Genomic DNA, 144179 nt, shown 5'->3' with positions numbered 1-144179 from the left:
GATATGAGTATAGCTTTGCTGGAAACCTTGACCTTAATCCTGTGGAAGTTGTTTGTGGATGTTTGAGGATTTGGGTGATGAGATTACACTTATAGTGGAGTACCCTGTTTCAGGGAATAGATTAGGATGAAGTAACATGAGCGTTTTGAGAAAATCCTTGGGAGTGATGTGGTTATAAGTTTTGTTGCTAAGAAGTTTTCGGAACCGCTTAGGTTGATGTTGTTGTGTGAGATTTGAGTACCTGGCGTTTCCTTGTTGTCTAATTTCCTTTCTTCTTTGACCATAAACGTTACTGTTCATACCTCCTTTCCTCGCTTCATCTTGCTCATGATCTTGAATTAGCCGTCGTGGTACATGCCTTGAAGACATGGAGGCATTACCTTATTGGAGTTCATTGCCGCATTTATACCGATCATAAGAGTTTGAGGTGTATCTTTACCCAGAAAGAATTGAATATGAGGCAAAGAAGATGGCTAGAGTTGGTGAATGATTATGATGCCGAGTTGATTTATCATGAAGGGAAAGCAAATGTGGTGGCCGATGCTTTGAGTAGGAAGACTAGTCACTCTTTGAGCACTATCCGTGTGTTACCTGATGAACTTACCACGGAATTTCAGAAGTTAGGGATAAGCCTTGTTGGGAAGGGCTTTGATATCTTAGTGCCTTGAGTGCAGAACCCGACTTTTACCGTGAGGTCCGTACTTGCCTACCTGAGGATGTTACTTTCAAGTCCATTTAAGCAAAAATCCAACTTGGGCAAGCTAAGGATTGTGTGGTGGATAGTGATGGATACCTTCGTTACCAAGGTAGGATGTATGTTCCGAGAGTAGCCGAGTTGAGGAAGAAGATCCTTGATGAAGCTCACCTTTCTCCTTACTCTATTCATCCTGGTGGTGACAAGATGTATAAAGACTTGAGATTACAGTTTTGGTGGCCTAGGATGAAGATTGATGTCCTAGAGTATGTTAGCAAGTGTCTTACCTGTCAGAAAGTGAAGATTGAGCATCAGAAACCCGGGGGTTTGATACAACCTTTGGATGTTCCCCTTTGGAAATGGGAGTCCATCTCCATGGACTTTGTGATGGCTTTACCTAAGACTGCTAGCGGAAAAGATGCGGTTTGGGTGGTTGTAGATCGATTGACCAAATGTGCTAGGTTTATACCTATCAAGGAGACATGGAGATTAGATGTCCTAGCTTAGGCCTATGTGAGGGAGATAGTACGCTACCATGGAGTGCCTAAGGATATAGTTTCAGATCGTGACCCGAGATTCTGTTCCCGTTTCTGGACTGCTTTGCAAAAATCCATGGGTAGTAAGCTACTGATGAGTACCGCTTTTTCATGCCGCTACGAGATGGGCGGACCGAGAGGACTATCCAGACTTTAGAGGACCTCCTCCGTGCTTGTGCTTTAGACTTTCACACTTCTTGGGAGAAGTGCTTACCTCTTGTTGAATTCTCCTACAACAATAGCTATCATACTTCTATCAAGATGTCACCTTATGAAGCTTTGTATGGTAGGAAGTGCCGTAGTCCGGTCTGTTGGGATCAAGTCCAAGATGCTCATGTGTTGGGACCCGATTTGGTGACTGAGACCATCAATCAGGTTCAGATCATTCGAGAGCGTATGAAAACCGCTCAAGACCGACAGAAATCTTATGCCGATGTCCGTCGTCGACCACTTGCCTTTGAGGTTGATGATCGAGTGTTCCTTAAGGTATCACCTATGAAAGGGGTGAAACGGTTTGGTGTAAAAGGAAAGCTGAGTCCCAAATACATTGGACCTTTACGTGTGCTTGAGAAGATTGGTCCCATTGCTTACCGTTTAGAGTTGCCCCCGAATTTGAGCAAGGTTCATAATGTCTTCCATGTATCTCAGTTGAGGAAGTACATTAGTGATCCGAGCCATGTTATTCAAGAAGAAATCCCAGATTTGGAACCTAACTTGACTTTGGAAGAAAGGCCAATCCGAATCCTCGAAAGAGCAAACAAGCAACTTAGAAACAAAGTTGTGCCCCTAGTTCGTATCCTTTGGCGTTGTGGAAATGTCGAAGAAGAAACTTGGGAGCCTGAATCTTCTATGTTAGCTAAATATCCCGAACTTTTCTCGTGAGGTAATTCTCTTTCCTTTATCTAATTCTTGTGAGTTTAGCTATCCTTTCGAGTGTTCCTCTCCTTCTCTTAAATACTCTCCGCGTTAGTAGTCCTTGCTTAGTTGTTTAAAAGCCGTAGTTAGAGTTTAGTCATGATTAGTGGAGTTATTATCCTTATTATAGAGTTTCGAACTAAAGATTTTTGAAAATGTTTTAATGTGTTCCACTGGTCTTAACGTCAATGAGTGGTAAAGCTCGTTATTGGAGACGTCCGATAATTGGTTTTCTTATTTGTTGGTGTAAAAATATATATTTTTATGTCTTTGATTTGGAATGTTGATGTTCTTGAACGGCCGACGAGGATAATCCGTTCCATTGAAAAGACACTTATATTTCACACGTTCATATTTCGAAGATTTTGTTTACTTGATTTTAAAGAGATAGACCTACATATATACAATGTTCCTTCTTCTAAGTTTCGGGGACGAAACTTCCTAAAAGGAGGGATGATTGTAACACCCCGTAAATTTGAAGACCTTTATTATATTTTAAAAGTAATATTTTAATCTATTTTAATTTAATATTAATTTATTTGAAATAAAATTTATTTGATAAAATATAATCTTATTTTATTTTGAAGAAATGTAATTATTTTTGATAGTTTAGAAATGTTTAAAAGTGATTTAAACTATATTTAAACCTTTTCCTTTGATAAAATAGATTTCGGATAAAAGTCGTAAAATTGGGATTTTCCCCATTTCTTACGGTCGTTGGGTAAACGAGTTTGGATATTGGGCATATGAGTACTTAATCTTTTAGTAAAATCGTGTTTAAGAACTTTAATATTCTCCGAAATCGCGTTCGACGAATATTTCTAATTACCGTCGAAGCAAACCCCAAAACGTAAACAAATGACCCATCTCCCCATGCCTTTTGGCTGGCCACCTACCCTCCATTTGTCCCCTCTTTCAATCTTCATTTCCTCCATTCTCAATCTATCTCCTCCTTCTCTCAAACACCAAAAACCTATCAAAAATCCTCCTTACAATCCCTAAATCCTTCATAAATCTTTCATTTCTCCACAAAATCTCATAAAAATTATATATTTGGAATTCTCTCTTCAATCCTCATCTACTGGTAAACTTTATTTTCATTTCCCCCAATTTTGTTTTAAGACTCATCTTTTAGGGTTTCGAATTTAAAGCTTAATAATTGTGTTTTTGTTGTTCTTATAGGTGAAGAATTTGAAGATGAGTTAGGTGATTCATATGTGGTTGAAGATGAAGAGTAATTTTGGGTTTTAGAAGCTTTCTCAAGTTATTACTTGTCTCTTTGCTAGCTTAAGGTAACTATTCCGAGTCACTCGACGAATTAATGTCACATTAGTAGTTGTTTGTTGTCGTTTGTTGTTGTTTGTTGTTGTTTGTTGTTGTTTGTTGTTGTTTGAGACAATCTTGTTGATAAATGAATGAATGGAGTAAGATGAGTATGCTTATGTTTAATTTATATTACCCATTTGTATATTATTGTTTGGAACAAATTTGGATGAGGAATTATATGTTGTGACAAGTCCGTGTTTTGGCTGGAACGCGTCAGTACCGGACCGAGACGGTTTCCAATGTTTCCAAAAATATGACAGATTGAACGGCATCGAAAAATTAGGTGGTTTAGCCACTTGAATCACTCAATTCGGAGTCCGTATAAGTAAATGGCGTCGTTTTATCGATTAAAATTTATAGAAAAGTTTACCCTTGTGTGAGATGGTTATTTATGCTATCTTATTATGCGAGAATTTTGTGGAATTAGTTATTTTGTAAGTTGGAATGTTTTCCTTATGTTGATAGTTTTTCACATGATAGAAATTGGAAATAGTAGGCCAAGACTCTGAGCTGGGCCAGATTGACCGAACGAGTTTGGTCAAACTAGGTTTAAACCGGTCAGCCTCGATTTGACCGATGACCCGTCGCGGGACTAGGGTCGAGGGTTTGTCTTTGAGGTGAGATTGGTTGTTATTGGATGTTTTATGTTTAATCCTTGACATTTGTAATTATCATTTCACATGCTGGTTGTTGGATGCTTTGGATGCCTTATGCTTGAGTCTTGTTGCCTCTTTGCCATTTTAGCTTGTTCTCATGGATTATGGTACTGTTGGTTAGCTGGAATTTGGATTATTATTGATATTGGAGATATTGTTGGATTGTCAGCCGAATATGCTCTTGCGTAACCTTTCATATGCTAGGGTGTGTATGATCATTTGGGTGTGCAAGTTTGGACTCTTTACCCCTCTTACGGTTAATTGGGTGTCCTACTTGTCTTGTGTGGTGTGAGCTAAAGTATTCAAGCTGGGACTAGGTCCTAGGTGAGTATTTCGGCCTTCGTCATAGATAGGCCATTATAGTCTTTGACGAGTGTATGTTTGCGGCTTAATAGCCTTTGTGTCTTAGCTTGGTGGGCATATATCCAAGTTAGGACATGACCTCCTGACGTACTCTTAGAAGTATGTGGTCAGCTTAAGTTTGGTGGGCTTATATCCAAATTAGGGCATGACCTCCTGACGTACTCTTAGAAGTATGTGGTCAGCTTAAGTTTGGTGGGCTTATATCCAAATTAGGGCATTGTCCTTTCTTGTTTGATGATTCTATGAATCGTAGAAGGTGAGATGCAAGCCGGTTATGGTTGATAGAGTTTGGATTCCTGGATGTTATGTGATTCACATGATAGTGTAGTATGAGTCGGTCTAGTATTCACATGCTAGGACTATGTGTTGTTATATTGTTGTTCACATGATAAGCACGGTTGTCTACATCTATGTGCTAAGGCTATGTGTTATTCATATTCATATTCTTATGTTTACATATTATATTAATTATGACATTTCGTGGCTGGGAGAACTCGGAGTTACTCCCCACTGACTGTGGCTTTCCTATTTGTATAAAATGCGATTGACGGGTAGGTGATGCATATATGGGGTACATGGACGAGCTAGCGAGCAAAGTAACCTTGGGACCTAGATTGGCTTTATTTTTATTGTGACCCGTAAACACTTTTTATGTCATATACTTTTAGGGACATATGTCTCCCTTTTTCACATTTGGGTTGTATAACTTTGTCTCGCGACTTTAGCGATGTTTTATTTATGAGATTTATTTTGGACCTTGCATGTTTGACACCTTCCCATTTGGATATTTTTATAACAGGTTCAAGTTTTTAAAAATTACAGGTTTTTACCCAAATGAACCTATTACAAACATATCCATGCAGTTTTTATCTAGAATTGTGTTTAATTTTCCGCAATAAATGAGGGTGTCACAGTACAGCTATGTCACTGATGAGGCTGAAAGATGAAGTGACCAAGATGGAGATACATGTGATCCAGAAAGGGGATGCTAGAGGTGATTTGACAGTTCAGCCAGATCTATATGATGATATTCGAAGGAAACATGCTCTTGATCCCAAGATTCGGGAGTGGCGAGCTGGAGTAGAGAAAGGGACGGTGTCTTGATTCTATATTCATTCTGATGGGAGTGTTCGGTTTGATGGGAGATGGTGTGTACCTAAGGATAAGGAGTTGAAAAAGATAATCATAACAGAGGCTCATTGCACACTGTATTCAGTGCATCTAGGTGGTGACAAACTTTATAGAGATCTTAAGAACGCGTTTTGGTGGCCTGGGATGAAGAGGGAGACAACTGAGTTTGTGCCTAGATGTTTGACTTGCCAGAGAGTCAAAGGGGAACAACAAAGACCGCAAGGTAAGATTCAGTCTCTTGAGGTACCTAAGTGGAAATGGGAATCTATCTCCATGGGTTTTATCGTGGGTTTACCGAGGAGTCGGCAAGGTAATAACATGATATGGGTGATCGTTGATCGTTTGACCAAGTCAGCTCATTTTATTCCCATGAAAGATACGTGGAGTAAGGTGTAGTTGGCAAATGGCTACAGGAAGAATGTAGTGAGGTTACATGGAGTGCCAAAGGACATTATGTCAGATCGAGATGCGAGGTTCATTTCTTGGTTTTGGCAAGAGTTTTAGGAATTGATGGGGACTACTTTGATGATGAGTACTGCATTTCATCCTGCAACAGATGGGCAGAGAGAGAGAACAATCAAGACCTTAGAAGACATGTTGAGGGCTTGTGTGATGGAGTTTGGTGGTAGCTGGGAAGATAGGTTGGATCTGATAGAGTTTTCTTACAACAACAGCTACCATATGAGTATTGGGATGGCTCCGTTTGAGGCTTTGTATGAGAGGAGATGCAGGAGTCTGATTTGCTAGGATGATAGCGCTGAGGCAGTGGTTTTAGGTCCACAGATGGTACAGGATATGGTTGAACATGTGAAGTTGATTCGGCAAAAGATGAAAGCAGCACAAGATCGACAAAAGAGTTATGCGGACTTACATCGTCGGGACATTGAGTTCCAAGTTGGGGACAAGGTTCTTTTCAAAGTGTCACCTATGCGTGGGGTGATGCGATTTGGTTAGAAAGGGAAGCTAAGACAAAAGTTCATTGGTCCTTATGAGATTTTGGATCGTGTGGGAGAGGTTGCTTATCGATTAGCTTTGCCACCAGCTTTGGATCATGTACATAATGTGTTTCATGTGTCTCAACTACGGAAGTATGTGAGTGACCCTTCTCATGTGCTAGTGGTTGAGAAAATTGAGTTGGATGAATCCTTGTCTTATCTTGAAGTGCCAAAAGAGATCCTCGATCGCAAGATTCGCAAGACTAGAACTGGGGAGACAGTGTTGCTAAAGGTTTTATGGTCCAATCACAACGTTGATGAAGCAACTTGGGAGGCGGAGGAAGCTATGAAGGAACACTACCCGTCTCTTTTTGATCAGGTATGTGTGGTTACGGGGACGTAACTACCATGTTTCTTTTAGGGGGTAGGAGATAATCGCATAAGATTTTGGTACGGTCTTGGTCAGTTTTTGGTAAATTTAGTGTTTTTTTGAGTCATAATGAGTTGTGTTTGAGTTTTGTTTTTGAGTTTTAGTTGTGTCGTTATGTTGTAGTTGAGTTAGTAAGTTTGTTTTTCGGTATGAGTTTGAACTTCGGGGATGAAGTTTATTTTTGAGGGAAGACTGTAATACCTCAGGTTTGTGAGTTATTGGGTACTCTATCGAGTAGGGCTTACTCTGTCGAGTAAGTTAGTTTTGCATTCTGGAGTACGTTCTGCCTGATGGGTACTCGATCGAGTAAGGGCAACTTGATCGAGTAGGCGGTACTCGATCGAGTACCTTAGTTACTCGATCGAGTATGGCGGGTTATGCGAGTTTTGGCCGGGTTTGATAGTAACGCGTGAATAGATATATATATATATAAAGTATTTCCGTCAGTTCTTTCTATTTTTTACCTAAATTCTAAATCTTTTTACAAAGAAAGCAAACAACGTTGATTTCTCTTCTCGCATTGCTATCATATCAAAGGGCTAGGATTGTCGGATTTCGGAGTTCTTTATACCGTTGAGATCGTCGTATTGTGCGTAAGATCTTGGTATTTTTTTTTATGTCAATTCGTTAATATTGTTTAAACCCTAATTAGGTGAATTGGGGGTTATTGGGATTGTTGATGATATTGATTGTAATTGTATGATTATTTGATTATAGGAGGTGATTTCGTAGAGGAATGCTTTTAATCCGCTGCTTGTGATTGATATTGGTGATTTCATTCCAAGTAGGGTTTCCCTACTCTGTTGTTATGTGAATGCTATAAGATGGTTGTTTGGTTGATTAGCATGTTGATTATATCGTAATTGTTTACTAAGTATGTTTTAGTAGACGACCTAGCCATATCGAGAGATCGTTATGACCCGTTCTATAGTTGACACTATGTAGATACCCAGTATCTGCACCTCCCAAAAACCACCCGATGATGATCGGACTGTAAAGTGTTTTTGATATGCGTGCGTGGATTGGCTATACATGAGACGGTTTAATGCACTACTCGAATATGAAAAATGATTTCAAAAATGGTTTTCTAACTTCATTTGCATTAAAATAACACTATTTAGAGTTAAAACCGTCTTCGGACCCAAAACCGACTCAGAAACCCACAACTCGAGTCAACCTGAGTCAACCCGAGTCAACCCAAATCTCGAATGACAAAAATAATGCCATGAATGTCTTTATCATGTCATTTCCATTAAAATAACCCTAACTACAGTCAAAACTGTCTTCGGACCCAAAAACGACTCAGAAACCCGCAACTCGAGTCAACCTGAGTCAAACCGAGTCAAACCAAATCTCAAATGTCGAAAATGATGCCATGAATGGTTTTATCTTGCCATTTGCATTAAAATGACCCTAATTAGAGTCAAAACCGACACCGAGCCAAAAACCCACTCGAAATTCAAATCCCGACTCACACGAGTCAAACCCGAGTCAAAGACACAAAATACCTACCACCCCACATTTCTCTATAAATACCACCCTTCACACACCATAATCCTTACGCGAGAGTCCGCCCCCTCACATCTCCCTTAAACTTCTATACTCGACTTCCTAAGTCACAAAATCGACACGTGTTTACGACCTACCGATCGTAAACACAAGCCTTACACATTTTGTTTGGTACCGTCGCCGTGCATTCGACCGACCCATTTGACCAACTCAATTAATCAATCAACATGTTTTAATTAACATATTTTCAACTCATTTTCAAAACAAAATCCTTTTTTAAGGCACCTTTTTAAACTTCTTTGATCGTGATTAGTCACAACGAGAAAACCGTCTCTAAACCCGTCTACTTCGCAAACATCAAAATACGTAAGTTTGAGGGTGTAAATATCTCACTTATTTCATGTCTTTACTGTTTTCATAACTTTATGAACATGAACAATGCATAACACGATTCAAATATAGGTTAGACGAGCCAAAACCGAGTTTTGGCCTGAGACAGAAGCTCCTTGCTATGCATGGATGCTCGCGCCTCTTGTGGGTGTCCAGGTCAGACTCATCCGTGTTTGTTCTCGTCTTTCCTCTTTATTCATTTCTTTTATTTTTACCTCTTTCCTTTTACGGTTTTTACCATTTTAATTCATTTTTATGATAAACATATTTTGACCATTACAAAAATCATCCTTGGTTCCTTATACCATGACGGTTTATTCCGTGACTCGATGATATTATTGGTTAGTTATATTTTAATGGGTATTTTAACACCCTTTTATTTTAGTTACCATTTTTCTCATTTGTTTACATTTGTAAATATATTAGTCATAATTCATAATCATCCTTGGTTCTTTATACCATGTCGGTTTAATCCGAGTACGATGATTAACTTGACTAATTACAAAGAAATGAACTTAACATGATTAGTTCAAATCAAATATTTTACATTGTTATTTGTAAACTATATTTTTCAAATATGCAAATCCGACAACGAATGTTACTAACACAATAGTAATTATTCCGAGTCATGCAAACAACATTTGTAAATCATTTATTCACAAATACGGTTTTAAATAACCATTTTAACAACCAGGAGGCATCTCTTGGTTCGCCCCATGGCTCGCGCCCCAAGAGGCCCTCTACTTTCATATTTCAAAACCTGGGCAGAGCCCCTTACCTCGCCAATAGGCTCGCGCCTTAACTGGGCTGCCTGGCACTGTTCTGCTTCGTTTTTAGTACTTGTCTAGGACGATCCCGATTACGGTTTATCCGCATACGTGACGGATCAGATTGACGGGTTTGCATTTTACACTTTATCTTTTAAACACACTTTTTCAAATAATGGATCGTGTTGAGCATCATAACCCGAATTTGGTAAATGGATGTTTAATTTCCGTTCTCACATGCAAATAAACCATAAATCCAACTTGACATCTTATGCTTGATATTTGGATTAACAAACCGACTTAGAAAGCTCACATGTTAGGTTAACACTTTTGGATGTGCATTCATGCATTTACACCGTTTTATCAACTCTTGCACTTAAACAACCACGATCGATCAGTAGAGGCCGCTAACGCGGGCGGGATTAGGTGTCCGATTAAAGCGCTTCCCAATACGTACCCTCACCCCTTACTCAGAACCTTTGGATAGTGGATGGCCTTATCCAGGGCGTACGAGAGTCATTTTAGGCATAGAATGCTAAAACGGGGACGAGTCCTTATCTTTAGTACCTATGTCAAACACTGCTTTGTGCTTCGTTTGACCGAGGTATAAAGTGGATTTCGAACGGGTTCCAAGCATCCCACAAATGCTTGGTGGCGACTCCGAACATATCTAACATCGTTTCGAGACCTTTGCCGAGACGAAACCGACCGATCTAAAATGATCCGGTCGAAAGCATCTTTATGCCGCCGAGCGTGGCTTTCAAAGAGACCTCTGCATGTCCACAGATTGGCTTGGCGTGCAGGTGGCCCGTGATCGCAGATCGGTAGGCGGCCTAAATCCGCAGCCCGGCCTGTGGCCCATGTCCACAGTTTGGCGACTCCGCTGGGGATATCTAGGACACTTACGTCTTTGTGATCCTTAGAGGTGAAACTTGAACGAGGTCATAGTTAAAGTGCATTAATTGACATTATGGTCATAAGTCGGGTTCCTTGTCCGGCCCCATAACCTAACCTTTATCGACCAATTGGCTCGTCTCGTCGGCGTGAGTTTTCTCATCCCCGCGTTTCGAATCCCGATTGAGTCAAGCATACCTTTGACGTTACACATTTCTGTTTCGTCAAAGAGTTTTCATCACCTTCGAGCACGAGGCTAGGGCACCCTCCTTACACATTTTGTTTGGATTGGTATCCCTCTCGCAAATCGGGGTTTGATTGCTTGGTGTGTAACCCACCCTTTAAGCCAAAACCCGTGTCAGCATTATGCATAATATAATGAAACTGTGAGTGCTTATGTGTTATGTGATCATAAGTCCTTCCGTGTCATTTTCAAAAACACCTTTTTGCGCCGTTATAATGGCCGTTTCGAACCTCGGTCTTTTGCCGACCATTGCACGCCTTTCTAGGCCGTCGTAATGACGATTTTCAAACCCGGTTTTTATAACCATTTCAACATACCTTTTTAGGTCGTCGTAATGACGATTTTCAAACCCGGTTTTTACAACCATTTTAACACACCTTTTTATGCCGTCGTAATGACGATTTCAAAGCCCGGTTTTTCATAACCGTTTCAAAGCACCTTTTTATGCCGTTATAATGGCCATTTCAAAACCCGGTCTATAACCAATTTCAAATGCACCTTTTCATACCGTTGTAATGACGATTTTAAACCTTGGTTTTTACAAACCATTCCAAAATACCCTCTTACGTCGTCATAATGGCCGTTTCAAACCTCGGTCCCTTGCAGACCGTTGCATTCTCAAAGCGCCATTTTACGCCGTCGTAATGACGAATTTTAGCCTCGAATTTTCAAAATTCGAAACTAGTTTTCAAACAAAAACGTTTTTCAAACCGTCATGATGACGATTTCAACCCGTGCAACTTTCCAAATCTCAAATATCATTTTCGAAATCAAATTTGGCTTTTCTAAGCCGTCATAATAACGATTTCAATTCTCACAATTTTTCGATTTGCATACTGTCTTTCAAAGGTTAAAACGGTTTTCTAACTCGTCGTAATGACAAATTCAATCCTCACAATTTCCAAAATCAAATCTTTGAAAACTAATTTAACCGTTTTCAAATTTCAAATCCGATTTCAAATCATTTGAAAACAAATTTAACCGTTTTTAAATTTCAATTCAAACTCAAATCTTTGAAAACAAATTTAACCGTTTTCAGATTTCAAATCCAATTTTCAAACCATTTGAAAACAAATTTACCGTTTTCAAATTTCAATTCAAACTCAAATCTTTGAAAACAAATTTAACCGTTTTCAAATTTCAATTCAAACTCAAATCTTTGAAAACTAATTTAACCGTTTTCAAATTTCAATCCAATTTCAAATCATTCGAAAACAAATTTAACCATTTTCAAATTTCAAATCCAATTTCAAACCATTTGAAAACAAATTTAACCGTTTTCAAATTTTAATTCAAAATCAAATCTTTGAAAACGAATTTAACCGTTTTCAAATTTTAATCTAATTTCAAATTATTTGAAAACAAATCTAACCGTTTTCAAATTTTCAACCCAATTTTAAATCCTTTGAAAACAAACTTAACCGTTTTCATGGCCATTGTGATGACGATTCCAAATTATTCGATTCTCGATTTTCTAATCCGTGATTCGGAATTTTAAAAGCCGTCTTCAGAAACAACACATTGTTTCCAGAGCCGCCGCAATCTCAACTCAAACCGTCTTTTGAAAACAAACCTAAGACAACCCTTTCAACTGACCGACTTTCTAAAGATCTTTACTCTTCGGAAGCCGTCCATAAAACGACAAATGAATCTTTTGGAAAATTTCTATTTTTGAAAATTTCAGTCCACCTTTCCGATTCAGCCTCGAGTCGATTAGAGTCCAGTCGGTTTCAAGTCAAGTCGTCTAGATATTGTCGAATCTCCGCCGAAGTTAGTACCTACCTTCTGGTCTAGGTCGTGTCGCCTAATTGTCGAGACATCTTCAATGGCGTTAGCAGAGTCAAAACCTCTCGGGTATTAAACCCATCTTTCCCCTACATTACGGGTCAAAGGTCAAGTTTGTGTACATGTTCCGACCAACGGCGTCACGCCGTCAACACACATCCAAACTAAGTCAAAGTCGTCTGTCTAGGTATCACTGTGCCAAAGTCGACACTCGAGTATATGTTCCAAGTCATGCACCAAGAGTTCAAACACAAGAGGTCATTCACGATCTTTAATGAACTCATAACCGAATCACACCGTCGCGTCTTCACGACAAAACTGCCTTTTGTACATATGTGTCGTACTTGCCTTTATTTGTGCGATGCTTTTCCAAGACAAGTTGTAACGCTTATCGTTATGTCAAATAGGAATCCCTTGGGTGCCATCTATCGTCAACAAGAAACTCAAGAAGCCGATCAATCTGCATCTGTCATGACTTCTGCCGAAACCAACAACATGGTCCTTCGACTCCTAGCTACCATGGAAAACTTGAGCACTCGTCTCTCCCAAGTTGAGGACAAAATGATAACCGGGAATTTTCCCTCTTCTGATATTGAGCAAAGGTTAAGCTTCTTGAAAGTCGACTACTTGCCAATGACAAAACCAACCCTAGTTGGAAGGCTACCAAAGACACTGAAGCCAATTCCTTAGGTGCTCCACCCACCAAAACCAGACGACCTCGTGGGTCCTTCCCTAATTTGGGTATGCCTTATGCCACAGCCTTGGAAAGGCTAATCTCCAAAAGAAAGCTCAAACCGATTGGTCCAACTCCGGACCCTCTACCAAACAAGCAAGGACGTAGATAGGACGGAAAACTGTTTTGTCAATATCACCAAGGTCGCGGACACGATACTGAAATGTGTCTCCCCCTAAAGGGTGTCATCCTTGATATGATCTAAAAGGGCGAGTTACCATTACCTCCCTCAACAAACAACAAAAATAACCCTCCGGAAAATCCTATTGGACACAGTCAGGAATCTTTCCTAGACTGCTCTCATCTCATCTCTCCAGACGATGAGAAAATCCATGCAATTTATGAGGATGGCATACAAAGCCCTATAATGATGCTCTCTGTCTCCATCAACAATATATTCTCAAAGCTGCAAGTGGCTATCGATGATTTGAACACTCGGGTGGCTAACTTGGAGAAGAGGTTGGGTAGTGTCGAAAATGAACCTCACCATCAAGGAGGAAACCAGCCCTCCGTTCACCAACCAACAACTGTTGAAAATGAGGAGTCATCCGATGGTTCCCACATCCATGAACCCATCAACAAAGAACATGAATTTGCCTCACCAAAATCCCATTCAAAATATCAAGCAACATCCCAAAAACATCCCATTGACAACGACCAAATCTTGCTTCCGCCCAGGATTGACAAAAACAAAAACAAAACTCACAAAAACATCCCAAAAAACACTAATGTTGGAACCGTGGGAAAACATCAAAGGGTATTCACAGATTTGGGAATAACATATGGCACCGCTCTGGAGATACTTGCTTCAGAAGGAATGCTCCAACCCATTGGTCTGATTCCGGACAAACCTGAACACAAAAGAGCCCGATTCTGGGATGGTAATGCCTATTGCCAATACCATTGATGCGTGTCCTAAATATGATGTTTTACACCCTATTTTACACGCATTTCAGAGCTCAATTATGTAGTTTATGCTACTATTTTCCCTATTTCCGTCTACTTTCGTGTTTTGTGTAATATTGCAGAAATGGGAAGAATGCAGCGGAAAATGAGCCGAATTCGTCCCCGAGTACTAGGCATAGGACCTGACGTGAAGTAAAGACTCGGGAAGCGAACTTGGTGCGCGTATCGAGGCCTGAAAGACAAATTTACGAGGCTTTTGGAGCAAAGTACCTGTTGAAGCAGTCGATCGACTGATGCCCTTAGTCGATCGACCAGAGCACGATTCCTAAATCGATCGAAGCTACTGTGACAAAGTAAGCTTGGTCGATCGATTGGTCCTAGTGGTCGATCGACCACACAAATGACTCTGACGCAAATTAAAGACGAGAGTTAGAAGCCCAATTGTAATTAGGTTTTTAGGAATAAGAGTCACGCTATACTCCTATATAACGTGAACCTATGTTTCAAAACAAGATGGAATTTTTTGAGGATTCAATATCGAGTTTTTAGCATCAGATTTCATATATTAGAATTTAGTTAATAAACATTCAATACAATTAGCTTTATTTTCGTTAATAAAGTTCGTGCTTTCGGATTCTTCTTCCTGCTTTCATTCAGTAATTCTGATTCCTTGATTTCAGTTTGCTTTTATTCATTCATAGATTAGGATTGCATAGATTAGTTTCCCAAAGCCTTATTTCGTTTATGCATCTTATTTGCTTAGTTTATTTAATCATGCATCCAATTTCGTTAATTGTTAATTTTGTTGTTGTTATAAATTCTATCATAAGTAGCTAAACCCTTCGTGCTAAGATGTAGGGGACCTGTAGTGTAGGCGGCGTAGATTTCGTAGACCTGATTCGAGTCTTGGTCGATCGACTGATGTCAATAGTCGATCGACTGAGACCGTTGGTCGATCGACCGGGTTAGATGGTCGATCGACCGCTTCACGTAAGATCAGCTCCGTTTTAATTGATTAAATTGCTTAATTTGACAAATCGAGTGCACGCGACTAGTTGAATACTTAGTAATTGACCGACCCATTAGATCGAGAGATAGGGGAGGGAATTAGACTACCAATTGAAACGACTAAATTATACTGAGATCGAAAGATAGGTAAAATTTAGGCTTTTAAGAATCACTTTTCAAGAGAGTCGAGACTAGTGATACTTAGGGACCCGTAGCTAGATCGAAAGATGCTACCTGTTAAGAATAGACCGAGAGGACTTCTTATTTTCCCGTCTTACGTGATTATTTCAGACTTACCTAGGATACTGCCTTCGAAACTACAGTGAACCGACCATCTTAGCATCCTTTTAATATTTGATTTCATCTATTTTCTTTAATTGCTCATTTATTTGCTTTAGTTTAGTTTTAATTTTGTTGCCTTTAGTTATAGAATTATTCAAATCAAACCCCCCAAAAACTGTTACTTTAGACTTAAATTAGACAACTTTAAATTGTTTGCCTCCTTGTGGTTCGACCCTGACTGCCACTATCTATAGTAGTAGTTTGGATTATAAATTTTATTTTTGTTACTCTACGACGGTATCAAATTTTGGCGCCGTTGCCGGGGAGGCAATTGTTTAATTTTTAGTTGTTTTTATTTTAGTCTTTTTCTTAGTTTAAGGGACATCTATTCCTTGAACTGTTCTCATATTCTACTTGTAGTTTCCTCTTATGCACAGGTCACAGGGTGGTGAATTACTACCGTTAGATCCTAAGATCGAGAAGACTTTGCGTGAGTTGAGACGATCGTCTAGAGTATTGCCGACAAAGGAAGAGCTGAGTACTCTGTCCAGTTATTACAAGAACGAGTTATTTGAGGAGGATCCACCTTCATCTCCTATTTTTACTTCTTCAGCTAAGACCGTTACATCTCCAGATATGGCTGAAGAAGCAAGTATAGCCAGTCACTTCGAGCCAAAAGCTGAGAATCTCTATAAGGGATTCGCGTTGCCAGCTGGGACGGATAGAAAATTCGAAGCGAAACCGTCCTACATTAACTTGGTTGAGAGAAACCAATTTGGGGGAGCTGCAAATGAAGATGCAGCTAAACATATGGAGATATTCATTGACTACTGTTGTTCCATACCCCCACCAGCAGGTGTGACCCAGGACCAGATAAAAGAGACGATGTTCATATTCTCGCTCCGTGATGCTGCTAGGGAGTGGTACCGAGATCTGGATCGAGCTGCTAATGGGATTCGATCGGAATTCGCTGGCCCTAGCATTTTTTAAGAAATATTTCTCTGCATCGAAGACCAATGCGATTAGAGCTCAGATCACAAGCTTTAAACAGGGTTCTGATGAGGATTTTCATGAGGCATGGGTCTGTTTCAAGAGACTGGTGCGATCTATTCCGCACCATGGGTTCGAGCAATGGTTCTTGTGTAATCAATTCTATAATGGGCTTTATGATGATCAGAGGGCTATCCGGATCTGCGGCTAATGGCAGATTCCAGGAGAATAGTGGAGAGACTAAGGGGTGGAAGATTATTGAAGATATGGCCACCCATAAAGCTGAGCATGGGAATTCTAGAGGGAATCAGAGAAGAGCAGCTGAATCTCCTACTACAGCTGCAATAGAGGCCCTTACTGCGAGATTCGACAAGTTAGATTTTGGGGGATCCCAAAAAGGTGGGATATATAAAGTTAATGCAGTTTCAGACGGTCCCTTTACATGCAAAAGATGTGGAGGAGAGGGACATGTTTCGGAGTTCTGTACTAGTTCGAATGAAACATGTGCTGCCTTTCAACATTTTAGGCAGACTGGTGCTTATCCCGATCCCTCTAGTGTCCACCCCAATTTGAGGTGGACTAACCAGAATGTTCTTAATCCGGGTCCACCACAGCAGCAGCAGCAGCAGCAAAACTATGTGCCCCCTCATAAGCAAAGAAGAAGAGATCAAAAGCCTCCATATGTGCCAAAGGCAGAAGAATTTCCAAGTTCTGATATTTCCGAATTGAAAAACATGGTTCAGAATTTGTCGGGTTTGCTGCAAAAGGAGCCTCTAGCTAGAGAGACTTCTACAAAAATGTTGGAGAGCCAAATTGCCCAATTGGCAATCAAAAGTGCAACTAGAGCTCTGGGGCAATTACCGTCGCAGCCGGATCAAAAAGAGACTCTAAATGCGATGACTTTGAGGAGTGGGTCTACCCTTGATGGGTCCACTATGGTCGAAGATGTTACTGAAAAAGATGAGTCGGAACCGAGTAAGAAAAAGGCTGGAATGAACAGTAGCAAGAAAAAGACGATCAGCAGGTGCATCAGTCGATCGACTGACACACCTGGTCGATCGACCGCATCTGGTGAACAGTGGCGAGTCTGTAACAAAACAGAAACTTTGAGCAACAGTGCAGTTGGTCGATCGACTGACCACTCTGGTCGATCGACTGAAGATACGTCTGATTGTGAACCTTTTCGTCCTCCAATGCCAGATAACTTGAGAGACTACTTATTTCGGGGTACGACGACTCCAAAATTATTGAGGCAAGATCCAAATGCTGATGGGTCAGTTCCGGTTCCAAAGTATGACCCTACGACGGTTAATGGTTCATTCCTGAGACGGTCTGAAGAAGGTTCGAGCTACAACAAGGACAAAGTAGTGGATTTTCAGCCTAAGTCCACTGATGCCGGTATGAGAGACCTAGAGGAGAGGGCTAAGTTGCTTCTTACAGCCCCTTATCCAGAGAGATTGGTGCCGACAAAGAAACAGGTATCGTTTGACAAGTTTAAAGATGTTATTCGTAGTTTAAATGTGCAAGTTCCTTTCCTATAATTAGTTAATCAAGTGCCTGCCTATATGAAATTTATGAAGAAGCTGTTGTCTAAAAAAAAGTCACTTGATACTGTGCAATCTGTCGCATTAACTGAGGAGTCATCTTCCTATTTGACTCATACTACACCTCATAAGCTAGAAGACCCAGGTAGTTTTCAGTCCCATGTAATATTGGCACCTTGTCTATTGAGAAGGCATTGTGTGACCTAGGGGCCAGTATTAGTGTTATGCCTTTGAGTCTTGCTAAGAAATTGAGATTGACTAGGTTTGCAATTACAAACATGACAGTGCAGATGGCTGATCGTTTCGCGGTGCGGTCCGGCCTATAGGAGTCTTAGAGGACATTCCCTGTGCAAATAGGAAAGTTCTTTTTCCCGATTGACTTCATTGTGCTAGATATACCCGAGGATGCTCACATTTCTATCATTTTGGGTAGACCATTTTCGCACTTCTTTGGTGCGATTATAGATGTTGGCTCAGGGACATTGACCTTTAAGGTAGGAAAACAGTCCATTGTTTTTGCCCAGACCTATAAGAAGAAGGATGCTATGTACCCAGTAACTTGCAATGTAGTTAAATCTTATGTTGTGTTGCCTGATATGCCTGCTCCTATGCCTATTTCTGCTATAACACCTCCGCCCCAGATTGGGAGCAAATTGGAGGAAGATCCTTCATTTTTTGACTGCGGGAGAGCTGGTTTGGGGAATTTAGAGCCGCATGTTGCTCCAGTTGTGAGAGAGCCCATTGTGCAGAGAGGCGGTCTAGGGTGTCTGAGCTATGCAACTGATGAGGAGCCAGTCAAAGTGACGGAGTCCGATTTGGATTTTGACGAGCCAGACGAGGTTAGTGATTGGGAAGATGTTAGAGATGTTGATCCGTTGAGTTCTGCGGATATTGGAGTTGTTAGGAGTGCAGCTGAGAGGATGAGCACTGTAGAGGCTACTTCTTGTAGCCAGAAGCCGAGCAAGTGGGCCATTCCGTGGCCATTCTTGATCAACTATTAGTTGATCAAATTCTTTTAAAACAATTTATTTACTATTTTTTGTTAGACTATTTATTGTTTTGGTATGCGCGAAACTTCGCTTTAATTGGTTTGCTTAGGATTTTTTATTAGACTATAGACTTTTCATTTGGGTAGCGCAATTTTGGAGCACTTTATTATGTGCATGTTTGCAGGTATTTAGACCATATAAACTCAATTTATTGAGTTAATTCGAAGAAAAGAGGCAGAATCGTCAGGTATGCCAGTCGGTCGACTGGACCCCCTGGTCGATCGACTGATGCGGAGGACTCCAGAGGCACCTTTGTTCCCGGGTGCTGCTCGGTCGATCGACCGATACCTTTGGTCGATCGACCACCTCCCGTGCTGATTCCCTTTTCTTCTATTTTTATTCTTTTGCACATATTTCTCGTTCCTTAGTTGTTTTCTCGGAATTATGCGCGGTATTTTTGTGTTTTCAGGTACCTTATGGTAGCACTGTTGGCTACTGAAACCTCCTAGCTCACGCTGGTTTGGGGAGGTTTCCTATTGCTGCGCTTAAAGTCTTGTGAGTTCCCCATGTCTCCTTCATGTCTTTTTAGTTAATATTATCGCAAATTCCCATTTCTCTTGATTATTTTCTCATACGATTTTTCACAATGAGGGCATTGTGTGATTTGGTTTGGGGAAGGGTTTTGCGTTGCATTCATTCTGTTTTGCATTCGCGTTTACATTTTTGTCTTGCATTGTTGTTTATTTTCCTCTTATATACAGAAAATCCAAAAAAATTGAAAATTTTCAAAAATTCAAAAAAATTTCACGTTTATTTTAGCATGTAGGTCGAGTCGGAACGGTAGTAGTTCAATGATGACATTGCATTTTCATCTGTTTACGCCTAAGCCGTGCTCATTAACATGTTATTAGTAGAGTCTTATTGCATACCTACGAGTTTTCGTTAATTTATTCGCTGAATCTTGAGACTTGACTTAGATTTTTGGCAAACTACATCATTTTCTGAGTCTTAGAGCTTTATAACTGGTGTCATCCATGACCAGTTTATTTAGGATGTGAGTAGTTACTCCTTATGAGGCATGTTACATAAATTTGCATAAACATGAACTTGATCTGCTTAGTACATGTATGCATTCGGGTTTGTGGTTTGTTGATACATGTGGTAGAGGTATCCCCTTTATTCCGTTTTACCCATGAGCCCCTCATAGCCAAATTGCCTATTTTATCCCAATTAGCTACAATCTATAATCTATCCTACCCTAGCCGAGCTAGTAAAGGTAACAATTTTGGGAATGTGTTGTTTGCGGTTTGGTTATTAATTCTCATTATGAAATGTTGGGTGAAAGAATGAAGGAGGAAAAAGAAAGGAAAAAGAAAAAAAAAAAAAAAAAAAAAAAGAGAAAAAAAAAAAAAGAGAAAAAAAAAAAGAAATATGAAAAAAAAAGAATTATGAAAAGAAAGAAAAAATCATATACGGAAAAGTGGAATAATATTGTGCTGTGATTTTTGCTCCCTTGTTATATTTGTATCCTATTGGGGAGTTGCCGATATTTTGGTGATTGGTGAGTTGTGTGCATCCAATTGGCACTGTTTTGTATTGATTTATTTTTGAGTTTGAAGTTGGGATGTTCCTAAATTTGGTGTTTAGTAGTTGCTAGCTTGGCTTTTAACTCCTCTTATCCAAATTCATCTTAGCCCCTTCTTACCCATTACCTCACTTACCCATAATCGCCTCGGCATGTGTCATGGTCTTTAATGGTTGAAATGCATATGTACGGTTGTAGAGATCATTTTCATGTTAGACTGCAGGCATGTTCTTATAGGTCGTAGTTAGGTGAGAGTCTTTACAAATATTACTTCTTTCTATCTTTACATATATTCACCTGTATTTATTGAGTGATTTGAGCGACCCGTGAGAGTCCAATATGATAAGTCTCTATAGTTTAAAGTTCAGCAATTTTTAACGACTACATAACTCGTTTGCATGATTCATATTACTAATTGATTGTTGATTTTTAGCATTAAACTGGTTTAGGCTTTGCAGTTTGCATTTAGCTCTGAGAATGAACGCGTTCCATTAGGTTTTAAGATCGAGTCTAGTTCTTGCTTGGGGACAAGCAAGGGTTTGGTTTTGGGAAGTTTGATGCGTGTCCTAAATATGATGTTTTACACCCTATTTTACACGCATTTCAGAGCTCAATTATGTAGTTTATGCTACTATTTTCCCTATTTCCGTCTACTTTCGTGTTTTTGTGTAATATTGCAGAAATGGGAAGAATGCAGCGAAAAATGAGCCGAATCCGTCCCCGAGTACTAGGCATAGGACCTGACGTGAATTAAAGACTCGGGAAGCGAACTTGGTGCGCGTATCGAGGCCTGGAAAGACAAATTTATGAGGCTTTTGGAGCAAAGTACTGTTGAAGCGATCGATCGATCGATGCCCTTAGTCGATCGACGAGCACGATTCCTAAATTAGATCGAAGCTCAGACAAATGAAGCTTGGTCGATCGATGGTCCTAGTGGTCGATCGACCACACAGCGACTCTGACGCAAATTAAAGACGAGAGTTAGAAGCCCAATTGTAATTAGGTTTTTAGGAATAAGAGTCACGCTATACTCCTATATAACGTGAACCTATGTTTCAAAACAAGATGGAATTTTTTGAGGATTCAATATCGAGTTTTTAGCATCAGATTTCATAGATTAGAATTTAGTTAATAAACATTCAATACAATTAGCTTTATTTTCGTTAATAAAGTTCGTGCTTTTGATTCTTCTTCCCGCTTTCATTGGTAATTCGATTCCTTGATTTCAGTTTGCTTTTATTCATTCATAGATTAGGATTGCATAGATTAGTTTCCCAAAGCCTTATTTCGTTTATGCATCTTATTTGCTTAGTTTATTTAATCATGCATCCAATTTCGTTAATTGTTAATTTTGTTGTTGTTATAAATTCTATCATGAGTAGCTAAACCCTTCGTGCTAAGATGTAGGGGACCTGTAGTGTAGGCGGCGTAGATTTCGTAGACCTGATTCGAGTCTTGGTCGATCGACTGATGTCAATAGTCGATCGACTGAGACCGTTGGTCGATCGACCGGGTTAGATGGTCGATCGACCGCTTCACGTAAGATCAGCTCCGTTTTAATTGATTAAATTGCTTAATTTGACAAATCGAGTGCACGCGACTAGTTGAATACTTAGTAATTGACCGACCCATTAGATCGAGAGATAGGGGAGGGAATTAGACTACCAATTGAAACGACTAAATTATACTGAGATCGAAAGATAGGTAAAATTTAGGCTTTTAAGAATCACTTTTCAGGGCGAGAGTCAGTACTAGTGATACTTAGGGACCCGTAGCTAGATCGAAAGATGCTACCTGTTAAGAATGGACCGAGAGGACTTCTTATTTTCCCGTCTTACGTGATTATTTCAGACTTACCTAGGAAACTGCCGTCGAAACTACAGTGAACCGACCATCTTAGCATCCTTTTAATATTTGATTTCATCTATTTTCTTTAATTGCTCATTTATTTGCTTTAGTTTAGTTTTAATTTTTTTGCCTTTAGTTATAGAATTATTCAAATCAAACCCCCCAAAAACTGTTACTTTAGACTTAAATTAGACAACTTTAAATTGCTTGCCTCCTTGTGGTTCGACCCTGACTGCCACTATCTATAGTAGTAGTTTGGATTATAAATTTTCTTTTTGATACTCTACGACGGTATCAACCATCAAGGCAAAGGCCATGACACCGAATCCTGCTTCAAACTCAAGAATGCCATTCAAGATATGATCGAGGCTGGCAAAGTCATAATTGCACCTCTCAGTAAGACAATCCTCCTGAATGTCTCAAATCAAACAGCAAGGTTGAGCGTTCTCAAAGGACATTCACTAAACTCAACACAACCTATGCCGCAGCTCTTCAAAAGCTTATGACTGAAGGAAAGCTATAACCAATCGGGCCCACTCCGGGCCCATATGAATGCAAGAAGTCCCGATACTGGGACGGCAGTGCCTATTGCCAATATCATCAAGGGAATGGTCATGACACTGAAACATGCTTCAAACTGAAACATGTTATTCAAAATATGATCGACAATCATGAACTGATAGCTTCATCCCTATGTCAACCAAGTAATGAAAACAACCCTCATGAACATCTCTTTCTGCAAGGAGATAAAAGCCTCATGGACTATTATCCTCATATCATTCCCAACAACGAGAGTGAAGTGCTCAAGTGGGTCAATGCTCAAGACCAGACATTCAAGCCGCTGGATGCTGCGAAGGAGACATTCGAGAAGGAACATGATGATTAGGAGTCCGTATCTACGATTGAGTCTGAGTCCGAGTCCGAGTCTTAGGCTTTCTCATATCTATCCTAGTATCTGTCCTTTTATTCCTAAGTGACAACTGGGGGCTGTCCCCATGAGTCACATGTACTCATCGAGTCTGTGCTAACATCTTATTTATCTAAATAAAAGCACAATTTCCAACTATCATATATTCTCCCCTTTACCATTTCCCGTTGACAACGAGAATTGATTTGAGAATTGATTTAAAACAAACAACATGTTCCAATTCAATGTGAGTACACTCGAGTGACGTTCTGTACCGAGTAAGCAGAGGACTCGAAACTCCGTGTCCATTCTCTTTACCTATTCCATGTCTGGCAATAGAAACCTTTCATTAGCACCCGATCTAGAACGAGCTCTCAATCATAGGGATCCTACGACGAACCTAGATAACAAACCAGAACATCTCCTTGTTCATGGTCAATGACGGAAGGCAAGCCCATTCCCCACAAAAACATCCCATCACCAAATATCAACCTCTCACCAACGGGTACATCCCCGTTTGCACCTTTACCTGCCTCGAACGAAGGACGGCAAAGAACCAATAAATCAAAAACCAAAACCAAAGCCAAGGCCAAAAGCCATTCACCCAGAGCCAAAGCAAAAGGCCAAAACCAAAGGCCCAAGCCAATAGCCGTTCACCCAAAGCCAAAGCGAAAGGTCAAAATTAAAGGCCCAAGCTAATATCCTTTCACCCAAAGCCAAAGCGAAAGGCCAAAATCAAAGGCCCAAGCCAATAGCCATTCACCAAAAGCCAAAGCGAAAGGCCAAAATCAAAGGCCCAAGCCAATAGCCATTCACCCAAAGTCAAAGCGAAAGGCCAAAATCAAAGGCCCAAGCCAATATCCATTCACACAAAGCCAAAGCTCAAGGCCAAAGCAAAACCAAAGCCAAAAGCAATTCACTCAAGGCCAAAGCCAAAATCAAAGGCCCAAGCCAATCGTCAATTTACTCAAGGCCAAAGCCAAGCTCAAGGTCAAAGCAAAAACCAAAGCCAAAGTCAATTCACTCAAAGCAAAAGCCAAAGCCAAGGGCTACTCACCCAACATCAAGGCCAAGACCCAAGCCGAAATCAAAACAAAACAAGATTGAAACCCTTTTTCTCAAAAAGGCCAAAATCCAAAGAAAGCATCCAACACACAAAATCCTGGACAAGTGAGTCCAAAATACCAAGTCCAGGACAAACAAGTCCAAAGCCCAGGACCAACGAAGTCCAACACATCAAATCCCGGACGGACACGTCCAAAACACCAAACACTAAAACCTCAACCAAAACTCCTTCACCCCTAAGTCCTTCTACAGACTGTTGCAGGGAGACCTATCTAGGATCCTGGGGATTCCCCTCAAGATCATAACCAAAACTGCTTCACCCCTAAGTCCTTCTAGAGACTGCTACAGGGAGACCTATCCAGGCTTCTGAGGATTCCCCTCAAGCTCGTAATATCACACCTTAACCCTTAAGGTCCAGACATGGGAATCTGATCCCACGCTATTTACTAACCATTTCGTGCTCAGGCCACATCAAGCCGGAGACCCCATTCCGCACCACATTACAAGCCGTAACCCACCGGCCTAAACACCACAAAAGACCAACTCCAGATTTTTATTTGTCAAACAAACCTTTTTTACCAAGCTTGACATTCCAAAATGCCGAAGCCATTTTCACCTTGACTCAGATTCGGAGTCTTCAAAAAACATTGCTTTCTTAGGGTCCACTTTTTAGTGTGCTCACATAACAAGAAACATTTTCACAAACTATGACTCTTCGATTCATGATCAAGAGGAAATTCTCTCCAATCAACTTTCGAGTCACCAAACGGAATTTACCGTCGTGACCCTGAGCTCCAGATTTTTATCTGTCAAAAGAACCCATTATTACCAAGCTCCACATTCCATAATGTCGAAGCCATTTTCACCCTGACCCAGATACGGAGTCCTCGAATGCTTTGCTACCGAGAACGGGACATACCCAATCTACCCTTAGGGTCCACTTTTTAGTGTGCTCACATGATAAGGAGCATTTTTACAAATTAAACCTCTTCGATTCATGATCGAGGGGAATTCTCTCAAATCAATTTTTCGAGTCACCAAACGGAATTTACCATCGTGACCCTCACACTTTAAGGTCCTAACAACTCGCTTAGGCACACATTCAGATGAGTCACCAAACGGAATTTACCGTCGTGACCCTCACACTTTAAGGTCCTAACATCTCGCTTAGACACACACATTCCGAACTACGACCTGGTTTGATTTCGCAAACACGCGAATACGTAGGCAGTCCTTCAAGGACACAACCATACACCTCAAAATCACTTCAAGGTCCTAACAGTCAGCTTAGGCACACAAACACATTCAGAACTACGATCTGGTTTGATTTTGCAAACACGCGAATACGTAGGCAGTCCTATTACTAGGACACAACCACACCCCCACACACATTCAATTTTCAAACCTTCAATTTGCAACCCATTGCACAAACCAGCTCAGAACTATGATCTGGTTTGATTTCGCACACACGCGAATATGTAGGCAGTCCTATTACAAGGGCACAACCGCATACTCCTTTCACAACCTTTCCAATTTTCAATCCTAAAAAAAACCAGCTCAGAACTACGATCTGGTTTGATTTCGCACACACGCGAATACGTAGGCAGTCCCCAACAGGGACACAACCGCGCACCCATCTCAATCTCAACCATCAACATCAATCCTCAAAAGCAGCCCACCCAGCTGCAAAAAATTAATTTTATACCTCTTTACTGGGGGCTTCTTCCTTGAGACGTTGCCAATCCATCCTTTTGTCAAAATTCTCACCTTCTCACTCTGGGGGCTTCTCTTTCAAGAAGCCACCCATCCTTTACCCTCAAACATCTTTCGAGTCTCAACTACAGTCCAAAAAAACCGCCCATAGCCTAGGGCTCGGTTTGGATGATGACAAGGTCTTGGTTCCGCTCTCCGAATCATCATACCTCGAGAAGGGATCTCCAACAAGCAAACGGAGGCAGAGATGTCTGGAGAAGATAATCAATTCGTGTTCCCCAGCCAAGCGGACCTTCTACCTCAGGGATCTGATGCGCGTTGTCACCCTCTTTTGGCTAAGGATTTGCACTTACATGCGCAAAGTCTGTCAGAGTCGCCCCCGTGTCGTGTCGATACTGAGTTTGTATCACGTTCACGAGCGTCTGTTTGTCAGTCTATCAGTATGCGCCCGTGTGAGTCAATGTCGCAATGGTCACGTGTCTCCAATATATCAAGTCACGGATCCACAAGCAACAAATTTCAACTCTTAACAGCTTTCTAGCTTCACAACTTTCAAAACTCTTATCTCCCCTCACGCGGGATATTACGTGCTAATTGCTTACATGCTTATGTGCTTGTACGTTTGCGTGCTACATGCTTATCTATGCAACTGCGGATTTGTGTGGTCACTAACCATGCAGGTAATCATGAGAAGACAAACTCACTCCAACTGATTACTGGGTTCTTCCCAACAAACACTGACCCATCAAGTCCAGGAGCTTTAACCCCACCGATTACATGGCTTACGCTACCTCCCAACGAGCAGCAACTCATATCCCCGGCGAGTCCTAAGAAGTTTCTAACTCCCCAGCGAGTGCCGATTTTTAAATGGATGTCACACATGCTATTTTCCACAGTCGATCATTCGACCATAGATGGCTGGCGAGCCTTACTACGCATATGGCTGGCGAGCCTTTGTCCGCAAACAAGATACAACTCAAGGACATATCCCGAATATGCCTCGGGTACGACTCCTTTTCACAAGCTGGCAAGCCTTTGTCCGCAAACAAGGTACAACTCAAGGACGTATCCCGAAGATGCCTCGGGTACGACTCCTTATCACAGCTGGCGAGCCTTTGCACGCACACAAGATACGACTCAAGGACATATCCCGAAGATGCCTCAGGTATGACTCCTTCCTATGGCTGGTGAGCCTCAAAATGCACCACCTTTAACATAGCTGGCAAGCCTTTGCACGCACACAAGAAGCAATTCAAGGACATATACCGAAGATGCCTCAGGTATGACTCCTTCTTATGGCTGGCGAGCCTTTATACGTAGTCTAATGGACTTTAAACGACCTGAACCGGAAGTCGACAGACTCTAAACTATTCCCGACGGCAGGTCCATGACTCGTACCCTCGAGTCGCCTTGGCGTCGCCCTTCCTGACGGCAGGTCCTTGGCTCAAACCTTTTTGAGTCGCCTCGACGTCGCAATGGTCTTCAGGTTGTAATCTTCGATTGACCTGGAGATCATACTTTGACTTTCACCCTGTCCAAGCCTCAGTGAAAGTGGGGGCTCTGTAGATACCTAGTATCTGCACCTCCCAAAAACCACCCGATGATGATCGGACTGTAACGCGTTTTTGATATGCGTGCGTGGATTGGCGATACATGAGACGGTTTAATGCACTACTCGAATATGAAAAATGATTTCAAAAATGGTTTTCTAACTTCATTTGCATTAAAATAACACTATTTAGAGTTAAACCCGTCTTCGGACCCAAAACCGACTCAGAAACCCGCAACTCGAGTCAACCTGAGTCAACCCGAGTCAACCCAAATCTCGAATGACAAAAATAATGCCATGAATGTCTTTATCATGTCATTTCCATTAAAATGACCCTAACTAGAGTCAAAACTGTCTTCGGACCCAAAAACGACTCAGAAACCCGCAACTCGAGTCAACCTGAGTCAAACCGGGTCAAACCAAATCTCAAATGTCGAAAATGATGCCATGAATGGTTTTATCTTGCCATTTGCATTAAAATGACCCTAATTAGAGTCAAAACCGACATCGAGCCAAAAACCGACTCGAAATTCAAATCCCGACTCACACGAGTCAAACCCGAGTCAAAGACACAAAATACCTACCACCCCACATTTCTCTATAAATACAACCCTTCACACACCATAATCCTCACGCGAGAGTCCGCCCCCTCACATCTCCCTTAAACTTCTATACTTGACTTCCTAAGTCACAAAATCGACACGTGTTTACGACCTACCGATCGTAAACACAAGCCTTACACATTTTGTTTGGTACCGTCGCCGTGCATTCGACCGACCCATTTGACCAACTCAATTAATCAATCAACATGTTTTAATTAACATATTTTCAACTCATTTTCAAAACAAAATCCTTTTTTAAGGCACCTTTTTAAACTTCTTTGATCGCGATTAGTCACAACGAGAAAACCGTATCTAAAGGCGTCTACTTCGCAAACATCAAAATACGTAAGTTTGAGGGTGTAAATATCTCACTTATTTCATGTCTTTACTGTTTTCATAACTTTATGAACATGAACAATGCATAACACGATTCAAATATAGGTTAGACGAGCCAAAACCGAGTTTTGGCCTGAGACAGAAGCTCCTTGCTATGCATGGATGCTCGCGCCTCTTGTGGGTGTCCAGGTCAGAATCATCCGTATTTGTTCTCGTCTTTCCTTTTTATTCATTTCTTTTATTTTTACCTCTTTCCTTTTACGGTTTTTACCATTTTAATTCATTTTTATGATAAACATATTTTGACCATTACAAAAATCATCCTTGGTTCCTTATACCATGACGGTTTATTCCGTGACTCGATGATATTATTGGTTAATTACATTTTAATGGGTATTTTAACACCCTTTTATTTTATTTACCATTTTTCTCATTTGTTTACATTTGTAAATATATTAGTCATAATTCATAATCATCCTTGGTTCTTTATACCATGTCGGTTTAATCTGAGTACGATGATTAACTTGACTAATTACAAAGAAATGAACTTAACATGATTAGTTCAAATCAAACATTTTACATTGTTATTTGTAAACTATACTTTTCAAATATGCAAATCCGACAACGAATGTTACTAACACAATAGTAATTATTCCGAGTCATGCAAACAACATTTGTAAATCATTTATTCACAAATACGGTTTTAAATAACCATTTTAACAACCAGGAGGCATCTCTTGGTTCGCCCCATGGCTCGCGCCCCAAGAGGCCCTCTACTTTCATATTTCAAAACCTGGGCAGAGCCCCTTACCTCGCCAATGGGCTCGCGCCTTAACTGGGCTGCCTGGCATTGTTCTGCCTCGTTTTTAGTACTTGTCTAGGACGATCCCGATTACGGTTTATCCGCATACGTGACGGATCAGATTGACGGGTTTGCATTTTACACTTTATCTTTTAAACACACTTTTTCAAATAATGGATCGTGTTGAGCATCATAACCCGAATTTGGTAAATGGATGTTTAATTTTCGTTCTCACATGCAAATCAACCATAAATCCAATTTGACATCTTATGCTTGATATTTGGATTAACAAACCGACTTATAAAGCTCACATGTTAGGTTAACACTTTTGGATGTGCATTCATGCATTTATACCGTTTTATCAACTCTTGCACTTAAACAACCACGATCGATCAGTAGAGGCCGCTAATGCGGGCGGGATTGGGTGTCCGATTAAAGGGCTTCCCAATACGTACCCTCGCCCCTTACTCAGAACCTTTGGATAGTGGATGGCTTTATCCAGGGCGTACAAGAGTCATTTTAGGCATAGAATGCTAAAAAGGGGACGAGTCCTTATCTTTAGTACCTATGTCAAACACTGCTTTGTGCTTCGTTTGACCGAGGTATAAAGTGGATTTCGAACGGGTTCCAAGCATCCCACAAATGCTTGGTGGTGACTCCGAACATCTCTAACATCGTTCCAAGACCTTTGCCGAGACGAAACCGACCGATCTAAAACGATCCGGTCGAAAGCATCTTTACGCCGCCGAGCGTGGCTTTCAAAGAGACCTCTGCATGTCCACAGATTGGCTTGGCGTGCAGGTGGCCCGTGACCGCAGATCGGTAGGCGGCCTAAATCCGCAGCCCGGCATGTGGCCCATGTCCACACACTAATATACAGAGGTGGGTGGCTTTAAGCCTAAAAAATTATCATTACTATCTAATCCGAGTTTGATATAAAGCATTTACATATATTTGCTTGTGTGACCCGACTTCCCTAGACTTTTTCTTTATTATTGTTTTTACATCAACATAAATCAAATCAATCAATCAACCGCATCGACTCAAGATAAAATTCACTCCATAACAACTAATTAACAAACTACCGTCTCTCTGTGGATTCGACCCCTACGTACTACATTCATTTGTGTCTAGGGTATTTATTTTTGCATAGGTGTGCGATAGCCTATCAGTGAGACAGTGAACTTTTGTTGTAATCTGTAATATGGACAAGTTATGTATGGTTGTGAACAATGTTTTGAAATGAAATGGAAGGAGCTCTCAGAGCAATTAACAACCTCATCACCGAGCCTTCATATTGTATGATTAAGGTCTCCTAAATCCAGAGTATTTCAATAAATTTGTGCTACATTCAATCTGTCATGTGGTGGAATATGAAAGACCTCTTACATAAACAAATCTAAGCATAACACCATCCTTGAAAATACTATGGTGGAATCCTCATCAAAACTCTCATAACAAATTGTTAGCACTGAACATAACTTTTGCCCCGTCAAAGCTCTCATACCAGTTAGGTTTTATCATCACTAAGCCCTATCTCAGTCCAAAAATGAACCATCACTGATGTACATACAACAACAGCACTGTTAAAACAACTCTCGGGCCTAAATGGCCTCATCATTGAGTTGTATAAGGTACTAAGGCCTCCTACGCACACACCAAAAATGGAAGACCATACTAAGTCCATGAATAACCAAATTACTTAGCACACACACCCATAAATTGGTAGACCATGTGGTGGCCTTACTACCTTTGTTAAATAGCCACTAACTTAAGTACAAAAAACTCTCAAACTAGTAAGGTATTGTCATCACTGAGCAACCTCTCGGTCCAAAAACGAACCTTTACTGAGGTACATAGAACAACATCAACAAGTAAGCCACTAAACATCAATGAGATTCAGAAAAGACAGTAGAAAAAAAAAACAAGAACAAGAACAACACAACAACCAGTAGCACCATTCCCTTCCAAGGAACAACATCAAGACAACAACCAGTAGTACCAGACAGCAACAATAACAGATTAACAGGAACAACAGTATGGTTTAGAACAAAATAACAGTGTCGACAAACATAATCAGAGACTAAAAAATGAAATCAGGCAACAAAATGAAATCAGGCAACAACCATACTAAGTCCATGAATAACCATCACTGACTAATGAAACATTAATGTCAAAGACTATCAGCAAAATAATCAGGAAAAATAAGACACTCAACATCATAAAACAGCAACAACAAAATGGTTATTCAGGCAAAATAATCAGAGAAAAAAAAGATAAGATAAGGTTTTATACCAACTCAGCAGATGCCTTATTGCGCCTATCCATGAACCTCTTCACATAAGCATTAAACCTCTTTGAACTTGGTGATTCAGGCTCGAAAACCACAACATCGGGCTCAGGCACCATAACTTTTGCTTCATGAACCATAACATCAGGCTCACGAACCACAGACTTAGGCTCAAGGACCACATCTTCAGTGTAATACTCCGTATTTATAAGTCTTGGGGTACTCTATCGAGTAGGCCTTACTCTGTCGAGTAAGGGAGTTTTGCGAAATAAAATAGTTTCTGACCTGTTGGGTACTCGATCGAGTAGCTGGGGTACTCGATCGAGTAAGGGGGTACTCGATCGAGTACCTTGGGTACTCGATCGAGTGTCCGGTTTTACGGGGAGTTTTCTCGGGTTTTGTTAATTATGCGATTAGGGTATTTAAACATAGTCGTCATTGTTTTAAATCACTTTTACAAAACCTAAAACCCTGTTTAAGAAAGAAAGCAACCAGTTCATCTTCCTAATCGCATCCTTAGCAATTCCCGGAGTTCAGACGGTCAGTTCGTGTCGTAATTCGTGTCGTTGAGTTCCTTGCGTCGAGGGTAAGCTTTTAATATAATTTTTATAATGTTTTGTTGAGTTTGGTTAAACCCTAATTTAGAAATTGGGGGTTTTGATGGGTAGTATGTGATGTGTAGCCTTTATGTGATATATGATAGGAGGAGGCTTCGTAGAAGAGGCTTTTTGAGACAGCTGTTGATACCGTCTGTACTGTTGTGCTTTCCAGGTAGGATTTCCTACTCAGTATTAGTCCAATAATGGGATATTGGTGATGTGCTGTATTTGGTTGTTTGATATAATGATTGTACTGTGTTTGTGGTTGTGATTGCTGTTGATGGTTCTCGAGATGCGTTCTCGGCTGAGTGGGGTCACTTGCGGGAGTGACTTCACGCCCTAGTTTCGCCCTTCGTGGAACCCGCCACGGAAGGGGATGTGCACATTAATGGACAGGGTTATCGCTCACTGTTATGTGGAGCGGGGCTTAGGTGGGAACGGCTGCGGTCCCCCACTGGCAGGGCTGGTCCAGTGGACAGTCAGTGATTGTGACAGTTGGTTGGCTGTGTGTGTGTTGTGATAGTTAAGCTGTCTGTTTATCTTATTATTGTTATCTATATTGATTGTGTGATTAGACGACCCGGTGTTGTTTTATAAACTGCGGTGATCCATTCGGGGATGGTGAGCGAGATATTGAGAGGTATTGAGATGAGTCTTTGGGATATTTGGGATGCCACGACATGATGATAGGAGTCTTCCGCTGTAGTCTTTAGTTTATTTATAATTCAGTTAGACAGTCAGTTTGAGAATAATGTATCGTACTTTTGGTTTGGTTTGAGGATTGTATTTATTCACTAAACTATTTATAATAGACATTGTTTCTTTATTGTTGTTTGATTATCATACCTCGGGCAACCGAGATGGTAATGTCTTCATACCCGAGTGGTCCTGGTAAGGCACTTGGAGTATGGGGGTGTTACAAATGGTATCAGAGCGACGATCCTGAAACCTGTAACCAATGAACTTAATGAACATAGGGAGTCAATTAAAATGAACCCGGGGTAAAAGTTGTAGGAGCTAGTGCAAAGGCTTGGGAGACGTCCTAAAGTCGCGGGGGTCGCCCTACAACTTTGAACCGGTCACATGGGGGAAATGTTTGTCGAGTTGTATGTGTGTTTGGTTAACTTGTTTACGAATGTGATGGAATGTGTTGATTGTTGGATGTTCGAAGTTGGGAGTTGAGAAGGTGAAAGAAAAGTGATGATATATATATAGAAACTGTTGATGAAATGATAACATGTTGAATGTTTTACAACGTGGCAATTAATAATATGATGAAATGGTTTCGTAGATAGTAGAAAAGATGCGTTTTATACTTATTATGATATGATGTGGTTTATAAGGTTTAACATGTTAGCATATGACGTAACATGCGGGTAGCTCTTACGAATTACTGTTACTCGATCGAGTGAGACTGACTCGATCGGGTGGGTTTTTGGCGATTTTGAGTCCAGAATCGAGTTTTGGGGCACTCGATCGAGTAACTAGGGGTACTCGATCGAGTAGGGGGTCACTCGATCGAGTAGCCTAGATACTCGATCGAGTAGGTAAGAGATCAGAAGGTCTGTTTGGGTTCTGGAGTTTGGGTACTCGATCGAGTACGTGGGGCACTCGATCGAGTAGCCCGTCACTCGATCGAGTGTGTTTGGGAACTCGATCGAGTAGGTTCTGGGCAGCGTGTTTCGTGTTCTGGCGGTTTAGTACGTGTGTTTATGTTTACCCTTTCTTATATAGCTTCAAGATGCCGCCCAAGAAGAATGCTTTGTATGCGAGAGCTGAGCTTATGACCATGGATGACATCGTTAAGATGTTAGAACACCAGGATGCTCTTACTGAGACCCTGAAGAAAGTGAATGAGGATAAGGGCAAGGATAAGGAGAAGGAGGTTGATCAATCAAAAATCAGCCTCTACATAGCGAGGTTTAACCCGAAAGAATACAAGGAGGTTGGGGAGCCTAACCTTCTTGATAGTTGGCTGAGAGAGATGGAGAACATATTGGATTTAGTTCATTGTCCTGATGAGATGAGAGTGGAACAGGCTGCGTTCTATCTGAGGGAGGCAGCAAGCAAGTGGTGGGATTCAGTGAAGGTGAGTGCTAAGGAAATATATACCAACCAAGGCTTATCTGCTATACCTTGGGAGGAGTTTCGTAGGGGGTTGTGAGGAAGGAGTTTAAACGGAGCATGTGAGGAGTAAGTTGAGGGAAGAGTTTGATAAGTTTAAGATGATCACGAGATGTCCGTAGCCGAGTACTACAGGACGGTTCAATGAGAAGTCCAGGTATCTTTGAGGATATGGGTTTGAGTGAGGAGAACCTGGCATTGAGGTTTGAGAGAGGGTTGACTACCAAGATTATGGATAAGTTACCCGTGGGAATCCTTACCGATGTTAAGGAAGCTTATGAGAGGGCTGGGAGAGCTGAGAGGTTGGTGGAGATGGCTCAGGAGAGGTCTGGTGGTGATAAGAGGAAGTCTGAGAGCGAGGGTGGTGGCCAATCTAACTACAAGAAAGGCAACCACAATCAGTCTAAAGGATTTTCTTCTGGGTCTGGGTTTAGTGCTGGGGCTTCCTTTGGACGTGGCCGTGGGAGTGTGAGCAATAGTTGGGGAGTGACCTGCTTTGGTTGTGGTGGTGTAGGCCACAAGAGACATGAGTGCACGAGTGCACCGGGATCTTTTCAGAGACCTGCACAGAGCTACGCGAGCAACAGACCGGCTGGATCATGGCCAAACCGGGGGAGTCAGAGTTACCAGAGTGGAGGCAACCGCAACGGCGGTAATTCTTATCAGAAAACACCGACGAACAACAACAACAATCAAGGGTCGGGTGCTAAGCCGACCGCATCAGCCAGTACTGTCCAGGGAGGTGGGCAGAAGACCAGTGGCAAGTTATTCATGATGGAGACGAAGGCAGCTGAGGAGGATGCGCACGTTATCACCGATACATTCCTTGTTAATGGTATTCCTACCTTTGTTTTGTTTGATTCGGGGGCTTCTCAATCGTTTATGTCTTCGAGTCATGTAAAACAGTTGGGTTTGAGAGTATATGAATCTGTTAGTGAGCAAGTTTTCATACCTTCGGGTGAGTCTGTATCGTGTGGGAGGTTGTTTAGAGATGTATCTTTGATAGTTGGGCAAGTTGATTTCCCTGTAGACTTGCTAGAGTTTCCTTTTAACAGTTTTGAGATGATAGTTGGGATGGATTGGTTAGGAAAGTATAAAGCTAAGATAGATTGTCATCAAAAGAAAGTGTCCTTAAGAGGTCCAAAGGGTGTTAGTGTGTCTTATCGTGGGTTTCTAGTCAAACCCAAAGTTAAGTTGATTGCAGCTGTTACCTTGAAGTCTTATCTGAGGAAGGGATGTCCTTTGATCCTGTGCCATGTGAGAGATGATCGGATAGAGAGTCCGGCAGTTGATGAGATACCAGTAGTGGGAGAGTTTGCCGATGTTTTTCCAGAGGAGATTCCGGGGTTGCCACCGAAGAGGGAGATAGATTTCACCGTTGAGTTGAAGCCAGGGGCGGGGCCAATCTCTAAGGCACCGTACCGTATGGGTCCTAAGGAGATGGAGGAGCTTAGGAAGCAGTTGGATGATTTGATAGAGAAGGGATACATTAGACCAAGTGTATCGCCTTGGGGAGCACCAGTTCTTTTCGTGAAGAAGAAAGATGGGAGTTTGAGGCTATGCATAGATTACGGGGGAGTGAACCGTGTGACGATAAATAACAAGTATCCTTTGCCAAGGATAGATGACCTGTTTGATCGGTTGAGTGGTGCAACAGTCTTTTCTAAGATTGATTTGAGGTCGGGGTACCATCAGGTGAAGATTAGAGAGGTGGACATACCAAAGACAGCTTTCACGTCGAGGTATGGCCATTATGAGTATGTGGTGATGCCGTTTGGTTTGTCTAATGCGCCGGCAGTGTTTATGGATTTGATGAATAGAATCTTCAGACAGTTTTTGGACCAGTTTGTAGTAGTGTTTATCGATGATATCTTAGTCTACTCTAAGACTAAGGAGGAGCATGAGGAGCATCTGAGGATCGTGTTGCAGACCTTGAGGGATCATGAGTTGTATGCTAAGATGTCCAAGTGCGAGTTCTGGTTAGAGAAAGTTGCTTTTCTGGGGCATGTGATCTCTAAAGATGGGGTAGCTGTGGATCCGGCGAAGATTGAGGAGAGCGGTGACAAAAGGGAAGCACCAAAGAATGTTGCTGAGGTTAGGAGTTTCTTGGGTTTAGCCGGATACTACAGACGGTTTGTGAAAGATTTCTCCAAGATAGCTAGACCGATGACAGCGTTGATGAGGAAAGAGAACAGGTTTCGTTGGGATGAGAGTTGTGAGACGGCGTTCCAAACATTAAAGGAGCGTTTGACCACGGCTCTAGTCTTAGCATTACTGAAGGGAGCGAGAATTTTGAGGTTTATACAGATGCCTCGAAGAATGGGCTGGGATGTGTGTTAATGCAGAATGGTAAGGTGATTGCCTATGCTTCTAGGCAGTTGAAGCCTTATGAAGAGAATTACCCTACTCATGATCTGGAGTTGGGTGCAGTGGTGTTTGCTCTCAAGATTTGGAGACATTACCTTTATGGAGCAATATTTAAGGTATTTTCGGATCACAAGAGTCTCAAGTACATCTTCACGCAGAAGGAGTTGAACATGAGACAGAGGAGGTGGATGGAGTTGATTGGCGATTACGACATGGAAATTATCTACCATGAAGGGAAGGCCAATGTTGTAGCTGATGCTTTGAGTAGGAAGAGTGTACATTCTCTGTGTACAGCTCTATCTTTGATGAGACTGAGGGATGAGGTAGCGAGCTTTGGGATACATATGATGCAGAAAGGAGATGCCATGGGTGATATGACAGTACATCTAGAGTTTTATGATGATATTCGAGGTAAACAGGCTTTGGATCCTAAGATAGTTGAGTGGAGAGCTGGAGTAGAGAAAGGGACAGTGTCCCGGTTTTCTATTCATACAGATGGTAGTTTGAGGTTTGATGGTAGGTGGTGTGTTCCTAATGATAAGGAGTTGAAAAAGACAATCATGACAGAGGCGCATTGCACACCATATTCAGTTCATCCAGGTGGAGACAAGTTATACAAGGATTTGAAGAAAACGTTTTGGTGGCACAGGATGAAGAAAGAGACAATTTGAGTTTGTGTCCCGTTGTTTGACATGCCAGAGAGTTAAAGGGGAACAGAGACGACCACAAGGTAAGATTCAGTCTTTAGAGGTACCTGAGTGGAAGTGGGAATCCATTTCCATGGATTTCATTGTGGGTTTGCCGAAGAGTCAACAAGGTAACAACATGATTTGGGTGATAGTGGATCGTCTGACCAAGTCAGCTCACTTTGTTCCAATGAAAGATACATGGACTAAGGCACAATTGGCTATGGCCTATCGAAAGAACGTGCTTAAGTTACATGGAGTCCCTAAGGACATAGTGTCTAACAGAGATGCGAGGTTTATATCGAAGTTTTGGAAGGAGTTGCAGGAATCGTTGGGAACAACTTTGAAGATGAGTACAGCATTTCATCCTGCGACAGACGGGCAGACTGAGAGAACAATCAAGACTCTTGAGGATATGTTGCGAGCTTGTGTGATGGATTTCGGTGGTAGCTGGGAGCAGAGGTTGGACTTGATAGAGTTTTCTTACAACAATGCCTATCACACCAAAGTATTGGTATGGCACCGTTTGAGGCTTTGTATGGGAGGAGATGTAGGAGTCCAATCTGTTGGGACGATAGTGCTGAGGCAATGGTTTTAGGACCAGAGATGGTGCATGAGATGGTGGAACAGATTAAAATGATCAGGGAAAGGATGAGAGCAGCTCAGGATCGACAAAAGAGTTATGCAGACCTGCACCGCCGGGATATAGAGTTTCAAGTTGGGGACAAGGTTCTTTTGAAAGTGTCTCCTATGCGTGGGGTTATGAGATTTGGGAAAAAAGGCAAGCTAAGTCAGAAGTTTATAGGGCCTTATGAGATCTTAGAGCGAGTTGGGGAAGTTGCTTATCGTCTGGCTTTACCTGCTGCGTTAGAGAAAGTGCATAATGTGTTTCATGTATCGCAGCTACGGAAGTACGTGAGTGACCCGTCACATGTGTTAGAGGCAGAGAGCTTAGAGCTAGATGAGTCCTTATCATATCTTGAGGTACCTAAGCAGATTCTTGACCGAAAGGTTAGGAAGACTAGGAGTGGTGAGACAGTTTTGCTTAAGATCCTTTGGTCTAACCACGAGACTGAGGAAGCTACATGGGAGGCAGAGGATATCATGAAAGAGCGTTACCCTTTCCTTTTTGATCAGGTATGTATGGTTACGGGGACGTAACCTTGTTTCTTTTAGGGGGGTAGGAGATGATCGCGAGCAGTTTTTAAGAGTTTTATACACCTTTTATATGTTGTGTCGGTATGTTTGTCGGGATGAGTTGGGTTAGTATCATGTTTTATGTTAAAATTTTGTTTGGCTTTTGAGTCGGGAATGTTGTGGGAGTACCTTTGTTTGGTAGTGGTTTGAACTTCGGGGACGAAGTTCCTTTTAAGGAGGGAAGACTGTAATACTCCGTATTTATAAGTCTTGGGGTACTCTATCGAGTAGGCCTTACTCTGTCGAGTAAGGGAGTTTTGCGAAATAAAATAGTTTCTGACCTGTTGGGTACTCGATCGAGTAGCTGGGGTACTCGATCGAGTAAGGGGGTACTCGATCGAGTACCTTGGGTACTCGATCGAGTGTCCGGTTTTACGGGGAGTTTTCTCGGGTTTTGTTAATTATGCGATTAGGGTATTTAAACATAGTCGTCATTGTTTTAAATCACTTTTACAAAACCTAAAACCCTGTTTAAGAAAGAAAGCAACCAGTTCATCTTCCTAATCGCATCCTTAGCAATTCCCGGAGTTCAGACGGTCAGTTCGTGTCGTAATTCGTGTCGTTGAGTTCCTTGCGTCGAGGGTAAGCTTTTAATATAATTTTTATAATGTTTTGTTGAGTTTGGTTAAACCCTAATTTAGAAATTGGGGGTTTTGATGGGTAGTATGTGATGTGTAGCCTTTATGTGATATATGATAGGAGGAGGCTTCGTAGAAGAGGCTTTTTGAGACAGCTGTTGATACCGTCTGTACTGTTGTGCTTTCCAGGTAGGATTTCCTACTCAGTATTAGTCCCATAATGGGATATTGGTGATGTGCTGTATTTGGTTGTTTGATATAATGATTGTACTGTGTTTGTGGTTGTGATTGCTATTGATGGTTCTCGAGATGCGTTCTCGGCTGAGTGGGGTCACTTGCGGGAGTGACTTCACGCCCTAGTTTCGCCCTTCGTGGAACCCGCCACGGAAGGGGATGTGCACATTAATGGACAGGGTTATCGCTCACTGTTATGTGGAGCGGGGCTTAGGTGGGAACGGCTGCGGTCCCCCACTGGCAGGGCTGGTCCAGTGGACAGTCAGTGATTGTGACGGTTGGTTGGCTGTGTGTGTGTTGTGACAGTTAAGCTGTCTGTTTATCTTATTATTGTTATCTATATTGATTGTGTGATTAGTACTGACCCCGGTGTTGTTTTGTAAACCTGCGGTGATCCATTCGGGGATGGTGAGCAGATATTGAGCAGGTATTGAGATGAGTACTGGGATAGCTGGGATGCCACGACATGATGATAGGAGTCTTCCGCTGTAGTCTTTAGTTTATTTATAATTCAGTTAGACAGTCAGTTTGAGAATAATGTATCGTACTTTTGGTTTGGTTTGAGGATTGTATTTATTCACTAAACTATTTATAATAGACATTGTTTCTTTATTGTTGTTTGATTATCATACCTCGGGCAACCGAGATGGTAATGTCTTCATACCCGAGTGGTCCTGGTAAGGCACTTGGAGTATGGAGGTGTTACATTCAGGCTCAGAATCCCCAGGCTCAGTGGAGAGGTCATCAAATCCAGGTGAATTAGGCACATAGGAAGAGCAAGCATCATCAAACTCAGTTTCGTCCACCTGAGTGCCTAAATCTGACGGACTCAGTGAGTCAGGTACAATCCTCGTAGGAGGTGGCGAGATCTGGGTAGATGAAGGTTCTCCATCTTCATCGCCTGAGGAACCAAGCCTATACCAATCCAACACACACTGAAGACACTCTTTGCCACAATTTGAATGCGTAGGAGTCATAACATGTAACACCCCCATACTCCAAGTGCCTTACCAGGACCACTTAAAGCACGGAAGAGCTACCATCTCGGTTACCCGAGGCAATGTATATCAAATAGACAATAACGAAACATACTTTAATAAATGAGTTTAAAGTGATACAAATCCAAAACCAAAAACTGATAAAGAAAATACAACTGTTTCTCAAAACTAGTAAACCAACTGAAATAAAAGTAGTTCATGACACAGTGGAAGACTCTAGTGACTCATGTGATGACTCCATCCCAGCTATCCCATGCGCATCAACTCATACCTGCTCAATAACTGCTCACCATCCCCGAATGGATCACCACAGTTTTCAAAATATTTAAACGGGGTCAGTACTGATTACACAAACAATATAACCAAAAGCAATACAACAATCCAATCCAACCAAACCAATCTCCGTCATATCGCCACACACCTGACTACACACTAAAGTGTGTAGTCCTGCCAGAATACTCATCGCAACAAGTATTCCACACCGCCAGTGGGGGACCGCAGCCGTTCCCACCTAAGCCCCGCTCATCTCATCCGAGCGATAAACCCAAGTTCCTAAATGTGCACATCCCTTCTGTGGCGGGTTCCACAGAAGGCGAATCAAGGACATGAAGCCACTTTTGCAAGTGACTTCACTCAGCCGAGGCCACACCTCGCAAACCACAGACAGTTATACAACCAACAATACAATCAACCATTATCCAATTCAATACCGATATGATATACAACAACAACAACAACAACAACCAACTATCACAATGCCATGTAAATAATACTGAGTAGGGAAACCCTACCTGGAAAAACAACCACACGAGACCGTCACAGCAGCTAATCAAAAACATTCCTCTACGAATCCTCCTCCTATAACATATATACAACAATTACCACCAAAACAATACAATACACCCAAAACCCCCAAAACTACCCAATTAGGGTTTTAACCAAACTCAACGAAATGCTATAAAAAATTATACAAGAAGCTTACCCTCGACACGACGATCACAATGGCGTAAAGAACAAGATAATCCGACGATCCTAGCCTTGGGATTTGTTAACAACGCGAAGACAACGAACTACGTAACTCCTCTTTTTCTTTGAAAGGTTTTAGCCAGGTTAAAAGTGATTAAGAACAGTGACGGAAGCCCTTTTATACTAATCTCGCGTTATTAACAAAACCCGGCTAAAACAACTCGTAATACACACTTACTTGATCAAGTAAGTGACTTACTCGATCGAGTGTCACACATACTCGATCGAGTACCCATCAGGTCAGCTATGTGAAAACCGTAGTATTACAGTCTTCCCTCCTTAAAAAGAACTTCGTCCCCGAAGTTCAACCCATACACAAAAACAAAACATACTATCTCCGCTCCGACACAACAACATAACAAAAATTCAAAACAAAACTCAAAACAAAACTCCCAACCAATACTCAAACCGACTCAAAGCAGCTACTGACTGTAATAAAACCAACATAAAGCATACAAAAACCTTATGCGACCATCTCCTACCCCCCTAAAAGAAACATGGTTACGTCCCAGTAACCACACATACCTGAACAAAAAGAGACGGATACCGCTCCCTCATGGCCTCCTCCGCCTCCCAAGTAGCCTCCTCAACCTCATGGTTAGACCAAAGAATCTTAAGCAACACTGTTTCCCCATGTCTAGTTTTCCGAACCTTGCGATCAAGAATCTGTTTTGGCACCTCAAGATAAGACAAGGACTCATCCAACTCAATGTTCTCTACCTCTAACACATGTGAAGGATCGCTCACATACTTCCGTAACTGAGACACATGAAACACATTATGTACTCTATCCAAAACCGCTGGCAACGCTAACCGGTAAGCAACCTCACCCACACGATCCAAAATCTCATATGGTCCGATAAACTTTTGGCTCAGCTTCCCTTTCTTACCAAATCTCATGACCCCACGCATAGGAGACACTTTCAAAAGAACCTTGTCTCCAACCTGAAACTCTATGTCTCGACGATGTAAGTCCGCATAACTCTTTTGTCGATCCTGGGCCGCTTTCATCTTTTGCCTGATCAGCTTAACCTGTTCTATCATCTCCTGTACCATCTGTGGTCCTAAAACCATTGCCTCAACTCGATCATCCCAGCAAATCGGACTCCTACGCCTCCTCCGATACAAAGCCTCAAACGGTGTCATCCCAATACTCGTGTGATAGCTGTTTTTATAAGAAAACTCAATAAGATCCAACCTATCCTCCCAGCTACCACCAAAATCCATCACACAAGCTCGCACCATATCCTCCAATGTTTTGATAGTCCTCTCTGTCTGCCCATCTGTCGCAGGATGAAAAGTTGTACTCATCTTCAAGGTAGTTCCCACCAGCGGCGGATTTGGGGGGGGGGGGGGGGAGTGAGGGCACGGGCCCTCACGTGACGGAAAAAAAAAAAAAAAAAAAAAAAACTGAAAATCTATGTTTACATATTTAGAGCGCCTATTTTTAGCATGATGATGCTATTGGTCTGGTGGTAAGAGGCTTACAAACTTCCCTGATGGTCTCGTGTTCGAATCTCACTATGGTTAGGTTTGGCTTATTTTTTTTTGTATGTTCAAAGTTAGATTTAATTAATTGAATTTCAAAATGATGCTACAAGGGTTCGAACCTGGGACGTTAGGCTAGTATATTCAATGATTGTCCAACACACCAATTGCATACTAATATTGTTTGTTAAGCATATATATTTTTATATCTATAGAATTATACACTCTTAGAAGTAGTTCCATGTAAAATTTCCCACTGTCTTATAAATAAAGATTATGGTACTCTTTGGTTAATTTTTTTACTATTTTCATGACGATAATATATGAAATTGAAGGGGTCTCTCGAATTTTTTTTTACACAGGACTCCCAATTCGACCGCCGAAAATGGATATTCCCTCTAAAATAATGCACTTGGGCTTGTTGGTATTTGGTTTAGCCGTTTAGGGTTTGTTGATATTTTTTTTCTTTACGATTATATTATTATGTATTGACGATGAAAAAATTTTAATGTATAAAAGTTGTCCGCAATTTTTTTTTTTTTTGGGTGTGCCCCCTCTTTAGTCAAATCCTGCATCCGCCACTGGTTCCCACCGACTCCTGCACCTCTTTCCAAAACCGCGATATGAACCTCGCATCTCTATCTGACACTATATCCTTAGGCACCCCATGCAAACGAACCACATGCTTCCTATATGCCAAAGCTAACTGTATCTTGGTCCAAGTATCTTTCATCGGCACAAAATGAGCTGACTTGGTCAACCGATCAACTATTACCCATATCATGTTATTACCATGTTGACTCCTCGGCAAACCCACTATAAAATCCATAGAGATAGACTCCCATTTCCACTCAGGTACCTCAAGAGACTGAATCCTACCTTGTGGTCGTCGCTGCTCTCCCTTAACCCTCTAACATGTCAAACATCGAGCCACGAACTCAGCTGTTTCCTTCTTCATCCCAGGCCATCAGAAAGTCTTCTTCAAATCTTTATATAACTTGTCACCGCCTGGATGTACCGAATATGGTGTGCAATGAGCCTCTGTCATGATCACCTTTTTCAACTCCTCATCACTAGGAACACACCATCTCCCATCAAATCTCACACCGCCATCTGTATGAATAGAGAACCTAGACAATGTCCCTTTCTCTACTCCAGCTCTTCACTCCTCGATCTTAGGATCCAAAACCTGCTTCCTGCGAATATCATCATAAAGATCTGGCTCCACTGTCAAGTCCCCTCTAGCATCCCCTTTCTATATCATATGTATCCCCATCTTCCCCACCTCATCTCTCAACCTCATCAAAGACATAGGTGTGCATAGAGAATGCACACTCTTCCTGCTCAGCGCATCCGCAACCACGTTCGCCTTCCCTTCATGGTATATAATATCCATGTCATAATCCCCTATCAGCTCCATCTACCTCCTCTATCTCATGTTCAACTCCTTTTGAGTTAAGATGTACTTGAGACTCTTGTGATCTGAAAACACCTTAAAGGTCGCCCCATAAAGATAGTGCCTCCAAATCTTGAGAGCAAACACAACTGCACCTAACTCCAGATCATGTGTCGGATAGTTCTCCTCATAAGGCTTCAATTGCCTAGAAGCATAGGCAGTCACTTTCCCGTTCTGCATCAACACACACCCCAAACCATTCTTTGAGGCATCTGTATATAACTCAAAGTTCTCACACCCTTCAGGTAATGCTAAGACTGGAGCTGCGGTCAAACGCTCCTTTAATGTTTAGAACGTCGTCTCACAACTTTCATCCCAACGAAACCTATTCTCTTTCCTCATCAACGCTGTCATAGGTCTGTCTATCTTAGAGAAGTCTTTCATAAACCGACGATAGTACTCCGCCAAACCCAAGAAACTCCTGATCTCTGCCACATTCTTCGGTGCTTCCCACCGAGTAACTGCCTCTATCTTGGCCGGATCTACAGCTACACCCCTCTTTGAAATCACATGCCCCAGAAAGGCAACCTCCTCGAGCCAAAACTCACACTTAGATAACTTTGCATATAGCTGGTTGTCACGCAAAGTCTGCAACACCAACCTCAAGTGTTGCTCATGCTCCTCCTTAGTCTTAGAATAGACTAAGATATCATCGATAAAGACCACCACAAACCGATCCAAAAACTGACTGAAGACCCGGTTCATCAAGTCCATAAACACTGCAGGTGCATTAGATAACCCAAACGACATCACAACATACTCATAGTGACCATACCTCGATGTAAAAGCTGTCTTCGGTATGTCCTCATCCCGAATCTTTACCTGATGATAACCTGATCTCAAATCAATCTTAGAAAAGACTGCTGCCCCGTTCAAATGATCAAACAAATCATCTATCCTTGGCAAAGGATACTTGTTCTTCACTGTAACCCTGTTCAGCTCTCTGTAATCGATGCATAGCCTCAAACTCCCATCTTTCTTTTTCACAAATAGAATTGGTGCTCCCCACGGTGATACACTAGGTCTAATATATCCCTTATCAATCAAATCATCCAGCTGTTTCTTCAGCTCCTCCAACTCCTTAGGACCCATGCGGTATGAGGCCTTAGAGATTGGTCCCGTCCCTGGTTTTAACTCCACACTGAAATCTATCTCCCTCTTTGGTGGTAAACCTGGTATCTCCTCCGGAAAGACATCTGGAAACTCTCCCACCACTGGTATCTGATCAACTGTCAAACTCACCATACTATGGTCTCTCACACGGGATAAGATCAATGGACACCCCTTCCTCAGATAAGAATTCAATGTCACCGCTGCAATCAACTTGACTTTGGGTTTGACAACAAACCCACGATAAGACACACTAACTCCCTTAGGACCTCTCAAAGAGACTCTCTTTTGGTGACAGTCTATTTTAGCCTTGTACTTACCCAGCCAGTCCACACGAACTATCATCTCAAAACTATCCAAAGGAAACTCTAACAAGTCCACTGGTAGGTCAACCTGCCCAACTATCATAGATACAGCTTCTGAGAAAAAGAAGGCTGAGAGAGAGGGTGGTGGTCAGTCTAGTTACAAGAGGGGCGGCCATAACCAGGTGAGAGCTTACTCTTCGGGGTTGGGGTTCAGTGGTGGAGCTTCTTATGGGCGTCGTGGTGGTAGTAGCAGCTGGGGTTTATCTTGCTTGTGGCGGTGTGGGCCACAAGAGACATGAGTGTACCAGTGCAGCGGGCAAGGGTTTTCAGAGGCAGTCACAGGGGAGTTTTTCCCAGGGTCCGTCGCAGAGTTATGCTAGTAACAGGCCGTCTGGGTCATGGAACAATCAGGGTGGTCAGAACAACAACGGTGGGGCTAACCGCAATGACGGTAATTCATATCACAGACCAGCGGCGAATAACAACCAGGGGTCGGCTGCTAAGCCGTCTACTTCTGCTAGTACTGTCCAGGGAGGTGGACAGAAGACCAAAGGGATGGTAAATTTGTTCATGATGGAGAAGAAAGCAGCTGAGGATGATGCTCACGTAATCACGGGTACTTTTCTTGTTAATGGTGTCTTTACCTTTGTTTTGTTTGATTCGGGGGCGTCACAGTCGTTTGTATCATCGAGTCATGCTAAGCTTTTGGGGTTTGAGAGAGTATGAGTCTGTAAAAGAGGAAGTCTTTATACCGTCGGGTGAGTCTGTATCTTGTGGGAGGTTGTAATCTCGCGTTATTAACAAAATCCGGCTAAAAAAACCCGTAAGACACACTTACTCGATCGAGTAAGTGACTTACTCGATCGAGTGCCCCTTACTCGGTCGAGTGTCACACGTACTCGATCGAGTACCCATCAGGTCAGCTACTGTTTTGCGTAAAAACATACTTACTCGACTGAGTAAGTCCCACTCGATAGAGTACCCACAGACATAGAAAACCGTAGTATTACATAACAACCCAGAAAATACAACGAGAAATGGAAAGATCTAGGGTTTGTAATGGATGAACAACAAAAGTAATGGAAAGATAATATGTGGATGAGCAGCAAAAGTAGAATGCGAGAAGATGAGGCAGATTAATTGAGTTGTGAAGAGATCTAGGGTTTGTAATGGAAGAATCTAGAGATAGAAGGAGAAACGGAAGGCGACAACAACAAGAAATGGAAAGATCTAGAGAGGAAGTGGGGAGATTAGGGTTCTCATATTATTCATATTGGACGGGTAGGTGGGGGATTTTCTGGTTGATCCAAAAAAATGGTGGGAGTTTTGGGTTGATCCAAAAAAAAATGGGGGGAGTTTTGTGTTGATCCAAAAAAATGGAGGGGGTATTTGGACTGATCCAAAAATAAGGAGGGAGTAGTTAGTGTTGAGTAGATTAGACATTTATTTTGGGTTAGTTAATAATGGGTTAGTGTATATAAACCACAAAATTAGGCCCATTAACGAGTGACTAATTGTAAATACAAATGGGCCATAAGGACCATATGGTCATTTGTATGTCTCAAAAAGGAAAGTTGTGAAATGGGGCAAATACGAATACTTTGCCAAATATGGGAAATAGGGCAAAGATAGGTATTTAGAGGGAGTACATTTTTAGAATTAGTTGTATTCAAAGGATCTTCTTCATTATCTCAAAAGTAATGGATGATCCATTACCTCTAATAGGTTCATTTTCATATATTATTTCTTTTACACATCACCATCCATTATTAAAACCGTTAAATCCATTCAAGATAATAGACCATTGAAAATTAATGGAATACGATAGTAATGGAAATGACCCAAATTGGTCGGATCCATAGTACCCAATTGTGCTCCGAATATCCGAGGCTTCTAACATGACATAGATTGACAATTTGACATGCAAGATTACAAGGCCAAGGGAGACAACATAAATCCCGCTGGTGCTCCTGCTGCTGACAGTAGTCTCACATTAACATTACAGTATCATCACTGCATCACACAAAAATGGAGAGATGCTTGATATTATCTCCTCTAACCCCTTCAAAATTACATCAATTACCCAATTTAATTCATTCCCCTAACTTCAATCACACCCCCAAATCATCCATTTTCTCTTCTCATCGTAATTCCCTCAAAATTGGGAATTTTGGAACCCCAATCTCCTTCAAACAATCACATTTTTGCACAAAAGCTGTTTTTTCAGAAACCCAGTATCCTAAAGTAGGTGCAAAATCAACTGGCCCGATTTCTGCAAATGAACTTCTTCAAGTTGTTGAAAAATCTGCAAAAGTTGGTGCTCAGGTTGTAATTCTATACCCTTTTTTTAAAAACTGATTATGGGTTGTTTTGCATTTGCTTGAGATTGATTTTTTATGGGTTTTTGATATTATTCTGTAATTTCTGGGATTTGATATGATCATCTATGTTATGAAAGTTTGTATCTTTGATATTGTTGGAGACTATTTGTGATTGCCTTTTATTGGCTTCGAAAAGATACCCAAGTCATGAGTGGCGGAGCCAGCATTTGAGGTTAGGGGGCGAGAAATTCCAGTGGAGGAAACTACTAAAACAATGGAGTAAACTAGAAAAAAAATCGAAAATTTGAATTCCTTGTGCTGTGAATTTGTGACTTACTACTCAGTCACAAATTTATCGTCTCATTTGACTTGGGTAGTCAACCGATGTCAACTACATGTGAATATGACTATATGAGTCTACCTTTCCTATCTAAATATAATGTACACTCTGCAAATTAGTGTCATGTTGAGTTACTGTACTAGATTGATGTTGCTGTCTGCTAACTACTCAATCCTTGTGATGGTTCTTCTTTCAGGTGATCATGGAAGCTGTCTACAAGCCTCGGAAAATCTCTTATAAAGGACTCACTGACTTGGTGACGGAGTAATGAACTGTAACTCTCTTTGTTTGTAGATATATAGTCATTTTTCTGTTTGTTCATCTGTTTAATTTGGATAGTGAATAAGTTTTCGACATGTAAAGGAAGTCTAATGGTGTTCCGACTTCTGCCTATTCTCCACTGTGCAACTGTTCAATGTTCATGCGATGTAAGCCGGAAGTTTGATTGGTTTACCCTCCTCTAGAAATAAATTTATCTTATTATGTCTCCTTCCTTCGTCGCCTCGTAGCATCACATTATATACAAAAGGGCAGTTTGACCTCTTTGTTTCAGTAATTCATCATCTCCTGAAGCTAGCTGTCAGTCATCACTCTTCATCAGAATATCATGTTACTTTGGCCCTTAACTTAATCATGTCTGTTCTAGTCGTTCAATCCATTGACCTCTATTTCATATTACATTTTTATTAACAAAACCTTGAAATTTCTGTTAAACCCTTAATAAAACCTCGATTATCATGCTCTTTCGGATTTCGGAAGTGAACAAACCTGTAAGTCCAAGGCCAATTTTCATACTCCAGCCTTGAGTTCTTAAGGTTCACCCTTGTGTTAGATGGGACAATCTAGTGAAAAGAAGGGTGTTGTATCTAGTTGGAGTGTTAGTCATATCGTATTAATACATGTTAACATACCTTTATGGCGTCTGCATAGTCATAGTTCATTTTGGAAGATTGGAGCAGTAAGATTATATTTATATGATTTCTGTGCAGAACAGACAAAATGAGTGAGGCTGCTATTTTGGAAGTTGTGAGAACAAACTTTAAGGACCATCTTATTCTTGGCGAAGAAGGAGGAATCATTGGAGACTCTTCATCGGATTACCTTTGGTGCATTGACCCTTTAGGTCATTTCATTCTACATCTTGCTAGTTTTTTTTTTCTGTTCTCTTCCGCATGCTTGATCCGATGATTGTTTTTCATGTGATAGATGAACGCATTGCTATAAAGTGTTCTTCACTTCTTTATTGCCAACCTATTCATTCCTGGTTTAATGGTATTGTTTCAACATGCCAAAGAATCGGTATCACCAGTTGTCCCTTAAAGATGCCATTTTAATTTAATTTCAAATTACGACAACATTGTCTTAGTGCCTCATTAGCTCTCTCTTTGATGGTTGGTTTTTGGGGGTGGGGATGGAGGTGGGGTGGGGACGTGGGGTTCAGCTCTACACAATCGTACCCTTGTGTTAGAAACATGGAGAGGCTGCAAGCGAGATTCTCAACATTAATCGCCAAAACAATTTTGTCTTATTTTTGAATTTTAAACTATTATGTCTAATTAAGTAATCTAGATAGTCAAGGGGATTCTCGTTAGGTGAATTATGCCCATAGAAGATTTTATTTTCTTCAGCTATAAATTTTGTTTTTTGGGATAAGGCCTGCTAAGCAACCGAGATGAGCTCTTAGTAATTTAACAATACAACTGTTGTTGAAATGTTGAATGTTGACTATTAAGGGGCACCTTTTGATCTAAAGGTTGGAATGAGAAATATTACTGAATATGGTGCTGTAAAAAGTTGTGTTACATCTCAAAATTTTCGTAAGATTTACTAGCATGTGATTGCACTAGATGTTTGAGGCTCATGGTTACTATTATATACTTTTTGTGCAATTATAGTTCCATGATTGTTGCTTATATGATGTGATGAAATGTTGGAATATTGAGTATGTTAGGTTGGAAGTTTTGTTAGATGGGGTTCAAAAGTTGTTCATGATAAAGAAATTTTGTAGTGGTTCTATTGGTATTCTGTTTAATTAGAATCTTTTTGTAAGAAATGTTGGCCAATTCAAAAGAATGTATCCATTTCAGCAAGCTTAGAGGATGATAAAATTCTCACTACAATAACTAGATAGATAAAACTTTTAGTGTGGCTAGGTTAGTCAATGTTCATGTCATGGTATCAAATTTTGGTTTGAGACTTAAGCATGACCATAATTGTGGCCTATATGGCTTAAAATTTCACCATGGTTACCGCCATGGTTTAAACTTTCACCCGAGACGTATCTTATTGCCCAAAAAGTGTCGTATCGGAGGCGGCTGATACGAGATATCCCGAAATGTATCAAGTAAATTAAAAATAATAAAATATCGGCCGAGGCGACCGGTTTATAACATATATCGGCCAACTTGACCCGATACGGCCTGCGATGAACCCAAGATGAACGAGTTATAACTTTTATCGGCCGCAAATTTTGTAACGAAAACCCTAAGAATTGTATAGCATTGGTCATATTACTTATTCTAGATGGAATTGTATAGCATTGGTCATATTACTTATTCTAGATGGAATTAATCTGAACTTTATGTGGATGATAAAATATCTACTAAAGTTGTAAAATAAATATCACCGCTATAACAGCGAATGCCGAGTCGAGGATGATTCCGCAACACTGTTACTGCATCTGCGGCCACCATGTATACCGCTCAAAATGCAATGTCAGCATCTTCAAAGCCTTTCTTATATTTATACGGTTGCAATGCGATGTCGCCACTATATTCCATAATTCATGTGAAGCATGCTATTTATTTGTCATTCAGTCTTGTATTTCTTTGTTCATTTATATTTTCAGGGTAATCTTTCTCTGGTCTGTTTCTTGATATCACCTGTAAAATTTGTTTCATATGTTCACTTGTAAGCTTTGTTTCATAGTCTACTTGGTGAGTATTTGTATCTGATTCGCTTAATTTCCATTTTCCTGCTGTCTAACTGCTACACAATATGGCAGATGGTACTACAAATTTTGCTCATGGTTATCCCAGCTTCGCAGTTTCTGTGGGTGTTCTGTTCCGTGGAAGACCAGTTGCTGCTGCTGTGGTAAATTATTTCGTTCTCTATATTTCCTTTGGCAAGTTTAGCATGGATGAACGATGATATACTGATATCATAGTTGACCAGGGTAGAGTTGTCTAAAATATGAACATCATGGAATTTAAGACGACATATAAATACGTTTGCCACAATGATACACTGGATGGTTCCTTTCTGCCAAATATAAAGGAGCTCACGGCATGTAAAGTCTGAAAGTATTACTAAATATTAATCATTCAATACTAGCAACTGTCCAACAATGAATAATATTTAAGAGATAGGTCCTTCATTGTTTACTCGTGTCTAGTTTATAGATTAAACTTTTACCAAGACGAGGCTAAGTGATGGTTCAAATGAAAATTCAAAAAAAAAAAAAAAATGTACGGGGCGAGTGCTATGCACGTCTATGTGAAACAAATCACCAATTTCCCTTTGTAACAAAAGAATTTACAATTTCTTCTAATTGGTGAGTCAATTGATACCCAATTGTTTTATGGATTATACATTCCTAATTGCTAGCAAACATGTAAATATTGGCCTTTGATTAATGTTTAGGTTGAATTCGTTGGCGGAGCTATGTGTTGGAACACTCGCACATTTACCGCAACTGCTGGTGCGGAATTTATAAAAAGGTTTTTGTTCAGCTAATATGCTCCATGCTCCTCTGTTGACCTTATTGTTGTATCTTCAACTGATTTGTCAGGTGGGGGAGCTTTTTGTAATGGGCAACGAATTCAAGTTAGCACAACTGATTTGGTAAGTTCTGGCACCATGTTGGATTCCTGTTAGCATTAAGTGTAGCTAATGTAAGGTTTAGAATTCAGTAGTCCATGCCGGTCAGGGCCGTCACACCCGTATTAGCCTATTTGTTGGTTTAATTGCACAAAGCTACCAATATTGTGCACATGTTTTTCTTTTGCTGTTCGACTATGGTGTTGAAGGATCTCAAAATTTTGTTTTGGCGGATAATATCCAACTGTATGATATCAAAATGGAGACCGATTTTAGCAGTAATGATTTGGTTTCTTGTTGAATTTTATTTCTTTAACATTCAGTATGGTCTCACAATGTTTATAATTGTTTAGGTTGAACGATCTCTCCTAGTGACAGGCTTTGGCTATGAACATGATGACGCATGGCTTACAAATATCAACTTATTTAAGGAGTTCACAGACATTAGCCGGGTATTTGAAGTTATTTGTTTTCTGTAGTTAAAAAGTGCACATTCAATAGGTTGGTACTTCCTCCTTTCATGACATTTCTATATGTTTCTTCAAAATTTCTCTCACATCTTTTGAACAAACGTATGGAAATGAAATGAAATGAAAAGAGGGACTATTACTTTGAGCAGTGGGTAAAATTTCCCTCTTTAATTGATAGGGTGTGAGAAGGCTTGGTGCCGCGGCTGTGGACATGTGCCATGTAGCTATAGGAATTGTTGATGCATATTGGGAATACCGTTTGAAGCCGTGGGACATGGCTGCTGGAGTTCTGGTAATGATTGTATTATAGCTTGTCTGCACATATTTATATATCTCTAAAACCGCCTTGTTCAATAATATTTATGAATATGCAGTTATATCTTCAATTCTTCTAGGTTTTCTGCGTGTGTTCCTTAATATTATGTTGTGAGTTTATGGGATGTTGTCTGCTTTTACATAAACTCCGGAGCGAATATGTTTATAACCACTAATAAGTAAGGATGTTGCTGATGTCAACTGTAAGGTAGTTGGGATGGGTTCCAACATCAATTTTTGAAATTGCATTTTTGGAGTAAGCAAGGGGCTTATGGTTCTTCCCGACTTTTTGTCCCTGCAGATTGTTGAAGAGGCTGGTGGAGCTGTAACGCGTATGGATGGAGGAAAATTTTGTGTTTATGATAGATCTGTTCTTGTTTCAAATGGCTCAATACATCCAAAAGTAAGTTTAACGAGCCTCTTCTTTTAAACGCTTAACTGCGGCAGCTTTTTCTTTAGGCAAACCTAATTTTGCGATACACTACTGCATAAATGCTTCATAAAGCAGAGCATATGTCTTTTATTACTCCCCAAAATGCCAGAAGTCATGCAGCTCTTTCAAGACTTCCAAATATTTGTAATTTATTAAGAACCCTGTCAGTTTAGGCTGCATTCTCGTGTGCCGTAATATTTTCTTTCAAAAAGAAAAGCCCCTTTTGCGGTATGAAGTTTATGAGCGAACACTAAAGCTTGAGAACAAACTGAAAAACAAAATGTAGACACACCCCTGTGCGGTCAATCAAAAGTAGACTCTGTTTCAACCCAAAGGTAAGGGTGCGTTCATTAAAACCCCTTTTCCCCCACATAGACAGTACTTGGGATCCTCTGAAATAATGAGGGTAACGTTTGTAAATGAAAGCTATGACAACATTGATAAAACTCACATTGTGTAAGACTACAACAACAACAACATCAGAGCCTTAATCCCAAAATGATTTGGGGCCGGCTGATTGTGTAAGACTGTAAGGGAATATAACATGGTACTTAGTGGACATACCTTCTTGAATTTGACGAGTACTTGGAATTCGCGCTGCTAATGCATGTTCTCCAAATATGTACGATGTTCTGTAAGATTTTAAAATTGACGGCTTTAGTATGCAAAAGTCTGATTGATATCCGATGTTTGTGTAAATTCAGCTTTTGGAAAAGATTGGCCCGGCAACAGAGAGACTGAAAGAGAAGAGTATGGACTTCTCGTTGTGGTATAAACCTGAGAACTATCGCACAGACCTTTGAAGATGAGTCTTATTCTTTCTTTAGCTCCCGCGTTTCTAGTTTTTTTTGTGAAGCCAATACTTCATTATGCATAATGTGTTTGATTATTCATCTGGTTGACGAAGGCTGTTCATGCAATTAGTGTCTTTAGACATGATCCTATCAAGTGCTAATTGTCCAAGTGCCATTGTGCCAATATCTGCTTACAATGGACTCCTAACATCTTTGTTTTAGTCATTCATTCAGCCTATGTTCATATCAACTGCGAATAAAATTATTGAATTCGGAGTAATATTACCGACTCTATTTATTATTATTTCCCCTATGTGACGTAGGTAGTTAAAATTTTCATTCGAATTTTCTAGAATGAAATTCCAGATCATAGTGGGAAAATGGTACTATGAATAGAGAAGATTTTTTTAAAGTTTATTATTGAACACTGCAACCGGGTAATTGTTAGTGATCATTAGATGAACGATAGATAACAACATACGTCATACGATGATGGTCAAGCTAGCTGAACCAACACGAGATCAACTACAGATGTTAGATAACCAAATTGACGAAGGTATCATGCAAGGTGTAATGAACCTATTCACCTCATCGTGTAAATGAGGTGCACGAAAATTTGTTCTCTCGGAATAAAAAATTACCCAAATCCATGGTAGTAGCTTACTTTGGAATAAAGTATACAAGCTACATAAAGTAATTATGATAATTGCCTCTAAAAAGGGGTAAAAATATGATTATGGTGCTTGCCACTTTAGTCCATTACATGTAGATTTAGGCCACGTAACTTGGTAGATACAGTAATAAAGTAATTACTGTACTAGTTAGTGATAGTAATCCTACATTTTTCTAGTTATGAAAACTAGGCAGGCCTTCATATGTGTATCGCATGCATATTAAATTAATCCATCTTGTTGAATCTCTTTTTACTTTTTCCGTCTCAATTTTCTGTGACGTGTTTCTAGTTTGTTAAAAAATAAATTTTGCGGTGGCCTAGCAATTAACCACTATGAAGTATGGAATTTGTATGAGCCCAGACTAGTGTAATACTGCAAGTTTATGAGGATATTGGTTATGATTAAGGAGCTCAGATGTGCTTAGGGATTGATAGTACTTATTTCAATAAAGTGCACTTTATTCTAGGAAGCTCATGTGCTAAGAACTCCGTAGTTAAGCGTGGTGGATGGATGTGGACTGTGGAGTAGTCTTAGGAATTAGGATGGGTTAGGAACCGTGTTGGTATGTAGGGACTAGGGTCAGTACACTACATGAAAAGTTATCATGAGTATCTACTCCCAAGTCCCAAGTCAAAGAAAGAAAGGAAGCTGGGGTGTTACAACTTGCCCGACTCGGCCTAACTCGTGGCTAGGTGTACTCGGTGCATAACTGCATATACGGATGGATTTCGAAGCAAGATTATTAATATCATTTCATATTCCAACTATCTGAAATATGTTGTTCCCTGCTTGTACTGAGTATCTATTGAGATTTGAGATAAAGAGGTTTAGAAAATGGTAAGAAAGAAAAATTAAACATGTAAACGTGTACTTTTCAATTAGTCTCTTTTAAGACGGATGTGTTTGTATTAAGATCAAAACGGGCCAAATAGCATCCCATTCCCATTTACATAGATAAGACAAGTTTTTGCTAATATCTAAACATTTTGTTTCTGACTTATCTATGCTATTTGACCGGTTTTAAGTTTCTTAAATAGAATTTGTGTTTACTTTTTACCCACATGCATAAATTTAGTTGATTCGATATTATCCTAGAATGAAATAGGGTGCAATGGCTGACTTCTACATGACACTTCAGTCCCTCATATGCATGTTCAACTAACTAACTATATAAGCACACTGCACTACTCCCCTTAAGTGAAGCATACATAGCACCAAAGCATCCTCCTCTTTTCCTTGAGCTCCTTCAGTTACACCTCTTGTTTCCTTTTAACCTTCACAGAATCATACCAACGGTAAAAAAAGAATGTCATTTTCTTTAGAAATTCCATTTTACAGTCCTACACAAGGAGAGCCAAGTTGGATAAGTGAGGTTAGAGAAATCATGCATGGAGGCACAAACTGAAGAGGGCTTAGATTGGCCTCCTTACATATTTACCGTCGTAAGAGCCCTAAAATCTATCATGCCAGAAGCCTATGAGCCTCAACTATTGTCCCTAGTAAAATAAATGTTAATTTACGTTTTATTTTCAATTATAGCCTCTTGAAATCGTAAAATATTGTACATTTTGCATGATAATCAACTTGATTGAAAGAGAAGGATCTTCAGAAAAAAATGGTGGAATGGAGTATTGTTCATCGATCACACTGTTTTGCGACTATGTTTACATACAGTCGATAGCATTATTCATCGATTACACTATGTTTTGCAACTTGTTACATACACATCCGATTTTAAGGTAAGTCTGTAGATTCATGCAACTTTGTTAACAAAAATAGCTTGATGCATCATACGCTAGTACACAATTCCACAAAACTAGATTACAGATATAAATACACACCACAAAATGAAACTACTAACACCACACCCGTGTTAATAATTGCTCCCTCCGTCCCACATTTGTTTACCTTTGATTAAAATACCTCTCACAATAAATATAAAGGGTAAACAAATGACTAAGACGGATTAGAGTATATGACAATGCAGTGTCTTGTTCTTGTCCCCAAACTGAACTTATTTTTCAGAAGCAGGTTCGAGATGGAAGAAACGAGGGCAATTGTAGACACTGCAGAAGGATTGAAGGCACATTAGAGCTATGACTAAAATGGTGGCCAAAAACACAAGCATCCTCCATGAATTATATATATAAGCTTTACTCATCCTATACACTTTCACCGTCCGCAAGCTGTTATAGTCATGGTTCAACCCTTCAATGGCTTCGTCCATGAATTCCACCCTTGTTAACCTAATGCATTTGCTCATTCCGTTCCATAGTTCCGCCACCTCCCCATTTTTCAACTCGCTCTGGATTATGCCTCTTTGTTTGAGCATCTTTGCGTCCTCGTCCGTGTCTACTATTCCATTCATTAGCTCGGCATAACGAGCTATGACTAGGGGCCCGGTGATGGCCAATGCCTCATAGGCCACTAAATTTCGGATGATAACTTCCGAGTTAACATCTAATTTCACAACCGGAAGATGGAGGGTTTGAGTACTCTTCTCAAATCTGATAGAGAAAAACCCTCCATCTGTCGGTTTGAATTCGATTCCAGCCTTGACCAGGCTGGAAACTGAAGGTATTACAATCTCCTCCACTTGTATTATCTTATCTCCCTCGCTAGAGTCCCCTTCCGGGTTTTCACCTGAAAAATGTGGAACGACTTTGGAGACTAGATCTTTGACGACACCTAGCACTTTGAATGGTCCTTGTTTAAAGACTGCAAGACCTGAAATACTATCCCATAGATCTTCAAAAACCTTCAGAGGTGACCGATGTTTCATGTCACAGAAAGGAAGGCCACATTTGTGCTTGACTCCATCCTCGCCACCACCTTCTAGTTCCTCGATTTCAATTGCTTTAGCTTGATCGAGTTGAACTTCTTGGTCCCACATCCGATTTATCAAGCTATAGTAGAACCCCAATAGATGGCCGCGCTTTCTCAAAGCAGTGCCATCTAGTGGGTGTTCTGCCCTGATCAAAAAGGGGGAATTTTTCTTACAAATATCAAGATACATGTTTGCCAACAAGTTCAACCCGAATTCAGTACTCGGACATTGAACCTCCAAAATCTTCTTCAACACATTAATTGGAATTTGGTTCTCCAACATCATAACATCTTTCACAAGACAATCATAGCTAGGTTTCTGTTGACCTTTCGAGTCAACGATAACCGACAACCTAGGAGAAAGGTTGAGTACACTCTCAAGAGGATTATTCCCAAAAGTGTACAAAAATTGTAACATGAAAAGACCATCAATGGCCATAATCCATGCTAATTCAATAGCACTCATTTTCAAGTGCTTGTCATACCGAGCTCGAATCCGAGGAGCATGCATGGCTAGGGCTCTAATGATATCCTCAAACTTGTGATTAGGAAAGAAGGTTTGAACCTTTTTTGCAGTTAGAACCTTGAGCCTCTCCATCTCGTACAAATCGTCACGCCACCTGTGGTAAGGCCCTAGGGCTAGTATTTGTGGCTCGTACGCTTCAGGCCTTACGTACTTGAGGATTTTTGGCACGGTGAAGACGCATGGCGGCCTATCAAGCCCTTCGTCGGTTATGTCTTCCAACACTTGTTTCACCTCAATTATCCATACTGGTTCTTGATCAGCTGATATTGGCATTTTTTTGGCTTAGATTTTGTGTAAGATTGAGTAAAAATGGTGAATAATGTTTGAGTTTTGTTTTGTGTGTTGCTATTAGTATTTATGCTTCACTACTCTGTCTTACAACGTTTAGTGAAGCGTTGCTTTTATAGTACATTGGGTGATGCATGTGTATGATAATGTGGACATGGCATAATTGATGATACCGAATCTTGATACCATCCTTTTACTATTTCACACACCATGGTGTAGAACCATTTAAATGATGGGTCTGCATAAGGGCATTTGGTCCAAAGATTGAGATGTGGTACCGAATCTTAATACTACCTGATCTGATGATAACCTATCATTTTTCTATAAATAACATACTCTGCTCAAATGTATGAATTCATGATGAATAGAAAGTTTAATTCACACCGTAATAATGTTATTCTCTTTTTCTCAATTACTTAATTATTTGTTTATCTTTTTTAGTTTCTATGAGAGGTATTTTAATCAAAAACAAACAAATGATTAAGACGCAATGAAGATCTCGATTTCGATTTCCCTAATTAAGTAGATTAACCTCTAATTTATTAGAAGTGGTTAGCCGGGTATAGTTTTTGGTACTTAACTACGCAACTCGTGAAACACTCCCGTACTGTATCTACACACTAAAAGTTTGAATAATGAATAGCAAATACGGATTATTAGTTGAGGGATTGGTAATGATCCTCAGGACAGTTTGGTAGAGGGTCTTAAAAAAGCGGTAAGTCTCGCTTTTGACCGTTTTTTTTAAAAGATCTATCACAATCATTTTTCTACTTAATCTTCCACTTGTAGTTTTGGGAGGTAGTGATGAAAATATCCGTTTTCAATGAAAATTTGTGTTAAAAAGAATAAAAAAAAGATAACATTAGTCAAAATGATTTGTTTGATATTAACATGTGATACACATTTTGATAGTAGGACCTCTTATTATTACTACTAGTCAATATTATTATAAAGTTAATTAATTAAGTGGTCTCAAACTAGTACGAGTACAATCAAGATGCAAGTGGAGAATTATTTTTTGTCCCTTTAATTGTGTCATGTAGTGAATTAGTGATGATTATAAGAAGTTTATTATACGGTCCATATTAATACATTGAGAGTAGGCCTAGCAAGTTTACCTTTGAAATTTCTCATATCGTATGATTCAAATGTCCCAAGTCTCCAAAATAACAACCATATATTTCTAAGAGAATGCGCAAATTCTCACTTTAGACGGACACTATCCGTTTAAAACTGTAGATGGATAGTGTCCCTCTTATAAAATAAAAGTGGATAGTGTATGTGGGTGGGAAATGGATATCCCCACTTGTCCTCCCACCTACATTTTATGAGAAGGTTAACTTTAGACGAATAGTATCCGTCTACAACGAGACGGATTGAAGATAATGAATTGAAGCTTTATTTTTCATAAATTATTGCATTATATAGATATACGGTAGTAGACACTAAGCCTCGGGTTCAAATTCCTCCATCCTCATCTATTAATTGTAACATCCTTTTGACTCATTTAACACAAAAAAATAGATATAACTAGAACTTGTTAGCAGCGTTATGTTGTAAATTATTGCATCATATATAATGGCGGAGTTTATGGTGAGTAGTCTCCTGAGAAACGGTCTCTCAATAAGTTTATTGAGAGAATATTTTACAATTTTAAGAAAAATTGGTAATAAAGATAATAAAATAGGTACAAATCTATTATAAGGGATATAGGGTTGAATATTGGATGAGATATTATTATTCATTCAATTGTTTTTTTACAGCCTACAACTTCTATATTATTTATACATACAAAGAGAATAGTTAAATGCAAAGAATAAGGACTAAACTAGGAAGGCAATTATACATTGCCTATATTTACATGATTTGCAACAGCTATATTGCATGATTTGAGCAACGGGTATATTCCGTGTATTACCCCCCCTCAAGTTGGAGCGTGTAGAGTCGAGACGCCCAACTTGGAGAGAAGTGCTTCAAATGATGTCCGGCCAAGAGCTTTGGTAAAAATATCCGCTAGTTGATTCTTTGTGTGGACGTAGCTTGGTTTAATGAAGCCTTTAGTGTACTCGTCGCGGATAAAATGACAATCCACTTCAATATGTTTGGTACGTTCGTGAAACACGGGATTGCGAGTAATGTGTAGAGCCGAGTCATTGTCACAATGTAGGTCGATGGGTGCGGTCTGAGTAATGCTGAGTGAGGAAAGTAACCCGTTTAACCATTTTAGTTCGCATACCGTGAAAGCCATGGCGCGGTATTCTGCTTCGGCGGAGGACAAGGATACGGTATTCTGTTTCTTGGTCTTCAAGGAAATAGGGGAGCTACCCAAAAAAACCAGGTAGGCGGATATAGACCATCGAGTGGTAGGACAAGGGGCGTAGCTGGCATCGCAATATGCGTGCAAGGATAACGGGCTGTCGCTGCGATATAAGAGCCCTTGTCCCGGATGATTTTTGAGGTAACGTACAACATTTAGTGCGACATTCCAGTGATCGAGACGGGGAGCATGCATAAATTGGGCTAGAATGTGAACGGAGTATATCAGTTCGGGCCTTGTGATTGTAAGATATACAAGGCGCCCGATTAGACGACGATACGGTTGTGGGTCGGTGAGCAAGTCGGATGTTGAAATGCCGAAGTGATGGTTGGGTTTCATGGGGATGGATGCGGGCCGAGAACCGATGAGGCCGGTCTCTTTTAGGATATCAAGGGCGTACTTCCTTTGAGAAATAAATAACCCGGTTTTGTTTCGAGCAATTTCGAGCCCCAAAAAATATTTAAGGGGCCCGAGGTCTTTCATATGAAAACACTTGCTTAAATAGCTTTTAAATTCCTGAATTTTGGATGAATTGTTCCCGCAAATAACAAGGTCATCGACGTAAATGAGTATGTGTACCTCGGTTTCAGCCTTTAGGAAAGAGAACAAGGAATGATCATAGGCGTTTTGGCGGAATCCGTATGTTTTCAAAGCGGATGCTAGTTTTGCATACCAACACCTCGGAGCTTGGCGAAGGCCATAGAGGGATTTTTGAAGTCGACATACTTTCCCGTCTGTTCGTGAATCATAGCCCGGAGGTAGCTTCATGTATACTTCTTCGTAAAGTTCGCCGTGTAAAAACGCGTTATGGACATCCATTTGTTGGAGATCCCAATTCTTGGAGGCGGCAACGGCTAGTAGAGTACGGACGGTGACAAGCTTAATGGTGGGAGCAAAAGTTTCATTGTAGTCGATTCCTTCCACTTGTCGGTTTCCCATAACGACGAGCCGGGCCTTGTGCCTTTCGATTGTGCCATCAGCATTGTACTTAATCTTGTATACCCATTTGGATGCAATAGCCTTCTTATTAGGCGGGAGAGTTTCAAGTGTCCAGGTCTTGTTTCTTTCGAGAGCTTCAATTTCGGACTTCATGGCATCTCTCCAATGGACAACCTGCATGGCTTCTTTAAAACTTGTAGGCTCGTGATTTTCAGTCACGGCCGAGAGAAAAACACGATGTTTATGTGAAAATTTGTTATAAGTAAGTACGTGGGAGATGGGGTATTTCGTGCCTTGAGACGATGCCGATGCGGTGTGAGTGGAGGGACTGATAGGGGGTTGTTCGTATCCGGAAAGACGAGAATTTGGAAACTTTGTGCGATGGCCTTTGCCCATGTTAGTGGTGTCGTTGGTTTGAGTGGAGGTAGGGGATTCGTGGGTGTCGTGTGTGGAGGAGGATGTCGTGGTGTCGTTTGCGGAAGCGGAGGTCGGTTGTTCGGTTGTAGGAGACGAGGTCTGGGTTGTTTTTGTGGTTTCGTGAGCCACGGGTGTTGTAGTTGGCTGAGGTTCGGTGGTGGGTGATTCTGTGTCTGGTGTTGGTGGTGAATGGGGGTCGTTTGAGCTCTGTTCGGGGGTTGTTTGAGCAACGGGATCAAAAGTATCATTTAAAAAGGAATAAACTTGTGTTGGGGGTGTTTGATTAAAAAAAGGAAAATCATGCTCGATGAAAACCACGTCCCGGGAATTAAAATAAGTGTCGGTTTCAAGATCGTAAACTTTCCACCCCTTTTTGCCAAACGGATATCCTAGAAAGACACATTTTCGAGTTCGAGATGCAAATTTGTCTCGAGACCGGTTAATGTTTTTGGCATAACATAAGCACCCGAAGATGCGAATGTGATTAGTGGGGGGCGGTTTTTTGAAAAGGATTTCATACGGGGTTTTGCCGTTGTGAATTGTTGATGGATTCCGATTTATGAGATATACGGCTCCCAAAATACATTCCCCCCAAAAATTTATGGGTAAGTTAGCTTGAAAAAGAAGAGCTCGGGCCACATTTAAAATGTGTCGATGTTTTCGCTCCACACGACCATTTTGTTGGGGTGTGTCAATCATCGAGGATTGATAAATAATGCCATTTTCGTTAAAAAAATTTTCAAGACAAGAAAATTCTGTTCCGTTGTCACTCCGTAAGGTTTTGATTTTTCTATTAAATTGTCGCTCAATAAGGGAGAAAAAATTTAGCAAAGTTTGACGTGTGTCACTTTTATGACGAAGTAGATATACCCATGTTGAACGGGAAAAATCATCAACAATAGTTAAAAAAAAAAGGGATCCACAAGAGGCGTTTTCGGAATAAGGCCCCCATAAATCGCAATGAATTAAGTCGAAAATATCAGATGCAATGTTTAAACTTAAAGAAAATGGTTCGCGTGTTTGTTTCGCACGAAGGCAAATATCGCAATGTTTGCTATGAAAATTAGAGTTTAAATGTTTATTTGAAATAAAAGGCAAAAAACGAGAAATACTCGAAGCAGGGTGACCCAAACGACGGTGCCAAAGTTCCACTGTATCCGGTGTTGAGACGGTGTTTATTTGTGCTGCTGAAGTACGAACGCCCTTGAGAAAGTAGAGTCCCTCGTATTCCTCACCCGCACCAATCACCGTCTTCGAGGAACGGTCCTGTATGAGGCAAAATTTGTGAGAAAATTGTATAGTTAACGATGTATCAAGTAGAAGTTGAGAAACGGAAATTAAATGACAATGTAAATTAGCCGCATATAAGACATTGCGTAAAATAAGACGAGATGACAAATGAATATCACCACTTTGAGTGGCAATTGTAACCTCACCATTTGGTAATCCTACGGACAGAGGCGGGGTTGTTTTCAAATTCGAGAAATTAGATAAGCAACTAGACATATGGTTCGACGCACCCGTATCAATTATCCAGTATAAGGGAGAGAATTTACCACTGATAGAGTCGGGTTTGAGGATTGCTTGTCGTGCCTGCCACATTGTATTTAACTCCTCAAGTTGTTGAGGAGTCATGCTGTTGAGATCAATTTTGTCGAAGCTCGACACGGAGGCGGTAGCATTTATAGTACCTGCGAATGAACTATGTCCAGTAGCACCTGGATTCGGCACGGTTCCCGTATTGTGCCCCTGTTTCGAGCCTGCTCCTGCCCCCTGTTTTTTCAAGCGCTCCCAACGAGCTCGTCCCTCAACATCGGGGACGAACACTCCATTACTTAGGTCGGTATCATTCGGGTTGATGTAGATGCGATCGCGGGGACGATCCCCCCACCATTCAAGAAAGTTTCCCGTAACACGATAGCATAGTTTAAAAAAAATGGCCATTCTTTTTGCAAGCAATGCAAAACGGTCTGTTTTGGTCACGAGTAGGATTCGAAGTCGGATGAAAGGAATGATTTGAATCCCTCCCCCCATTAGGTCGATTATTGTGATTAACCCGGGCAGCAAAAACCATTGTATCTGGTTTCGATTCGGGACGAGCAGATGAAATATTACGCATACCCTCGTCTTGTAAAAGACGGTTGTAAATTAAATCCAAATTAGGGAGGGGACGAATAGCAAGAATTTGAGATCGAGTGCTATCAAAGCGGTCATCGAGACCCATTAAAAAATCTCTAACCTTTTTCTTTTCGCGATGAGCATCGAGAAGACTTACCAGGTTGCACGCGCAAGGATCGCACGAGCAAGTAGGAAGCGGATCAGATTCGAGAAGCTCATCCCAGAGTTGAATCATGCGCCCATAGTAGTTCATCAAAGACTCTGTTGGGCCTTGGCGGCACGCCATTAGATCAGCGTGTAATTTGTATACTCGGGCTTCATTTGTTTGACAGAAGCGATTTTTGATGTCGTCCCAGATTTGTTTGGCCTGAGGACGATAGGAGATTTGTTTTTGTAGTTTTAAATCGATAGAATTGTATAGCCATAGAGTTACCAGGGCGTTGGTAGACTGCCAGGCTTCGAACTTTGTATCGGTTGCTTTTGGTGGTGTAATAGTACCATTAATATAGCCGAGTTTGCCTTTCGCAAGAAGCGCTAGATGAAAGGATCGGGGCCATTCATCATAGTTACTTCCATTGAAGGCGATGAGAGTGATTTTGGTACCGGTATTCTCAACTTGTACGATATTAGAGGAGGAAGAATCGGGAGAGGAATTGACGATCTGTGTTTCCGGACCTGTCATCCTTTGGTTTAGGTGTTGCGAAAAGGAAGAAGACGGCTGTTTTAGCAGTAACCTTCTGATACCATATTATAAGGGATATAGGGTTGAATATTGGATGAGATATTATTATTCATTCAATTGTTTTTTTACAGCCTACAACTTCTATATTATTTATACATACAAAGAGAATAGTTAAATGCAAAGAATAAGGACTAAACTAGGAAGGCAATTATACATTGCCTATATTTACATGATTTGCAACAGCTATATTGCATGATTTGGGCAACGGGTATATTCCGTGTATTAAAATCATGATTAAAAATAAAATGAGTACATTTATTATATAAATATGTACGAAATTAATATGTCACGATCAACAATAAAAGGGTCACAAAATACAAATAAAAAGTACAGAACAGAAGACTAATATCTCAATAACTTATTGAAAGACCGTCTCTATCAAATTTTAGTGATGCGTAGGGGTGCTCACTCCCTATAAGAGAATGAACATTCAAACCTTTTTAGTTAAAAATTTTACTCTTTTTTTTAGTTTATCTTACACCATTACTTGTTCGTCCGTATGTTGGCTCAAAGTCTATGAATTATTACCTCTTTAATATTGTGAATGAGGGTTGATAGGCCAAAGTGTTGTTTTTGAACCAACTCAAAAGTTTAGAATTAAAATAAATGTTATAATTTGGTATAATTGCTATTATCACAATAAAGAAATGTTCCATAGTCCAGATTACTTTTGGCCACAGTACTTCCAAATTTAACAACGTTTAAAACATTGGCTGCTACTAGTGCAGACGTGCAGTGATCTTCTTCCATTGTTACATTTGATGAGCATAATAAATTGATAATACTATGATGTGAGCATATATTTAAAATTGCAAATTGTTACTTGTAATTCGAAATCACGATTTTGTTTATTAAATAGTTAACCGATTACGTGCAAGTTTTTGTTCAATTTGGAAAAAAACAAAAAAAACAATTATGGCATCGGATTGACTGCATTATCGTGGCAAAAAAGATTACACATCGGATGTGTTACATACTTACATTATATGATTTATATCTCTTCTAGTAGTTGAATTTACATGCATTTTTTCTGAGTTTTAAATCTATAAGTTATATTTTAATTTTTTGACTTCAGAACTTAAAATTAATTAGATTTATAAGTATAGTTTGTGAGCAATGTTGTATTTTTTTAGATTAATGTTTTAGTGAACGAGTCCAAAAACTTTATAGTAAAAACTCATATTTTTTTAAAATAAAACTCGAAAACTCTTAATATAAAACTCAAAAATTACACAATTAGATTCAACACCTCTGATGTATAATCTATGAAAAATTAAATCAAATGTAATAAAAATCTCTGCATTATCGTACCATCGGTTAAAAAATTGAAATTTACATCAACTTTCATTCAAGTAGAATAGTGACAATCCTCTATTTACTAAATGAATAGGTGATTCTACGTTTTTTTCCGCCTAAAATATTAACTTCTATTTGGCTTTTAATTTTTGCATTCTACTATGGGCCAAGTCTAACGTAAAAAATGATTGTCATAAAATATGTATAACGTCCTTCTATTTTACTATGGGCTAAATCTAGTTCATATCAATGATCTTGCCCAAAAATAACGTAAAATTCCCGCATAAAATTTTAGAATCTAAAATTGGGTTATTATTATAATCTATTCTATAGGTGTATCTTGAACTATAAATGGATATAATCTTTTAATTGGATATATTCATAAACTGAAATGCTCACAATCTGCACAAATTTGATCTGCAAGATTTACCTTCACGGGTTTTATAGTAAAAAATTCATTGATTTTCTATGAAAATATAAGAAATTGCGGATCAAAATTATAAATTAATAAAATGTTTTAAAAAAAAATGATTATGAAAAATGATCTCATAAAAATAGACATTTCTAACATTACTCATTCCTCTTGATTACTTTTTTAATATTGAGTTTCTTTTTTTTCAAATAAAAATATACAGATGACGAACGCATAGCAAATTAATAAATTGTCAAGTTATAAACTAAAAAGTAAAACTTCATATATACCGTGCATAAATTACACGGGGTCTATACTAATAATACATTAAAATGTGAAACTTCTATATATATACCGCGCATTGCGCGTGATCTAAACTAGTTACAAATAATTAAATAAATTCATTTATTATGGTGTAATTTGATGTGGTGCACCCTACAATAATACTCCCTCCCTCCCGATCATTTGTTTACCTATTCCATTTATAGGGAGTCTCATCCGTATCTTTACATTTACTCCGTTTTCACCTTGTGAAATGTGACCCGTCTTCGGCAAGACTTTTTGTAACTAATTAGGGGTATGGTCGTAAGGATATATTTGTTGAAATTGCTACCCAACTATGGGCGTAACTAATTAGGGAGTAGTAGTAATATTTGTATGGAATTTAAATGGCGAAACTATTATGGCTAATCAAGTGGTGTTAGTCCAGCGGTAGCCGGGTTAAACCTTGATTGCAGAAATGCAGGAGTTGTGATAAAGTATATGGGGTATGAAAGATATGAATATTGTATTTCTCAATGAATGAATATCGATACAAGGGTTAGCTTATATACAACTATTACCAAATCTTCCCCTAATCATAATTCCTATAAGTTAGGTAACTAATAATACATAAAGATATGAATGCCTATTTACATGAGATTATGATATTATGCTAAAGGATATGGAAATATATAATATATTCTAATACTCCCCCCTCAAGTTGGACAGCTCGGAAGTTCAATGCCCAACTTGAACTGCAAGTACGTAAAAGCTTCATGGCCGAGAGCTTTAGTAAAGAGGTCAGCGATTTGCTCTTTACTGCGAACATGCGATGGTGAAATATTTTGATTGAGAATGTGACTTCGGATGAAATGACAATCAATCTCGATATGTTTCGTTCGATCATGAAATACCGGATTTTTTGCAATATGAATAGCAACTTTGTTATCGCAAAACATTTTCATGGGACATTTGTGATCAATGCCGAGGGACCCAAGAAAGGATTTTAACCAAATTAGTTCGCTTGTCAACGCGGCCATAGCTCGATACTCCGCCTCGGCACTTGATTTTGACACGGTGTTTTGTTTCTTTGCCTTCCATGAAATAGGAATTGTTCCCAATGACACAATATAGCCTGACAAAGACCTCCTGCTTGTCGGACATCTCCCCCAATCCGAATCGCAATAGCCATATAGGCGCAAATCCGACCCTTTACTCATTGTTATGCCTTTGCCTGGACTTCCCTTGATGTATCGAACAACTCGTATGGCAGCATCTAGGTGTTCTTTTCGTGGCTCGTGGACGAACTGAGACAAAACATGGACTGAATAAACTAAATCCGGTCTCGTGATGGTTAAATAAACCAGTCGTCCCACTATTCGTCGATACCGCGTAGGATCCTTGAGTATGTAACCCGTGGCCAAAGCCAACTGATGGTTTTGTTGCATCGGTGTATCAATGGGCTTTGCTCCCTCCATGCCTGCCTCTTTAACGATTTCCATGGCGTATTTCCTTTGACTAAGGAATAGTCCCTTCGGCCCTGATGCAACCTCAATTCCGAGGAAGTATTTTAATCGTCCGAGGTCCTTTATGCCGAACTTCTTATGCAAAAATGCCTTTAGCCGTGTGCAAGCTTCCACCTGACTACTTACAATGATCATATCATCGACATATATTAATACGCCGATAAACAAGTCACCTTTCGTATAAGTAAAAAGTGAATAATCTGCCAAAGACTGCACAAAACCGTAAGATGTCAAGGAATCAGTCAGTTTGGAAAACCAATTTCGCGACGCCTGCTTGAGTCCGTAAAGAGATTTCATAAGCTTACAGACTTTATTCTTTTCTTTCACTTCAAAACCTTGCGGTAATTTCATGTAAACTTCCTCGCTTAAGTCCCCGTGAAGGAAAACGTTATTCACATCAAGTTGCTCAATGATCCATTGTTTTGTGACCGCGACTGCTAACAAGCATCGGACGCTAGTCATTTTTGCTACGGGAGCATATGTCTCATGATAGTCTACGCCTTCCATTTGGGTAAAACCTTGTGCTACCAAGCGAGCCTTATACCTCTCTACGGTCCCATCGGCATTGTGTTTGACCTTATAAACCCATTTGCAACCAATGGGTCGCTTGCCCGGTGGTAAGTCTACTATCGTCCAAGTTCCATTGGTTTCAAGAGCCTCAATTTCTTTCGCCATGGCTTGTCTCCACTCGTCTTTCATGGCTGCTTCTCGGTAATTTCGCGGTTCCGTAACCGCATCAATGGCTGCCAAATAACTTTTATACGAAGAAGAAAAACAACTAGTGTTGACATAATTAACTAGAGGATATCGAGTACCTGTCTTTGTGGAAGTCGAGTGGGCTGGGTGAGCATTTTGAGCCGGGTTTATTATCCGAGTAGATTTGCACACATAATCCTTTTTCCAATATGGTTCGAATTTTTCACGAGCTCCACGCCCGAGAATTGGCTCTCCCGCTGCTGGTTGTTCTTCCTCGACATGCTCACTTGAGTTTGTGTCATTATCGCTAGTTGTATTTTCAGAGTCTCGCATATCGGGTCCCTGATTATTCTCGAAATTTGATATGTTGCTGCTTTCATTATCAATTATAAATGGGTCATCTGATATGATGACTTGCTCCTCATTAGTAATTTGCTCTTGTGGCTTGTCTTTAAAAGGAAACGAAGTCTCGTAGAAAATAACATCTCGGGACTCCAGAAATTTTTTTTGTTCAATATTATACAATTTCCATCCTTTCTTGCTTTTCGGATATCCAATGAAAACACATGGAATCCCCCGCTCATTAAATTTATCCTTTGACCTATCCTTATGATGCGCATAACAAAGACAACCCAACACTCGAAGATTGGCAAAATTCGGTTTATCCCCATATAATAACTCGAAAGGTGTTAATCCATCTAAGACGGGTGTTGGAGTTCGATTAATAAGGTATGCGGCTGTAAGGACACACTCCCCCCAGAATTGTAACGGCAACCCGGATTGAAAACGGAGAGCACGGGCTTTCTCAAGAATGTGCCTATGCTTCCGTTCTACCCGACCATTTTGTTGAGGGGGTATCGATGTTACTAGAACGACATATAATCCCATGTTCCTCATAATATTCTTTCATTTGGTCCGAGAAAAACTCCGTCCCATTGTCTGTTTGTATAACTTTGACTCTTTTTCCAAATTGGTTATGGGTCATGTTACAAAAATTTCGCAATAGGGTCCCTACCTCACGTCTGTCTTTCATGAGAATCACCCAAACAGCTCGGCTATGGTCATCAACAATACTTAAAAAATAGTGTGCTCCCGACAAACTACCCGTTCGGTAAGGTCCCCATATGTCGCAATGTATTAAAGCAAACAAAATATTACTTCTTTTATTATTAAGTTGAAAAACGGAACGAGTTTGCTTTGCGCGACAACACGAATCACAATGGGAATCAGAATTCAAATGCAAATCTTGACCAATTAAAGACGAAAAACGAGGTAAGATACTATTTGAAGGATGTCCGAGACGTTGATGCCAAAGCCTCGCATCTTTGTCAACTGTCGTCCTAGCTGCCTTATGTGTGTGCCGAAGGAAATAAACCCCGTCTTTATGCTCACCCCGTCCAATCTGCATCCTCGTAGATTGGTCCTGGATAACGCAATAATCACGATAAAAGGTCAAAACACAGTTATTTTCGTCTATCAATTGTTGAATCGAAATCAAATCACAAGTCAATTTTGGAACATATAAAACGTCTTTCAAAATGAAATTGTCATTTAAGGTGACACAGCCATGTTCACGTGCAACTATATGGGATCCGTCAGGTAACCCAACTCGGGATGGGTCTCCTGTCCATATGTCTTGAAGAAGTTCGCGCCGTCCGGTCATATGGTGCGAAGCACCGCTATCAAGTAACCAATTTCCAACATCAAAATTATTATTTATAATACCTGACGACTTCGAACTACCTTCGGATTTCGCACTCAGGAGTGCACGTAGCTGCTGCAATTCCTTTGACGTCAAACTCTCAAGGCCTGACTCATCTTCGCTGGCATGGACTGCATTAGCAACCTGAGATTGTGATCCACGCCCTCCTCTGCCTGAGCCTCTGCCTCCTCCTCGACGTCCACGGCCACGACCTCGTGGGGGGTACCCATGTAGTTCCCAACAAGTTTCCTCCGTATGAAACCACTTATTGCAGTGGGCACATCGAGGAGGTCCGTTTTGATCACTCGTTGGTGCACTACTGCTTCCCCTGCCTCCGGTAGCGATTTTAACCGCCATGGCCGCCTCTGTGTGCTCTTCTTTTTCACGTGTCAGTGCCGAGTGCCTTTCCTCGCGCAGAACAATGGCGTATGCTCGACTTAACGAAGTAATGTTGTCTTCCATCAACAAATTCGTTCGAATGCTTTGATAAATGGGCGAGTCCAAACCCATGAGGAATTGATGAACTCGCTCCTCTTCCTTTTCCTTGGCTAAAGTTGCGGCTGCACCACAAGTACATTGGGGTACTTTGCTATGGCTAGCCAACTCGTCCCATATGGTTTTGAGACGGGTGTAGTATTCAACCACAGATTGTTTACCAAGTCGACAATCATTCAAATCGCTTTTCAGTTGATGCACCCTAGGGGCGTTACCAACCGAATAACGTTCCTCCAACTCATCCCAAATTTCTTTTACGGTGGATGTATTGAAAGAGATGCTCGAGTGGAGTTTCGGGTCGATAGCAGCGCGAATCCATGCTTTAACCATAGCATTACATTGACGCCACGCTACTAACTCCATCTCGTTTTCTGCACTTGTGCCAGCGGCGGGTTTCGTCACAGTCCCGTCAATTAAACCGAGTTTGTTCTTTGCATCGAGACCGTTGCGCACGGCATCGGCCCAGATGGCATAATTATCACCATCAAACGTGGTGGCTGTTAATTTGAGACTTGGACTGTCGGAAGGGTGGAGATATAATGGGGAAGAAGGCGGGATAGCTTCGATCTTCTTGTCACCTCCTCCCTTGCCATTACCTCCAACACCAGTTGTATTTGTCATTGATTGAGAATTGTGATGTGCGGAAAATTATTTTTGTGTCAGGATCGATTTAGGCTGATACCATGATAAAGTATATGGGGTATGAAAGATATGAATATTGTATTTCTCAATGAATGAATATCGATACAAGGGTTAGCTTATATACAACTATTACCAAATCTTCCCCTAATCATAATTCCTATAAGTTAGGTAACTAATAATACATAAAGATATGAATGCCTATTTACATGAGATTATGATATTATGCTAAAGGATATGGAAATATATAATATATTCTAATAAGTTGAGAGGTCTCGGGTTCGACTACCAGTTGGGGCGATGATCACTTGGCCACTGCAACCGAAGAGAGGGTGGCTTACATGGTCCATGTGTTGGTGCGGGAATGCATGGGCCCGGGGGGGATTCAACCCCTTCGTAAAAAAAAAAGAAAAAAAAAACTATTATGGCCTACAAAAGTATGTATTGACATATTTGACACCAAAGATTCTATACATTACAATACTAAAAATGTACAAAAATGTTCCATCATTGGTTCACAAATAAATGAAAAAAATCAAACATAATTGGCCCTCTTTAATCCTATAATAAAAGAAGGCGACAAGTGAAAGATAAAGAAAAGCGACCCTCTTCAATTAGCCTCACAAAAATCATAGTGATAAAAAGATGTGACTTCAATTTTGATTGATCGTTAGTTACAACTAATACTTCATTCTACATTATTATTATTGTAGGGTTATTGAATTTGACATCACTTACGTTACATGAACATGCCAAATTAAGATTATTCATCTTTGGTGGCCACAAATGTGAATATCATGTGATAATAAATTACGTATGTCGACTATTCTCATGGATAGACAATGTTCTTGTCACCGCGATGAAGAAAATACTAGGTTGTTTTGAATGAACAAAGAAAATTAGTATTGATATCCTACTATTTTCCATTATAAATTTATAACCCTACTCATGTGTCGAGCATGCAGAAGCGGGGTGAGGGGATATCGTCTCACAAAACCATTAAAAAATGCAAATTTTGATTACAAATTTAAATCTCTTTTCTAAATTTTTCTAGTGGTTTTATGATCTCATTATTTATTTTAAGTTACTTTCGTGCAAATTCCAGATGTCCCTCTCTACAAGAATTTTTGAATTTATAAAATATTTGAATTTGAAATGGAATAATAAATTTCTGCTCCACAAAATTTGTATTCATATTATTTTGCACAAGGATTTAGCCTAAAACACTACCATATCGATAAGAGTACTTGAACACTCTTAGGTGAGTTCCCTTACAAATCACTTCAACTACAACTGCATTAAAATGAGGACATACTATAACATAAATTTTCATTTAAGACGACACTATCCATCTTAATCTTCATGATAAATAATCAAATAGAAAGAGCAACATAATTTGGTTCTTCTGGTTATCCTCAACCTTGCCTTTATACTAGCGGCCAAAGAAGAGAGAAACCTAGCCCTAAAAACTTGCGACCGCGGAATCAGTCCCATTTGAATTTGTGAGGGCTGGCCCTGAAGGGAAGGATGCGAACGAGGTAATGGACATAAGTTCAGTACAAGCTCAACGACTGCCGAGACCTACATTTGGCTCTAAGAGTTGCTGTAAGCTGAAGACAATAATCCATATGATACAACTCTTGTCCTTTCAACAGATGAATATATATAATCTGCACATGACCGGTTTGCAAAAATTCAGCTTACAAATGTCGTTCATTAGACGAAACCCGGGGCAACATTTTTAAAGATGTCCACAAGCTAATTTCATTTATGCTTCGAGTGTTTTCTCCTTCTATGTTTCTTACGTGATCGTCTTTTATCATCTCTTGACTTAGAGTGATCTCTACCTCCATCATCTGAAGAATCATCATTTGAGCTGCTGTGCCTACGCCGATGCTTTCTTGAACGTTTCCTGCTCCTTTCATCTCCAGAAGATGAACTGACATCATATTTGTCTCTCCTCTCTACACGACTATCTCTATTTGATTTGACATTGATTTTTCCACTTTCTGGTGATTTTATCTGCCTTTTCTCAGAATCAGCAGGTACATCCTTCAATGTGGTGTCACCATCTCTAATATCTTTAAGATCAACCTTTTGAGCAGAAGAACCCACTCTATCATATGTGGGAGGCAAATCTGGAGGAACCTCCAAGCCAAGTTCTTTACCGAGAGACTCCAAGAAATCACCGGCAACTATGCGGCTTAAAGCAGCACTAGCAGCTTCTGTCTTTTTTACTGGATCTTCCATTTGACTTGTAGCGGGTCCCTCCCCTTCATCATCAGAATCATCAGAGAAAATAGCCTGTTCAAAAGGCAAGTTCAAACAGCAAACTAAGCATTGGTACCTTGTTTAGGTCTACATAGTAACAAAATTAATAATTTGTGAGCTCAGGTAGGTAATCACTGCTTGGTATCTTAAATCGTATTTAAAGACTGAATGAAGGCTAATGTTCATCTATGAGAAAGAATGCCACTCCAACAGAGTGAAAATCCATGGCAGCATTACTAGTTTACTACAAAAGGAGAGATACGTAAATCATCTAGCTTTTAATTAAGTTTCAATAGAAAATATCTGGCTTCTGATGAATTTCCCAACCGTTACCCAACTGTACTGTACATCAAGACTGACAGCTCCGTATTTCAACCAATACAGCGACAATGAGCTTCAAAAGGAGTGGTTATGTACAGTATCATGAAATCCTTTTCTTGTCCATGTAGGAATGTGACTCCTTTCAAATGCCACCCAACATCCACCATCACGACTTTCTCTACACCACCAACTGTTAGCGTAAGTAGGCTAACAGCACAGTATTTTTGGGCATGGGAAAGGAGAGAAAACTACTGTCCACATGGATAGTTGACAGTTGCATACTCACATGTGAAAGAGCCATTCACATTCCTTCACTAGGCTTTGTACAAGAGACAGGCTTTTACCACTTTACCAGTCCTTGTAAATTGTAATTCTTGGATTCATTATCTTCACAAAATCCTACTTATGAACCGACAATGACAATTGCAAAATATTCTCCAATTATCTAAAATATTTCTGGGGCTCAAGGAGAGTATGGTGACGGAGAGGGCACAATGGAGGGAAAGGATACATGTGGATTTTTAGCATTTGATGTTTTTTTGACATATTTAGTGTTTTTATTTAATTTTAAAAAAATTATATTATTTGTTCTTTTCTCCTTTATTACACTTTTTTTATCAACCACTTTCTTATATATTTTACTTGGTTTACTTTTAAGGCATTCCGGATCCTTAATTCTATTTCGGTTTTCAAAATCGTTTTAACCTTTTCTCTCGATTTAAATTTTAAGGTTTTATAAAAGAAATCCGGAATTCGATTTTAAAACCTCTAAGTTTACCTTGACTTTGCATTACATTTTCGCTCTCCCTTTTGTTTTTCATTTTCCCTTTTCTATTCGTATTTTGAGGTGTGCGTTCACCCATGAACGGTTCTAAAGGATGATTCATGTCAGCCGACCCCAAATCATTTGGGATTAAGGCTCTGATGTTGTTGTTGTTGTTGTTGTATCTAAAAGTCTACAACCCAGTGCCAACAATCCTACATAGTTACATAAACCACTTGAGCATGAGATAACCATGCATCTCAAAACAAACCGAAAAACAATGGAGCATACGAGTTCGTACCTTGTACAGGTCCACTGGTCGTTCTACATTTTCAATTTCCACCAAAACCTCAGGTTCGTTGTCAAGCAATTCAAAATGTGTCTCCTCAACAGTTTTCAAAGACATACTAGATTTCCCACTGGACATCACCAAATCCTCTGACTTTGTAGTCTTTGCAGCATCCGGAGTGAAAGCGAGGGTATCTAGCTTGCTTCTCGCTCTTGGAGCAGTAAATGGCTGTAGCATTTTGATATTCAGTTATATTGCAATAAGAAAATTGTGGCAAAGAGTTGTAATACAGAAGGAAGAAAAACAAATCAACTTGGTCCGAAAAAATTAAATAAAACATACATCAGTACATGAAAATAAAAATAGTAACAAAATAGAAGAAAGCATAGAGTCTTGCCTTTCCCAAGAAAGGATCAACGATGTCAAAACGCTTGCATAATAAAGGAGCAGGTCGCCATTGGAACGTTTCACGTTTAGGCTGCACTTTGCTTGATATCAACTCTTCGGTAGAGGTGGTTCCCATTTGCTGTTTAAAGGAAGATACATTATTCAACTAAAACATTGCATAGTAACAAATATAAAATATCTCTGATACAAACCTCAACTCCACCAGAAGTAAACTTAGACATCGAGAATTCCATGAATTGCTGAGCAGAAAGCTTGTTTTGGTTGGCTGATTTAGCTCTCTGTACTGCCTCAGCAGCAGCCTCAAAATCTAATCTCTCGCGAGCTCGAGCAGATTCCGACATGTTGCCTGCTTTACCTGAATCAGTTGAACGAAGTCCTCCTTGATATTTGTCCTTCAAGAACTGTTCAAATCGTTCTTGTTTTGCTGGATCATCTTTGAAAGGCTTTGTGTTCTCAAGAAGTTCAATCTGGTAGGGATAATAATAATTAAGTAAATGTGAGAACCAACATGTTTTTATTGGTCTAAGAAATTTATTGGTCCAAGAAAATCACTATACATACAGAGAAACAAACCCAATGAGCATCTTAGCCATATACACTAGACAATGCCTCTCATAAGTCTTCTATCAAAAACAAAACAACATGGTATCGGACTGAGGCACATATATAATCAGGCAACAAGTAGTTCTCCTATAAAGCATAGAAATCAAAGGAGAATTAACTCAAAAGTTGATAAAACCAACAAATCAGCGAGTGCAAGAATATAATATCATGACTTGAAATATGGTTGCTTACAAGTGCTTCAGGTTTGACGAATGTATCTGAAACGTTGGACTGAATATGTACAACATCAGTGGGTGCAATTGATGGAATTGAATCTGTAGTTGTTCTCTCCAAAGGTCTTTCTCCCAAGATTTTACCACGATTCTCTGCAGTCATTTTCTGCGTCACAGAATGTGATTTTTCACCAGGCAGCCATTTGTTTTTATCACCATGTTTTTGTCGCTCCTCCCACAATTTCCTTTCATAATACTCATGTCCCCTTCCACCGTTGAGAAAGCTAAACAATGGATTGTCATGGTTCTTCTCTCTGGAAATATCTTCAAACAATTTTCCACAACGAGCAACAAGGGCTGCAACTCCATCAATCATGATTTTAAGGGTGTTATCTTCAGGAGGACAAATCTCGGGTGGAGGAGGGTCACTAAAGTTGTTAATCTCAAGTGGAGCAGGGAACTTGTGTCGTGGGACAAAATCCTTCGGAACAATCGGAGGATCAAACCTGGACAAAAACCAAAGAAGAAAGATCAAATTTTAATCAGTTCACAGGTAAATCATACTGAAATACCTCAATTGCCCCTTCAACAAAGAAAGTAAAGCGTAACTGCTGATTCGATGAGACTGCTGATAAAAAGGGTAAGGGTTTTCTCATTGGTACCCCTGAGTTATCAACTTTTCTCAATGGTACCCCTCCCTTTTATAATCCCCAATTATACCCCTAAACTTTCTTCTTGACTCCCAACCGTTACCATAGCTCTTTTCCGTCGAATTATTTCTGTTAGATTATGACTCAGCTGCTGAGTGGATTTTGGGTGAGAGAAGGTCTATGGTACATTCAGCCCTCCGCTACATATAACGTAAACCTTGATGAAAAACCTTCGCATTTTCCATCCTATTGTTATCAATGCATAACAAGTTGAAAACCTTGATGAAAAACCCACAAACATGAAAAAAGCAAACCCACCAAAGAGAAAATCAAGCAAAGACGGACAAAAAAAAGTTGATGGAAGAGGTAGAAGAATTAGGATGTCAGCAGTTTGTGTAGCTAGAATTTTCCAATTAACTAAAGAATTAGGTCACAAATCTGATGGTGAAACTATTCAATGGCTTTTACAACAATCAGAAAATGCCATTATTGCTATAACTGGCTGGTACTGGTACGGATACGAATGAGGAAGCGAAATAAATAAAAGAAAGATGTTTGATAGAGGTCTCAAACTCGTTCATTCAAGGATGAATGAAAGAGACGAAATTGGTAACGATATTTGACTAAAAGTCAGCCTAGACTTCGAGTCAATTGGATATTTGGGTCAAAGATTCGCCGAAATCTTGATCCAATGGTTGCCTAAGTTAAAGACCTATTTAACTTAACTCGAAGATTTGAAGTGCCTTCTCAAATCTGAGATTTTGTGATCAACCTTGATCGTTTTTTTCCTGAAATTCTTATTAACGTTTTAATGAATAATGAATAATAAACATACAACTTATCCTATAAATAATAGTAAGGTCTTCTTAACCACCGAGACTCCCTAACAAACTCGATAACAATTATTAAATCTAAACTAATCTAAACTAAATCAACAGATTAAATAATTAAATTTATTAGCTAAGATTCTAACTAACTATAATCTGAAGATCAGTTTTATTCCGACTTTAATTATTCCTAAAACCCGGACCAGACTGCAATCAGTTCGGCTTAGTTGGTTATTCAGTAAAAACCCGACTTTGTTTGATCTCCTAGAGGTACTGCTATTGAAGTCTGCTAACCCGCGTTGGACTCCTACCCGTGCACTAATTTAAATAATACGTCACCATCAAGAATCGTATCAGGTACCATCCCCGCTTCTTTCTTATCCGCTTCCGGTTCCTTCGTTTCTGAACATGGTACCTATGTTTGTGCACCATTCCAGGACTTGGAACTTGATTGGTAGTAATCATTTGCGTCCGGGTTCGTCGGGATACGAGTTCAATTCGTGTCTAGATACCGGGTTTTCAAACACGAAAATGAAAGTGTAAAATTTGAACACGGGTTTGGTGGGTTTTGGAGAGTATAGGAATAGTGGGGATAATTTAGTTGGGTATATCCGAGGATATTTTGAATTATGGTGCTATTAATCAATTTATGAACAAATTAGGAATAATAGCAGGTCAAATGTTGGCATTAACAATGATCATCAGCAAAAGCAAGTTCCTGATCATGCAAGTTCATGATCATGCAGCAACATGAGTGGATTTTGGGGGAGAGAATGTATATGGTACACTCAGCAGCTAGTAGCCATGATCTAATGGAATTAAGTTGACAGAAAAGAGTTATGGTAACTGTTGGGAGTAAAGAAGAAAGTTTAGGGGTATAATTGGGGATTATAAAAAGGGAGGGGTACCAATGAGAAAAACCCGAAGGGTAAAATGGCACACACCATTGTTTAAGAAACGTACTCCATAGTTACCAACAAGAAACAACTCAAATGCCGATGTGCATTGCTCGCCAAGTCTACCCAGACCAAGAGAAATGAGGATATACAAGAAGAGAAATGTGAGACACAATAGTAAAACAGATGATCAAAAACTTAAAATGTTACTCCCTCCTATTCTACATAACTCTCCCCTTTCATGGAGGGCACGAAAATTAAGGGAGGGGAGTATTATATGATAAAGTATTGGAGTGGGGTAGAAGATTGGAGAGAGGGAAGATATTGTGTGATTAGAATAAGTATTGTTGTGGGGTAAGATGATTAAAATAAGGATTGTTGTGGGGTAAAGTGATTAAAATAAGATAAAGTATGAGTATTGTGGGGTATTGTTGTGGGGTGAGTTGATTAAAATAAATATAAATGTTTGCCAAATAAGGAAATAGGGAGAGTATTGTGAATAGATGAAAAAGGAAATAGGGAGAGTTATTTAGAATAGGAGGGAGTATTCATTTTATCCTTCTAAATTCTGGCTATGCCACTGACATTTACATTAGGCACCTTTCTCCGCTAGGTTTACACTGCCAACAACCTAGACTAACTCTTTCTTATTCGGTGAGGTTGGAACTTGGAACACTTTGCTTCTCCCTTTAACTCTTATTTTTAGCCTACCCATATCGTACATCGAATAAAGGAGGTCACACACAAGGAAGGAAAGGCATCAGATGGCATAAGATAGACACTAAGGGTGAAGCACTTGCCTCCAACTATACAACTTCTTTAAACATAACTTGAACTCTTGTTTTGTAGAAGCAACTTCTTCTCTATATATCAGATTTCCTCTAGAGGAGGATAATTACTTAGCCTCGTAATCAGTAAAAGCAGCAAGATTTTCAGACGAATCCTTGTCACAACTGAAACAGTTGGCAATTCCCTTTCTTTTTTTTAGAGGTAATTCCCTTTCTTAGGCATCCTCATATCTTGTATATTTATTGATTTATCAATATAAAAGTTTCTCAATCTAATTAAAAAAATACGGTCATCGAAAAATTGGCTAACTTTTTTAAAGGACAAAAATGAGGCCACAAATCTAAAATAAGCAAATACTACTTCCATCCTATTGCATTGTCCCCTTCCGACTTTGGCAGTTGGATAATATTCCAGTTGATCAGGGGAATAACATCCCTCTCATTGTTTCTTTCCCGGTAAAACTTTCTTTGCAAACTAATAATCTTTTTCAAGACGCCTTTAGGAATCTTGAACATAGACATATAAAAGAGGTTCCAACTTTTGAAATTAGCCCAGCCTTCCAACTAGCCAGCCTTCTCCTTCCACCACCGACTCCTAGGTGGAGTTTGAGAGTTTATTCGGGTTAGAACCCAGAGGAATACCCAAATATTTCACAGAGGTAATTGTACTACTTGACATCCCATTTTCCGAGCATTTGCTTTTCCTATCCAGGTTAGGTTTGGTTCTAGGGTTTGTGTTTTTAGTTTTCCTTAATTTCTCAATCTAGGGTTTGTGTTTGATTTTCCCTGATTAATTATATCCATAGTATTGAATGGTCGAGGCAAGTGGGACTATTATGGGCCTGATCAACCAAAGTGGGACTAACCAAAGGGGTCGTAGCATAAACATGGGATAAACAAATACACAGTACAACCAAAGTCTTAGTAGTTATATCTCTTTGAATTTTTTTTAATAAATAAATACAATGATTTACGAATATGTTTTGATTAATGGATCTAATTGCCGAATTTTTACGGTATTTCTCAAAATACTTTCTTAGTTGAATTTACAATGACTTGCAAATAAATGATTCGTGTTCGGGCTCCCAAATATGCATTCGATAATTATCATGATTCAACTCAAGTTCTCAAAGCTCAACTCAAGTTCTTTTATCTAACTCAACTCAAGCTCTTTTTGTTGAAGTTTTGTATTACAAAGATTACAAAATATGTAACTAATACAAAGGCACTAAAACAGAAATGAAAACAATGTAAGACGGTTTAGTATTGGAGCTTTAATGACTCATTGTTCGTAATTTTGGTGAAGCTACGTTTTTGGAGCTTTAATGAGTCGTTTTTCGAAGGTTTATTTTCATTATATAAGTCGTTTTACATTTTACCATGTATTAAATGTTGCTTTCATTTCCCAAAGTACTAAGAATTAGGAACAATATGTAATTTAAACAATTTTATTGGTGGAAAAAGTTTGTTTTTAAAATTTTCAAAGAGCATTAACACACCTAAATAATAATGCAAACATTTTTCAATACTTTCTTAATTCTTGTGAAATAATCTAAAACGACTTATATTAGGGAAGGGAGAGAGTATCTCTTATCAGCAAAAACACATACTCCGTATACATCACAATTTTAAAACATCAAACAATGTCTTTCAATGGAGAACTCTCTATGAATTTTTTTCATGGTTACCACCAAAACTCTTTTACAAATTATCTAGAAAAAGTAAACTATGCTCGCAATTTCTATTAGAAATTTGATTTGTTGAAAAATAATGTCGAAATTCTCAAATAAAACCGGTAGAGTACCTTCTTACACAAGATGATTCTTGCTTATACAGTAAGGCTCGATACTTACAACTTTGCACAATATTGCACATTGAGTGATCATGGACTCATAGTCACGATCACAATCACGCCTCTAAGGCTAGAATTTCATCCTTGATTCCATCAAAACAATTCAACGATTTAAAAAACAATAATCGTGTTATTGCTTCTAGCAACGGTTTACTTTTATGCCAAACCTATGATTTTCCGAAACCTATGAGATTTTTTTTGTATAACCCTGCTATAAGAAGAATCGCGTATATTCGGCCAATGAATAGATTTTCCTTCTTCAATTAATTGGGAATTACCGTCTTATAAGACATACACATTACGGTAATTAGACCATGTTGGGGTATGGTAAAATAATAATAATAATAAGGTGAAATCCACGGGAAATTTACTATGTTTTTCGGAGAAATTTTTTTCACATATAAAAACTACACTTACATCGATTCCAACCTCCGTATCTTCAACCATTATGTCTTTACTAGGCGGTCGAATATACCCGATTCTTCTTATAGCAAGGTTACACAAGAAAAATTTTTATAGGTTTCGGAAAATCATAGATTTGGCATAAAAGTAGACCGTTGCTAGAAGCAATAACGCGACTATTGTTTTTTAAATCGTTGAATTCTTTTGACGGAATCAAGGATGAAATTCTAAGCTTGGAGACGTGATGGTAATCGTGATCACTCAATGTGCAAAGTTGTAAGTATCGAGCCTTACTTTGTAAGCAAGAATCATCTTGTGTGAGAAGTTACTCTACCGGTTTTATTTGAGAATTTCGACATTGCTTTTCAACAAATCGAATTTCTGATAGAAATTTCGAGCATAGTTTACTTTTTCTAGATAATTCGTAAAAGAGTTTTGGTGGTAACCATGAAAAAATTTCGTAGAGTTCCCCATTGAAAGTCATTGTTTGATGTTTTAAAATTATGATATATACGGAGTATGTGTTTTTGTTCACAAGAGATACTCTCTCTCTACCCATTAAGTCGTTCTGGATTATTTTACAAGAATTAAGAAAGTATTGGAAAATGTTGCATTATTATTTAGGTGTGTTAATGCTCTTTGAAAATTTAAAAAACAAACTTTTTCCACAAATAAAATTGTTTAAATTACCTTTTTTTCCTAATTCTTACAGTAATACTTTGGAAAATGAAAGCAACATTTTGGGAAAAAAATGTAGAACAACTTATATAATGAAAATAAACCTTCAAAATTTACGACCAAAAACGACTCATTAAAGCTCCAAAATATTACGACCAAATACGGTGGTATGATGGGAGAAAACTGCGGTTGATGACCTAATCCTATGTCAAAAAGTTACGATATAAATGGATGGAGGGAGCACTACATAATAAATAATGAGTATACTAGTATGCATAACCAAAGTGAAAGTTATTATTAGGTACACAACATACATACTATCTGAAGTAGAGAAAAGAAGTGCACATTCAATAGTTAAATCACAAGTAAGCCGTTTTGCAACATAACTGTGAGAAGTAAACAAACTGCAAAAAATGACGTCATAATTACTTACTAAAGCTAACAAATAAGCAAGGGCATATAAACGCTAAAAAATACCTTTCTAGCTGATACTCGGCATTCGTAGCAGCTCTAAATTTAAGGCCAACTTCCCGATCTGGCCCAGCTATCGTAAGCCTATCGTCCTTTAGCGGTTCATCATCCTCTGGAATATAAGTTTGTGTATAATCATGTCCTGCAAAACAGACTTAGCCATTTAGAATGAAAATAAAAGTAGGTCAAAGATTATGACAAAACAGGTAAAAATTTTTACCACCCTTTTTGATAGAAAAATAAGATATTACCAAATATTTAAATAATTAAATGAGCAAAAGTGGTAAATAGGTACTCATATGGAAACACTAATAGATCCCCTATTTTTGTTGTATAAAACACTATGAGAATATCGAAACATCTTAAAAGCACTAATTATTTTGCCTTTAACCAGCAAATAAGGTACAAAAAACAACCCTTCCCGGCCCCAAAGATGAGCAAAACAATGTCTATTGCCAGAGAAACAAGAAGAGCTCCAACAAAAGTAAATCACATGTAAAAATTTGTCAGACAGAGCACTGTTTAAGACACATGCTCCAGAACAGTCCAGAAGTCGTATGAAAGAAAGAAACTGTCTTGGAGAGTTCTGTAAAAATAATGCTGCAAATGTAATTGACTATATCCTAAAGCTGATAGTCACACACACACCAAACTGAAATCCCATAAACGGAAAGGTTTGAAATCTGGAAAGAGAAAATTGCAAGTGTGAACAAAGCATGAGCATGAATCAAAAGAAAACTCTAAGATAAACTAACCGGAAGAATAAATATCCTCGTCTTCAATATCGAGTTCTTCCAGTGCTCCAATTCCAAAACCAGCAGCAAACCTTCTTGCTGTAAGCATGAAATACAACTCATGAACTTAACTCTGAGGACATTATTCACACAATGACAGATAGGTGAGGAAATCCAAAAAAGAGAGGGCTAAAGAAAAGTACACTTGGCAGGTACAAGTTCCGGTTTCGATGAGAATGGTTGTCGAAATCCAATGTCATTGCTCCCAGATAACCGTGATCTTTTAGCTTCTGTAAATGAAGCCAATTACTAGAGTTTCAGTCCAAAAGAAAACAGCATGACCAAGAAAGATGCAATTGACAATATCACATACCTCTGAATTCTGGAGCATGCTTGTATGGATCATAACCTAAACCATGCAAATCTTGCTTTGGCTGACGAACATATACCTAAAAAAAAGTAATTAATAAGCCAGTTAATATGCTACCTCACCATAAAATGAAGTATATATACAGAGATTGCAGACAAGCAATATCAACTTTGTATAAGCCCAAGGGTTAGATATTTTCTTTAAATTATAATGTGCTGGGTTGGGTGATCAGTAGACCTGGCAAGGAAAGTTGTTTGGTTCTTATAATTTAAGGAGTGCATCTGTTAGAATTTGGGCAGCGGAAGTATCGTGGACCCAAACGTCACTAACATAGATCATTTGTATAAGTTGGAGTGATACACTTTTATAATTGTGGGAGAGGATGTAAGAGATCTGATCCCATATGGTGAGACCTTGTAGCTCTCAATGAGAGCACAAGACTACACAATATAACACATTGTACATAAAGCCTATTTATATAACTTACCTGACTTTAAACTTCTCTTAGCTATTAATGTATATGCTATCTATAACTCCTCTTAGTTTAATGACAATTAACATGAAATAAACATAAACTAATGTAACTTAAAAAGTTAAGTTACACAATTAAGTGTAAAATTCCAACAGCATCAGTGACCATTGACCAACTCTTGGTTGAGATCTATCTTCTTTGTTCCTCATCCAACCAAATTAAAATATCACTAAACTACCACTGATATCTTCAGTTGAATATTGACACATTAAATAATTGTTGACTATCTTGACGCAAAAATACATTTAAACGTATAGCACCAAATTAAGTGGATGAACTAATTATCTATGGAAAATTATCGAGTGACAATACAAATAACAAGTGGAATGACTTACCGGGGTGATCTGTGCATCAGTAGCAGGTTCCTCAATAAGGTCATCCTCACCATCTGCTACAGGTTCACAACCAGCCACATGTCCACTTCTAACACTAGATGAAAAGGCTAGAAATGCTTTTCTTGCTTCCCGGCGAACTTCTGAAAAAGACAAGGTAAAAGAAGAAACACAAAATTCTTAGACAGCTTCAATTTGAATCAGAAGGAAAATACTTTTTCACAATGGGCAGTTTGAGATAAGGCTAGAGATCAGTTTACAAAGCATAAGAACACAACACCCATTAAGTGAGTGCGCAACAGATATGAGAGAGGGAAGAGAGGCAGTATAACTTAAGTTTTCTGTTATGCTCAAAGGGAGAGCAGGGACATCAATGAAAAGAATGGATTTAAGTCCATTTATTCCACCCCCAGAAACTAAAAAGGAGAGAGAATAAAGCAATGAAAGGTAGTGTTCACAAACAGACTCGAAACGATCCTTATTCCTTACTTTATTGCATCTTATTGTTTTATGTTTAATATTCTACTCAAGTCTTTCCTTCACCCATTTACACAGTTCTCAGTATGAACTACAAATTCTCTGCTCACAAAGGGGTTGTCATTTGAAGAATATTATGGAGATAGAACTATTAGAAAAATACAAGGGCGAAAATATCAAATGCCAAAAGCAAAGCATGATCAAGAGTGATGTACTAATGTGCGTTTTCATTTTTTTCCGATAGTAATAGTAAGTAAAAGATATGTAAAGGAAGCCTTTTCAAAATTAAGGAAGCCAGCAAAATTATGAACCTCGTAAAGTCACTGAAATGTATCCTATTCGTAATCAATATGACATCTCTGTCACTGAAAATTAACAATTGTGCCGCAACTTATATTTGATATAATTGCTTCTACATGTCATCAGTTTTTTTTTTTAAGCTGCTACATAATTGGAGTTACTCGAGATAGGCATTTCACTGCGATTGGCACTTGACTTATCTTCTTTTTCAAGATAAGATCACTCATCATAGCTTGACAGCTTAATTATCCTTTTCTTTTTGGTGTCACCCCTAGTGCTATGTTACTCCGACTCTTCTGCTTTCCCCACGTACCCGTGTCCGACACCCCTTACCTGGACAAGGGTATGACACTTCAACACCTCATTTTAAGCCAAAATATGCATATTTTTCATAAAAAATGGCCATGGCCGACAATACCCATGTCAGATAATTCTAAACGAGTCTGAGCAACATAGCCCTAGTGCCATTTAGTCAATAGCCTCACTTACCAAAACAAAATGTATCCGAAGTGAGACATTACTTACGGTTTAAAATGTAAAAAGACAAGAATAATCATATCAGTCTCAAGTCTCAACATAAGCAGATACACAAAGCTAGGTTGACAGTATGGATATATTACATTGGGATATATCAAGAAGCTTTCAAGAACATACCCTTGATTGAATGTGAAGATGAATCCTTTATTGATCGTCCTCGTCGCCATCCCATTTTCATTAGCAACTTCACACCTAAGAGAATACATTGTTTCAGCTCTAGGTGATTAGCACAAGACATGCTTGAAAGAAAATTTACTTTTCAGTGAACAAACCGATAGATTCTGAAGCAGGAGCAATTAACTCATCGGGAACAGGACCAGGAATGGCTGAAGGCCTGCCAACACAAACTCTTTTATAAGCCACAAACTTTGCAATCGGTTTACATTTTTATGAAGTACTTCTACTAGTTAAGGATGTGACACCAAATATCGGCAAAACAGTAACAACCAAGAGGCATGCAAATAATACTGGTATTATCAAGCTAAAGTAACCAGCCACTTAAAAAAGTACACTGTAGAAAAGAGGAGTAACATGTTATTTTAAACTAACAAATAATACTCCGTAGAAGATTCTGCAACTAGTTTACTGATTAGAACTTATTAATTGCAACTAGTTTACTGATTATAACTTATTAATAATACTTTTCTGCTCTGCTACGTTCTTCATTGATTATTAGAGGTAATACTTCAACAGCAAAATTTATTTTCAAAAAGTTACGAAAAGTCAAATAACTGATGGGAAAAAAACTCTCAAAAATAATAAGGATCACATATACTAGTCTTACAGGAGAGAGAAAAAAAAAAGGTTTAACAATTAAAAGAGAGAGAAAACAAAAAAAAGGGTTTAGCAACTTAACAGGCCCTTACTGTTTTGGAATAAAAAAATGAAATTTACAGGAAATCAGTTCAAATGTAGCAGGAGGCAAGTCAAGGAAACCACATGAATCTTGTTCTGGCAGAAAGATACATCCAGTCTAACAACTGTAGCAAATGACTTCGCTGTGAATTTATGACATCTATAATGCCACTTAAAGAACGTAGCCAAACAATTCTTACAAGTCTTTACGTACAAAACAACCACATTTAACTAACTGGTTTCGCAAAACCAAAGCTCAAGCCAATAATATAACTTGAAAGCAGCCTCCAGTCTATATCCCCCTATGGGAAGACACGAGGGTGGATGTAGTCATATACACAGTTAACAAGAGTAATAAAGGGTAACAGAGCACCTCTGATTCTGCTGCTTTTCCGCTTCTTTTCGAGCTAGCTCTGCAGCTGTAAATCCAAAGGTATCGAATTGTGATGATGTTCCCAGCAAATTACCTTCCATTTCCTGTATGTGAAAAAAAATTAAACAATTTAAAATTATAAAAAAAAAACTCAAATGAAAACCATAAGGAAAACAAAAAAAACTTAAATGAAGTATACTTCTCAGAGATTGACTCATAACATTCTTTTAGCCCCAATAACAAATACACTAGTTTACCTTGTATTCTTTGGGGGTGTATGTACTATGGTTAGAGAAGACGTACGTGATTCGAAAGGATAAGAGATATAAAGCTTATATGAATCATTAGAGAAAACCCTAGCAAAGTAGAATAGAGGCAAGCACGCAATCCACCTGGCAAACCCCTTTAGAGAATACTATAGAGCACGCTTTACAAACATACACTATTATTTCCTTTAAAAGTTCTAACCAGGTACGATTGAAAAAGATAGTACAGGATTGTCAATGATTGTAGAAAGGCTCATTCAGGATCATACAAAGATCATTTTTCTTCTAATTTTGGAATATTATTTGCTTTTTTGTACTTGCAACTCAGAACTAAAGATATATGTAATATATTAATATTGTTCCGGGTATGATTACGGAGCAGATTTGTTACCACGTAAGCTTGTAGAATGATGACTTTGCTTGACTCTTCCTTTCGGCCTCTCCTGAAACGATGAACAAACTGAGGGCTCGGCTTGGTACCGAGCGAACTCACTCCAGGGGATTATCCACTGCCCCTGTCCTTCCAAAGCCGCGTCAATTTGCGGTGTGAGAGTCGGGGGGAGCGTGAGAAATATGTCTCCCGGCATAAGCTTAAGATGGACGCCTTTAGGGTCCATCTCAATGAGGACGAAAGACGGGCGATGAAGCTGTTTGAGGCTGAGAAGAATGGGACGCCGAAGGGATGGATGCCCCCGACGCAGATCATTCTTCAGGATGAGCCGCTCTGCCACGTCGGCCTCATACCGGCCCTCGAACAGGGTGAGTGGGGTCGGTGTGAGGCCCATCTCTACTTTTAATGTTTCTATTTTTGAACCTTGATTTATTTCTTTTACTTAACTCTTGCTTCGTTTCCTTTGCACCGTTTTGCCCGGACCGTCTCGAGGAAATCCTCAAGAAGACGGGACTTGACAAGGACAAGAAAGTTGTTGAGTTGCATCCGAAGGCCGATACACGTGATCGCAGAGCATCGGCGCCAAACAACCTCATGGATCGCAGTTGAAGGCCCTAGATGTGACGGCGGCCCGTGCGAAGGTTGCGTGAACGTGCCGCGCCGAAAGCGAAAAGCAACGTCTTCGGCGGCGACGCGTCAACTTCGTTCAACCTCGATTCAACCTCCAATCCTCGGTCCCAAAAGGAGACGGTGGTGGTCGTCGATATTACCGATGAGGAGGTCACCGTGGCGGAGGAATCTCCTCTCTTACGTAAGAGGAAAGAGAGGCGTCGTCGCTACCGCCGCCGTTGCTACTCGCTACCGAGGCCGGCAAAGGAATGGGGCCAGCCGGCCCTCTGTCTAACAAGCCCGAACCGGTACGGATTTAACTCGTGGCTCGATTGGTATGTCAATGAATGTTGACATGGATGCTTTGTCCGCATTTTTGTAGAGATCAACCGCCGTCTACCGTCCCTCTCGAACGGCTTATTGAGAAGCGACCGGGCGTGCAAGTGGAAAAGATGCCGCCGTCATCTCCTCCTCCCCGAAGCCTTCCCCGCCCGCATTAGAAAGATCTTTGGCGAAGGGTGATATGGCGGTGCTCATATTATGGAGCAAGAAAAGGTCATGGCCGAAGTCGCCCACGCCTCGAGCGGCTCAGCTTCGAGCTCGCCGCCGCGAAGAAGGAAGCCGAGAGGCCAAGGTCGAGGCCGAAAAGGCGGTCTTTCTTTGAGCGAAAACTTAGGGAGGACGCCGAAAAGCGCGATCCTTGCCGAGAGCCCAGTTGAGGCCGGGGAGGCCGATGCCGCTAAGATCTTTGGAGGAGCATGACAAGCTTCGTAAAGCATTTGACTTCACCGTTAAGAAGAGGGAAGAATGGAAGTCATGACGGCTTCGGTACCGAAGTCACACAGAATACAAAGGCAATCCTCACCCGAGGGGAGGAGGACATTCGAGACGCTCCAAAGCGTCGTCATCCCTAACATGTGCGCCCAACACGGGACTGGCCGAAGAAGCCGCCGGGAAGTGATCGGAGAGCTCTTTCTGAAGGCTCCTTTCCGTGGCAAAGATTTGACGAGTTGTTTGATGATAAGCTTGATGCTAAGGCGAAAGCCGCGGAGGAGAAGGTCATGCGGAGGAGGCAAAGGTGAAGAAGGAGGAAGAGGAGGTTGCGGAGAAGGCGGCCCACGCCGAAAAGGCGAAGGCGGCCGGGAGGAAGCCGAGAGGCTAAAGGCAAACTGGCCGAAGCCGAAGCCGCCAAGTCGATTCTCGGGTCGCCCACCAAAGATGATGTTGTTGATGTCGCCGATGGCGGGCAAAGAACAGCATAGTGGAGACGGCGGTCGTCACCAGGTTCACCGCTAAGATCTCGGATAGCTTCACTGCTCGGGGGCCAATTATTAAGCCTTTCCTCCCCGCCACCTTTTGGCACTTCATGTCTTATGTCTGTACCCTTTTGTTGTTCCTTCTTTTTTGTAAACTTTGGTAGGTAGTGCTTAGGCTATCCCTATGGGGACGGCCGTCGACTTCTTCTTTGTATTATCTGTAAACATTTTTAATAAGAATTTGTGTATTCTGCATCTGGCTTGGCCGAGGTCTTTTTCTCATTTTTATCTGAGTTGTCTTCTTACGTTATTAATTGAGCGCTTTTTTTCTGTTTCCACCTTCCCATCATCTCTCTACAATATACTTTGTGCCAAGTAACACACAACTTAATCCCTTTAAGTTTACTGACTTGAGCGTCGGAGTGAGTTCGCTCGGTACCAAGCCGAGCCCTCAGTTTGTTCATCGTTTCAGGAGAGGCCGAAAGGAAGAGTCAAGCAAATTCATCATTCTACAAGCTTACGTGGTAACAAATCTGCTCCGTAATCATACCCGGAACAATTGGCGCCGTCTGTAGGAAAACACACTTACTAAAAGCTGATTAAATCCCTTACAAAAAAAAAAAACAAAAAAAAAACCCACCCAACAAGCTAAGAAGATGTCGAAACAACAAGAAGCAATTGTGACCGACGAAACTGCATTCTATCAGGATGACACAGTCCACAATTTCGAGATGGCGCCCCCACCGGCCGAGTAATTCAACCGGCGTACGGATGCCAATAATACCGTAAACACCGCCGCCATGTCACTATCATGGGACATGTGGTCGATGCAGCCCAAATCGAAGTCGCTCCCCGGACTCGATGGGTAATACGCCGATCACCCCGCCGCAACGACGGTGACGGCAAAGACACCCGCAGTGACCAGGGCCCATAAAGTGACTCCGATCAACTGAACGGAGCAATACAAGGAGCCGAGCACGCAAGGACGCGGCGGTGCCCGTGGTGTCGATGGCGGCATCAAAGTCCTTCCCACCTCGCGGGAGGACAGCGTCGCCGCGCAACAACGAGACCACCCCGAAGAAACGAAGAAAGGAGCCCGACTCACCGTAGTCGGATAACAAGAAGCCCTTCCCGCTACGGGGAGAGAAGCAGGACTAGGGATGCGAGGAGCCGATCGCCGCGTGTCATTCTAAGCACGTGGTCGACAGCCCCTCCATGACTACGTCCTCGAAGTTCCGGTGCCGACCAAGTCAAGCCGCCGTCCCTATCGTACAAAGGGGACAAGTGACCCAACCGACCACGCCGAGGCTTTCGAGTCTTACATGTCGCTATGGGAGCAGCCTGATGAGATATGGTGCCGAGTTTTCCCAACAACCCTGCACGAGATGGCCCAGAGTTGGTACAAAGGGCAACCTAATGGCTCGGTGTACTGTTACGCCGACCTCAGGAATAATTTCATAGCCCAGTACGCTTGCAACAAGCGAAGGGCCGTGGAGACATCGGATCCCGACTATCCGACGGGGGATGACGAGTCCCTCCGAGCTACGTCAAGAGGTTCGACGCTAAGGTTCAAGCAGATTCGTGAGCTAAACCCCGAACCGGCGGCCTTCGACCGATGAAAGGCCTGCCGAGGGGCGATTTCAAAAATGAGCTCATCAAGTGCGAAGACCTCAATCTAGCCTCCGCCAGAAAGATGGCCGACCGAGCCAAAAAGGTGGAGGACTACCACAAGGAGGAGCCGCCGGGAGAACACTGACGAAGGTCGCCGTGACAATAATCGGTCACGACCTGAAAAATCTAACAGGAAACAGAACTCGGCGGGCGCCGGGGGGAGTTCAGGACCATACACCCAGAAGCGGTACCACGGTCTCACCCCTGGTCAAATCACCGGCCGAGGTCTTTGCCCTGAGCAAGAATGAAGGGCAGAAGTGGGCAAGGCCCCCCAAGACAAAGGCGGAGGGCGACGCAAGCCAATTTTGCGATTACCACGGCCAGGCCGGCCATAAGACCGACGATCGTCGTCGGATACGAAGAACGCCATCGAGGAGCCGATCCGAAAGGGGGCCCTCGGCAAGTATATAGCTCGGCTGCGGAATCAAGCTCGACGGGCGAATAGGAAATCGGTGTTCCAGGAGGATAGGAGTGATCCGGTGGTTATCGGAGGTAACGAGAACGGAGGGTCAGCTAATGGGCACAAACGGCACCTAAATGAGCTTTACCAAGCCATCAACTTTGTGCCCACCACAGCGATCCCCGCTGGTGGTCCACCTAGACATAGCCAACCACTTGGTCAAGAGGTGTCTAATTGATACAGGCGCCTATACAAACATAATGTTCAGGGAATGCTTTCTCAATCTCGGTCTGAAGATTGAGAACCTGAGCCCCTGCACCAACCCACCGTATGACTTCTCCGGCCGATCGGCCTGGTACCCCTGGGGTCTATTAGACTGCCGGTGATGTTTGGCCAAGACGGTGCGGCCAAGAATGTTTTTTCTGAGTTCGTGGTCATTGACGGTTCGTCCGCCTACAACGTCCTCATAGGTCGAGTCACCTTGAGTGAGGCCGATGCCGTGATGTCCATCCGGGCCCTGACATTGATGTATGTCTCGGACCGGGGGGAGGCACAAAAGCTCGTCTCAAAGGACGAGAAAGACGAAATTGTCAATGTCCAAATATCTGCCAGAGGGTGTAACATGCAGTCCCTCAAAGTGGCAAAGAAATCAGAGAAGGGGAAGAGCCCATCCTTACGACAGGAGGGTGATCCGATGAGCACCAACAGCGTCAGCATGGTCGAGGGGGCCGAGACCGAACAAGTTATATCACCGTCCCTAAGGATACCTTATGTGGCTGCTGCTCCTAACACCAAAACACAAACTAAAAAAAAACAAATAGAAAACTTGCATCAGCAGTTTGCTCGGATACCTTATGTGGCTGCTGCTCCTGCTCCTGCTCGACATCACCATTATCAGGCTGCTACTCCTACTCGACATCACCATTATCAGGCTGCTTCACTTGCTCGGCATCACCAATATCAGGCTGCTTCTCGTGCTCGGCATCACCAATATCACGCTCCTCCTGCTGGTAGTCATTGGGAGGATTGAAGCTATTAGTGTCTAAACATAAATTTCTGGTTTGGCTTATTGCGGAAGAAAGATTACTGACACAAGAAAACACAAGACAAGACAGACTCCATCGAATGCAAATAATTCAGGACAATAGGTGTTACTGTGTGGCCTAGAGGAAGAGGATTAAAAGCTTACCGCATCAGGTTTATACTTCAGGAATGCTTCCACCAAGCTCCACGAATCCTGCTCGTCCGGGTTTACATGGTGCTTCATCATGTCCATGAGATTCTCCAAGCTTTCTGTCATACCTAGGTTCGAGGCATAGGGCATTAAACCCTCTAGGCAGAACTTCAGAAGCTTATCGCCAATTTCTTCACTGATGCCAAGCGCTTGCTTTTCAAAGCAACAATGAGTCCCAATCTTGAAAATTCTCGGAGCGGGTTCAAAGAAATCTCCGCCTCCCAAATTGGGAGCAGCACATTTGGGCTCAAGCTTGGCAGATTGTTCAAGCTCCAACTCGGTATCTTCGCATGAACTACACCTGTGCTGGATATGTCCATCAAAAAAACCACTTCTGGTTAGGTTGGGCTAAACTGGTATATAGCAGAAGGATAAAAAAAAAAAGAGTAAGTTACACTTACATGATTGACGTTCAAGTCCTTCTTCAATGTCTCCAACCTTGGAGCAGAAATATAGAAATGAAGTGGCACGCTTGAACTGTTTCTACGGAGGTGCTTGTCAACCTTAGAATTTGTACGGTAATAATACCACGCCTCAAGTAGAGGCGTGAAACAAGTCAATGAGATCTTCGATTTGGACTTTCGCTTTCTCAGTATATCTTCCAACTTCTGAACATCACTCATGACTCTTGTAAACATGACTTTCACCCAATTAGTCTTCTCAAAGGAGCCTATATCCTCGACAAGACTAAAGGCATAATCACCAACTGTTTTTTTGGTAGACTTAATAACGAACACATATTTGTACAAATAAACATACATGATCTTCTTGAAGTCCACTTTATTTTCCTCGTCTATCACCATCTTTTTCAAAACCTTCTGAATACTGCTCTTAGTCAGGAAAACTTCCTCAGGGCCATCGAGCCACTTACTATAATAATGAGGAAGAGGTGTGACGTCCGTAGAATCAATAGAAGCCTCACTGCCCTCGTTTCTCATGCCTAGCACGACTGCCGCCTCGTCGGCGCAGAACTTGAGGTATTTACCATTAAAACAAAATGCATTCTTTTGATGATCGTATGAGAAAACTACAAACTTAAAGACAGGAATTGATTTTGTTTTGAAATCGGTACTCAACAAATTTAGAAACGGAGAATCTTTGAAGACATCCAGTTTCACCTTACGATCTCCCTCATCTCGGAAAAAAAGAGGCAGGTCACCTAGACCCTCATCTATTCTTTTTCTTCTTCCGTTTTTCACAACCAGACTGATGTTTTGTGATGTATATTTCGTTTTACTTATGTATGTTTTTGGTTAAGCAAATGGAATAAGCACTAACCTTTTCGTTGATATGTCTTTGTAGATGGAGAAGAGTTTGACTAAAGCAGATCTAGAAGTTTCCCCTAAAGACGCCCCTAAAGACGCCCCTAAAGCCGCCCCTAAAGCTGATGACATTGGTTCTCCCGATGGCTTCATTTTCCCTGAGTTAGAGGGTCTAGGTGACCTGCCTCTTTTCTTCCGAGATGAGGCAGATCGTAAGGTGAAACTGGATGTCTTCAAAGATTCTCCGTTTCTAAATTTGTTGAGTGCCGATTTCAAAACAAAATCAATTCCTGTTTTTAAGTTTGTAGTTTTCTCATACGATCATCAAAAGAATGCATTTTGTTTTAATGGTAAATACCTCGAGTTCTGCGCCGACGAGGCGGCAGTCGTGCTAGGCATGAGAAACGAGGGCAGTGAGGCTTCTATTGATTCTACGGACGTCACACCTCTTCCTCATTATTATAGTAAGTGGCTCGATGGCCCTGAGGAAGTTTTCCTGACTAAGAGCAGTATTCAGAAGGTTTTGAAAAAGATGGTGATAGACGAGGAAAATAAAGTGGACTTCAAGAAGATCATGTATGTTTATTTGTACAAATATGTGTTCGTTATTAAGTCTACCAAAAAAACAGTTGGTGATTATGCCTTTAGTCTTGTCGAGGATATAGGCTCCTTTGAGAAGACTAATTGGGTGAAAGTCATGTTTACAAGAGCCATGAGTGATGTTCAGAAGTTGGAAGATATACTGAGAAAGCGAAAGTCCAAATCGAAGATCTCATTGACTTGTTTCACGCCTCTACTTAAGGCGTGGTATTATTACCGTACAAATTCTAAGGTTGACAAGCACCTCCGTAGAAACAGTTCAAGCGTGCCACTTCATTTCTATATTTCTGCTACAAGGTTGGAGACATTGAAGGACTTGAACGTCAATCATGTAAGTGTAACTTACTCTTTTTTTTTTATCCTTCTGCTATATACCAGTTTAGCCCAACCTAACCAGAAGTGGTTTTTTTGATGGACAGATCCAGCACAGGTGTAGTTCATGCGAAGATACCGAGTTGGAGTTTGAACAATCTGCCAAGCTTGAGCCCAAATGTGCTGCTCCCAATTTGGGAGGCGGAGATTTCTTTGAACCCGCTCCGAGAATTTTCAAGATTGGGACTCATTGTTGCTTTGAAAAGCAAGCGCTTGGCATCAGTGAAGAAATTGGCGATAAGCTTCTGAAGTTCTGCCTAGAGGGTTTAATGCCCTATGCCTCGAACCTAGGTATGACAGAAAGCTTAGAGAATCTCATGGACATGATGAAGCACCATGTAAACCCGGACGAGCAGGATTCGTGGAGCTTGGTGGAAGCATTCCTGAAGTATAAGCCTGATGCGGTAAGCTTCTAATCCTCTTCCTCTAGGCCACACAGTAACACCTATTGTCCTGAATTATTTGCATTCGATGGAGTCTGTCTTGTCTTGTGTTGTCTTGTGACAGTAATCTTTCTTCCGCAATAAGCCAAACCAGAAATTTATGTTTAGACACTAATAGCTTCAATCCTCCCAATGACTACCAGCAGGAGGAGCGTGATATTGGTGATGCCGAGCACGAGAAGCAGCCTGATATTGGTGATGCCGAGCAAGTGAAGCAGCCTGATAATGGTGATGTCGAGCAGGAGCAGCAGCCTGATAATGGTGATGTCGAGCAGGAGCAGGAGCAGCAGCCACATAAGGTATCCGAGCAAACTGCTGATGCAAGTTTTCTATTTGTTTTTTTTTAGTTTGTGTTTTGGTGTTAGGGTGCTGGTAGTGTTTTGGTTTTGTGGTTCTCAAGTTAAGTAATTGTGGGTGTCAGGGTGATATGGTTTTGTGTAGTTCTGGTGATAGGGTGTTCTCAAGTTACTAGTTGATGTAGTAATTCTGGTGTTAGGGTGATGTAGTAATTGTGGTGTTAGGGTGGTCTTCAGTTTAGTAGTTGTGGTGTTAGGGTGTAGTAGTTGTTAGGGTGTTTGGTTGATGTGGAGTTCTGGTGATGTAGTGTAATGTGGTAGATATAGCATTTAGGGTTAGATATAGTAGTTAGGGTGTCTTAGGGTGAAATGGAGTTCTGGTGTTTAGTAGTTAGGGTGTTAGGTTGATGTGTAGTTCTGGTGTTCTGGTGTGAGGATGTTGGGGCGTTAGGGTCGTATAGTAGTATAGTAGTTAGGGTGTTAGGTTGATGTGTGGTTCTGGGTGTACTTCAGTTGTGGTGTTGGGGTGTTAGGGTAATAAAGTAGTTAGGGTGAAATGGAGTTCTGGTGTGAGGGTGTTGGGGTGTTAGGTTGATGTGTAGTTCTGGTGTTCCGGTGTGAGGCTGTTGGGGTGTTAGGGTCATATACGCTTTCTAAAATATTGTCTTCATCAAATATGATTATAGAGATTTCACTTCATTAGATAGACTTTCAAGAGTTTCAACATTATATCATAGTAGTACCATACAGATTATACCAAAGTCTTTGCATAAGCTAAAATCTGACAATCCTCGATTCGATCTTGCGATAACACGCCATCTTCAATCCAAAGTCGGATCTCAATCCTAACAACCCCACTGTACTTTAGTAGGACAAATTTATCTCATTTCTTATACTCCCTCCTATTCTCAATAAACTTCCCCTTTCCTTTTGGCACAAGGGAGAGAATATGAACCGCACAAACACACAACCCCACATAAAATTAAATTTGGACCATACAAAACTTCCCGAAAAGGGAAATAGGGAAGATAACCCGAAAAATCCGTAAAAGGAAAGGGGGAAAGTTATTGAGAATAGGAGGGAGTACAACATAGGTGATACCATCGTAGGCCTGGAGCCCTGGAGTCAACTTGGTGATGTAGCCAACTTCTTGCTTTTAGTTTCAGGGACTTCACGAATTGGAAGTGATAAATGAGACAAGAAGTAACATTGAAGTAGTTGTTCATCAACTAGTCAAACAAAATACCTAATTACAGTCGACACTTGCTGACTACTTTTTCGAGAAAACTGAGAGATGAACTAGTATCAAACAGCCCATGTATATTTTGTGAAATACCCAAGTAACCCATCTATAATAAATTAGCAAAGGAAAACAATTCTGAAAGTTTTTTAGACATGGCCGCGAAAGAAAAAGGAAAGCAGCCAGCAGAGTGCATAAAAGCAACATGAAATCAGGAAAAAAGATATGACATACAGCTTTCTCATCTTCATCCCAAAAGTCCAAAACACTCTGCTTTTTAATTTCACCTCTGGTCTTCCGAGATGACGAGAAGGATTGTGGAGTCCAGCCTGCACAGTAGTTCATATATAAGCGCAGGTCCACAAACAAGCAAAAATAACAATGACACTATGCATAATTCATTTCATACCCTCCTTCGATCCCACTGTATTGTAATAACCAGCTGAATATCCTCCCGTAAATGCTCCATGAAATCTTCTTTTCCCATCTTCATCCCTAACCTTAAAACAACATACAATATTTGTAAGAAAAAATTGGCATGACTAAATTATCTGTATCAAATATAATATCTGTAATACTATTCCACAAAAGCAAAATAAACATGGCAAAAACAGAAGGTGCCATTGTGAAAGTCCGTATATGATGTGTTACTTCGACTCGTCGCCAATGGGGCCACGCCCTTGTCTCACACGACACTCGATATGCTTATGGAGCATGCACCCGACCCTTACCAATTCAGCAACTCTCCTAAAAGTGTAAACAAGGAAAAGTAGAGAAAGAGTGTGTATAAAGCATTTAATATGACACCGATTGTAAGCTTTACATCTTGAACATCAACTATTTCACTCAACCGACTAAATATTTCAATTTCATAGATATATTACATGTGTCCCCGCATCTGTACTTCATGGCTTCATTTAAACATAGAGTTCATGCCTGAAAATTAGAGTCGTGCTGAGCACAACCTTAAAGGGAGGAGTAAGTCTCCTATAAGACAGTTTTACAATAAAATATTGTAAAACCATACAACAAAGACCTTAATGCCCTTATCATGTAAAAGTGGTGGTTTGTGGAAGTTATTTTAATGGGGTCATTAAGGAGAAATATCACTTGGTTTTACAATAAAACTTGTGTACAACGGTTTTCTATAAGAATTATTGTTAAGGGGAAGTGGTTGGTTGGGGGGGGGGGGGGGGGGGGGAGGATATTTATATGTTAAAATCATTACAAAAACTGGATACTAAGTGAGTAAGTGGAAAACTATTACAAACACAAAAAGATAACAAGATTAGCTCTGAATTAGAAACAATTACAAATAGAGTGAAGTTAAACATGAATTCTCATGTAAGACGGTCTCTCAATAAGATCTATGTGAGACCTGTCACGTGATATGGGTAATTATTAATTCATTTATCCTTTTTCTCTTTTTTTGCTAGTATCTAGTGTAGTAAATCTTATGTCACACACTAATCTAGTTGAGAAACAATCTTTCAGTAGACTTGCTACACTATAAAACCATTCTCGGCACCTGACATTAATTGACAGAATGTCCAATCAAAAAAATCTAGGACAATACTAAGGCCGAATGAAACCCAAGAAATTCATTTTAGCGAACAGGCCATGATCATCCAGGATAGCTGGTTAGAATATTAACACCAAAAAGTCAAAAACAATAACTTGTCTGAAGGCAGTCTGATACGCTTCTGCTAATAATGACTTGATAGCACTTTCCCAATACGAAACAAGTAGAGTTTAAAACACTGTTTGAAATCAGGGTTGCCTTATTCGTAAAAATTCATATTACAGTAGATAGCCTGCATGGTAGTTCACTCCATACTAACTTGTAACAGTGTAATACACTGATAATAATAATACACAATACCATTTTAATCGCGTAGGTTAATTACGCCAGTTCGTAAATTTGTATGAACGAGACTGTTTGATAAGCTTTGATTCTTTTAAAGGTTTTTTAAGGATTAAAATAGAAATTACAGAGTAATATATAATACTTTAAAGGATTTGTCAAGGATTAAAATTCAAAACAAGTTTCTTAAATTGCCATAACCGTCTCATGACAACCCAAGTTTTTGCTGCTTCGGCCGCTTCGTTACCATTGCTTTTCCGTTTCAGCAACACGTAGACTATTTGCTCCTCTTTCAATTTTGTCCCCTATCTGCACCACTTACTAATTCACTAGCTTCGGCTTATTCTACATAAAATTCACCTAAATTGATACACAAACTCGAGTGCAACAATTCGCTATATGTAAGGGGTTAGCGCGAATCCCATAACTCTATTTAAAGCCATAAACCTAAATCACTTCCCAAATCTTCCGAGCTACAACTCACAGCAGACAAACAACCGCCAAAACTCTAATCATGCCTCCAACCCCAAACTAACGATACGACATCTAATCATCAAGGTTTGCAGATATATTGAACGCAATTACGCAAACATTCACCAACAACAATTTCAATAGTAATTTGCAGTGACACATTACATAATCTCACTCACACAACAATCCCTGAGATGAAATTAACCAACAATGAAGCTAAATAAACCCTAATTAATCAAAACTAAAGAAACTTAAATCATCGTTCAATTGCACTACAAATTAAACTTCGAAATTCGCAATCACATCATCAAATACGAAATAATATCATTCAGAAACCCTAATTGATCGAAACTATAGAAAAAACAATAAAATTGGGGAAAATGAAAAAAAAAAAAACCTCTTGTTTCCAGGAAGGAAGAGTACGAAGTTGAGAAGAAGCTTCAGCAAGAGCTTTCTTCTTTCGAGTAGTAGAAGTTTCTTCTTCGTTCAGTATCGGCGTTCCAACGTACACGAAATCTTCTTCGTCGGAATCCATTAATGGCGGTATCAAATGGTGAAGAAGCTGAGAGAAAATGAAAATATTTCGCAGCTGGTGGTGGTGGTGGTGGTGTTTATTGGGAAGTAAACCGTTGATTGGGAACACGATAATTTTAAGCGTGAACCGCAATTTTAATGATGGTTCTTGCATTATCAACTGCGTATAGAAGGGTGGCCAATGTGGCTAGCTAGCTTGGTTTACTTCGGACCCAAGTATAATGGCCCGATCAGCTTGTGTTTTGGTCCTTTATTGGGCCGAATTAGTGTCACATTTTCTATGGCATGATCTAACTTCAACATCTATAAAATCTTATTAATGGTATGAAATATTATGGTATAATATTATATGGATGTCCATATCTAGAATATTCTAGGGTGTATTATTTTATGGAAACCCTAGCCTGATTGTATGTGTATATATACCTCGTCACAATGGAATAATATACAGTTTTGTCTCCCTTACTTTCTCTCTACCTTCTCTCCATAATTCTCTCTACTCTATATTTCACAACACGTTATCAGCACGAGTCTACGAACTGAGCAAAAAGGAATTAATAGTCTTAATAAGGAATTAATAGTCTTAATTTGTTCATATATTATTAAGATCTGATAATCAGGAGGTTCATATCAGATCTTGTTCCGTTATTTTTCTAATTCAGGTATGGTTTCGCAATTATTATTTATTGATGACTTGATACGTAATATAGGAATTACGTCGTTTTTCAATACGGTAATTAAATCATGTCTTCCTCATCATACTCAATTACGCAGTATTGTTTGTGGTGCTTTTGTATTCATGCTAAGCTTAATATCTCACACATTCTTAACTTCTACTCCCTCTGTTCCAGTGGGATGTTTACACTTCCTTTATTTTGTGAGGGGGAAATAAAGGAAGTGTAAACCTATGACTGGAACGGAGGGAGTATAAATTTCCATCCACGAATATTCCTGAATGAAAAACATACTATGTGACCGTAAGTCTTTATTAAACACTGGGATAGTTGCTTTTGTGCTTTTATGTGGATTACAACAAATAAATTTAAAACTACTTGTGTTGAAAAAAAGGAAATCACTTGGCCTTATTTATGTACGCCTTTTATTTACAGTAAGTAATTAAGTATCACATGTCTATCTTTGGATTTTGTTAATTACCCACGTATATCAAGTGGGGATTAAGGTGAGAAATTTTTATGAATTGCACAATTATTATAAATTGAGATTAACTGATAACTTTAAAGGTTGAAGATATCTTGTGCATGCGTTTGTTTTTCATCCAAATTGAGCATGTTTGATTAATATTTATGGTCTCTAACTCTAATTTTGTTATTACAAAGTGTTTATTATTATAAAGTACTGCTGAAATCAAAATTCTTATCAAATTGATACCACGCACTTTGATGTATTAATACAAGTTCCGTGTACTATAATCCACTAATGCCAAACACTAAAGTCAACTTATGAGAATTATACTATACATGGCAGGTAGTATCTTAATTAATCCTTGATCACTGTGATTGTGGTCGATATGCATGTTAATATGTTTGACTATTGTTTATTAATTGGTTTAGTTAATACACTATTTGTTAATAATAACGCCGCGATTTATGAGACTTTTGTCATAAAACTCTCTTAATGCCATGAGGCATAGGTTGTGCAGTATACTATCTTTTCACGTATACATATGTCTAAAGGGCATAATACTAGGTAAAGATGTAAAGATGAACATGTATGTTTATATTATAACTTTGGTCTGAAGTTTAAAATTTTAAAGGTGTGTACTAATTTAACACTGTCTTATCAGTATAATATATTCATATTGTATAAGTGTGGCCAGAAGTCCACGTCTATGAATATATGAACCGCTGTTCAATTTAAAGCGGTCTTTATGAAAGGCAAATTTATTTGCGAATTAATTCTTGTTCACCTGAAGTTGAACAGTATAATGAGATATGAAATTTGATCCATTCTTTGAAGTGAATGTGACATCTCATAAAGACTGTTTGTAATACGATCAAGAATATGGCGTTATGATAAGCCTAACATTGCGGCCTTAATTGAGCCTAATAATATGGCATTTGATGAGCCAAGTAAAGAAGCCTTAATTGAGCTTAATGATGTGGCCTTATTGAGCCAAAGTTGTTCATTGAAAGAAATGAAAATATCTCATGAAAGTGAATATTTCATGAAAGGTCATATGAAAATACTCAAAGAGTAATATATTCCTTATTGGAATATTGACGAGTCTTGCCTACATATATGAGACACATATTGTGTCATATGTCACATCATTTATCCGGTTGGATAAAGTATTACTAACAATAAGATTGGCGTGATGAATATAGTCAACAAAAATATGGCATGTGATAAGTGAATTTATTGAGATACATCCATTTTTTATTAAAGTTTGCCGTGTATTTTTGGCAAACTAAGAAAGTTGACATAAAATGATTCAAATGTGACAAATTAAAGCCATCCGGGTTCTTACTACACCCGTTTTGATAAACCTTGAGTTTATCTTCAAGAAAAGACAAGTGCTGAAATTTTCTCGTGTAGAAATTTTATTAAAGGCAAGACATACACTGAGAATGAGTATATATGATGTTAGAGATCTAAAAACTACTCGATAAAGAACTGAAATGTTCGTGTATGGATTGACATTATATTGAGTGGCTTGTAGTCACATAATGATTTTTACGAGTAGTTCCCGTGATTAAAAATCACATTATGTTTTTTATATGAAATCGTTGATCTCTTGAATTGGGCATTGTGATTCAGCACATGCATTAAAAATCCAACTGCATTATACATTTCTTCCAAAAATATTTTGTTATTATACAAAGATGCCCATATAAATTCTCATCGATGATATGAGAAATTGAGATCTAAGATGGTTATGATAAATATTTAGACTATACATTGGTTATAGTTTTTACCACCTTAGGGGGAGAAAAGTGAGTTAAAGCTGGTAAAAACAAAATTGATCCCATGTTGAACCAAAAGTTCAAGAAGGTTATACGTTAAATTCATTGAGTAGAGGTTTTTGAATTTGATATAACCATATGTTTTACCAGATTAATACAAATATATACACTTGAAGTGTATTATAATAAAAGTCAAGATGAATTGACGGTTCCAATGAATGTGAAATAGTAAGTTCAAGCAGTTGGTATGACATATAATTGCTATATTTGAAGTGTCCCTGAAGTGACACGATATCTGAAAGATAATAGATGGCTTAAATGAATATAATGGTACCACATACATATTCAGATTCAGATATCATTAAACAGTACTGATATCATCAAGAAGTGATGAAATTATATCGATATATTTATGGAACCTACATACATTTGCGCGCGATATTTTATGGACTTTATAATGGGGATCGTAAATTTAATTAAGTCCATTTTGATTGTCGACATATAATCAATTATTATAAATGAGCTCATGGACTAGAAATCCAGTTATTGACCTGAAGTCAATCCAAATTATGAATATTGAAAAGAAAACTGATCAGTTTGCATTTTGAGTCATCATCATGTGCATATAGAGAGTAAGTTCATCATTGCATCTTAGTTTTAATATATACATTATTATTGCATTGTTATTAGAATATGTTATTTAGAACTTAGTTTCATATTATATGCATGCACATGTTTCATAATATATAATTTTGAATGGATAATGATGGAAAGGAGAAATATATTTTACTCCTATGAGGATAGCTCCCTGTAGGAGCCTCTTATAAATGATCATCAATTGTTAATGGTTGATCAATTGAGTTATTGAAAACTCATGATATATAAACCTCTACTATACGATTGAAAGATATCGTGATTAGTTCCAAAATGGAACATCAAAACTCCTATAGAGTTTATTTGAAAAGTTATTGTCTCAACCTAAAGTTTGAGCATATTGAATGAGCTTTTTGCTAAGCATGTGAAATTAGTTTATGGTCCAGAAGTACCATAACGATTAGAATAATGTAGTGAAAATCTACAATGGAAAATGTCAATCCATACATATATGGTTTAGCAAAGAAAATCGCTCAAAGGTATTGAATGATTTATTCAATAATTATCGGATTGATTCTCCTTAAGACAAGGATTAAGGAATGATGGCTACACTCTTTTTCTCTTTGACTAGATTTTTGTCCCAATGGGTTTTTCCTAGCAAGGTTTTTAACGAGGTAGCACTATAAGCGCATTATTACGTTATAGTTTAGTCATGTCATCATTGAGATGACAATTATTTTAGACGTATAATGTCATGTCATTTATTGATCGAGGAGAAACTATATCATCTATTGCCGAAACTCTATCAAAATTATGGAGGTATTAATTGAAATGAAGAACCAAGAGTTATGAAATGATTATATCTAGACTGTGAGTTGTCCAAGAAATATGATATCGAAGCTGTCATGGATTTCTATTGATCGAAAATTTAAGTTTATTAACCACAATGGGTACTACTGCAACGATCGAGAAGTTATGTCAAATCATGGATCATTTCAAGATTTATCAAGTTACGTAATTATCAGGGGGAGTAGCACGCGCTGTACTCTTTTTCCTTAGCCATGGTTTTGTCCCACTAGGTTTTCCACGGAAAGGTTTTAACGAGGCAGCATGTTATGCGTGTTTGAAGATTAGTGTACTCTTTTCCTTCACTATTGTTTTTCCCACGGGGTTTTTCTAGGAAGGTTTTTAACGAGGCATCTACTTCAGTGATGGACATCCAAGGGGGAGTGTTATGAAATATTATGGTATAATATTATATGGATGTCCATATCTAGAATATTCTAGGGTGTATTATTTTATGGAAACCCTAGCCTGATTGTATGTGTATATATACCTCGTCACAATGGAATAATATACAGTTTTGTCTCCCTTACTTTCTCTCTACCTTCTCTCCATAATTCTCTCTACTCTATATTTCACAACAATTAAAAGGCTAACCTAAAAAAATATGACGTGGCAACTTTTGATGTGACATGGCAAAAAAAGTGACATGGATTACCAATTTAAGAAAATTAAAAAATATAAGTTAAAAAAATTAAGGTATAAACACAAAAAAGATATTCACAAATATTGTAAACTATTGATCTCTTCTCATAATTTTTGTTATTTATTTACCTTATTTATTTAACCATTATTTTCTTTATTTAATGAAATGACCTTTTAATTTTCCTTTCATCATTACTATATATACTCAATAGTTATGTGCCATATTTTTTATTTTCCTTTTATTCATAAAATTTGAGAGAATTAGTAATAGATTTTTTCATATATATAATTATTATATTCACCCTAATTTTTAATTTTATTCAAAAAAATATCACCTAAAATATACATAGAAAAGTAAATTTATTGTTTCGTTTTTTGTTATTCTTACCCTAATTTTCAATTTTATTCAAAAAAATATCACCTAAAATATACATAGAAAAGTAAATTAACTGTTTCGTTTTTTGTTATTCTTATGTTTTGTATTAATTTGTTATTATTTTTTATGTTTATATTAATATTGCAGGAGAATGAATTTCCAACTTTATTCAAAATTAAGGTATAAACACAAGAAAAAAGAAAAAAATATTGTAAACTATTGATCTCCTCTCATAATTTTTGTTATTTATTTTCCTTATTTATTTAGCCATTATTTCCTTTATTTAATCAAATGACCTTTTAACTTTTCTTTCATCATTACTCTATACTCAGTAGTTATGTACCATATTTTTTATTTTTCTTTCATTCATAAAATTTAAGAGAATTAGTAATAGAACTTTTCATATATATAACTACTTTATTCACCCTAATTTTCAATTTTATTCAAAAAAATAGCACGTAAAATATACATAGAAAAGTAAATTAATTGTTTTGTTTTTTATTATTCTTATATTTTGTATAATTTGTTATTATTTTTTGTGTTTGTATTAATATTGCAGGAAAATAAATTTTCAACTTTATTCAAAAAAAAATTAGGTAAGGTATATAACTAAAGAACTAAATTAATTATTTCGCTTTTTATTTTTATTATGTTTTGAATTAATTAGAATCTTATTAGTTATTTTTTTGTGTTTATATTAATATTGTAGGAGAATTAATTTTCAACTTTATTCAAAAAATTGGTAGGTAACGTATACATAGAGAATTAAATTAATTGTTTCACATTTTATTTTTATTATATTTTGAATTAATTAGAATTTTATTAGTTTTTTTTTTTTTGTTTGTATTAATATTATACAAGGATGACATACTCAAATATCAATAATAATACACGAGATTGGAAATAATGGTTATGGATCTTCTTTATAGATTTTTTCTTTGATTCAATGACTCTTTCAGTTTTGTCGGTTTTTCTTTTTTTTTTTTTCTATAATGGTGTATTTGAAATATCGAATGGTAACAAAAATCTTTAATAAGTTGTTGACATGTTGTTACATTATTGTCCTTCACTCTTTCCTACAATTTAGTCTCCTTTGTAACACTTATGTTCTATTTTTATTTTGTCAAACAGGCAACAAATCATATTGCTTAGCCAAACTATTAAAGTACGATGCACATATGACAATTTAATCTTATCATAGTATTATAATATGCATAATAAATATTATGCATGATTAGTAATTAGTTAGAAACCGATTCTTATTCTCCAATTCATTGTTCCAGATCCAATGCTTCCAAGCCTTTAAATCATTCTTTTTCCATCAAATATACTATTCTGTAACTCACAATATTTTCTGGATAAATATTTTTTTTGAATGATTTGTTTATATTTTATTTTCTCATGAATTAGGAAAGGCTAATATTTTGTATGAAGTATAATAGTATTGTTTTGATTTTAATTTTTGATGAATGATCGAATATGAATTGAAGAAGCTATGTTTGGAATCGTATATGCATAAATCTCTATTTATTGCATGATTCCGAGAAATGTGTAATTAGTTTTGCTCATCTTATACTAATAATAATAATTATTAGAGTTCACCTATAATGTTTTGATCCGTACCTTACCCTCTTACTTTTTATCCCAAATCTAATCTTATATATACTACGGAGTATATTATTAGAACTCAAAATGTGATATTTTAAATATATGTAGTCTTTCCTTGAAATTATTTGGAATAGTTGTTAAAGTTGCTCACATAAAAGTTCACGACCGTTTATTTGTAAGATAAACATAGGGCCAAATACTTTAAAATGCACCAAAACGACGATAAAAATAAAATCTTCGTTCAAGCAATAAAGAGGCAAGTTGCAATCCTATTTATTAAAGGAACAACCACAATGCTGAGTTGTCACACTGTGGTTGAAAGTCAATTATTCAAAGTTCAATTATTCAAAGTTCAGTTGTATTTGCTGGATTTCAGGGACACGTTCTTAGAAGGATTTAATTGAGCCATTTCTTGCTTACTCTTTATGAATATTTCAATTTATCAATTACAATACAAAATTACAATCTCTTAAATAATAAATGGAATTATACGAATTACTACAACTTATGTTCCTAAATTGTGTCCAAACATATCCGAGAATTAATTGAAAGCCAGAAAAGGCCAAAAAAAACGCAAATATATATTGACAAAAAAACGAATGTATTGAAAATTAAAACAAAGTAACTAATTTAAGACAAATATTTTGCAAAATATTTTACTGGATTTATAACAAAAGCAGAAGAGGATAACTATCGTCTCACATAAAAATTAGAAAAAGCAAATAAAAACGTATTATTCATTCAAAATTTCATTCAACACTAAAATTTCAACATTTATGAGATATAAACCGAAAATGAGAATTAATTTTATGTTCAACTGGTATAACTACAAGTTAAATTCCAATGAACATTAAAACATCTTCAATAATTTTAAAAAAGATTACGGAGTACTTTCTTAACAAATCGAAAAATTATCGAAAAAATGGCGCAAATTACGAAACATACAATCAATTCGGACATGCATTAGTCCATTTTCCTTAAATGATGATCATGCCACCAATTCGAACATGAATTAGTCCATCAATCGCATCATTGTTCACTCGAAATAACGAATATGTTGCTTTTTTAAAAATTGCATAACCAATCGCACCAGAATTGGAAAAAAAATAGAATTTTTAACAAAAATAAGAATGATAAAACTGAACAAAATAACTTAGAATCATAATATATGACAAGGAATTTGGAAAAACATGAATTGTTTGGAAAAAAATTAGAAGGAAATTAAATGATGTAGAAAATGGGAGAGAAGAGAGAGACGGACGGATGGTGTATAACAACATTAGGGTTGTTAGGGTTTGAGGAGGGTGGTGTATTTATATGGACTACTATGTTGATGGGTTGGGTTTGGTAATTTTTTAGGCTAAGCTATGGGCCATTAAGGCTGGTTTATAAAATTTTTAGTCTTTTTGGACCGGTGTAAGGAGTAAACTTGGCCCATATTATAAATATTAATGAAAATGTAACCAATTCATGTTAAACGAGTCGGTTAAAAAATAGATCATACAGGCCGCGGGTCAGAATAAAGGAGGTGTTAAATATGGGTGGGTCATACGGATTACGGGTCGAGTTAGGGTCAAAAAATAGTTTCCAACGCCTTTTATCTACCATTTTTAAATTAAATCTTTTATAAAAAAAATTTATAACATATACCCCGTATAATGTTATTAAAGGTTACAAAAATTATACTTCTTTCATTCTATTCAATTCTATACATTTACTTTTTGGGCACTATTTATAAGTGGGGAGTTCGATACGACTTTTAATTGTCTTACCGAGTACATTGTAAATATCAAATTTATATACTCCAGCTGTCCCGGTCAATTGTTGTCTTTTTCCATATTGGGGATGTCTCAGTGAATTGTTGCCCTTTCTATTTTAAGAATGAATTTCATGAACAATTTGATCATTCACACTCAATTTATTCCACGTAACATTTAGTAATTGGCCCCCTTCTCTTTCCTTAGTCTTTGTGCTTTGGTATTTGTGCCAAAATCAAAGGACAACAATTGACCGGGACGGAGGGAGTAATTTTTAGTAATATATAACTAAATATATGAAGAAAATAAAACGAGCATTGATATACGTGTATAAAACAAATGTAAAGAATTAAATGGAATGGAGGAAGTATAATAATATTTTTTTTTAGTTATTTTGTAATTAAAAGTACAAAAACTAATTAAACTTTTTGATTTGTGACCCAATCGGTTGACCCGTTTGGGTTAGGTTTTGCCCTCAACTAACGGGTCATTTTGAGTCGAACGGGCCGCGAGTAAAGATTTTCCAATATTTTACCCTAGAAAAAAACGGGTTGGGCGGGTCGGTTCAAAAATTAATAGGTCTAATATTAACACCTAACATTATACTTCATCATATATAAATATAATTTGTCATAGTATAAATTTAATTAGCCAATATTATTAGATATTTGATATGTTTGTTTATAATTCCGCCTATTAAATTAATTTACTGCAAGTTTAAGACACGTGGTGTGAATGTCGCCAAGACGGAATTTCGAGCGTCTTTTTCAACCTCTAAATTATAATACACATTGAAAATATTAAATTTGACAATAATTAAAGGGCAAAAATATTATAATAATCCTACGGAGTATTTATTAAAGCAACAACCACAAAGCCTATGTGGCGCTCTGTGGTTGAAAGTCAATAATCGTTTCATGTTAGGATTAATTTATAAGGTCTTACATTGTGCAATTATATGGGATTATTAGAGTAACTAGTTTTAAACCCGTGCAAAATTGCACGGGTATGTATTTGGGCCGGTATTAATATTTTTGGATGTATTATTTTTTTTTGCATTTCTATTGTAATTATCTAGTTGGTTTAAATCAGCGATCTACATAATTAATGTTTACACTTGTTTCAAATACGTGTTCACATGCAATGGTTTAAGAGAAAATAACGTAATATAATATTGTAAATAAAATTTGCATACATAAAAAACTTTACATCCCGAAAAAAGAATATAATTTAATAATCAACTTTAACATAGGCAAATTATTCTAAAAATTGAAAATTTTCATAATAGTGGTTCTCGGGGATTTGACATTGATTGTTACGTATTTTCCGTAATCACCAAGTTTCTTGAAGGTATGAACACCTATATTCGTCAAGCATCAAGGCAAAGACAAATTATTTCATTAATTTCTGTAAAATATTCACATTATTTGTTATTCAATCCCGTTAGTAAATGTAATTTATTCACGTAATTATATAATTTTATTAGTATCTATGTAATTGAGTCCGATTATATGTAATTACTTTTATTTATTCCGATATGTAATTCATTTCGTTTATATGCAATTTCTTTTACTTGCCGATTATCTATTTATTTCATTAACTATGTAATTCAGTCCGATTATATGTAATTATTTTCATTTATTTCAATTTTTAATTCATTCCGTTTATATGCAATTACTTTTACTTCTGCCGATTATCTATTTATTTCATAAATATTTTCTATGACATAATTTGTCGCATATTTGTCAGAGACGATTTAAAGAAATAAACTCTTTCCACGTAAACGGGACCTACCATTACCTGAATTTCCCAAAAAAAAATAAAAAAATAAAAATTGGGTGAATGACGTGGCACATCCTGTGTTGAGCATTGTCTTTTGCATTAATAAATATAAGATTATATCAAATTATTTTATAAGGCCGTAAGTACGTGGTGGTTTAAAGTTGGTTGCTTTTAAAGAACAATTTTTGTTTGTCATTTAGAAATAACGTTATTGATAGCGCGTCTTATATTTTAATAAAATTATGAAGTATATACCATTATTGTTTACTTTTTAGTTACCCTGTATTTACAAAATAATATTACGAGTTGAATATTTAACAATCACAAAAATTTTAGAGAGGCGGTCTCTCATTAGCGTTATTGAGAGACCTCTCACATGATAGGACGAGGGACCCATGAATATTTTTTTTCCCTATTATGTCTCCCATTAAATTAGTGGCAGACGGTCTCTTATGAGACATAATTCAATTATAGCGCTTTAAAATGTGCGCGAGTCACGATTTTAATTTTGTCATATTTTACTAATTAACAAACCAAATGAAAAATGGGTTAAAATTTTCATTTTAAACTTGCACACGTTTGTCTAAATGAAAAACAGGTTTAACAATTTACACGGGTATGTAACTATTTAGACCAATTCACTTTTACAAGTTTGTGACTATTTCAAGAGTCACCAACAAAAAAGGATTGAAAATTCTAATTTGCGATAAAGATAAACGCGTGTCCACTAGAACAAATAACGTAGTTTATAAAGTAGTTTTCAAGAAATTACAATCTAACAGCTTATTGTTATGCTTTGGAAATACCGAGGAGTATTATTGACTTATTGTTGTACTATGCTCTGTTTGGTAAAACTAACTGAAAAGGTAGCTTAAACCTGAAAAGATAACTGAAAACTGAAAAGTTAACTGAAACCTAATAAGGTAACTGATTAGGTAGCTGAAAATTAGAAACTGATAAGGTGATTATATAAAAAAGTATTTGACAAACTAACTGAAAAGCCATCTGATTTTGATGAAATGACGTAAAAGGATATAATAATCATTTAGTTGTATAAATTTTAGGGGTAAAAACGAAAAATTAAACAAAACAGGTACCTGAAATCTCAAATACTACATTACTATTCTAGGTATCATTTTATTTCAGGTGCATACCAAAAAATAAGGTACATGGAATTTTAGTCAATAAGCTACTTTGACCAAATCAGGTACCTGAAATGTCTTGCCAAACAGAGCCTTAATATTATTGCAATGTATGCCATATTTTAGATACACTCGATAGATACAACTTTATTATTGCTATATTTTAGATACTTTGGATGGATACTTCAGTTAAAAAGCAACCACTATTAACACAGTTTTCTACAACAAACTAAACAACAATCCCGTGCAATTTGCACGGGTATAAAACTAGTGTTTGTTGGTAAAAAAAACCATTCATATTCAATAATCTTTAAGTCGATCAAAACAATGGTCAAATAATAAAGAGACAATTGAAGAATCATTAATTAAAAAGGCAATTTAAGAACCATTAATTAAAGAGGCAATTGAAGAATCATTAGCAATTCAAACGAAAAAATTGAGAGTCACTGATTTTCTTTCTATAAAATCTCATCCAAATACGAATTCATATTGCCTTATTTGATACCGGGTTTTCCAAACCAACATTACCCGTCCTTACAAAAGTCAGTTTTTTTTGTTCTCTCTGTAATTTAGAGTATTTTATTGGAATCTTGTGTCTCATTTTTCCTTTTTTTTTGTTCATGTATTTATATTTAATAGTCTTAAATGGAGGTGCCAATTCAATTAATTAAATTGATAATTTAATTAATGATGTTATTGTAGGAGGTATGTATATGTTAATGCAATCCTAACATGGATGTGCTTTGAACTTCGCGTAATTATTTTACATACCCAATAAAAATATTTTTTACTAGACTAGCATAATTATCCATACCGTACGAGTTTTATGATTTTGACGGGAGTATTTAATTAAATTCGATATATGTATGTGTACTTATTACTATAAGTGAAGTAATAAGAAGGTTATATTTTTGTAGAGAAAGAAAGGACAATGAATGAAAAGTAATCACGCTATATATTTCGAAGTTATGAGGTTTTTTTTAAGAAAAGAACATTTCATTAATAGAACGCCATACGACACTTACAAAGGATATGAATAATCGAAAATCAATCTAATAGAAACCAAAGAAATTTAATTTTCTTATAAACTAGGGATCTCAAAACATGATCTAACCATTCGGATCTTCCTATTATCGCTATCTTCATGTAGCTTTTGAGGGGATCCTTCGTTTGATTGAGATAAAATTTACCTCTGACTGGTTCCAAAGATCGTTCACAAATCACTTCCACCTTTTGAAAGAACACGCTACGAACCATCAATGAACTATTCTTGACTATATTACTGATGAGACTAAATCCACGAATAAATGAAAAACCCCCGAAATAAGGGACGGAAAAACAGATCTCATCAAAAGGGAGACTATTATTGAAAAGAAGAGTGACTTCGTTTTTAACTGCATATGGAGTAGAAAATAAATTTCAATGCAATTTGTTCATATATGGAAAGGTGACTTCTTTTAATGTTTTGTTTTATTGGTAGCAATTTGTACTCGTATTTTTAAATCCTTTGAAAACAGGGGACGACAATGGAGCGCAAATTCGTGTTCCAATACTTCTATGGCGTCAAGATTGTCCATAAGACCACAAGTACCCCAAAGTTCAATTTGATGGACTGTGTCCTCGCTTCAAAACAACCAAGCTATTCATATTTTGGTTTGCCTATCATCCCGAATAAAAAATTTGGAGTGTATTAAACTTTTGTTTTAAAATGCCGCTCCCTCAGCCGTATTCATTTATTTACATCTTTTTAAAATTACTTGTGAGTGGTTTTTTAATTAAAATTAAACAAATGATTGAGAGAGAGAGGGACTACTCCATATAAGTTATTCACAAATTAAACACTTAAACACAGTCAATGATTAGCGATCTCATGATTTTCACGGGCTCCAAAACACAAATACTATTATACAACTAGTTGTACAAAAGCATTGTACAACCATAATCAATCTTGCTGAGCTTATGTGTATTTTTCTTGAGCACTTATAATTTTTTATTTAGTTTTAATTTTTGATGTCAAAAATTAAAATTTAATTGAGCTCCTATATATTTTTTTTAGTTTCATTATAATTTTTTAAATTCAATATTTTTATAATGGAGCTCAGATTCTTTTAAACAAAGCTCATAATCTATAGGTCTAAGCTCAAGTAAATAATTCTAAAGCTCGAGTTCTTTTCTATACAATCAATACAACTGGTTTTATAGTCTATTTACTGGCTCCAAAACTAGTTAGTGTTTAATTTACTTTAAGTATTTACAGAATTTGTTTGTAAATTACTTAAATTAAATAAATATTTTCTTTTCCATATATTTTATATTTTCCAAAACCTTATCCTTTACGTGAAATAATTTCACTTAAGTATTTATAGAATTTGTTTGTAAATTACTTAAATTAAATAAATTTTTTCTCTTCCATATATTTTATATTTTCCTAAAAAAATATTTTATATGATCTTTAATACTTATTTGTCGATTAATTAGTTCTGTAAAACATCTTCTATACACAACAAAGTTATAGTAACAACAATAGTAAATTAATGCCTTTAAAAAAAAGTAGTGAATTACTGACAATACAAATTTTTTTGTTTGCAACTTCATTTGTTCTTCTTCGTTCTTAATTTCTTATGTATTCAATTTTTTTTTATTTCGAATACATATAATACTACTCCATATGAAATATCTTGAAATTATTAACTTATAGTTAATACGTATTTTTTATCGTAGTTTTTTTTTTGAGTTAATTAAGTTTAAAGCTAATGGAATATGGATGGATTTAAAGGAAATAACTGAATTAAATTAATGCAATATAATAATAAATTGATAATCCATGTCATATTAGTTTGCCAAGTCACATTGTTATTGTGTACGTGACTTTTTTTCATCCCATGTGGCATTGTTTACGTGACATTTTAGACTAGTCTTTTAATAATATTTTATAGATGTATAGAGAAAAACAAAATATCTTTGTCTTATATACACAAGTGGTATAATACTTGACCCGTCTTAATCATAAGACCGGATATGCCGACTTAATGAGAACTTGTGTTAATGAAATAAAACCTTGTACATATACACAATGTCACGGCCTAAATACCAGTATACATGCCTGCAACTACATGTAATGACTTTACTTTTTGTTAGGTTCTAGACCACAAGTCTACACGATGAGAGATTGGAAGTATTGAGAATAATATCGTAAATATTTCTAACCATATTTGTTAAGATTTTTTAGGTCAGAATTATCTTATATTATCATGTAGATATTCTTGGTTGATCTTTATTCTTGTATTCTAAGTCATGTATCATACGGCTACTTGTAATTATAGGGTTTAGCTTTGTCTTCTATGACTTGTATATAAGTCATTCATTGTACATGTGTTTATTCATGCAATTCTGAATATAATGAAACCTTTCACATAATTCTCTTAAATCTATCAGGAAAGCCATCTTAGTTTTTGCTATTAACTTCATCATGTGTTCGGAAAGTCTTTTACAACAGCTCCAAATGCTAATTTCCTAAACAATTTGAGGTCAGAAAACAAAATTCAATATCGCAATATAAGGTTAAAAGAATCATACTACAATTGCAAAAGCTACTTGAGTCGGCTATCCTAATATCCAAAACAATGAGACTTCTTACTATACGTATACAGTATTAATGTGCTCATCAAAGCAAAATTGCAAAATAAAATGACTACATGAAGAAAAAGCTATCAATATGTCCAACCGCAACCATCTACCACCTTGATCTACAAAATTGATCATACATACTAGCAAGATGTCGATGTGAGCAAAGCATTAACTAGTCAACTGGTCACGCAATAGAAAGTTGAACTATATCTAAGGTTAAAACAATTACCATAATTTCTATCTACTACACAAGGATAAAGATACGTATATCCAATCCCCTGACACAGCCTCGGCGGGAGGTTTTGAGGCACTTGAGTGTTGTTGACTTGTTTGCTGTATTATTTTTTCTGATTTTCACTATTTATGACAGGATGTTGGACATTCTTCCATTAAGAATTCAATTAATTTATATAGAAGCATGTAATTGGGTTGACCGAGTTGTGCAACCTTAATGGATGTATAATTTTGATGAAAGTTATGTTCGCTTAGTGAGAAGAGGGCTATCCAATGTCAAATACCTTTCTTTCCACCCAAATCACCAGAAGATTTACTTTTAAACAAGCAAAGCATATCACAATTAGGATTAGGAACTTCAGATGCATTTTGGAGTAATTTAGTTTAAATATTTATTTTCACTAAGATTTTTCCTCCGACGTTTTATGTGTCATTTTTAATAAGTATAAAAGTCGGATTATTACTGTCAAGGTTGAGTTATTTTCGAAAGAATAAATGAAAATTGAGTTATTTTTGTTAAATTTGTCTTAATTAGATATACATTCATTTTACAATTATATTAAATAAATTTTATTTAAAATACTAAAAAACAATCCCGTGATTTTTCACGGGTGTTACGCTAGTTATATATTGGTTTTTTTACCCCTTCGATAATGAAAACTAACATAACCAAACTAACATAATAACATTAGGCATGGACTCCAAAGCGCGCACCTGTTTTCTCTTGTGCTCCCCGTCAATAAAAAAAGGTCACTTAAAAAGTGAACAATAGAAGAATAGGATGTTGTTTGGATTAACGGCGATATGGAAACTATTCACGTGGAGTTTGCTTGAAAGGTAACCAGACGTTCATATGGTTATTTGTCTTTTTTTTTTTCTTTTTTTTTTTTTTCTTTTTTTATCTATTCATCTATTCTTTGATGTAGATTATTAGTACGAACTTTCTCATTTCCATTGCCTTGAAAACAGGGATTCACAACCTAATTACCTTAAGCTTATCAGTTTATGAGTTCAATACAAGATAAATGATGCAATAGTTTAGATTATTCGAGTATATCCTTAGGCCAGAACACCCACCGAAAACCCGATTTCGCTTGGCCTACACATACAATCCTCTTCCGCTGTCAACCTAGACTTGCATCCAACCCACCATCTATTTTGGTTACCATCCTATCGACTATCACTACCTAAAGTCCAAAATTATATCCAACCCGTCTTGGACACTACCCTCTTGGTACAAACCGTAATCACAACCAAAACACCATCTAGGAAGAATAATTTAGGAAGAATAATGAATTTTACTAAAAATCATCTACTGAAATGGATAATACTTGGAAATAGTTATGCTTCACGGTTTGTGTAAATAATGTCTCTAATTAGTAATTACTGTAATCAAATAGTCACAGTTTATTTTTCAAATTTATGTGACCCTAATATTGAGTAGTACTTTTGATTTATGCATTACGCTTACATTAACAATTGATTTACTTTAAGGATTTTAACATTCATGTCTTTACCTAAATTCTCTTATTATTTCGTACCCCTAAATTATTTGTTATACTCTAAAAAACCACATAACTTATTTGCACTAGAATAACAATAACAAAAGCTTAATAAAGCCAGATGTTTATTTTTTTTTACATTTATGATGGGTGGTTTGCGAGGAATTTTAGTGAGTTTAAAGATTTGGTGGTTAGAATGTAAAGCTATGTTTATTATTGAGGTTCACAACTAAACCATGACAATAGGAACTAAAATTAGCACTGATTTGGTGTGTTAGAGCTAATAGGGGGTAAAACCGCTCAAACTCGACATGTCCTTAACGATGTAAATTTTGTCAATCAAGGCTCTGTTGTTATAGCTCGCTCAATTGAGCTTAATATGATGACCAAATTTTATGAGATTATACATAAGCTTTGTAAGATCTACATGCATGCAATCTTAAATGATAACGACTCTCCACGACCAATTTTCGTCCAGAGTCGAGTCATGCTTAGCTAAACTCTTATACTTTGTTTTAGTTTATCAATTACCCGACTTTAAGTAACTTCGTTTTAGGAGTTAAATTAGAGAACCCAACTTTTAAGAGCAATTTTCAAGTAATATTAGATACTCCAAATCTTACGAGACACTAAAGTTAGAGCATATTAAATGAAAAGTTAGAGCATATTAAATGGACATACAACTTGTAGTATACATTGATGCTAACAAAATTTCCTTATCTTATTAAACCCTATTGAATGCCTCGGTAGGTTTCATATGATGATTCATGTCAGGTGTTATAACTAATTTTTAAAAAGAATTAGATAATTTTACCCATCTTATATAATTTAAAGGATTTTATAATCTTATCATGTTTATTATTGTTATTACTATTATTTTTAAATAAAAATAAATATCATTATTATTATTATTATTATTATTATTATTATTATTATTATTATTATTATTATTATTATTATTATTATTATTAGGAATTAGTTTATCGAGAACATAATTTGAGTCCAATGCATTTGGAAATAATTTCATCATTTGTGCTTAGTGATTTATCAAGCGAGATTATATTGAATGGCGAACAACCGCAAACAACTTTTGAGCGCTTTTAGTGAAAAAGAGATTCCGAGCGATATTAAAGATCCAAGTTTTTTTTGAAGGGACAAGATTCCAAGTTTTAGAAACTATTTAATAAAATATACAATAGTTCAATAATCATCCCTTTAAATACTGATTAGTACGGAGTACTATTCTTGTAATATGGGGTACTATCCTTGTTAGGATAAAGAGCTAGTCTGCTACTACTCTTTGAAATAAATCTTTATCATATCTTTTTAGGGAATTATAGCCAAGGTTTCTCACAAATAATAAGAAACTAGTTTTCTTGCCCGTGCGTTGCACGGATATTAAAATAATGTGTGATATATTTCACAATAAAATGGAATATAGATATATAGTACATCGTTCATGTCTAAATTTATATATATGATACTTGGATTGATAGTTTTTAGAATTTGTTCATAAATACCCGTTTGTTTTTCAATTGGTCAAGGAAAACAATAATATCTACTCTACATAATCAACTCAATGATGCAAAAAATCTCCTTCTTTCGGATACAACCATAATTTAATCATTGCTGGATCAAATTGTAATTTTGTAAAAACATTTAGAGGTAGTTAGAATATTATATCTCCCGGTCAAACTATAGAAGTACGTTTAAATGTGAACCAAATTTCGACGCAATACTACATGGCTAAGGCTGCTTATGACAACCAAGTGAAAAACTAAACCCCTACTTCTAGAAAAATCCACCATCCAATGGAAACTAACCCTTACTTTCGACAATGTTGTTTTTTAGGAAAATAAAACTAATATGAAGTTTTATATATATATATATATATATATATATATATATATATATATATATATATATATATATATATATATATATATGATACTTGGGACTAAGAGTTTTTAGATTATGTTCATTAATAACTGTTTGTTTTTCAATCGGTCAAGGAAAACAATAATATCTGCTTTACATAATAAACTCAATGATGCAACGAATATCCTTCTTTAGAATAACAACCATAATTTAATCGTTGTTGGGTCAAATGTTAGTTACGTAAAAATATTTACATATAGCTAAATTTTATATCTCCTGGTCAAACTATAGACGTACCTTTGAATGTGAACCAAATTCCAACGCAATACTACATGGCTAGGGTTGCTTATGACACCTCCCTATAACAATAGTCTTGCCCCCCATCTTCTCATTTGAAACAAAATCCTTCACGTAGACCCCTATTTTTATTCCATATTCACACAAATATTCTAAAATAATCTTATCCCTTGAAAGATCGATCCTTGTCTTCAAAATTACTCTCAAATTTATCCAATTAAGTGAAAAACTAAACCCTTACTTTTAAAAAAATCCACAATCCAATGTAAACTAACCTTTGCTCTCGACAATGTTGTTAGAATTAAGATTTTACTTTAATTTGGATTGATGGGGTCAATATTAAGTTTATCAGTATGATCTTTTGAGGATTCTTGTTATTATTCATGTTACCTATGTGTTTTAATGCAAACAATATTTTCCTGATAAAATAACCTTATTTATTATCAGTACTATCCTCGTTAAACTCATCACCCTCCACAAATGCACCCTTCCTCCACCCCACTAATTTACCCGCAAAATAAAACATCAGCCATTGTGATTAGTTCTTACTATTTGAAACAATCTTCAATCCACTATCACTATCACTACCTTTCTGCCACATTTTACATTTAAGAAGTCATAAATCACATTCACCTCCATGAAACACCAATATTTACTCCAGATGATATGGATCCTCGTCTCCCTTATCGAAGACAATTTATTTCTCCTTCAACAAAGAAAAGTTTAAGAAGCAATCTCCTCTCTTATCTCTCTCCCTTTCCCTTCCTAGTCTTTTTCTCGGCCCCTCCCCTACAATCCATTCCAGAAACTCAAACAAAGTGTTTGGGTACTATGTTTGTAAACTGAATAAGTTTGAATATTATATATATACACGAACTTTGCTATTTATTTCATTTTGCATAAATAAATCTTACTACCTCCATCTCATTTTTATTGTCCTTTTTTCTTCAAATTTTCTTATCTCATAATTATTATCCTTTTCTAGATCTAGTAAGGAAAAACTTTAGTCAACAACCTCATCGCAATCAACCTCATTCCCACTCGAAACAACCTTTATCCCACTACATAATCTCTTCGGTTCACACATAAAACGGTCTAAAATGCAAAACTTTTATCTCTCTCTTGAAAAGTTCATCTAACTAACAGAAAACTAACCGCTACTTTCTGAACTTCATCATTTTTACATCCCGTAAAGATTAAGTTGAACATGACAAAAAAATGCAGAAACTTTGGTTTTGTTTGATAACGACAAATTGAGCATTTTTTTTAGCAATTTGAGAGTTTTTACACTATTTAAATAATAAATGTGCAATTTTGAATGTTGAACATCGACATATTGAAATAGTAGATTGTGGTGTAATTTCATATTTTACATTATGACCTTTAATTAGTACTCCCTCCTATTCTGAATAACTGTCTCATTTGCCATTTCTGTTTATTCACGTAATTGTCCCATTTACCATATTTGGACATGATTAATGACGTTTCTATCCTTTGCTATTTTCTTTATATGCAACCCATACCACCCCTAAACCATCATATTCAATACTTTTCATTATTTAACTCTTATATTCTTACCCCTATACAATACTTTTCATTATTTTAACTCCATTCCTTAATTTTCGTGCCATTATCCAAATGAGACAATTATTCGGAATATGAGGGAGTATATTGTAAGAAAATAAAAAATTGAGTTTTTTTAATCTCTGAGGAAAGTAAAGATCAAACTTTATCTTTATCATATTTATAATTAATATTCTTCACTTAAAATATACTCATTTAAGCAAGTTCAAATAAATTAGCTAAAAGTTATAAATCACAAATTATCTGAAAGTATAATCATTTTTTTATTAATATGAAATAAATGTCATAAACTTCATGAGAATATTAATGCGGTAGGAGTTATAGAAGAGTTGGCAACTACGTGACCCCCTTTTAGATTTTAATTTTTTCATTTATTTTTAATTTATATTTTGCCTAAAGGTGGTTAAAGCATCGTATTATGCATGACGAATATGTCTCACCCTTCCCCAATTCATATCTCTCCCTAAATTATAGTGATGATGTGCTCAGTTTACACAAAAGAAAATATATAGTATCAACAATAATTAGTTTGCTCCATATAATTGAGTAGTACCGTTTTTATGCATGTAAATTTGTTAGAAGAAAAGCTTGAGAGAGACGATCTTCATTATGTTAGGAAAAGACTACTCTTAGCCTTTTATGTGTTTTTCATGACTTTTTTTTAATGTTGATCGTTGCTTGAATTGAATCTTAACCTTTTACATATTTCTATAATACGTATATCTATTTTACCTTCAAGCCTCATTCAAATATATTTTATTACTCGTAGTACCATTTTTTACTTTAAATTGTAAAACAATCGCACAATAAAGTTTTTCAAAACATTTACTCATTTATCATAATATGATATTTCGATTCGCAAATTAATTAGCAGCAACTTTCTTTATCTTTTAGTACTCCTTGAAAATAGATATCAAACTTTGTACTTATCAATAATTTGTGAATATTTTATTTAAATTTTGATTAATATACTTTTATATTATGACAAATGAATGTAAATAATATATAGTAAATTATCATTAGAAGTTGAAGTGTATTGTGAGGGAAGTAACTTTAAAATTAGTAGGAGAAATACATATGACATTTGACAAATAAACTTCGTATTATGTATAATTAAATATGATATTAGCAATAACAAAAGATGTAGGGGCATATTTTAGAGTTCATTTTACTCTTTACATGTGTAAATTCCATGTAGTACGTATTATGCATGCACATTTGTCACAACCCAGTTCGGCCTAGGGCATTTTAGCCTCATAATACCTCATTTTTTTAATCGGCAGTTGTTATAAAATTGGATATTATAAATATATCAAAGAGTTTTTTTTTCCTTCTAATTTAATAAAAAGTGAACAAATACTAATGAATAATTTTTTAATATTAATAAATTGTAGATAATTAATCTATTTTCTGTTTCTAATAATAAATTGTAAAATAATTAATTAATTCTCATTTCTAATAGGAAAATCATATTCCTAATTGTAATAGAAAACTTTTAAATAATTATTATCTCCTAATTCTAATAGTATAATTAGGGAAAAAACCTTATAAATTTTTAATTTATTTCCTATTTCTAATCGAAAAATTGTAAATTAATTAATTAATTCTCATTCTTAATAGGAAAATTATATTCCTAATTATAATAGAAAAATTATAAATAATTAACTATCTCCTAATTCTAATGCTAACAGTATAATTAGAAAAAAAAGCCTCCTTTAGTTATAAATATTGATTTTCAATTAATAGAATCATGGTGATTGTAGAAAACTATGGAATATATCTCCTCACCATGCATTTAACCCGCCCCATTCTCATCTGATGATCAGATTATAGAAAGGCACAATCAATAGAATCATGGTAATTGTATAATATTATGGAATACACACACTAACCTAGGATTCTAAGACGGGTCTACTATAATCACACGATCCGTTTTGTCAATGTCAACCCAACGCCTCAAACCTGAGAGGTCACCAAAAAGACGGATGTCTTGCTTTCTTGAAATTCCTGTTCATTATCAATCAAAAAAATCATTCTATCTCCATCACGAAATATCTCCTTTTATCCAACATACTTTCGTTGAGAGTTGAAGTTGAATACTTACCTTGATCAATTTTAATTTATCAGCGTCATTGGTCTTGCCGTCGATACGGAGATACGTGTAACCAAGGTCTTTAACTGATTCTATGATAAAAGAATAAACATCAACACTACCACCATTGTACAAAACTAGCATATGAAATTTAAATTGTAATAAAACTAACCTGGTTGAGATCCAGCATAATAACTGATTGTGAAAATACAATAACTGTGTGCTTCCTCGGAATTAAGATTTTCTACAAGAGTTTTCATATAAAATTAGCGTTTGTTTGATAAGAAAAATGATCCTTTGTTTGGTAAGCAAAATGAGGTTCGAGTCGAGGTAAAATAAAAATGATCCTTTGTTCCTTTATTTGGTAAGCAAAATGAGGTTCGAGTCGAGGCACTTCCTCGGAATTAAGATTTTCTACAAGAGTTTTCATAGAAAATTCGCGTTTGTTTGGTAAGAAAAATGATCCTTTGTTTGATGAGCAAAATGAGGTTCGACTCGAGGCAAAATAAAAATGATTTGGAGGGATTAATCTCTCGCTTCATTTCCCCTCCCAAACAAAGGATCTATAAATAATAAACAATCTCTCGTTTCATTTCCCCTCCCATACAAAGGGTCTATAAATAATAAACAAAGCCAAAACAAGACATATCCACTAACCAACAAAGATTATATAAATGATATCTTGGAAGACAAGTTATCATTATTATCGTTTCTCTTCCGAAAAGTTCCTGCCAGGTTAGCTAATTTAGTTGTCATTTCATTTGCACTACCTTCTTCACAGATTGAGTTGTCTTCATCTTCATCTGCTCCCCCACTTTCTTCACAGATTGAGACGTCTTCATCTTCATCTGCTCCTCCAGTTTCCAAGCAATATGGATCGTTACATATTTTTCTCATAATCTGTAATAAATACATTTTATTGTTAGATGTTGCAAGGGCTAAATCTAAGAAATCAAAACATTTCAATAAATCAAATAATAAACAAAATCTTCCTAAACTTGTGGAGGAAGAAATACTAGATGATTTTTCATCAGAATGAAGATGGTACGTGGACGGAGGTGATTCATGGCAAAAACAGGAAGGAAGTGAACAATTCTGAAGAAAAGCTTGAACAAAAGTTATTTTGATTCTAACTTCCCCTGATGATGCTGCGAGTGAAATTGCCTATTGAAAAACTTTTGACTATTATTACATATTAGGAGTTAATCCATCATGAATGGTGGTATTGGTTTTATCAATGGGGTTTGGAAACAATTTGAGGTTGACAAAATCTCATTTATGCCTGACGGAATATTCATCTATAAAATATAATTAAAAGCCTACCCTAAAATGACTAATAAACGCCACGCAGACAAAACCACGTAGGATCCAAAAATGCCACGTAAATGCCACGTAAATGTGAGCATCAAAACTCATTGCCACGCAATTGTCTTATTTTATAGATTTAATTCATTTTTCTATAAATTAATTTAATTTATGTAACCCTTACAAATTTACATCAAAATTTCATAATTTATAATCAAAATTGACATTTTAATTGAACTTTTGTAATAAAAACATGTTAATGTCATAATTTATAATTAAAATTGACATATTAATTGAAATTTTGGTAATAAACCAATAAATTAAAACTTTTCATATTACTTAACATGCACCCACCATTTTTTTTAACATTTTTTCCTATTTAATTCATTTTTTAGTTAAACATTATATTAAATTGATTAAAACTCTTCATAAACTTAACACCCACCAAATTAATTAAAATTTCTTCCTATCTAATTAATCTTTGTAATATAATATGTTAGTAAATTGATTAGATTTCTTTATACTACTTAATACCCATAATTTTCATTAGCATTTTTCCCTATTTAATTCATCTCTTGAGTTACTCAGCAATCAATTATCTAATTTAATAATATCACAAAATAAACTAAAAATAAAATTAAAATATGGGAGTCTATGGTTGTGTAATGGCTATAAAACTTATAATACCTATGATAGTTTCTATTCACAATATTTATTTAAAATCTATTGCTCATTTGCCCATGAGTTTCTAAGTTGTGGATTATATTTTATGGTTTAATTTATTTATTTGATTATGGAGAGTATATTGAGTATTGTTGTTATTATGTCCAATAAAGTATATTTTAATTTGTTATGTTATTGGTTTTATAAATCCTTTGATTTATATTTAAATTCATGTTTCCCACTTGGTTTAATTTCAATGATTTAAATGTGACAATGTTGATTCGTTTGTGAAGTTTCTGACATGTTGATATTTTACCTTTTGGTCAATACATTTTTTATATGAATTTTAAAGCATCAAGAAATGTATGTGAATGCAGATAAGACAAAGCATCACGTGGGTAATATGAAAAGAGAGGAAATACAAAAGGCACCAAACTGAGGTAAAATCTATCTATCTATCTATATAATATAATTAAAAGGATACTTAAAACATTTAATTTTAATTCGAATGGCATTTTTATAGAGGTTAATACTAATTTATCTATATTAATTACTTAATTATTTATTTTTATACAATATTATAAAAAGGCAAAACTATGTATTAAAAAGTTAATTATCTCCAAAATTGTCACATGCTTATAAGTACCAAACAAATTAAAAAATAATAGTAGTTGCAATCACTAAAAAAACTAATATAAACTCTATATTTTTCTCTCATAAATTTGGTTATTAATCTACCTATTTATTTAACTTTAATTCCATAAGATAATTAAAAAGCAAGCGATACTATCTACCATTATTATTCTGCATGTCATATTTTAATTTCGGAAGATAATTCTAAACCATTCTCATGCAAAGTAGATTGTGTAAAAAAATAATAATAACAATAATAATAGTAAAGCAAACCTTTCACATTCCATTTCTCCTTACATGCACCATATTTATGTCTATATTAGACTTTATAATACTGAGAAAAATCTATAACTCTATAATCTAAATAAAAAATCTATAATCTATAAATCTAATTAAAAGGCAAGTCAAACTATCTCCCATAATCTATGTGTCATATTTAATTACATACGACAATATCTTAAACCACTCTTGTATAAAGTAGATTTTGTAAAAAAAAAAATTATAATTATTAATAATCAAGCAAACCTTATACATTCCATTTCTCCTTACTCCTTATTTATGTTTATATTAAATTTCATACTAATGAAAAAAATGATGCTCAAAACTCAAAAGTCATGAACCTTGATTCATATTTATACTTATATTAAATTTGATAATAATGAAAAAATAATGCTCAAAAGTCATAAACGCATCCTCAATTGTTTATAAATTTTTTGTTGGGAGGCAAAATTTATAAACCAAATTTTTTCTCATCCCTATTGTTAGTAGAATTAAATGGTGTCACTAATTTATTTCTTTTTTTAGTGCAACTTCCATTGGTATGAATTTTGATCACATTTTTCAACTTCATCGTATGTATTTGTTCTGTTCTCATTAGGGTCTATCAAAATTTGTGGTGTCAACCTATTCAAAGGTTAACATACTTAGATCTCTAAGACTTCATTCCTATTCCCTCTTTTTTCTCTATTTAAGAGGAAGTGTAAGTTAACAACGATAATATTGTACAAAACAAATTCCGCTATTTTGTTGGTTAATTCGCACTAATTACTAAGTTACTTTTTTATACGGACGATTCATTGGAAAAAGAAGACTATATGGAAAAGTAAAATATTAGGATTGTTTAAAGAACTATATATTAAAAACATTGACGACATCAACATGAATGAGTAATAGTTTTTTAGTTTTTTTTTTTTTTTTTTTTTTTTTTTTTTTTTGCAACTGTATTTTTTATTGGGAAAATGCACATGGTGCCCTTGAGGTTTGCCCTTTTGCACGACAATACCCAAAATTTTGATCCGAAAAACTTTAAGAGGTCATAACTCGTGTTTAAGAGATTGAAATGTGACGAGGTTTTTTTTCAAATCGATCGTCTTTTCGAGAACTACGATTTGAAAAAAAATTCAAGTTTGGAATTTGTTACCAAGAGTTATGGTTACTCAAAATTTGTTCAGTCAAAAAAACTTTGACATACTAAAACTCCTAGCCACGGGATCCAAATACGACAATTTTTTTCCCAAATCGTAGTTCTCGAAAAGACGATCGATATGGAAAAAAAACCCGTCACATTCCGATCTCTTAAACACGAGTTATGATCTCTTAAAGTTTTCCGGATCAAAATTTTGGGCATATCGTGCAAAATGGCAAATCTCAAGGGCACCATGTGCATTCTCCCTTTTTTATTTTGGTATTTGTTGATTTTTTTTCATTATTTTAGTTTTGAAAAAATAGCACTCTTTAATTTATCGATTTTGATCTTTATGTTAACATGTCAATGCCCGTATTTTTAATACACGATCTATCATGAATTATTCATGAAGTAATCTTACTATGTGATTTGTATTTTATAAAGTCTCAACTACTAGAAACACTACAAACATCACACTAAAAACAAAATATCTCGTAAAATTCACGGGCCACAAAACTAGTTAATAAAACTTAAAAATAAAGCATACCAGTTTAGATTGTTTTGGCCACCATTAAGCGAGTTTTGCTCTAACTACTGATTCTCAATGACCTAACCCAAAACGACTTGAGACTGAAGAAGAGTATTCGTGCTCGGTCCCCTCCCACTCAGCCCAACCCGCCCCGTAGATTCAGAGGAAAGTTGTCCCACATCAGAAAAATAAGGAGATTGTGATATATTTATAAGATATTTTACCCACCACTTAGACCACTTAGTAGCAATGCCTTGTACTTTTAGGCGTAAGTGAGGACAAAATAATGGAACAAATGTGCACATCCCATCTTATGGGGTCGGGAGCTCATGGAGAGATTCAAGTGGGTGATTATGTAAAAGGCGAAAGGGGAAACAAAGAACAAGTAGAAGGAATGAGGTTGATGGCTCGAAATCATCATGAAAAGCATGAGTCAAAAGCTAAAGATGCACTTACTTACTGAGCACCTGAGCAGGATGTATGGGAGAGTGAACGGGCGAAGGACGAGACAAAGTGGAGGGGGAGATAAGAGATGAGCAAGACTCGAGAAAGACATACGGTTTGATACTAAATAAAGTTGACATGTACATGCTTTCACCTGAGGCGGAGGTTTAGGTCTCTCAACCCCGCCAAAAATTATGAATATTTTGCGCTTAAGTGGAGGGCTTGACAACCTTGATGCAGTAGGCGCACTTCGTAATCTAAAACGATGAAGATCCTTAGGGCACTCACAACGACATTCTCACCATTTTTTTACGAAAATAATGAAAAGTGGGTGAGCATGTGTATTGGTGACATGTGGACAAAGGACAATTGAGAGGAGGTGAAAACTTTCGAGAAAAAAAAAACTGACGAAGAGGGAAAAGGGGCCCACTTTCTTCTACTTTTGCTTGATTTTCTTTGTGCGTACAATGTTTGCCCATTTCTTCGTATTATAATATTAATATAATATTAATATTATTCATGAGAGAGAAGGGAAGTGGATATTTGTTGATGTGGGTATATTTTTGATATTTTTTGACAAGTTTTGGTGATAGTGAAAAGTTGAGGTGGGGGAAAGAATAGGTGAAAAAGTGTAACATGAAAATTGGTGAGATTTCACCATTGCGGATGGTCTTATCATTTTTTTAATTTTGTGTGAAACAAAAGCTGATCTAGGTCGCACAAGGTGAAACTAATACGCTTAAACGTATAAAAATTCAAGAGGTTCTAATAAGGCAAGTGAGGGTGTTTCATTTAGGTGGGAGTATCGAGTACAAGGCACAAAAAAATGATGAATGTAGCCCTAGAGTATGGTTGTCGTTGGGAACAAACTTGAATGGTGAAGAGTCGAGGTTGGGTAGTACATCGATTGAGCTTTTGCATTTAATATAGGCAAATACAGAGTCGCACTAGCCGGAAAAGTAAAGTTGGTGTTACCTCCGTACTTGTCGGTAGATGAGAGATTGTTGGAATTAATTCCCTCCATTATGGATTAATATGTTTCATGAGAAACATATAAAAATGAAGTTTCAACTTAAACTTGCTTTTCATTTGATCAAATGAAATCAATATTAAGACCATACTAAAGCAAGGTCATCGACTAGGTCGTGACTTTGTTGGGTCACCTTAATGACACCTTAAATTAGGATTAATGGGATAATTTTGGTGACCTTGAAGTACTCCGGGTCAATTGGTGACCTTCAGTTAAGTTGGTGACTTTGTTGGTGACCCGGTAGGTAGCACTCTCCCATTGGCTGGAAACAAAAAAAAAGGACAACCGTAAAAAAAAAGGGAAGGTGACCTTTGGTTGAGTATGGTGACCCGGTAGGTAGTACTCTCTCATTGGTTGGAAAGTGGAAAATGATTGGGTTGCTGACCTAGGTCGTGACATTCTGCTTGAGAGGGTGAAAGTGGGTCAAGATAATTAAGGTGTGATTAAGAGGAAAAATATTGGTGACCCGATTAACTCGACCTTCTGCTTTGAGATGGTATAAGAGTTTCATGTACTTATTAGATGTGAAGTTATAGCCTGTCATTAACTATATAAAAAGAAAAGCATGTACTTTGCATCCTCACATCCTCCTCCTTGTGTATAATCTTAGACCATCCCCAAGCAGAAGGTCGGGTTAATCGGATCACCAATATTTTTTTCTCTTAATCGCACCTTATTTATCTTGACCTACTTTCACCCTCCCAAGCAGAAGGTCACGACCTGGTCACCAACCCAATCATTTTTCACTTTTATTTCCAATCATTTACCACATTTACTACCCCACCAAAACTGTTCTCTTACCTTTTCAAGTAATATTTGTTCACAAATTATAAATAACTTAATTTTATAATTTTGTAAATATCTCAACAAAATAAGAATACTCTAATCTTATAAGTATTTTAATTTTATTTCCTACATGATCCAACATATAAAAATACCATATTGTTAATTTTTACCCGGGTATTAATAAAAAAAATTGAAAAAAGCAAAAGAAAAAAAACGAGGACAAAATATGCACGTGATTAAACCACATCCTCACACCAAAACATATTCATCTATTCATTATCACCGAATACCCAGATTGAGAAAATGACGGAGAAGGATGGTGGCGCGTGGGTTCATCACCATCGCTCCATGGCTGTCATCACCATTATCGCATCACCATCATCATCATCATTATCCACAATCCCGCATCACCATCATTGAAGACCATCATCATTCATCACCATCGCACATCACCTTTATATTTCCAGGTATATTCCGATTAATTTAAAGTAGGTTAAAATATGTCAAAATTGAGGTCATTTCATTGACAAATAAAAAATATAATCCTTTTTGATATGTTCATGTTTTTTTTTTTTTTTTTAATTTTGGTATATAATTCTCAATTAATTTAGCTATTAATCAATATTTCATGTTTCTTATTTTTTTGCAGAAATGGCAGAAGACTCGCTGACATTTTTTTGGACTCGAGTCCTTTATCTGTGTCCAGCAATCAACCATATGATGCCACATACAAGGTCACCGTTCTCAACTCAAGGTCACAAATTGACCCTTAGTTATTCAAGGTCACCCTAACTACCTTCTTAATCCTAATTTAAGGTGTCATTAGCATGACCCAACAAGGTCACGACCCAATTGATCTTAGTGAGTGATCAATAAATTTTTAGTGCAACTATAGCACTACTACAAATTCAGGCAACTACAACGCCCCTTTAACAACGCTTATTCACAAAAATCACAATAGACGTTGTAGAATGTATGACGCGAATTTTACTAAAATTAATTACAACGGGTATGGTTATATAACCGTTGTTATAAGTTTTAACAACGGGTCAAACATGCACAACCGTTGTTAATAATTTGGCGCAAAATTGGTGAAAAGTTAGTGAAAAGTAATCACAACGGTTATTTTTGAAACCCGTTGTTAAAACTTTTTAACAACGGTTTTTGTTTTACAACCGTTGTTAAAACGTTTTAACAACGATTTTTGTTTAACAACCGTTGTCAATACTTTCCGTACTATAAACCACACAAACACAGATCAGCTACAGCTACAAAACACAAACCTTAACACAAACACAAACACAAACACAAACACAGACAAACACAAACACAAACACAAAACACACACTTTCTCATCGTCTCTTTCTCTCTTTATCATCGTCGCTTTATCATCTCGCCGTCACTGTTGATTTCATCGTCTCTTACTTTCTCTAATTATCAGGTAAATCTCGCCGTCACTGTTGGTTTCATCGTCTTTCATCGTCATTATTTTCTTTTTCTAATTATTTCATTTGCATGTATGTGTTTTTATCGATCATTATGTTATTTCTCTAAATATTATTCGCTTAATTAGCTAGTAAAACAAATTAAATAAAATAAAACAAAGAAGAAGCAAGATGATAGAGAGGAATGCATGATAAACTTAATTAATATATATATATATATATATATATATACATAAATTAAAAAAAATTACATTAATAAAAATGCAATTCTTATATTTTCATAGAAAGTCTTATTCTCTTCTATGATATCCGTCCTCTCCTCCTTAGCTATTTCGAGGTTCCGCTCCAGATTGCTATATCGTCATATAGCCGCAACTAATTGCCGCTCTGTCAAGCCATATTTTTTGGCGTCCTTGAGTACAGATCGAGCATCCACAAGGTAGCTCCTGAAACTGTCCTCAATGTGGAGCAACCGGCGGATGAAACTGTTGTTGTTCTCGATCATAGTAAGAGTCTTAAGGATGATATCCTTCATTTTGTTGATGAAGTTTGGACTTTGTTTGAAAGATTAATTAGGGTTTGGAGTTTGTTTTAGCAGTTAGAGTTTGGAGATAGTGAGATAATGGAATGGTAGTTGAGATAATGCATGTATTTATACTAAGTAATGTGTGGTTTGAGTTATTTTTTAATTAATATATGTTAGGAAGTTGTGCCATAATCATCATCATATCTCTCTTTGCTGCTTCAAATCTTATTATAACCCTTCTCATTCCATATTGTCCATTCATATGCATAGGGATGGCAGTAATAATGCATGCATCGGAATTATAACGGGCCGTAATTATGCATGCATCTAGTAATATTTTTTTTTTATTTTTTTTATTTTTTAAAAACAAACAACAACGGTTATTGAGAAACAACCCGTTGTCTTTAGTTATAACAACGGTTTTGTATATTACAACCGTTGTTATAACTTTCCCACCAAAACTGAGTCACACTTTCCACAACGTTTTTTTATACTTAAAACCGTTGTTAATAGTTTTAACAACGGGTTCCTTAAGAAAACCAACCGTTGTTAAAACCATTTACAACGGACGCTTTAACAACGTCCGCTTTTTTATATAGCAACGGTTTTTAACCGTTGTTATAGCCTGTATCTGTAGTAGTGTAGTGAATATGTAGCAAATTTGACAAATCTCATAAATATTGCATTGTCTTTTATATAGCTATAATTATTCCGGTTTTTATCTTTATTATTGGGTTTGCTCGGGTTCGGGTCGGGTTAGACTTGCCAACTCTACCTGAAATCCAACAAATCTAAACTCACAACACCCACCTATATCTCACCACCGTCGACATATACATATAATCGTCTTAACAATGGAGAAATGGTGATGAATATATGAAAAAGGGTGAAGAGTTGTTGATGTAAATTGATTGTAAAATAGGAAGACGGTCATTATTATTGGTGGGCAAGTACAACAACGGTGCAACACAAGGCAAGTGAAAGGATGAAGTTGAGAAGACCCAGCTTTTTTTTACATCTGTAAAAATTGGAAACCTTACAACCTCATTTCAGCTTTAGCTAGATTATGGGCAACCTTATTAAGACGATGAGTTAGAAACTAAAACAAATACAATAAAACGATGTAAAACAACTTTAAATATCCTGTAACAATCCTTTAGTCATGTGATGATGAGGCGTCTCAACCTGAGTGAGCTGAAGCAAAAGTTGAAGGCAGTCGGAAGAAATATCCAAATGCCGGATATTACACCTCATAGCCCACCTGATAAGATCCCTTATTCCCTCGGCTTCAGCTTGAATGGCAGATTCAACAATGAAGCCTCGAGCAAAGGTACAAAAACAGTCCCCCTCCGGCGAGTACACCACCCACCCTAAAGAAACATGTAAAGAGTTCTCCCAACTAGCGTCAACATTAGCACGATGGGGTCCATAAGTACCTTTTTCCCCTACCATAAAGAACGGAAGATGATTGCTAATATCACTTTTAATAGTGTCCAAGGGGTCATAGTGCTTCTCCCCAGAACCACCAGTTGCTCTAGAACTTCTGTAGTCCTCAGCCTCCAACGCCACTCTCGCCACACTTGCTTGCAGCTTAAAAAATTAGTCAATCGAGAACGTCTTACCTGTAAAAATCACCTCATTCTAGAGACGCCAAATACTCCAAACAATAGAGAGAAAAAGGATGGTAGAATTAGACGGATTCTCCTTTGAATCAAAGAATAAGATCCAATTAATAACCCAGTCTCTAAGACAAAGAAACTCAGTGAAATCCGTAGATATACCAAGAGGAGAGCAAGCCCTGCCATACACGTTTCACCAAAGAACAATCACAGAAAAGGCGTTCTAAAGTCTCAATGGAGTCAGACTCACAACATAAAGGGTACAAATGATTCAGATTGATATTCCGTTTTACAAATTCCGCACCAAGCGAAAAAGAGTTTGTAATAATGCTCCAAATAAGGATCTTCCATACCTGAGGACCAGGAAGCTGCCATAACTTTCTTTTACAAAAAGCCTTCACAGAGAGATTTATATGATTTAGATCTTTTAAAGTACTGTAATTACTAAGGTGAGAAAAGAGGCAAATAGCACATCCGCTCTTGACCGAATAGTTCCCTGAAGACGAGTGCTTCCAAAAAAAGTAATCATCAAAGATGAACGCACAAATAGACATAGCACAAATATTCCTGGCCCGCTCGCAATCAAAGAGCACTTTAATGAGTCCGTAATTCCAACACAAGGAGGGAAACAACAGATCCTTAACCGTCAATCCCATCATAGAAGTGGGTGAAGGAAAACCAAGACTAGTGATTCTAGTTGAAGCAGATCCATTCGCCCAATTAGCACTCCAAATATTAAGCCCAGAATTGTACCGAATTTATATCCTAACCCTGGCCAGACCAATTCCATACCATAAGAAATGCTTTTACAGCCCCATGTCAGAGAGGTACAAGCTTTCAAGGCATCTGGAAGAATAAGATTATCATCACGAATGAGCTTCATATAAAACACACAGCTAATCAGAGAATCTTTCGAATGTAAAACCTTTCATGCTAATTTTCCTAAAAGTGTCTGATTCATACACTTAATATTCCGAATACCAAGACCGCCTTTCGACTTGGGTAAACTAATGAAGTTCTTACTACACTAGATAGTAGACCTAGACTTCGTTCCAGCCCACCAAAAATGTGACAACAAGGAATTAATCTTATTAGCCACACTTACCGGTATTTTGAACACCGATAGGACATAATTACATAAGGCGGACAAAACAGAAGAAATCAAAGTCAGTCGGCCGGCTGATGAGAGGAAGATTCCATTCCAAGACGAAATACGTCGTTTAACCTTCTCAATAAGTTCATTAAAATTAACCTTTTTATACGAACCAAAATTCGACTCAATACCCAAATATTTACCGATACCCTTATTATGTAAAATATGAAAAGTGCTCAAACCTTCTTTAACATAGGCCATCGTAGTGCTAGGACTAAAAATGACACCCGGTTTATTCTCATTCATAATCTGAACTGAAGCACTACAAAAAGAATCAAGAATCTCATTGAGCTTCCTGTAAGCCTCCTCTTTATCAAGAAGAAAGAAAACCGAATTATATGCAAAAAAGAGATGTGAAAGAGGAGGGCATTTCTGGACAACTTAATCCCAGAAATCATACCATTAGCTTGAGCCGCTTGAATGTTGTGAGAAAGAATCTCCATACAGAGAATAAAGAGGTAGGGCGAAAGCGAATCCCCTTGACGCGACCCACATCTAGGCCAAAACTGTTTCAAAGGAGCTTCATTAAAAAAAAAACTTCATACGATACCGTAGACACAGTACAACTCATCATAAGATTAATCAACATAGGAGGGAATCCAAAACAATAGAGAGTACGCTGAAGAAAATCCTATCTAATGCGATCATAAGCTTTGCTCATATCAGCTTTGAAGGCGAATCTCCCACAACTACCAGAAGAATGCTTATTAATATTATGAATCGCCTCATAGGCAAGAAGAACATTATCACCAATATGTCGGCCAACAACAAAAGCATTTTGATAGTCATCCACCAAGTAGCTCATGACTCTAGCAAGCCTATTCGTGATGTGTAATACCCTGAATAAAATTAGTTTTAAGATATATATTATAATGGGACCATTAGAGACTTTATAGACCAAGCTCGTGTATTTTTCCGTACACACGAAGACGACTCCATTTTAGTATTTTTGTCTAAGAGTATATGAGTCGAACCCGTTACGATTTTTACTACTCTATTAGATAATTATAATAAAAGAAAAAGGAAAAAAAGAGAAATACTACACAAAGCCACGCAGGCTACCAAGTGACTCATCCAACTTATTTGGTGAGCTTTATACACACTTCAACCGAACAAAACAAATCAACATGGTAAGACTAAAGAGTGTAGATACCTCATTTCTGCACCTCTCGCAAACCACCCGGTGATGATTGGGCCGCATGTTTGGTACGCGGAACGATTTGTGACAATTCGTAAGATTATCGTCAAGTGATTGCTCAAATATTAATATCTACCTCTTAGTTGTCATCTACGTGCCGATACGGTCGTTTTGACAGTAATTAGAGTACATTTGGAGTCCGGGCTTAAAACCGTCTTCATTTTCTGATAACCGTTAAATCCCGAGTCAGAATGTTGGAATGTTAGGATATTTCTATTCCATATTTCACAATCTTTATCTTTTGGTAAACAATTTCCGTAATATTCACATAAGATATTAAGGAAAACCGAATTATTTCCGTCCTACCATAACTCAAACACGAAAATCTTTCTTCCGCAGAGGAAACCCTTGGGAACAGACGCAGGGTGTTGCGCCTCTTCCAAGAGACGCGATTCTTCTTTGCGCCTCTTCCCAGGCCCTTTTCTGCATATTTCTCGTATCTTTTTCATATCTTTCCGAGATTCACTTCCAAAGAGTCTCCGAAACCCTAATTCCTCCACGTGATTAGTATAAATAGGAGCCTTCGCTCCTCATATTTCTCACGCGGGTGTCCGCCCTTCTCTTCTCCCTTTGCATTCTAGACTTTGTTCTTACTTTTTGGCGTCTACGTGCTTGAACATTCGACCACGTAAGCTCGGATCCTTCTGAGTACCAGCCTCGTTTGCATGACCGACCAATTTGACCAACTACACATCAATCAACTTAATTAATCTAATCGTTTTCCTCTTACGAGGGCACTTTCTTTGCATTCGCGTCGAGCATCATTAATCGATATCTTAGTCCTTCTCGTTTCGTCAACATGTAAGTCTGAGGGTGTATAATCTCTCTTTTATTTATTGTATTTTAATTATTGTATCACAATTGTAAGATTTATGTCGAAAATATCATTAAAACCGATTTCTAAAACCATGCTTTAAAACCTCTTTTTTTCGGATTTCCAGTAGACAGACGTCGAGAAAGGACGCAGCAACTGCTGCGCCTCTTCGAAGGAGCGCAATACCTGTTGCGCCTCTTCGTGAGGCTGCCGCAGTTCCTGCTTCCTTTCTTCTTCCTTCGTCCTCTGTAAATTCGTTCGTCTTTTGTTTGTTTTCGTTAATTCTTTGACACAAGCACATTAATTTCACATGTATATTATAATCATCATCATTAATATGTTTTAATCATCACAAATCCGACTTAAATCCCAAATAATCCAATATTTGCGGGTTTTCGTCATTAAATTCAATTCCGGGTTATAGAGATTCAATTCATCAATATTGGGTTTCTGGAATTCGTCTTTGATATAGTTTTCATCTGTCCTTTGTCATATTTATCACATATTCGTCATTAATCCATCGTGTTTAACTTAATCCATTGATTTAATTTAGCTTGTTAATATATTTCACTCCTGTAATTAATCCATCTTATGTTAATTCGTTTAATTCCGTCTCATCCATGTTTTGTTGTTTTATGACCATCAATCATATGTAAATAACCTATTAATCACTTTCATCAGAGTAAATAATTTAATCAATCATTAAATTCACCAACGAGTATTAACAACACGCAATTCCGGCTTCACAGTCAGAATTCAGGTCAGGAACAGACGCAGCGTCTGCTGCGCCTATTCCAAAGGATGCAGCTCTGCTGCGCCTGTTCCGGGTTGAATTCTGTCCCTGAACTCCGTTTTTTTCTTGACCTAGTCTAATTAGCTTACGTTTAATTAACTATTATCCGTATTATCGCCTCCTGTTGTGTTCGTTGATTTATTCTTTTATTCGTTTTCTCAAAGTATCTGTTTTAAAGGTATTTTCGACATAAATCGCCTAATCCATTGTAATTATTGTAATTTTTATTATTGTAATTTTGTTGTATTTATCATATTTCTTGTATCATTTGTATGTTTTCACATGTAATTGAACATAAATCCCTACTTCGACTAAATTGTTTGCTAAATTACGTGTCAACCGACTTAGTCTAATTCTCACATGCTAGGATTAAAACTTGGATGCTGCATTGCATGCATATAATCGACGATATATCAAGTACGAATAACTTCCCCAATCATTAGTAGAGGCCGCTATCGAGGCGGGCAGGATTAGGTGTTCGATCAAAAGAGCTTCCTAATACGTACCCTCACCCCTTACTCCAGATCTCCGTGAGCACCCGTGTTCATTGGCATCCACGAGAGTCATTCTAGACATAGAATGCTAAGGGTAACGATTGCTTAGTGTTCATGTCTTTACTTTGTGTCTTGACATGACACGAGGTATTCGAACGGTTCCAATTTCCCATAAAAATTGGTGGCGACTCCATACAAAAATGCAAACGCTTGTTTCTCTTTTCCTCCCAAGCGCCCCCGTGGGCCCCCGCTGTCCACAGTTTGGCGACTCCGCTGGGGATAATACACTTACGTGTAGCCAAGGGTGAAACTTGAACAAGGTTAGGGAATAGTTTGTACAAGACAATTGTGGTTTTCATAACTCGGTCTTCCTAGATCGTTTTATTCGGCCTTCCTAGGCCCAACCCAACCCATTCGACCAATCGTCCCGTCTAAACGGTCCTAATTCTTATTTGGGCCTAAGGATGGATAGCGATTGACGTCATCCATACCATGATGCTTACTCTTGTTTTTATCAAGGGCCTTCACTACTTGAGGAAATGGACTAGGAATCGGCCTTACTCTTGTTTGGTACGAGCCTCTCCACAGACTTCGGGTTTGATGGTTCGGTATGACAACCCACCCTTTAAACCAAAACCCTTTTAAATGCACTCAGCATCCCGTTATAATGCTTGTATAAATGTTTGTACCTTACGTGATCACCACTTCTAAACAAAACCATGACGATCTTTCAAAAATCAAAACCCATTTTCAACCAAAATTTCGAAATAGGCTTTCAATTAGCGCAAAATCCGGTCAAAACTCTGTCCGTTTGTCGTGTCAAAATTCGGGCCACAAGCCCATTTCAAAACCTCACTTCGAGTCCACTCTTACAACTACACTATAGTTGACTAGGACACACATTTTCAAAAACCTTGTCTTTCTTCAAAGCTCACTCAACACAAGTGGCACACACCCACTTCACGAGTCAAAACATTTCGTTCTTTTAGCGAGTGTGTTAGAATGGTCAATCGTGTTTTGATTCATCGCCGATCTCTTATCCAGTTTTCAAGATGCCTGGATCCAGCGAAACAAATCTCCACCAACTTCAAGATGGTAATGATCGAATCCTAGCCGCGCTAGCCCAAATGCAAGTTACCTAAGACCAAGTCTATGACCGCCTTGAGCTCATCGAAGGCCGTATCTATGCCGTAGAGGGAAGGTTGCCTCCTCATGAAAGTGAAGTAATAGGTGACTCTGATAATGAATCCAAGGATGAAAACCCTCTCATGGGGATGACTGTAGCTGAGAAAAGACTCCAATACTTAGAGGAGCAATTGATGTACCTTAAGGGGGATGACATTTATAGGGAGAACCATCGCAAGTATGAGGCCGTCAATTCCAAATTGCCAACCAACTTCAATATGACGGATATCCCTAAGTTCAAGGGGCATGAGAACCCTTTGAACCACATCCGTGCCTTCAAGGATTACATGTCTATCAAAGGCATCAAACCTGAGATGTTCTTAAGGATCTTTCCTTCATCTCTTGACACCATCCCGAAGCAATGGTTCTATTCCTTAGATCACAAGAAGGTCGCTACTTGGGAATATGCCGCAATCGAGTTCTCTAAACAATATGCGGATAATGCCGAGATCCAAGTAAACATGCGTACTCTAGAGGTTCTTACCCAAAATGACAAAGAAGGATTCACCGACTTCCTAAGTAGGTGGAGGAAGACTAGCACCCAACTAGTTGAATGCCCGGATGAAGCTACCCTTGTGGAGAAGTTTGTGGATAATCTCAAACCCATCTATGCCAATCATTTGAGATACCAAAACATCAAAACTTTTAAGGACTTAACCGTACTAGGGACAAGGATTGAAGATGACATCCGTAAAGGACTTTTGTCCAAAACGGTAGGTCGAGGATATCAACGCCGGCTCTACTAGCAAGACCGACGAAGTTAACCTTCTCGAGCCATCCAAGAAAAGCACCCCATCAAGGAAATTCACAAATCTTGGGGACACTTACTCCAACGCTCTAAAAAGGTTAATGAAGCAAGGTAAACTCTAACCCATCGGACCTACTCCCGAACCCGAAAAGAAATCCAAATTCTGGGACGAGAACTCGTACTGTGAATACCATAGGGGCAAGGGGCACGACACAGAAAAATGCTACAAGTTGAAAAACGTGCTTCAAGACATGATTGAAGATGGTCGACTACCAATACCACCGGGAGGTAAGCCCAACAACATTGAGAATCCTCTTGGAGTTCTAGTGATCACAAGTGATGAATCTACCTTAGATTGCTCACACCTCATTTCTCCATGCGAAAATGAAATTTATGCAATCGAGAATGAAGGGCTCTACTCTACTATCTCCCCTACCATTTCCGACTTCATCACATGGGCAAGGAGTGTGGATAGACAAGTTTGGGAATTAGAAAATATGGTGACAACTCTACATGATCCCAACGCAACATCCGAAGAACTTGTGCCACTAATCTTCTCTCAAAATGCTACTATGCAAAAAGTAGTCACCGTGGTTGATAGACTAGTTGATCAAATCATACGACTAGAGGGTGGTATCATGAGAATGAGGGAACTAACTGCAATCAATGGAGTTTGGGCCGACGATGATGTGGACCAAGATGTGGACCACCTAACTCGTTCGGGTCGTCCATATCAAACCACTACTCAAAATGGTCCAACCAACGTCATCACACCAAGTGACAACGAAGATGACTCCACTTATCATTTGCTCAAGCAATTACAGAAGATAAAGGCTAATCTTTCAGTCTGGCAATTAGTAGCAAGCTCATTCCCACATCGCCAAGCTTTACTGCAAGCTTTGGCCAAACTAAATGTAGCACATAACTCCACTCCTGAAGATGTAGTCAACTTGGTCTTCCAAGACTCACCGAAGCTAAGTAATCCTATTACTTTCTCGGATGAAGATTTGCCACCTTTTGGCGCTAGTCACAACCTTGCTCTATACATCACTGTCATTTGTCTAAAGAAGAATGTGCCAATGACCTTGGTAGACGATGGCTCTGCAGTCAACGTCATACCCCTCAAAACGGCATACAAGCTAGGCATGAAAGAGTCGGATTGGACCCCTACCAATCAAGGTGTGCGTGCGTATGACGGTACACGACGAAAGGTGGTAGGACTTGTTAACCTAACTATAGCCACAAGGCCAATCGAACGAAAGGTTAACTTCCAAATAGTGGACATCGAAGCTTCTTTCAACATACTTCTGGGAAGGCCGTGGATTCACGCTTCCAAAGCGGTAACATCCACCCTTCATCAAAAGATCAAGATCCCACTAAATGGCAAAGTAGTGACGATCACTTCGTCACCCATCAAGGCAATAATCGAAAAACAGTCGAACAACCAAGTCCTTGCGGATCCCGTATATGAACTTGGGGGCTTCCAAAGCGTGAGCGTCATAGAAAGTGAGTTGGCACCCTTACACTATGATCCCTACTCCAACTTGGTAGTCAACCACATACTCAAAACCCAGGGATACTTCCCTGGAATGCCTTTAAACCCTACTCGAAGAAACACCTTCGCACCATACAAGGAAGGCAACTCAAAGAGGATACCACTTGGACTAGGGTACAAACCCACAAAAGAGGGGGTTCTCGAAATGCTTGCCCAAGTCCAAAACCGTAAGCACGTAGGAGTCCAAATGCGACCCTATATCCCTACTTTAAATGGGTACTTTGTTCAAGAAGGAAGTCTAGAACTCTTTCACGGATTTCCCGAACCTTGGCATTATCTCGAGAGGAAGCTAGCCAAAGAAATACTACAGGAAGGGGAAGGGGGACCAGTAATAGAGGACACCGAACCCATCAATGTAGGAACCGAACTAGAACCCCAAGAACTTAGGATAGGGACTACCTTGAGCTCTACCGAAAGGGCCGATTTCATAGACCTCCTAAATGAATTCAAAGACATTTTCGCTTGGTCCTACAAAGACATGCCAGGGATCGACAGGGATATCGCCGAACATAGAATTCCGATTAAGCCAGGTTTCAAACTCAGAAAGTGAAGCTTCGACGAATGAGAACAGAATGGGCTCTAAAGATCAAGGAAGAAGTTGACAAACAATTCAAAGCCGGGTTCATCAAAGTTTCCGAGTATTCTGACTGGGTAGCTAACATAGTACCCGTACCCAAAAAGGATGGAAGAATCCGTGTTTGTGTTGACTTTAGGGACTTAAACAAAGCAAGTCCAAAAGATGACTTCCCTCTACCTCACATCGACATATTGGTGGACAATACTGCAGACCACGCGTTACTATCCTTTATGGATGGGTATGCGGGTTATAATCAAATCAAAATGGCCATGGAAGATATGCATAAGACCGCCTTTGTCACCCAATGGGGAACCTATTGTTATACAGTAATGCCATTTGGATTGATCAACGCCGGAGCTACATATCAACGCACCGCAACTACGCTCCTACATGACATGATGCACAAAGAAGTTGAGGTATACGTAGATGACATGATTGTCAAATCCAAGGAAAGAGAGGGACATATTGCGAACCTTCGCAAGTTCTTCGCAAGGCTACGAAAGTACAACATGAGGCTCAATCCACAGAAATGCACATTCGGGGTAACATCTGGCAAACTCCTGGGATACGTTGTTAGCCAACGAGGTATAGAAATAGATCCTTCCAAAATCAAAGCTCTGATCGAAATACCACAACCTCAAACAGAAAAAGAAGTCAGAGGATTCCTGGGAAAAGTACAATATATAAGTCGATTCATATCGAAACTTACGATGATTTGTGAGCCTATCTTCAAGAAGCTCAAGAAAATGGACCACACCATGTGGGATGATGATTGTCAAAAGGCATTTGACCGGATCAAGGAGATATTGGCTAAACCACCAGTGCTCATGCCACCACAACGAGATCAACCTCTTGGTTTATATCTCACAGTAACCGAAACGGCCATGGGTGCCATCTTTGGCTCAAATGTAGGAAGTGAAGAAAGAGCTATCTACTATCTTAGTAAGAAGTTCTTGGAGTACGAGTGCAAATACTCACAACTCGAAAAGACATGCCTCGCTCTTGTGTGGGCAACAAAGAAGCTACGCCATTACATGCTTAGCTACTCCGTCAAAATATACTCCAAAATGGATCCAGTCAAATACCTCTTCGAGAAACCCGTCCTCAACGGACGTCTAGCAAGATGGACCCTGATGCTCTCAGAATTCGACCTCAAATACGTGCCACTGAAAGTTATAAAAGGTCGCGCCGTCGCCGAATTTTTCGCGGAAAATCCTATCAATGACGCACAAACAATAGATACTTGGTCATTTCCAGACGAGGATATACTCCAAACTGATGTAGAGTCCTGGGACCTGTACTTTGATGGAGCATCGAACTTAA

At 38.0% G+C, this 144179-nt stretch overlaps 3 protein-coding genes across 3 annotated transcripts; 1 reads left to right on the top strand and 2 right to left on the bottom strand.

Moving 5' to 3' along the window:
* The first annotated feature begins 47787 nt into the window (after positions 1-47787).
* LOC141601610 (phosphatase IMPL1, chloroplastic) lies at positions 47788-54664 on the top strand. Its single transcript, XM_074421906.1, has 10 exons — positions 47788-48217; positions 48750-48817; positions 49543-49676; positions 51558-51646; positions 52196-52253; positions 52344-52396; positions 52726-52824; positions 53021-53134; positions 53459-53560; positions 54295-54664. Exons 1-10 carry the CDS (start codon positions 47921-47923, stop codon positions 54391-54393), a joined length of 1113 nt encoding a protein of 370 aa, XP_074278007.1. The 5' UTR covers positions 47788-47920; the 3' UTR covers positions 54394-54664.
* Positions 54665-57072: 2408 nt separating this feature from the next.
* On the bottom strand, positions 57073-58683 carry LOC141642282 (putative UPF0481 protein At3g02645). Its single transcript, XM_074451055.1, has one exon. It carries the CDS (start codon positions 58681-58683, stop codon positions 57073-57075), a length of 1611 nt encoding a protein of 536 aa, XP_074307156.1.
* A 14699-nt stretch (positions 58684-73382) lies between these two features.
* Positions 73383-101222, bottom strand: LOC141601603 (G patch domain-containing protein TGH). Its single transcript, XM_074421898.1, has 16 exons — positions 100933-101222; positions 98610-98700; positions 98435-98529; positions 88161-88264; positions 87205-87266; positions 87050-87124; positions 85622-85761; positions 84758-84833; positions 84588-84674; positions 84406-84483; positions 83657-83792; positions 77106-77592; positions 76502-76777; positions 76300-76428; positions 75915-76130; positions 73383-74562 (listed from the first exon to the last, which is right to left on the bottom strand). Exons 1-16 carry the CDS (start codon positions 101068-101070, stop codon positions 74023-74025), a joined length of 2730 nt encoding a protein of 909 aa, XP_074277999.1. The 5' UTR covers positions 101071-101222; the 3' UTR covers positions 73383-74022.
* Between the last annotated feature and the right edge of the window lie 42957 nt (positions 101223-144179).

The sequence above is a fragment of the Silene latifolia genome, chromosome 1, assembly GCF_048544455.1.
Source record: "Silene latifolia isolate original U9 population chromosome 1, ASM4854445v1, whole genome shotgun sequence".
NCBI classification, from domain to species: Eukaryota; Viridiplantae; Streptophyta; class Magnoliopsida; order Caryophyllales; family Caryophyllaceae; genus Silene; species Silene latifolia.
Note: the sequence above shows the minus strand (reverse complement) of the source record. Positions and strands in the feature narration are given on the sequence as shown.

Bases quoted from the DNA above. Each gene is read 5' to 3' on its own strand.
- LOC141601610 (XM_074421906.1), top strand. From the start codon at position 47,921: ATGGAGAGATGCTTGATATTATCTCCTCTAACCCCTTCAAAATTACAT. The intron at 48,218-48,749 runs GTTGTAATTCTA...TTCTTCTTTCAG, and splicing joins CTGCAAAAGTTGGTGCTCAG to GTGATCATGGAAGCTGTCTA. The intron at 52,825-53,020 runs GTATTTGAAGTT...TTTAATTGATAG, and splicing joins AGTTCACAGACATTAGCCGG to GGTGTGAGAAGGCTTGGTGC.
- LOC141642282 (XM_074451055.1), bottom strand. From the start codon at position 58,683: ATGCCAATATCAGCTGATCAAGAACCAGTATGGATAATTGAGGTGAAA.
- LOC141601603 (XM_074421898.1), bottom strand. From the start codon at position 101,070: ATGGATTCCGACGAAGAAGATTTCGTGTACGTTGGAACGCCGATACTG. The intron at 76,429-76,501 runs GTTTGTATCAGA...TCCTTTAAACAG, and splicing joins TTACTTCTGGTGGAGTTGAG to CAAATGGGAACCACCTCTAC. The intron at 74,563-75,914 runs GTACGAACTCGT...CCTTTTGAACAG, and splicing joins GACCAGTGGACCTGTACAAG to GCTATTTTCTCTGATGATTC.